Below are 136,779 nucleotides of genomic sequence, written 5' to 3' on the forward strand. Positions count from 1 at the left end.
TATTCGGGTGGTTGAATGTACCTTGTATACCTCCTTCATTGCATGCTAGTTGAAGCCCTGGGTGAAAAACTGAACATTTAGTTCCTTAGTTTTTCTGTGGTGCTCCTTGTTTTTGTATTTATTTGAAGGCTTTATGAACATTTATAAGTTTTTATTCAGAATATCTCTGGGGGTGGTTCTCTTTTTACATTACAGGCAAAAAACTATGGAGGGGGCTTGAGCTCTTGCCAAATGATCTCATGGATGTTTGCTCATTTCAGAAAAATAAAGAGATTGGGGAAACTGAGGTAGCTTTCCAGGGTCTGGAGGCAAGTGTGCCCCCTGAGGACAGTCCTCTTGCTGTTCCTTGAAGCTTCTTCACCAATTTTCTCCAATCTCTCTGACATTCCTCCCTTTGCTTCCCCAGTCTTCCTTCCTCAGGCATTTCATCACAGTCTAAGCTCCTTCAGGTTTTAAGTTGTCCTCTCTGAACTGAGAGCCCAAGTGACAAAACATCCTCCTCATGGCCCAGTCTCTCCCTCTCCCATTGTCAAGTATACACTTGACATCTGCAGGAAAGGAATATGACCAGGATTTCGACAGGAGGACTCCAGCACCTCAAGGACTAGACCAGATTTCCTCTAGTGGCCAGATTTCCTCTAGTGCTTTTATAACCAAGGTCTGGGACTGAAACTGTATTTCATTTGGCATCCATCTAATGCTCCAGGACAGGAATGGCCTTCTTGCAGATATTCTTTCCTCCTTGTAAAATTCCCACCATTTCTCAGGGATGTTTGAGAACAAGCTGCCAAGGGATCTTTTTTTACTCTTCACTGTTGTAAATTCCTTGCCCTAAACCGCTTTACACAATTTGCAGTGTCAACTCCAAGTTCTGGGAACAACAAACAGCTTCCTAGATTATTGCATAAGACTTGGAGATTCATCAGCTGTGCTTGAGAGTGCTTTAGGTATTTGGTGATCTGTGGGCGATGCTGTAAGATTCACTTATTTCCTCTTGCCGTTTCCAAAATAAGAAATACTGGCTGGAGGTGGGATATGCGACAGAGGAACAACAGTGGGAAGTCTGTCAGGGAAAGTCTTGAATGCCTCCTGGGCATGCTGTAGCTCTAGTTAGAGCCCAGCTCTCACGTGGTTTTTTACCTAGAAAAACTTTGATGCAATCAACGCGCAGATTAAAATAAGCATTAGAGCTGCATCTGCACTAAGACTTTCATTGCTACCTGTATCTTCTGCAGGACAGGCTGGCTCAACAGTGCTTTGTGATGCACGTCACAGAGCATGCATCAAAATGAGAACCCCCAATCTTCTTGTGGAGTGCCCCAGCTCTTCCTGCAACTCCTTGTTAAAGGAGCATGAAGAGCAAGTGACACCTGCAGTAAAAGTGAGGGGATGAACCAACAGTGGGCTCTGGTTGTTGCCCCAACATGGCCTCCTCTGCACCTCAGTGCCTGCTGGGTGCTGCTGGGCACCTTGGTGACATGAGTCCGGGCAGCATCATGGGCTGGCCAGAACACCAAGAGACCTCACATGGATTCCATAGGTTTTCAACTGATAGTCTTTGAGGAGTCTCAAATACATTTGGAAAGCATTGGAGAAATATCCTTGAAGCCTCAGCTCTGCTCTGGATAGAGATTTGTTGCTATAGAAAGAGGGCATTTTCAGAAAGAGGTGGCTGACTCAAGAAAGTCAGCACGCTGAGTTAATGCGATTGTCAGATTGCCCTTGATTACAATTGCTAAAGGTGAAAGTAATATGACCTGAATTTGCTGGTTTCAGTTATATTTGTTGTGCTAAAAACCTTTAAAACCATCACAATTGTGATGTAGGACTTTTATATGAACAGCCAAGAGCTGGTCCCTTGGCTCCCGTGTGCTCTTCCTTCCCAGATGACCGCATGGGATCAAGCTGATGTGTTGTGTTGCTCGCACACCCCATCCAGCACCCCATGTCCCACACCAGCAAAGCGTGAGTAAATTCCCCCACAGGAGAAACTTCAGAGTTGTTGCAGAGCAATCAGGTTTTCAAACGCTACCACTGGCTTTTCCTGTCTTTGTGGCTGGACTTCAGGGGTTGTTTTTTGTTTTTTTTTTCCCCAGGAGCAGATTTTTATGTCTGGGAGTCTTGCTGTGGCTCCTGGCCACATGCTGCTCCTCCAGCCCCACAGCTCCGCTGCTGGCATCCCTCTCCCAGCCACCCGGGCTTGTGACAGCAGAGGGCAGCAAGAGACAGAGCAGATCGTTTCATAAAGTGGGTCAAGTTCCACTTTCTGGCATTTATTCTTCGGATACAGTGGTTGCAAAAATTGCTGGCGGTTCCTCTGCCTGCTCCCCCGCTGCCTGCTCGGGGTTTGGATGCTGCACCAGCATCTCCTGCCATCCCTGGCAGAGCGATGCTCTTTGCAGGGACACAGCAAGCAGGAGTAATGGCCTTGCACGGCCCTGCATCACCACGCGGGTTAGAAAGGGAATCATTCCGATTTTGGAGACTTTGCCCAGTTACAAGAGCTGCCATATGGCATTTTATCATGCTCGTGTTGAAAAGCTATAAAAATCTGAGATTAGCTACGGTTGGCTTTCACCGCGCAGCAAAATGTATCACTTACTTTAACTATGAATAAATAATTTCTTATATAATGATGAGAGCTGCTGGGTTGCATTCCTTCTCTGCTCTGCACAGCTCTGAAGAGAGATGTATGTTTGGAAAATGTTTTGCACTGAAGGGCAAAGCAAATGGGTCACTGTGACTGTGTGATTTTTAATAAAAGGTATTTTTTCCCCTATAGACTTCTAAAAATGGACCATCTTTGCTTGCTTAGCTAGTGTTAGTAAACAAAACCTGGGATAATGCAACTTTCTCTTGACTCTCCTGCCAGCGGGTACCCTAAATGGGTTGTGTTGGTGCAGGGTGGAAACCCAGCTGCTGGTATCCTCTCAGGTGACAGCACTAAGGGAAAATCAGTTTCCTGGAGGTGAGAGCAGCTGCCCACAAATGGAGGAACTGAAACTGCCCTCACAGTTGGTCCTCATGCCTACCTGTGAAGCACCATGTTGGGAATGTGTAATCAATAACGTTTGTGACTTTATGCAGGTACAAACCAGCTCTGTGCTCTGGCAGGAGCAAGTGCAGCGGGGTGGTTCCTCTGTTTGTGCGCCCTTGCAGCGACAGCAGCCATGTCCAGCTTGTACGTCGTCTTCAGAAACGGTCTCATTGTCTGAAAGGTGAGTGGCCTTCAGCTCTTCACATCATTAAGCTTGTCTGGTCAGATTGAATTATTTCCATGCTGAAAAATATATTTGCAAAATTCAGCACAATCTTCATGTTAGAGAGACTTCTTACACCCAGAGAATGATTGTGGGGTTTCCTTCCTATAGTGTGGAAAGAGCAATCAGGCTCGTGGCCTTCTAAAAGTCTATTTCTCCAGGGCAGGGACAGAAGATGCTTAAAGAAGCATGGCAAGTGGTTTGGAGTATTTGAGAGCTGTGCGTGGGGGGTGATAGAGGAGGAGGCAGAATATGAAAAACAGTCTGAAGGGACCATCACTTTTAATAAAAATATTTTTCGGAAGAAGAGTATACTTTTGACCTGTTTGTGGTTGTAATTTCTTTTAATATTGTAAACTGAGACAGAGCACTGTCACGTAAGCATGTAGCAGAGCGAAGCTGGCTGGTCTAGTTTCACTGAAACTCAAGAAGTTCATTCCAGCTCGGATTCTCAATCAGTTACTGCTAAACATTGTTCCTTCTAAGCAATCACGAGCGTGCTCTGCTACATGTTCTACTTTTCACAGCTGCCACCAAGCAGCGTGCACCTCCACCGAGTCTGGGGTCAAACCCTGGCATTTCTTCCTGCTATCACTGGCTGGCAAAGTGATAAAATAGTACTCAGCATGACAGGGCACCTTTTGATGGCATGCAGCAGATCAAGGCAGCCCTCCAGTTTCATCCAGTGAAGCTGTTCTTATATTCTTTTGTAATGTACTCCTAAGGCTTATATACTTTTTGTTTAAACGTCTTCAGTTTGGACCATCTTCCAACATTAATTCCATCTTTCAATGTTAAATGAAATTCATTTGATAAAACTAATTGTATTTCAGTGCTGCTATAACCCAAGAGCTCTATGCTGATGTTTTTTCAAGTTCAATGTTGCTCTCAACTGAGAAATTTTCAAGTGGAGTTTAGAAGCACACCATCTTCCAAGGGGAAAAAAACCCCTAACTGCAGTGTTTATTGACCAAAAACTCTACATCATGGAAGCTTGCTCTACTTCTTTACAATATCTATTGTAGTTGTGATTTTTCCAAAGACTTTTAGTATCTGAAATAAATAGTGGAAGTGTAATTTAATTTAAAATTCAAAGAGAATTTCTAGTATTAAAAGGTTCTAGCACAAAACAGGTAATAAACTGAAAGTTTTATTCCTTCATCTTAGACAGTAGAAAATGAATGCTTCTCATAAATTTGGAAATACATTTTTGGGTTAAATTACATATCTCGTGAACAAAACACGTGTAGGATCTAAGGATGAAAATTTCCCTCCTTGTCCCAGTCCTGCTACTGAACAGAAATCTGGCTATAGATGAATTTTCACAGAACTTAACCCATTTCAATATTTTGTAGAAATCCATGAAAAATACTCTAGGATGTATTTTGCCAAACTGCCTTATTTCTCTGTTGATATTTTCGTTAATTCTCTTCATCCCCGTTTCCTCCCTGGAGTGTTGCTGTGTAGTGAAAGCCCCTACATGCTTGTTAGTGAGCTGGAAGGAGCACGGTGTACCCTTGCCTTTGGGCATAACACTGTAACATCATCCCATACAATTAACTGCTTACGAAATGTTTCTTTCTCTCACTCTTCACGGCACACATTATGGATTACTTGCTGAAATTTGTCTTCTCACCTAGGGCAGGAATCTGCTGCTTGGTAAATTTCCAGAGCTTGTCACCCAGGCGTCAAGCTAGTCTTACACCCCTTATCAGGAAAAATCCTTTTCCCCACCTGGAATTTCACAGTGATTGATTTCCTACAAAGCACCTCACTCCAAAGTGAATTAAAGATTGGACTCACCTGCTCCCTGCTTCAGGAACCGGGGGCATCTTAATAGCCAAATCCTGGGGCTAAGTGTGGGGCTGAGACCACTGGGCTTGGCACTGTGGAGGTTCAGCCATGACTTCTAGTTTTAACCCTTTGCTCATTCCAGCACTCTATGGGCTTCATCAAATCATTTACAGTAACAATTTTAAGCATTCCCTCACTTTGACATTTCCCACCATTGACATTCACTCAGTAACCCCTTTTTTTACCTCCTGCCTCCCTGTGCAGGGCTGTTTTCAGAAGTGCCCAGTGAATCTTGAAGGTGTCAATCATCAGCTCTGAAAACCAGGTCATAATTCACTGTTAATCCTCTCTTCTAAGTAAGGCTGAAAGCCTCTTTCCTTATGCCAGCCTCACTGGCCCAATCACTGTTTTTTTTCCAAAGCTATAATCTGTCTCCTAGCAAGTTAAGTTGATTTCTACAATAAAACTGCCCCAGTGGTGTGTTTTTTTTTCTGCAATCTGTTAACATCATGAGAACAGAAATTTCCAAACATTTATCAGAGAAGCACATTCTCCTTATAGCTATTTACCTAAGAAAAATGAATTAACTCTCCTAGATTTATTTTGTTAATGGTGCCTAGATACAGCGCTCTTGGGTACATTGGAAATTAACCTAAATAGGACTGTCCTGGAGAATTCATTTGGAAAACAATTGCATCCTACTAAAAACCTTTAGAGATGAAGATGCAACTTTGTCATCACAAAGTCTTCTTAATGGGTTCTATTTCAAGTATAAAGCGTTTTGTATTTGGCCTAACACCTTTATGTTACATTTCGGTCTGATTTTATTTAAAAGCAAAGAGAAAATGCTTGAATGAAACTTTACAGTGGGAATTATTAAATTATTTAATGCATTTATTTACGTTAGGAGGCAAAGGAAATTTAATGTCTAAGAACACACGTGCAGACAGCAAAGGAGGGGCAATTAATAAGACAGTCTGGCATATGGGATAGGCATACAACATTTGAAAAGCATTCCCAGAACCTCAGTATTACAAATTTTCACATTGTTTTGTGGCCCAGGTGCCTAACTGATAATAAGAGTCTCCTAAGATTCCTCTTGGGATGAGAAGATGACATAGGATCTAGGCAGTTTCTCTGATGCAGAACCTACAAACTGAGCATGGGATAGATCAAATAGAGGAATATTTCTTTACCCAGAAAATTCCTTATCTGTTCAACCAGTGATGGAAACTTACCCGGGCTGCTGCTTGCTGCTTCAGCAAAGGCCCTGCCTGGGTGATCTGGCAGCTGGTCACCATCTTACCAAGGCACAAGTTTTTTTCCTTCCTATCCTCTCTCTCCGTCTCTTTCATGGGAACAGGAAATATTATCAGAGTTTCTGTGAATCTCCATTACTGACATAGTACGGGGTTGTGTAATTTTTCTTGGCATTTCTTGGGTGTTATAGAACAGCCTGCAGCTATTTCACAATCAGCATCATCTAAAAAAAGCTGACTGTAGAAATACACTGACATTCACAAATCAATCACAGCTAGCCCTTAATCCTAAAGCTCTCTATCAGTGTTTTTACCAGTTGACATCCTGCACCTGCTTGTGTCTGGTCTGTCTTTGCTGCCTTCATTCTGTGGCATTTCTGACTCTTTTCATGGACACCTGAAACTCTTGAGAAGAAGGGCCTTGAGTTTTCCTTGGGTGACCCCTCCCTGCTTCGTGCTTTTTGGGGAATGCTGACGTGCTTGGTTTTGGCAAATTCATATTGTTTCAACTGACTGGTTTTGAAGTGGAGTTTCATGGCTCCTAGAAATTTGCACTTATTATAATTATAGCAATAGTCCCTCCTATAATGCGATCTTTTCCCCTATTTTCAAACCCCATCTACTCTAATATGATCAGTTGTGAGTGAAAGGGTTACAAGCAGTGCTTTGTATATTTTACAGTCAACAGTGCACAGTTAGCTGTAGAGGCAGTCAGTTTTGGATATCCCCTCAACTGGATTGTTTAATCACTGCAGTGTGCCCTAAATTCCACTGATGCAAAATGGGGCTGCAAGGTTTGCCATCTGTTGCTCTGTCAGCATCTTAAAGAAGCCAGAAACTAGAAAGAGAAAACTGTTAGGAAAATGTACTTTTCCTACATAAAATTTTTGATGAACGTTTTGAAAAATCTAAAGATTAAGTATTAAATATTGACATTTCTCTTTCTTCCCTCCCTCTGGGAATACATATTGCATTCTACTTTGTTCTACCAAAAAGGCCACAGAGCTGGGGATCGGTGTGCTCTTTGGGATGCAACACCATTGGTTTGGGTAATAAAACAAATTCACAAAGCATTTAAGTGAAGCTCTTTGGCTCCTGCATGGCATTCCAGCGCAGGCAATGAGCTGTGGGGAACATACCAGGTAATTCATACCCGAAAGAATTCAAAAGGAAGGCAGAAAAAGCTAGTTTTCTGAAGAGCAGAAGTTCTAATCCTAAAATAAAAGACGGAAACTATGCAAACAGGATTTGCCTGTAAGAAAATCACATGCCTTGGGTGTGCTATGGGGTTTGCCCCATGGCCTATCTGCGCTACAAGGCAGTGTAATGCCCAGATTATGGCATGCATTCATAGGCCTTTTCAAATACTCAAATGTTCTCGATGCTGTAACAATGAGACAAATGCACTGACATACCTCTCACACTGTTCCGTGTCATTTAGGTGAAGCTAATCCTTTTACAGTCAAGATTGTAAATAGCTTCCAACCAAAAGCCTCACTTGGGTATCAGCATTTCATTCCGTGTTTATACAGAGCCTGGTGCCGTGAGATCTTAATCCATGACTAGGCTTCTTTAGCAGTGCTGCAATGTGATTAAGGGATCTTTTTTTGTGCCAAGAGTGGTATGGGGCCAAAGGTAAATGGCAGAATACAAGAAATAAAACTTATATGGAGAAAGGAGGAGGAATCCAGAGTGTGTCTACTCTCTGTGTTGTGGTGATTGGGTTTCCACTGATGTCAGTGGTTTTGAATTAAGCTGTTGGTGGTCAATTATAGAAATGTACTCAGGGAGATGGAAATAATTATTTTAAAATCCTAGATGGTTATGCTGCAAGATGATTTCTTTTACAAGCCTTTGTGTTTATGCATTTCTGAATGCATGAAGGAAAGCTCTCCTTTCAGATCTGAGCTTTACAAGTTTGGCGCTTGTGCTGATGAATTCTTGACTTCACATCTGCAGGTAGTCATAGAATCATTAGAACAGTTTGAGTTGGAAGGGACATTAAAGATCATCGAGTTCCAGCCCCCCTGCCCTGGGCAGGGACACCGCCCACTAGACCAGGTTGCTCAAAGCCCCATCCAGCCTGGCCTTGAACACCTCCAGGGATGGAGCATCCACAGCTTCTCTGGGCAACCTGTTCCAGTGTCTCACCACCCTCACAGTAAAGAATTTCTTTCTAGTATCTAATCTAAAAAAACATTACCCCTTGTCCTATTGCTCCCCTCCCTGATAAAGGGTCCCTCCCTGTCTCTCCTGTAGCCCCTGTCAGGTACTGGACAGCCGTTATAAGATCTCTCCAGAGCCTTCTCTTCTCCAGGCTGAGAGACCCCAACTCTCTCAGTCCTACTGCACTGAGCGGATTCCCTTCTGGATGTGGAGATATATTGCATTGAGCCTGGTGAAAATATATTTAGTAGATAGTGTTCCAGATGTACTAGAATTGTCTTAATCTGTCCTTTACGCAAGTGTCCTCTCTGTGAAAGTTCAAAATTATGTATTTATTAATTTGCTTTGCATCTTGGGTGTGCACATGGCTGACATTATTCTCTTTATAGTTCTAAATTTTGAATTATTACTTACTGATTCCATAGAGAGTAAGATGAAGAAGAAAATGTAGCTTAACAGTTTATGACTCTCTTTATATACGGAACTTCAAATTCTTCACCTCTTTGTTTTCATATTAGTCCAAAGACTTGAGATTGAAGCTTTTCAGACCTTAAAGATTAAATTGTGTGCCCTGGGGTGAAAGGAGATGAGATCTTTGATCCTTGTCAGTATAAGCTGAAGCAAATTCCTTTCTGATCCCAAATCTAACACAACTGCACTGTGAGCAGATAAGTAAGACGTACTGCGGGTTTTATCTGCCAGTGGTGCTTCATCACCCCCCTGGGAGCGAGGGGAGAAACTCTGACACACCGAGCTGTGTTCATGGCATTTTCAGTCCATGCTGTAATGAGCCCAGTGTGGTGGGATCCTGGTCCATGTCTGGGCCTCTTTAACAAGTGGCTCAGTCATTGTGCACCACAAAAAATGCCTTCCTCAGCCCCTCAGGAAGCCAGCAAAAGCCCTGAACCTTGAGCTCTGATTTTGACCACTGTGCTGGGAATGCCAGGAACAGGATGAGTATGTCCAAGCTGGGGTCTGTAACAAACCTGGCCATGCAGAAGGTGAGTGCATTGGTCCTCCAGCCTTCATCTCTGTTCACTGGGGTTTCTCCTCAGAGGCTCCTCCCCTGGGGCAATGTCTGATCTCACATCAAACCTTGCTCAGGCGAGGTCGCACCAGAGGTCTTCTTGGGAATCTGGGACAGGCAGAGGGCTGGCCTATCTCTGGTTGCTGTGGCTGCTGGACACCAGAGTCCTCTAAACCAGCATCTAAGGACCTGGCTGAATGCCCTGGGGCATCTCAAGATACCTCTTGCTATCTGTGTTTGAGGATCTGATTTGCAGACTTGGTGATCGGTTCCCTGTTCCCCTTATAAGCTGTTTCAGAGTATAAATAATCTCATATATCTAAACTCAACTCTCAAATCTTAAGTCTTTTCCAGCATGAGTAAACCTGTACTCTATTTTCCCCAGACTATCATAAATCTTTTATATAGTGTGTCATGTCTCTCTGAGAAGCTGGATAAGTTCAAAACATTTTTGTGACCTTCTTGTGCTTTCTTTTCTATTCCCACATCCTTCCCAATGTAGAAGCAGAGGGAAAGAATTAATTTCTCCATAGCGGCTTTACCGAGGCCGTGCACAGGAGCAGGTTCCCTTTGCTACCTCTCTTTGGTATTTCTATTCCTATTTATCGAAGGGTTATGGCAGCCTTTAGCAGTATTGGCAGTTACTTTCAACAATAGATGAGTTGTGGCTGTTATCACAAGTCTGAGTCTCTCAGTCCATGGCTGTCATCTGTGTCCCTGGGTCCCAGGTGCAGGTTGGATGGTGACCATCTGACCTTGCAATTCAGATCACTCTGCCTTCTCAGTCTGCTATGCTACCGTTTTCATTTTGATCTGCAGTGAATGCCACCAGCAAATATTTCATGTTTCTAAATGATTGATAAACTGCTAGTGTTGGCTCAGGGACTGGTCCCTCTGGAGCAGGCTGGAATGGCCCGAGTGACAGATATGTCTCCATTAATTCATGATGAGATTCACCGATGAGGCAGGACTTAGTTATTTTTGTTATGTACTCTGTTATTTCTGCATAAAATACTTTTAAACAAAATATCACCTGCTCTTAAATCAACTGCCTTGCAGAAATCCAAATAGACTATATCAATACACACGACCTTGTCAACTATGCATGAGATTCCCTTGAAAAAAAGGTAATATTTAATGTTTTCTGGTATATGGGACAGCATGAGTGCCATTGCATCAAGCATATGATGTACAGCCCGAGGCATTCATAGCTAATGGTGTGTGAAGCTAATGCACTCCTCTTAAAACTTTTTTCTAACCCTGACTAAAGAGCAATATGAGTGCTTTGATGAATGACTGGAAGTAACTGGGCTTCTGAGTAGGCTGAAATTATCTTTGCATGCCATGATTTGCATTTTGGAAGGGTAATAGATGAAAACAGGCCACTCATTTACAAATTAATTTGGCTGTTAAATCAAAAAAGGCAAAGCTGAAAACAAGACTGTGACATGTCGGGTCTGGCCGACTTTGCTCAGACATTGTGTTTAGGACTGGCTGGCATCTTTTCCCGTGTTAAGTGATGATGACCCCACAGTCAGAGAATGTATAGAGAATTATTCTTCATTGTACTTGGTTTTTTGTATCTGATTTCTTTTTTTATTGCTAGCTGTTCCCTAGCAAAGTGTCAGCTTGGAGGCAACTGGGCTAATGTTGCGGTTCTTCAGGCATAAATGCCAATACAGTTTAATAAAGTGTACAGCAGGCTTCAGTATAGATTAGTGAGCCAAATTCCACTTGTATAATGCTGTCTCCCAGAGACCCGCAGTCTGGACCATTACCCAATTGTCAATTAAAATTCCAACGAGGCAGTGGACTCTTGTTCTTAGGACTGTGGCTGTAATATATTATTGTGTGTCTTTTTGAAGGGTTTTTTTGAAATTAGAATAAGCTTTATCCTAAGTAGATCTGAAGATTTTAGCCCAGAAGATATAAAACAGATGATGATATGTCTTAGTTTTTCTTTATTCTATTACCATTCCATTCCATTTTTATCCCAGACAGAATTTGCATAGAGACAATGTAAATTAACTAAAATGGGATCAAAGGAGAGTCAAAAGGAAGGTAATCGAATTGGTGAGACCTCAAACCTATTTATCAACTGTTTGCATTTTAAGCAGTTCTCTAGCATGCTTTTTATTTCTTTGTTATACCTGTTTCTGTAGGGTGGCATTTAATCAAGCACAGCAAACACCGGGGTGGGCTTGATCCCATTTCTCTTCATCTCGAAGCTGGAAAAGCTCGGCTAAAAGAGCTATTGCTAAAAATTGATTAATTTCTCTCTCTCTTTTCTGAGTGACTCTTTACGATTTGTGGTTCATAGAGTATCCTCCTTTCTGCTCATATTTCAGGGTCATAAAAACATAGCGCTGCTCTAAGGGGAAGGCTGGTGGGAGTGTTCACTGCTGCTCCCTTGGAGGCAGGCTCTAGCTGTGGGGTACACAAACTTGCCATAAAAATATCAGTTTCTGACAATAGCATGAATATATGGTTTTGAAATGGTTTGATTTTCTTTTTTTGTGATGTAATGACATTGATCCTGTTCTGTTGTGATCCAAAACAAGGATGGCTCTGCTGCCTAAGCGAGGTTTCACTCCTCAGGGAGAGCCAAGAGCCAGGCTCACAGCTGGTGGTGTTATTTGAGGAACTGTATCACCTGGCAGATAAACTGCCTGCCCATCCCATCTGCAGGGTTACACTGCCCTGACCATCAAGAGACTGAGAAACTGCTGCAGAGTTACAGAAGACTGTGATAGGAAGAAGAAAGCCAGCAAAAGTTAGAGGCTGAAATATCAGAAGGAGGGTTTTTCGCCTTTGTTTACCCAATGTTATTAAAATTAATTGGCAGGTTAACTTGTTCTTTCAAAGACACATTGAAATAGTTAGCAAAGACTTCAGACTCTGCAGAAAGCATTTATCAACACCTTTACTAAGTGGTTGTTTGCCCAGTGCTTTGCTGGGTTTTGTTGCTGCATTCCTTGCAGTCACTCAGTCGTTTCACAGCAAGAAGCCACCGAATTGCTGTACGTGAAGGCTAAGGCGGCACAAGGAATTCAGCAATGCCTCTGTGCCTGCAGACTGCACGGGGAATTTGGTCACCTAAAGCCTCTATGAGGTCTCTGGAAAATCCCACCTTCATCAGGCCAGCTCTGCAGTTTTGTGCCCCGATAGCTCTAGTGAGGATGCCACTGCTGCCTCACCCACAGGGCTTTTCATCATGCCAGCAGTGCTGTCCCGGAGAGATTTACTTGCCTAACTGCTGGTGAAATCACATGGGGGTTAGAAAACAGAGAGGAGCAACTGAAGGCACTACCCTGCTTCCCCAGCTGGAATGAAAGGGATTAACCAGGGCAGTGCAGCAGACAGCACATTTAACAGCTTGGGTGAGCTTGCAGGGTTTCCCTCAGCGTTCTGGCTTGACCAGCTCCGGTGGTGGCTAACGGAAGCGGTGTGTCAGATGACAAATGTGCCAAAACACACTCCTGTTTGCTCTGGGCCTGTTTCCTGGGTGTGTTTCCTGGATGTGATTATGGGTCTGTGGGAAACAGGTTCCTGCAGCCTTCCTGGCCAGCTACAGGAGAACACAGGCGGGATGCTGAGTGTTATTTGTACCATGAGGTTGCTGGTTCAGTATCATCCCAGGTGGCCTGTAACTAAATATTGTTACCGTTTGATTAGAGAGCTCTCTTTAATATCGACTTGCCAGTGAGAAAGGAAACTGTGGTTTTACCTTGATTCTTAGTAGACAGATACCCACATTATAACAAGTAAGCCCAGCACAGCTCGCCTGTTCTTGTGGGAAGCCCCAGATGAGCTACCCAGGCTGGAATGGACAAGTGAGGCATTTGGGAAAGCAGCTAACCAACATCCTGGGGGAAGTCTTTTGATATCAAGATTATTGCACAGTGACGTACTCTTTGTGGTAGAAGACTTGACTTTCCATTTTGTTCTGCTTTCATGTACAATGAATTCCCTTTAACTACTTGCTTCTAATTAAAAAATGAAAGAAAATGCATTTTTAGTAAAAGACTGATGCATCATGCAGTAAAAGACAAATCCTCCACCAGTATAAATTTCTGTTGCTCTAATAGCTTAAGGGGAATGCCCGTCATCTGAAAGTTTTCCCCATAAAGTTAAACCCATAAGCTTGCTGCAGTTCACAGTAATGATTAGCATGCAAGAAAACTGGCTTTGGCCTCTTGGCAGTGATGATTGATTAAATTATTTGAAGCCAAAGTACAAGGAATGGTGGGCTGTTGTAGATGAGAAGTGCAATTCCTGTTCTCTGGGTGTTTTCTTATAGATGTTCCAGGCCCTCCTACTGAAAAAAACAATCCATATCTTGACTTGAATGATGAGATAACACTGTGAAGCATAATTCCTGAAAAGACTTTGCCTTGCCCTGTATAAGCCTCAGCTCTGTAGCAGGAATGCTGTGATCAAAGATCTACCACCTTGAACCAAATACTGTATAAAGGGAATTTAAAAGGAGTTCAAGGAAAATAGGAGCCTTTCTCCATAATGTTAATCCATCATTTTACCTTTTAAGTCGAGGGTGTTTCCTACATTCACCTTTGGTAAGAGACCACCTCCAAGATACTGAGTTGAAAAGCTGAACATTCTTCTGAATTGTGAACATCAAAGGCCACAGAGCAAGTTTTTGTGTATTTACTCATATGTTTTAGATTCATGCTACAGACTAGAAGCTGACAGGAGGAAAAAAACCTCCATGGAACCCAAGCCGCTTAGTAGCTGGTTGCAGCAAAACCCATCAAAGTTTATTTTTATCGTGTCCCAAACTTTTCATTAGTCAGAGTCCCTAAAATCATTTTATATGCTGGAAAGAAATATGATTATATAAACATGGGAAGAAATCTTTCCCTTCCTAAATAGAAAAATATGGTCTTTTATAAATGTTGACTTTTCTTTAGGTAGTCTATAATAAATTATTGTTGATAACAAGAGTAACTGAAATCCAGTACAAAGAGTAAGTGGGTGGTCTGGAAATAAAAGAAAAGCAATATGGATTGATTTAAATTTTTTTGTGGAGTCTCTGACAGAGTGAGACTCTGTGAGACATTTTTAACTACATGACAGTTTGACTCTTTTACCTCCCTGATTATTCAGTATAAGATAGTAATAATGGTTGAGCTTTGCTACAGAGAAAGGTCTGAGGCATCCCAATAAACCCAGTTGCCCAGTGTTTATCAGGACAGCAAACATATTCATGGAACTGGGCCAATTATAATATATATATAATATATATATATACAGGAAAAGAGTATAAGAGGTTTTTGATAGCATACTGAAGATTTTGCAGGTGGAGGAAGATCTGACTATTGATTTCCGTTTTGCATATTTAGTAGTCGACACAAACTTGCAACAGTACTAAAAGAAGCGAAGTATGAATCACATGAAATATGAGTTGAAATTGGTTGCTTTGAAGTGTCGATCTTGGTTAAATGAAACTGTGGAAAAAGAAAGAAGGGAAAAATAGCTCCTTATCTGTGGCTGGGTACTTCCAAGGGGTTGGTCTTGCCAGAGATGGCAATGCTGCTGTTGTTGGGGGAAGGACACCAGGGAGTCCCCAAGGGCTGTTGGAAGGGATTGGAGCAGCTGCAAGCAGGAGCTGCTCAGGTCCCTTCCAATGGCCTCAGGGGGATGCTGGTTATCAAAGAAAAAGAGCAGCAAAGTTGATAGTTTTTTGGGTTTTTTGTTTGTTTGTTTGTTTGTTTTCTAGGGGGAATACAACTTACTGATAAGAGAAGGTAACTCTCCCCTAACCTAGGAAAATGGGAATAACAATGATTGCATAATCTCTGTATTCTTGCTTATATCTTATTGAGGAGTTGTGTGAACTCTTGGCTGTTGACTTTAGAGAGTAGGGAGTAATAAGAAACAGAAAGCGATGGTATCCAGTTGCTGCCTGTCCTAAAAAAAGCAAGTGCAAAAACATTGTCTGGTAAACAGCACTATTATTTAGTATTAACTATTAGACTGATAAAATGTCTGATATATAACTCAATGACAGCTGTGGAAAATCAAATGTCTCTTCCCATATTCATTATTTATGCTATTCATAACCCGTTATAAGTGTTATTCAAAGAAGATAAAGCAATTTAGTGAGTGATAAGTTTAGCGTGGACGTTTTTTCAGTGGAGCTGGATCTATAAAGATAAATTGAAGTAAGCACTAGTCAGAATTTGCCGATGCTAATGAACAGGGTTGATCTATATATGAATAAATTAATGGACACCAGCCTGATTAGTCACCTGAGGAAAATTCACAGGATCAGTCTGTATTTTGTAAGGAACTTTGAATTAGATAATATATGTTCTTTTTGATCTACTGTATATTATGGACATAGACTGAGACGTACCAGATCTGAAGAATCCTGAGGGAAATGTTTTACTATTGGAACACAAGCCTTCATGTAAATATCACCGCTTACCATGACACCTTATTTACAGCTGGGACCAAAATCTTAAGCTATTTGTCTTGCCCAGAGGTAAAGAGGAAATTGAAATCCACTTCTGTAAAGGTCAGGTTCATCTCTAAAAATAAACACCGTGTATGACTTTCAAATTACAGCAGTTCACAAAATCTCCAAGCAATCAAACAAGGAAGCACGTCTAGTATTTAAAAGCCATCGTTTATTGTCAGGTGTTGAAGGGCCAGTGCAAAGCTGGGGGTACACCTGTGGGAGAGTACCTTACAACCCCATTAAGCATCTTACCCCTAAATTCCGATGTCAGAAGACTAAACACATTCTGCAGTCAAAGGAATGGCTGCAGATCACTGCATCTCTGATGGTTTTTTCCCTGCTCTGACTCCTTACTAAAAGACTCACATTTCCATAGGTTTGCAAAGCATATGACCAGGGCATTCCCAATGGTATATATGCACCCTGGATCAATTCTCCCAGGACTAGAAAATGTTTCCATGGAGGTGTGAGGGCAAGCACCTTCCTCTGGGTGGATGAGGAGGCATGTCTCATGGGCAGCCTTTGCTGGCAAGGCACGACATGAACTTGCTACTGCCTCCTGTGACACAGTCATTCAGGCTGGTGCGGTGAATGTCCCTTGCACCACCAACTTTTCTATGTTCACTGGGATTTAACACTGTAACAGAGAGAGAATAAGACACTCATCTGTTTTATCCAAAGCCATCAGGATCTAGCTCAGGAAGAAAATGCTGTGGGGATTCTCCCAGCATCTTTAATGTTGTCCATGGTGTAATAAAAAAATTCAAGTAGCATCATGGGCACCAAAAGTTAGTGCTTATTTTCACTACATTGTACAGGGACACTGGGAATTGAATTAGTTGGACAAAAATACAGACCTTGGAAAAAAGCAGGACTGTTACATAAATCCCCAGAATTTCAGTAATAAAATCAAGCTAGAGTGCTAGGCAGATGCCTTCAACTCTCTTTTAAGGAAGCTTAACAGACTAGATATATTTTCTTTAATCCTTTTATGTTTTATTTGAATGCTGAGTAAACATCTGAACTTTACAACGTATGTAGGCTGTGTTAAAGATTAATGTGGAAAAAATCAGCCTCATTTACATACATCTGGAAATAATTATTGCACACTTAGCGCTGGGTATAGATATTGTCGTAATTCCAACCTCAGTGACACAGGAGGCATGGGAGCTCATTAGCTTTTCCCCTTTAGAGAGACAGGTTCAAAACTTGATTAAGTTTGTTGATTTCTGCTTATTTACCATGTGCTTGCGTAGTCTCAGAAACCTCATCAGTCTCTGCCGTTACAATCAGACCTCTGTGACCGTGGGCCTGAGGACATCTTATTCTGCTATTTGGGGAGGTACATCCCATATCCTTTCTTGCAGCTTTGCAGTTCAGCCTGGCAGCCCCTCCATCCATCACACCAGCACGCAGGGCTGACCGACCAGCTGCCCCCAGCTCGAAGCCACTGCAGTAGGCTTCTCCTAGGATTGGGGCAATTTTCATAGTGAGTGAGTCGGTGACCTGAGTGCTGTAATTCAGACTTTTCCAGCAATTCTGCTGACACTTGCCCCTGGGGAGGTAACGGGGGAACAGCGGGAGCACCTGGGAAGAGTGTGACTGACGCTGATGTCTAGGCTTGGGCAGCAGCACCCAGAGAGGAGACCTACACAGGAGATTTAACTGGGGTTCAGGGAGAAAAAAGGGTGGCTGCATTTTGGCCAGGACAGGTTGCCTTGAGACCACTCAATGGCAGGCTATTTTTGCATCAGACAAGTGATAAAGTAAGAGGGCATGGGATCGTATGTAACACTCCCAATATTTGAGGACTGCAAAAGATAAAGATGGCAGTAGATTTCGAAAATCGATAAGAAAAGCACCATTGACATAGTGGGAGCAACATATGGTCTCCTTGTTATCCAGACATTCAAGTCGTAAGTATATGCTTACGTGCAAACAACGCAATAAATGAACGCTTTATATCGATTATGCAGTAGGTGGTTTAGAACAAGTTGGTTCGAAGGGTACATTCCCTGTTTCAGCTGCACTTGACATGACAAATCTTCCTCCTGTTTTCGAATGCAGCACTGGCAAGGACATGCTTTGAGCTCATTTACTTCCCTCAAGAAGCAAAAGCAATTCTTGTGGAGGCTTCTTGATCCTGCAATCTATCAAAAACAACAGATATGCCGTGGTCTTTCAGGAAGAGACATGAATGTTTTCCCCTCAAGGCATCTGAAAGCTTGGTTCAGATTTTAAATGAGCAGGATGCTAGCTCGTGAAATAAAATAAAACACCAGGAAAGACACATGAAGGGGTTAAGTGGCAGGGTCAGAAGTAAGATGAGAGTCAATGTATTGATTTCATGATAACAAAATGATGGGTTTCACAGAAAGGATTAATTACTCTGAACCTCACAGTCTTGGACACTAAAGGCTTGACTTTAATCTCAGCTGCAAAATTAAGATATAAATTCATACTTTCCTCTCCCTCTATCCCCACCCCAAAGTTGTTGACTTTAGTCTGGACTTTGATTTATCCTGTAATAGGAATGGAATCTAGCATTGAAATTTGGATCTTGATCCAAATACAGTGCAGAACTGGACCCTATTGGAAAATATGAGATTGTGATATTCTGTGGCCTCCTATTCTGTGGTCAAGTTTTCTATTACATGTAAAAAATGGGAACGGATCCTTCTGTGTGCTGGTTGCTGATACCCCACGAGGGAAGAGAGTGGCCATTTGATCATGTATGGGCAATCTCAAATGTCTGTGCTGCAAAATCCCCACACTGGCCTCACAGCCCATTGTAGTCCATTATGACAAATTTCACCCAACCATACTTGCAGAAAACGGCATATACCAATAAATCAAGTCTTTCATTTGGGAATGCTCATTATGTCTATCTACTGTTCAAAACTGGGGAGAGAAAATGCCCTGGATGAAAGAGAGGGTTGGTTTTTTTTTTTGCATTGTGGTGTAATTTGACCTTGATGTGAACCTACACTGTGTGTCCCACTCCTTCTCTTGCCATGATGTTTACCAAACCCACCCTGCTGCACTGTGTGAAGTTCAGTATGTATTGCTCCAGACTATGGAGCAGTCTGATGAATGTAAGACCAGGTTCCTTTCAGAGGAAACTGGATTGGAGGCTCTGCCCCAGGTGTATACCCATGTCCTTCCACCTCTCAAGGTGATTAGACTCTCAAGAAATCTTTGGTCCAACCAGACATGTACTGGGAATATTTGGCTCAGGAAGCCAGTCTACAGTAAGGCCCTTGAACTGCATACATCATAACTCCTTCAACAATTTCATATGGTGAAGAAATAGCTGTTGAAGCTTTCTTAGCTGAAGTCTCAATTTTTCCCTATTAATTTTTAGATTGAGAAGAGCTGGTAACTGCGCCCTCTCCAATAAAATTAGCTCCTGGCAACAACATGTATGAGATGAACTATTAGTTAATCTCCTGGAAGAACGAGGAGAACAAAGGGGACGTGATGGAGCCACAGTGACACGAGGGCCAGGATTTCACCACTAGAGAGTGTAATTCTACTATGTGATTGGACCTTTTCTGCTCCCTGAGAAACTGATTCAAGGTGGGTGACTTAGAAATATCCAAGAGCTTGAACAGCATTGCCTGAAGTACTTTCTTTAGGTCTTTAATCAAAAGGAACATCAAGGAGGTACTGTATTCTTGGAAGATAAATGCATTACTTCCTCTGTGCATTACTTAGCATGAGTTTCAGGAGGCATTTTGCAAAGTAAGATGTATGTAAATTGGAATAAGAGCTTATATTGAAACTTTTCCTTGAGACAGATGGTTATGCATTCAAATTTAAATTACAAGCATTTTAACAGAAGAAGCCAGCTGAAATGCATTTATATGTATTTTGAAATTTTGTTTTCAACTATGTATGTTCTATCACTATGCATTTTCCTTGGGCTGATGCTGCGATTTTTACCTTAAAGGTGATTCTTTGAAAAATGATTCGCCTTTGCTTCTGCTGGTGTGGCTCCAGAACTGTGCTAGTGCATGGTGATAAGCAAAGCAGGCATCTGATAGTTAGAGAAATGAGGGAAAGGAAGCTCTCAATTACATGCAATGTCACTTCTGCTTATGGATGCGTATCTTTGTCATGAGGTTCACACGGGGATTCTTCACTTGACCGCTGCAGGCTGCCAGTGTTTGCACCCACACATAGCTTTAGGTCTCTTTCAGTGGTCACACACTCAGGCCTGTTGTATCTCACTTGTTATAGATGGGACTTCTCTGCTTTGCCACAGCCACGCTCCACCTTGCTGAACCCCCAGGGTGAAGCTGCAGATGGCAACAAGAAGCAATTGGTGCCTCCAGTGCCTGTTGAGGGGCAGGAGCCCATGGTGTGGGTTTAGTCACAGCCTGGTGCTGGTGGAGCAAATGAGGGGTTTCAGGTCATCTTCTGCTCCCACCAGTAGATGACGTGAGGAACCTCTGAAGCGCAGAGTCACTGCTGTCAGGGGCTGCACACGAGATAAATATGAGGCTTGGTATCATGCTTATGGACAGCTTTTGTAGCCCTTGTTCAAACCAATTTCCAGCTGAGCTGGAATCACCAGAAGGAACACTGAATCTGGGGAAGAATAAGAGTATTAAGTATACTCCAGGAATGTACTGTTAAGGGATTGTTAATGGCTCCTCCGTGTGTGCACAAGCATGTGTACAAAAAATAGAGTGCTGGTACTGGGAATTTTACAGGCTTAGGAAAAGGCTGACTGAATTGTGTATGCATCGTGTCTGTTTCTTACCACTCATCTCCCATAAAGTACATCGGGAAAGAGTTTATATGACAGGATCCACCAAGCACTTAAATGCTGTCCTTGGGAATATGGGAGAAGGTCCTCACATACGCTGGAACCTGGGCCAGATTGTGAATGTGGTTAAGCCTCTAACAGCATTCTTGAAAATATGTCTTAGTTCTGAAGCTAGGGAGAGAGATGAATTTTTAACGTAACTGCATTGATTTTAGCTGAATTTTCTGTAAGGTAAAGCTGACCAAGTCTTTCATTGTTGGAATTTTGAAGCTTTGCAGTGAGTTGAGATATACATAATCTAGAACATTCATCGGTGTTTTAAAAGTTTTGCTGCCTTCTCCTTTCGTAACAAAGCTAGTATAAACTTGCATCTTACATACAGCAATTATCTCAGTTATAGTATGTTCCAGAGGACATGCTGTTCCATGATTGACCATTAAAATACCAAACCAATTATGCTCAATTCATGTATCATTTAGGCAACACAAAGCATTTAAGAAAGAATGGGTATTAAAAGTGAGATTTATATAGTTTCCATGGTGATTGTACTAAAAGCAATAACAATAAACTTAAATATGTTTTCATTTAGAATATCTTTAAAAGAGCTTGTTTGGTTCAGACACGCTGTGTTTACTCTATAATTTGTCCCAAATCACCGATTATTATAAAATGTAGCTAAATTGACATGGCAGTATTGTTCAAACACTTCAACAGAGCACCAAAATAGTTCAAAGCTTGTTGCTCAATATTTTTATCACAGCCGACATGCACATTAGAATGGGAAAAGGTTCCAAAAAGGCAGTAACATTATGATTTAAAACCAGTGCCACAGTTTTGCATTAGGCCATCTTCCAGAGTACATTTTGCTCTTGCTGTTTTATTGCAGAACTCGGGAGCTTATCGAGAGACAGCTAAACTTTGTACAAACAAAGGCGATGCGTTGGCAGCCTCTCAGGAACCCCGCAGCAGAGCAGAATGGTGAGCAGTCAGTGGTGAGGCAAGGGGTGAGGGGAATAATCGATATTCAGGATTGTACCATCAGCTCTTACTTCGGCCTTCTTTTAAAAATAATACTGAAATTGCTTCCTCTTTGAGTCCACCTGCCACAAACAGCATTAAGGAACAGCGTGGTAGGGCAAAGAGTACAAAGTAAGGCACAAGGGTTTGGGGGGGGAAGAGGGGTTGTGCGATCTGAGATCTGAGGGTTGAATATCACAGCCTTCAGATTTACACAACTGTTTCAGTTACTTCTGGCGGGGTGGAAGGCTCTTGAAAGGCTTTACTGCATCTCACAGCGAGGTAACTGAGACAGTACTTGTTATGCCTGCCCGGTGTAGCCATCAAAGGTTTATATTCAAAGCTATGCTTTCGTTTAAGTGTAGTGAGATTTTGTAATAGTGGGGTTTTTTTCTGAATGAGGACAAACGTACTGGTGAAAGTTCTAATTCGCAGTAAAAATATCCTTCTCTCACTTTCTGGTAACCAAAGCTAACCCTGTGTCTCTGAGAGGATCTGCTGTCTCCACTGAGGTGGGCAGAAGTGAGTGTGAGTGCTTTAGATAAGAAAGGTAATTCTCTAAAGCTGCAAATTGTCCCTTATTTCTCAAGTACTCTCTGGGAGGCCTAATCCCCTCCATGGCAGGAGGGAGCGTGGCCTGAGGAAGTGTGTCTTTCTGAGCTCCCTCTTTGGTAAAGGGATAGAAATAATCTCACCCGGAAGACAGCCAGGAGCACCTAAGGCTTGGTTTCTGTGCAGGATGGCCCTGAGAGGAGCCCACCTGATTCCTGATGACTATGAGAGATGCTGTGGAGATCAGCCATACCACACTAAAAATAACAACCCCTCCAGCCATACCTGCTTCAAACCGTAGCCGGAGGTGGGTCTCTGGGCTCAGCTGAACAAGGTACCTCCGAAAAACAATTTGGGGTGAGCATTGAACAACGTAGTCTTGGCCTCTCAACTGAGGAATGAGGTGGGTTAAGGCTTTCTGAAGCTTTCGCTGTCACTGACTAGTATAAGGTGACAGCACACACACAAAAAATGACTGTATATTTTTTAAAAGTCAGACAAGACTAAATTACGGTGGTGTTCTGTGAATTGTAAATGCTGCAGCCACTGTTAGCTTCCAAGACACGGATCAAGCCGAATGACATCTGGACTCTGAGGTAACTTTAGATGAAAATGCTGCTTCTGTACTCGACCCAGTCTTCTTGGAAGCAGCTCCTCCATAAATGTTTAATAACGCACAGTAACTGCAGATACCCGCCAGCTGGGATACGGGTGCTTTTGTTCATGCACAACTACTTACTTTGAAAGGTTGAGACAGTGCTAGGAAGACAACGGTGCTTGAACAGAGAAACATTCATGGATGTTTCTCCTTGACTCCTGCTCCCACACTTGACTGTTGGCTGTCTTTCCTCAGGTCTGTGTGAAAACCGGTGCTTTCCAACAGAGCTGAGTACAACTGTGTGCGGTCATGTGTAAATGCTCATGGACGGTGGTTCAGGAAAAAGTGTGCATATGTTCTGAGACAGCACTGAGGGGAAGCATTAGCAGTTGCTACCACAGTTCCCAGCCTCCTTGCCTGAAGGAAGGTTTGGTTTAGGTGAGCTCCGAGGTAGGACTTCAATTCTTCTGTTCCAAAGCTGTCTCCTGCTTAAAGCACATTTACTCAGGGTTTTCTAAAGAGGGACATGGCTTTGCTTCTACATGGGGTGTTATATTTTGGCTGATGTGTTTCAACTGACTAGGATGGGATTTTGTATGCAGAAACACTACAGCTCCTATAGGAGGCTTGCAACCTACTCAAGAGAGTGAGCTTCTGTTACAGGGTGAAGTTCTCCATTCCCACTCTGTAGAGGTAAAACAGGCAAATCTGATGGTTTTTGCCATTATTTCTTTTCTTGATTATTTTTTTTTTTTAGCTTGAAAAAGGAAACAATGATCACACAGTGATTTCAAGCCCATTTTATTTCTCTGTAGCTCCCCTTCCTCAGCCACAGGCTCTGTGTAAAACACTGACATCCTGGCTTAGGTTTTCTAGGCAATAAATCCTTTCTTTAGATAAAGTCCCTTTTCACATCTAGGTTTATCCCATGTTGTCTTTGCTGTACAGAGGGCAGCTCTTGCTTATTTCCCCTAGTTGATGGTCACCTTGTATTGGGGCAAAGTAAGAATTTGTGAGCTTAGTACAGTTACTGGAGGGAGCTGTTGAGCAAAAGAGAAGACAGGATTTTGACTCTCAGAAGCACATGATGTTTCCCTATATCAGCCCGTGTATCAGGGCAAATGGCCTCACTTTGGGACAGATTTGACTTGAAACAACACTTATCTGCAGCTCTGGCTGCTTCACCATTCAGCAAAACACAAAGATCATCGAGGGAACTGTCTGCTAAATGTCAGAGGGTTGTGGTGCCCCAAATGAGAGCCTGTACCACTAATAACTGTTTTAAGTGGGGAGGGTCTGAGTAGTTGCAAACAGCCTATTTTCCTTTTATAGGGGGAGGAAAAAGGAGACTTGTAATACTTCAAGTGCTGGTGTGTGTGTGGTCTTTTCCTCATGCAAGCTTACCTGAGAAGTCATTTCTATGTTCATAAGTAGTCTGCAGTTATTTTAGCTTCTTTTTCTTGGCTGTCATTCTAAAATACCTTCTGCCCAGGTATCAAAGTGTGCCACACACACACAACTACCCAAACAGCAAATGCAGGTTTTCACAGATCACATAACCAACCACACGCATGTTGTTTTGCACTCCCATCTCTAATATAGACAGCCTCTGCCTGACATAATACACCTTTGCTGTAGAAAAAAATCACATACCTTTAATAACTGACAGTGATTTGCAATTAACTGTAAAGTGCAAAGCAACTGTCTTAATTAAAACAGAGGGAAAAAGGGCTTTTAGATTTTTACATAGCATTGCACGTACCCTGAAAGGCCTTGAATCAGATATTCCTTGGGAATTACTTGCTGTTTAATTACAAGCAGCAGAACATCTTATAATCATATACCCTTGTTTTCTTACCATCTCCATAACTACATGGTAGTAGAGCCTTCTGCTTTGGTTTGCTCTGACAGCTTCAAATAAAGCAAACACAGGTGTCTCTGAGCTTTATTTTCCTCTATTTTAGTTTAATGTGGATTTTTGTTACTGGATAGCATCACGGTGTTGTACTTTGTGCATGAAGGCTGAAAGTGAACAGTATGTAAATGAAAGTAACAAGCCAAAAGCTAAAGTGTGTTTTGGTTGCTTTCTCCATCATTTAAAAGTACTTTAATTTTTACACTCACTCTTTGTATGAGGGGGAGAGGGTAGATTAGACTCTGGATTAGACTTGTGAAATTTTTGAATTTGCTGGGGAGCCATTGCTACGATGTTCAAACGACACAAGAAGAACCCGACCCAATACATTGCCACCAACCTTGGTTGAGGCTGCGAGTGCCCCCACCACTGCCCAGTGGTGATTTGGGCCGGTTTAACTTGCCACATGCAAGGAAAGAGCCTGTGATCAATACATCCAGAAGCTTGTTGAGTACCAGAGGTGTGAACCATTGACAATCCAGTTCCTCTTGCAAAGTTCTTGCAAGATTGATAAGCCAACATGCTGGTGCAGAAGGGGAAGAAACAGGCTCTTGAAGCCCGAGGCTGCCTGCTGTTTTATTTGGCCACTTTCCTTGATTTTATTTCCAGGCAGCCAGCACAGAAGAGGCAATACTGTGGTCTGCAGAAAATAAGTTTACCTTTCATAAGGTAGCCTGGTTCAATAAGACCATATCAGTGTAGACCAGCAGAGACTTTTACATATTTCTTCTCGCCGAGGCCTTTATCAGCCCTCCAGAGCACTGCCTTATTAACTTTTTTTTTTTCAATACGGAGCACGGATTGTGTTTGAAATGCTGCTGCAGTTTGTCAGGCAATGAAGTTGGTTCTCATTTATGAAAAGACTTCTTCCTATAACTAGAGTAATGCAGAGGAAGCTTTCAGAAAGCAGTAACCAAAGCTCAGTGCCTTTAATGTGCCTGTAATTTTTTTAAGGTGAGTATATGTTACTGTCAGCAACTTCTATAGCCAAGCTATAGGACAAAACATTGCATGAAACACACTAAAGCCTTTAGGGAGAAGGGAATAAAAGTAAACTATGATGGTTATAGGGTTTTTGATGGTCTATTATTAAGAAAAATTCCCTTTGTGACAACTGTATCCCTACCAATATTCCCAACCAGGCAGACTAGTTTTGTATATTAATCATCAATGCGTGTGCTAAAAATATTGACTCCTTTGATAACAAAGCAAAAATCAATGAAGCTGAAGTCAGGGATAGTTTGATTTCTATGAGAGTGTCAGCATCATGCAAGATGAGTTTTCCTTTACTGATTAGCACCTCTGAGTCTGAAATATTGGTGATTTTTGTGAAGGGCAGATTTATTGTTTTAATAATCATACTGGGTATTTGGTCTTCTTATGTCTCCAGGCTAATTTCAGAGAAAACAATGGTGAGATAGGAGACATGTGGCTGCTTAATGCTGCAGGCAGATGTGATTAGATTTCTGCTTATTTTTCAAGTGGTACATCATGGTATTAATCTTGCTAAACACCCTTGAGAACAAGAGACAGGCCAAAAAGGCTTGTGAAACCATTCACACACTTTAATGTGGCATTGTCAACATTTCATTTCCAGCCATTGAACTCCCTGAAAATGATAAAATAGTGTTGGAAAATTATCTTCACAAATCTACAGACCTTCAGATAGTATAAAATACCATCTTCCTACTATAGCAGCATCTCCTATCACTTGAGGTCATGTCCCCTGTGTTTTAAACCAAGCCACCAGACTTCTCAAGCAGCTTGCTGGTTAGAGGTGGAATCTGAAGTCGTGGGCACAACACGATGAGTCCCTGTTAAATTTGAGCTCTGTTGTGTGTGCTCGCTTATCGCAACACCCAAGATGACTTAACTTTTCTTATCTGGGTTCTTTCTCTTCTTCCTGAGCAATAATGCCACCAACTAATTATTCCTGAAGAGAGATCCCTCGAGAGGGGGCTGATGTCTGTGTCACATACTGGCTGCTCTATTAGGAGCCTACTGTTGTATGCAGTCCATGTCTGATCAGATTTCATGTGCCTCGAAAGCCAGACAACCTGCAATAGGATACTCTTAGGCAGTTAGATCACATTAAATATTTAAACATAGAATTTTACATCATCCATTAGGTCTATTAAAGAATCTCATGTCTCGCTGCCAGAACTAACCACACAGCTTGCATGACTTTTAAAATGACTAACTCTTTCTGCTTCTTATGCCCTCCGTGAACAAGTTTCCATGGAAGTTTCCAATGTTTCCACAATACTGCCAGCAGTTTCTGTGAAAGTTTCTAATCCCATTTCCACTGAAGACAATGGCACTTAAATTAGTTTTGCACTGTATGGGAGAAAGGAAGTAGTAATATATTATAGAGAAATTAATGAGCAAAACTGGATGAAGGAAATCAAAACTTTCCTTAATTTGTCAGTAAAATTTGAGTTCATCAACCAAAAATGTTTTATAGCAAGATCTCTTTGGTCTTGCACCAAATTACTGAGAACCCCCAAAGAGAGGCAAGCAGAGCATTGTCAGTTCTTGCAATGAACTCCAGCACAAAGAAATTATATAACTTCCCGGTGGCCACACACTGATTACAGCAGCAAAGTTGAGGGTTACAGCCAGATTTTGTGACTATCAATGCTGTCTTTAGACTGGTAAGGGTGTCTTCTCTCTTTGGAAAATTCCATGGTGTTTTTCCTCAAAATGCTCAGCATCGCTCTGGCTCCGCTCCATCTGAAATCAGTTAATATTAAGCCCATACTCCATACATCAAGTACTGATACCATATTGAAATTGCACTTTACTTTCCTAGGAAGACTGGTACCACTCTAATAACAATGAAAGCCCTCTGCATTGTGGATTTCTTTTCCCCTTCAAATATTTAGGCTTTATCTGTCGATAAATGTCTTTGGTGCTTCTTTTGTGGCCTTCATCAGAAAGAAAACTTTGTTTCTGTTTTGTCTGATTTCATAATCTTGTAGCCATCTTTATTGATTGAAGAAAAAAGATTGCTTTATGCTCCTCCCATTGTGTGTTTTTGAAGACTGTTTTCTTCTACGTTTTTGCAAGGCTCTGGCAAATACATTTTTGTAGTCTTTACCTACACATTGTTCTTGAAATTAGTATCTCCTGCAACTTAATGACCTGAGAAATTATTCCACTTCAGAAATTGTTCAGCTTTCTTTATTCCATTATTATTTAGGCCGTTTTCAGTGTGTGATTTCAATAGGAGGGCGATTTAAGTCAGAAAGCAGAGCAAAATACCTCAATATTACAGTATTTGCTGGATCTGTGGTAGATGGCTGATGTGACATTGGGATAACTTTGAAGTAACATTGATGCTGAAGTTAAAAAATGCTGTTTTCAAGGGATGTTGACATAGAACATTCGTCTACAAAATGATGCTATATCAGAAAGTGCGATATTACGCAATGCTAGCAAAAAGAAGATGAGAAATGATATTTAGGGAAACACAGTAAGTTTGGGATTTTTTAAGGTGAGAAAAATTAATATGTTTTGGTTTTTTTTTTAAAAAGCAATTTGTTTGAAGAAACATAGGTTTATGATTTATTTCAAAGAGGTGGGCAGTATTGCTCATATATTAACCACTGTCATAGTTTTAACTTCATGGTGACTTCTAACCTAAAGGTAACTGAAGCTGGCAATTTAACTTCTCAAAGCAAGTGTAGGAAGAGAGGGGCATGACAGGAGGGTATGAAAGTGGTGACAAGGGGTATTCTCTTCAGCCAGTAAAAATAACAGACTGTTTCATCTACATGGTCTGACTGTAGGAACTACTTTGGGATGAGCTCTGAGATGACTCTTCCAGCATATCTGGGAGGAATCAGAGTGTATGTACTGCTTAGTATGCTCCCCAGGAAGCACTTACCTTCTCTGGGGTGGACCTCGTTAACTTTGAGTTTTTCTTGAAAACACTGTAGCACCTGTCCTAGAAGAGCTTTGACACTGAATGTGTGTGGCTGAGAAGCCTTAAAGTAAAAAGAGCCCCGACTGCCCACAGGACACAACAGGGATGGTGTCTGCCAACTTCTGTGAGCAACCTGGAGTTCAGTGTGCTCTCGGGATAGCTCTAGAAGTTACTGTGGGTACTATGGGTCTGCAAGTCTTCACAGTAAGCTCTTCTCCCTGCTCTGTAGAGTAACTGCTGCCGAGAGCAGGAGGTCTTCTGCACAAATTAGTCTGGGGGGTAGCCTCCGTGTCTATGCTTCCAGTTGAAAACAACTCAAGTCTTTGCCTCATCATTTGGCAAGAAGCTTTTTCTTTTTTCTTTTTCTCTCTAGAGTATTAGCTGGAGACTTGACTGATTTTTCCTCCCAAAGGGAAGATGTCTGTGGTTTCTCACATACGTAAAGACGAGGGCGATAAACAGAAAGAAATATAGCACTGACGCATTTATTCAGGGGAAAAAAAATGTCCTCCAATTAGACAAAACTTACTACTGGAATCACAAACTTCAAAAATAGATTGAGCTTGAGACCTTCTGAAGTCATCCTTTTCAAAGGTAAGAAGAACTTTCTGGACATAGGTTAGGGATAAGGTAGTAAGGTCAAGGGTGAACAGAGAAATATCTTTGGTCAATATAGCCAGCACAAGGAAATTAACCGAACCAGGCTCCTTGCTTCTTCAGAAGTTCATCTTTTCCACCTTTATCTTGACCCTTTGCAGCTATCTCACCTCTCCCGTGTATCTCTGGCTCCACTCTTCTGCCTGCAAACCTCCCACCTTTCCCATCCAGGTTCTCCTTTTCTCTTCAGCCTGCCCTAGTCCTTCCCACACACCTAAGGAATCAGTGCAATGTGTTACCTGCTCCAGAGATGCTGTCTCATCCTCACTCGTTAGCTTTTACATGTTCTTGACTGGTCCAATGCACCTCTAGGAAACAAATCTCTTGATACTGGAGCTGCAATGTCATTTTCTGGGCAAAATACAAGTCTTATTAAAAGCTTCTGACATGATTCAAAGTTATATGAAATATAAGAAATATCAAGATAACTGATTCCACTTTTACCACTCCAAGAATGAACTTTACAGTATATTTTGTATTATCCTGTCTTCTCCCATCTATAAACTGTTGTTCATAGAAGTAAATCCATCTCAGTTGCATTGCTGTGCATCATAATAGAGATTTTCTTTTTTTTCCTGTTTTTATTTGGTTGGTTTTTTTTAAATTTGGTTTTGCCTAAACTTTTCCAAACTTCCAGTTTTGCTCCACTTTTGCTTCTCTGAGTGATTTTATTTCATCTTTTCCTTGCTTTTGAAACTCTTCTGCTAGTGCCTTGCTTCATGATCTGAACAAAAATGACCTTTGGGGAGGCAAACAATTCTTGCAGTCTTTGCTTAGTAAAGAACTGATTGAGAAGCGGTATCCCATTTCCTCTGAAAATGTCTGGGTTTTTTCCCTTACTAAGCTTTTGCCAAAAGAAGTGGAACGCTTCTTACATTTCTAGCACTTTCCAGTTTCTCGATGTGTCTGCGCTGTTTGCTGCTGCCGCATCCAATCCGAAGTACCCACCACTGCTGAGGGATTTCATATTATATGCTAAAGAGAGAGCCAGCAAATGCAGTGACAGCTTCAAATACATTGAAACGGTGAAAAAAGCACAGAAGGAAATAATTACCACTTTATTCGTGTTATTGGGCTAGACTGACAGAGCCCCTTTCAGCAAGCCATCTGTCTTCGATTAAAATGGAAAAGTCTCTTATGAAATGATGCATTTGCAAGGGGTTCACAGCTGCAGAACCAACCAAATCTTTTAACATCTGCTCAGTCCAAAGAGATCTGGACCTAAGGTGCCTTTGAATAAATATTCTTGAAATGGTGCTTTATTTCAGGTATTGCTCTTCTGTGGTCTCAGCGGTTGATAGCATTGTCACTGGTGAGGAGCACACTTTGTCGCTTGGCAAGGTCAGGAAGGAGGCTACAGTGAGCCTGGCCAGCTGCCTGGAAAAATGGCCTTTTAAAGTAAGGCCAGAATGGATTGTGCATTACATTTTTTTGTGCTTTTGTTGTTCTAAATTTACTAATGGGGTTATCAAATGGGACTGTGGGAAGAACACCCGTTGGAGAAAGCAGGTTTGCATAACCCAAGAAGGCCTGCTGCCCAAATATCGCTGGGCTTTTTACCTTCCTGTTCCAGGTTTTCAAATCTGTACTATGTGAAAACTTGAGATTTTTATAGCTGTAAGAGGACTATGACTATGCACAGAGAAGGGCATTATGTGATCACTGACATCGCTTAGTCATGGGCCTTGTTTTGCCACCAGGCAATGACAAACAGCAGTAACAATCATGTTCAGTTAGTAATGAATGCATTTCAGACTCCCACAGTTTTGTTCTTGTCAGGTTTCCACTGTGTTTGTTCACTGAAGAGAATGATGAGTTTACTCTTACTTGAGCATTCATCTCAAGTGTGTTTGTGTTTAGTAATATCTTTGTTTGAAGCACAGGAAATGACTGGGTGCCAAAAAAAAAAAAAAAGGACTAAATATTTATACAGCAGTCCAGAAAGTTCATGGTGTTGTGCACAGGGATAAAGATAATCCATTTGTGATCAACTGTCTTATTTAAACAGCAAACAAAATGGCTACCTCCAGACATGATTAATGTGTCTGTGCAACTAGATCATGAGTTCATTGTTGCTCCAAAACTAGGACATAACAAAGCTGCTGCTGCTGTGCCATGCATTTACACATAGGCAATTAATCCAGCAGGACCAGCACATGTCCTAATTGACAAGTACGCGCAGATCAGTATCATGTACATGCATAGGATCTAGGTCTTCTTGCTATCCTGGCTGGTCTCACTGCAGGTTTTAAACCAGTCAGTGAGGACCACTCTGTGAAGACACCATAGATGCAGGCAGCCAGCTGTCTTTGTCATCAGGCTGGTGGGAGCAGCAGCAAAGCCCCTTCAGCCCCGTGGGACTGAACCTTGATTACCATGGAGGGTGACCAAGCTGAGTGGGGCAACAGTGGGGAAAGACAGTCACATTGCTCAACAGGGACAGGCATTCATCTACCCAGCCAAAGCCCCAGCAGCAGCAGAAGTGGCCAACCCATGTCACCCAAGCTCTTCATACTGTGGCTATGTCTCCCTTTCTTCTTCTTTCCAAGGAAAATGACAGAGACATCTTGGCATTGGATTATCATCTTTGAAGAAGTATAACTAAATTTGTGCTATAATGTTAAGTTGGCTGGTACATCACATTCTTTTACTGTAGAGGTCTGGTCTTTGGTCTGATGCAAAGAAGAGGGGAAAGGGCTCATTCCTGCAAGGCATGATCAGCTTGATGTATATGAGCAGTTCTGTTAAAACCAGCACATCTACTTGGACAGCAAAGATAAGCACATGCAGGGTTTGCAGAATCTGAGATAAATTGCCTTTTAAACACCTGTTTAATGTAAGGATTGGATACCCAGCTTCTCTGTTAGAAGGGTTTCCCTCACCTCCAGGTAAAAGAGATCCTGTTAGCTCTTGTTCTGCAAGTCTTAAGTTAGTTTTAGGGCCAAGCCTTCCTGCAAGAAAAATCCCAGATGTGAAGATCTCAGAGCTGCCATGTTCTGAGGTCACCTGTGTCTCTGACTCCCACAGCTTCAGGTGCTCTCACTGGCAGTCTGAAAGGTCAGGTGTCACTGGCCTTTGAGCAGTCTTTCTGATGGAGTATGGGCCCACAGACAGCTTGCCTGGGCAATCTGGAATGCCAGCTAGCAGACTAGACCCCGGACAGGAATGCAAAGAAAATGTGGTGCAATGGATACATTCCCATCAGATGCTTTAGCCCCCACAAACCGCATTGTCCAGTGATGATGTGTGCTGTCAGAATTCCCACATTTTGCTTTATATTCCCATATATTCCCTCTATATTCCCTTTATATTCCTATATTCTTCCCATATTTCTGCTTCCCTCCAGCCCTGAGTTGTGGCTGAAGATAAGAGATGACATTTCATGCAGAGGTGTGATCAGCCTGAAAGTAAAAGGTCTAAATAAATAACACATAAAGAGTCCAATTCCTGGAAAGTGAAAATGTAGTGATAAATGATACTTTGGCATTGGCTATTGCTCATTCTGATGAGAGTCAGCAGACCGTGTTACTTGACTTAAATGGGCGTTGGGAGGGACTGTTATAATTTAACTGTCCTTAATTGAATCATCCTATCACATACAAACCAACCTTCCTGCACATTAATTTTCTTCATGTGTTTTTCTTATGTGTATTTCTATATTTCTTTTTCCTTGTTCATTGACAAGGAAATGAGAATAAATGGATTATTTAAAGAGTTTCTGCCAGCTTCCACAATATAATGCATTCACCATCACCCCATTAATTAGCAGTCGTATAAACACAAATAGGTAAAATACAATCTTTGTCAGTATGTGAGTTGATCTTGAATTTTCAAATGCTGCAGAACAGAACTACAGGGAAAATCAGCTCTTGTGTTTCCGTTTCCTGGTGGTACTTGTTTCCTAAAGAACAGCATATACAACATATTAGCCATACTTTTCCATTTAAATAATGAAATTTAATCTGCATAGAATTCTGAAAACAAGGTCAGACAATGACCTTTTTAATGTAGAAATGGTGTTTATTTCTTGTATATTTCCATCTTTTTTACAGGAATTAATTCCTTTAAATCAATTCCTGTGATTACTTCATTACATTTGATGACGCTAACACTGCTTTAAATAGTTAGCCAAATTTTTCTTTTTAATTTGAACATTTATGTTACCCAGATCATGTTTAAAAATCAAGTCTTAACTCCCTGATCCTGTAACAGAGAAAGGATTCAACTTCAAGGATGATTTCAGTAAAAATATATGAATGATGTTGAGGTTCTTGTGGGGAAAAGTAGTGATGAGCGCGAGAGGTGAGAAGTTCATTAAACTGGCAGAGAGCAAAACTCAGAGCAGGTTGCAAAGAATGAGGGGTAGCCCTAAATATGGTTACTCTGAGTAGCAAAAGGAAGATGAGGAATAGTTAAAAGTGGATTTTAAAGGGGAAACCAAACCACGACACCAGTGTTACAACGTTTTCATGTCTCAGCCTGTGTTTTATGACTTGCTACAAGTGAGGTATAAGGAACTGGGTAAGACTGAATAAACAGAGGGTGTTCTCATTTCAGCACATATCAGGAATGGCCCAGGCAATAGTAGGCGTTTTAGATCAAAATCAAACACATGGTACAGGAAGAACAAGGTTGTATATAAAGCTATTTGTGAATTTGAGGTGTAATGTAGAAGATGCAGTAATCAACAGTTTTTATATGGAGACAGATGAGTGTTTAAAAAGGGGCCTAATATTTGGCGGCTTTGGCTGGAAGAGAAGTAATGAGGCAGGAAGAGATGGTGTGTATGATATACAATGCCTTTTCACAGGGCACCTTGTGACCCTACTATTTGGGTCTCCTGATTACAAACCTCTTCACATAGCCCTGCCCAGGCATCTGGAAGCCATTCATGAAGAGCTAAGAAACGTGACGTGGACTGCGGCTCCTGGAGGAGGATGATTTCAAAACTCTACAAGGGAGAGAAAGGTGAAAGGAAGAATGAGTTCTTATTTAAGCTATGTTAGGTATGGTATGTTTGCTTTCGTTCACCAAAGCCTGGAAAATGTTTTTATGCACCCAAGCCATAAGACCAGGAACATTGTCCTTGGTCTCTCAGAAAACAGGTCATCTCAGCCTGAATGTCCTGTGTGGTGGGGAAACAGCAGCTTCCTGACCAGGGAGACCCAGTTTACCGCTTCTTATTCAGTAACTATTGCTAGGAAGTTACTTTTTCCATAGCAGTAATGCTAAATTGATATTTGTCACTCCTGAGATGTTCATATTCCATCAGAACAGGAAAGAAAAGATCCTCAGTGCTTGATGGAAACATTTTCCACCTATCATAACTCAAAATGCTGGTAAAAACATTTCTACCAAGTTGCAATACTCCCCAAGCTATGGAAACACCACCCCTGTGTCTCCATTAAGGTCCATTGCACAAAAGGGCTGGGAAGCTGGTGAGGACTTGGCTTCCATGGCTAGCAGGGAAAGTGCAGGAGAGGACAGTGACTCTTCCAGCCTGGCACATCTCGTGTTGGGTGGAGAGACCTATAGGTCACTGTGAATGAAGTCTGTGAGTCTGGAGAGTGGGATCCAAAGGTATGAACTAGATAAAGCTTTTGTCTCACTTTTTTTTTTTTCCTTTCTTTTTTTTTTTTAAATGAATGATGGGCAGGACTCCAACAACAAAGCACCAGGACAAAATGAATAATCATGATGACACTGAAAGCTGCTAAACATCTCTAGATGAATGAAGGGCAGGACTCCAACAACAAAGCACGAGGACAAAATGAATAATCACGATGACACTGAAAGCTGCTAAACATCTCTAGCCACTGTCTGAAGGAACCCAAGGCATGCAATGCGACACTGATAAAAGAGGTGGCTTGTGATAAGACTAAGAGTGGTGCTTGGGGCCACTTGCAACAGAAAGTGTGTTCTTCCAAACAGAAAACCTTGATAGACTCTGCCTGACCTTCTCCTGCCGTCAGTCACAGTCACTGTTGCACCGTAACACACTGCTGGTGACAGCTTGAAAAACTGAATGATGATTGAGGACCCGAAAATAGTCATCTGGAAGTAGGTATGTCACAGCACATGGACCAGGGCTTTAGCACTGAAATGACTCCAGGTGTACCCTAATATGCTGCATATGACATACACCGTTCTACACTGTTAATTAACTATTGCTCGCTTGCCCTTGTGGCACAGAAGTTTATGTGAAATCCTAGAGCCTGGTTTGGGGTTTTCTGAGTGAACACCTCCCGCCCCAGCTGCGTTGTCATTTCGGATGTTCCCTGGAAAAGGATGGTTTCTTGATCAATGCCCGGGAAGCAGCAGCTGCCAAACTGTTAGCAAACCCCATTGCTGTCTGCCTGCTTCCTGAACTGCAGCCTGTGCTCATTGACTAAAGCTAAAATTTGCATTATTCATTATGTTCTTATTTATTTTTCATATTTGCAGGAATCCAGTAAGAGTTTTTCTTTCTCTGCCTGCCATCTCCCCAGAGTAACCTAGGCTGGGAAGGAAAATGAAACAAGTGTAAAAAACAGGACAGTGGGTAAAAGTGGTGCCTCAGTGGAGACTGCCCAGCTACCAGTGATGGCAAAATACATCAGAATTTGTCTCGGAAAAGTGTTTCCAGTGCAGTGTATTGCTTACAGGAGAAGGATGGAAGAGAGTCTTTGCTGTAATTCGAAAGTGCTGCAGTTTGCACAGGTTTCACTAAGCAGCAGAGGGGATATTACGGTATGTTTTTGTAAACATGGAATGGCTACTTAGGTTTGAGCAAAATTTAAGGCTTAAGTGCATAGCTATCAAAACGCAGGTTCCTAAGTAAAAGTGCCATTGACTTTAATTACCCAGGTATTTGAAATGTGGTCTGTTCTTGAAGGCCAGAGGATGACTAATATAGGCTGGTTTATTTAAATTTTCTCGTTCCACAGTTTATGATAGTTTTATATGATAACAACCAAGAAACTCTCTAATGAATAGAATAAAATCATAACAATACACTTACAGGAAAGCAGGTCTTTTAACCAAACACTTTTTTTTTATCACAGTGCATTAAAAAGCTGCTTTTAAAATCCACAAAAATTCTTTGGTGTCTAAAATAACCATCTAAAAGCACAGTTGGTAGAGTAGCATTGACTGGGATCCAAAGACAAAGCGGAATGTCTTTTATCCGAAAAATTTCCAGACACAAATAAGAATTATCAGGTTTTGTGGTTAGATTAATTCTCATGCAGCACTAACCATGCAGCACGAATTAAACCTGTTACGTGACAGTGCATGGTATGTAAAGAGGTTGCTTTATAAAAATTTGGTGACCCAATGCTACGTCTTAGTCTCCCCATGGTGGCCACTGCTTTAAAGAAGGAAGTGTGGTCTTGCTCTACTTACTCTGCATAGTCTCCTTTCGGAAAAGTCAAATAGACCTGACTGTGAATAAACCCAGGCGAGAGCTGCCTGCCAAACAAGAAGAAAAAACCTTAGAAAAAGATGAGTCAAGAACTGGAGCAGCAAGCTCAGAATCTTGAAACCCTTCTTAGATAACACTTTTTCTGTAAAAGCCCTCCTTGTCAGTGTCCCTGGCTCCAAATTATGTTTCATGGGGACCTACTCACCAGAACACATCATCAGCACTCTTTTTGAAGGGGAACAGAAAATTTCCACCACTCTATTTATTGGTCAGAAAATGCTGCTTCATGATTAGGCTTGTTTTTTGATGCATGTTTATGTGAAATATCACTTCTAGAGAAGTCAGTGAGGTATTCCAATAATGCTGAAATGTTCCCTATTCCATTTCCTAAATGTAACCTTTCTCTTTATCATTTACAATTGCCCTTGCTATCTAAAGGACCTGTAACTTCGTTTCCACAACATGTCTTTGCAGCTAGAAATACCTTGGTCTCAGTTATGCTGGCCTGGGAAGCACCTTGTAGACACCCTGTAGATTTTGAATCATGTAAGTCAGAAGCAGCTGGTTTTGTGCCATGTCTCGTGCTGAGCTTGATTAAACTCTGAACATCAATGCATTCTCTGCTTCCAATTCCAGCTGATCTTTAAGCTTGGGCTTTGAAATGTCCTCCTGGAAGAAAGCAACAACAAACACCAGAAAATTTCTTGAGAAGCTTTTAATTGCTTTTCATTCCTGAATTTGCCTTCTCCTCCTTTCCCACTCAGAAATATTAATTGCTTGTTTTTCCTTTTTTAACTAAAAACAAACTATGAGAAAAGCAGGTATTATCCTACTCCAACAGCTGTCTGCGATTTACAGCACATATCGAGTATGTGCTGTTTTCATTTTCATCACTTATCTCACTCAGAGCCAGCTTAGCTGCCTGCAAGTGTGACCAGAAGAGACTACACAGCGCAAAAGAACTGGCAATCTTGCACATTTGAGTCAAGTCAGGCTGGGAACTTGCTCTGTTATCGCTCCTTGTGTGTGTTATCTGAGAAAATGCTAGCTCCCTGGCTGGTGGACAATAGCAGAGCTCTGTTGATTGCTGGAGGCCAAGACCTCCTGCTTATGGAAACAGCCACTATTTGTCTTATTTTAATCTGATGGCATCCTCAGTGCCTGATAATTTCCAGTGGAAAACAAAGTCTGAATGTTTAGCATCGGCCCTCAATTTACAGGGAGTTATTCCTGGGATTTGCCAGTCCCAGCTCCTCCACCTATGCAGATCTGGACCAGGGTTTTGTGGCTGTTGAAGTGCACTCTGCCCCTGGATAGCAAAGAATCTTTCTCCATTTCATTCCCAGCTCTACCTTTCCATGTTGTTTGCCTGACAGGGTCGACCCGTAGTCATTCCAGTTGCAGTTGGAAAGTATCAGTGTGTCAGTGTCTAATCAGGCAGCAGCTCTTGGTAATGCATTACCTATTTGGGACTTAGAAATTTGTCTCTTCCTTACCCTAGTTCTCATAAGGCATTAGTACTGCAATGCTTTATTTTATGAGGCTAATAAATTAAAACTTTCTTTCCATGTCCTGTGGAAAGACAAAAAGTTGTTATTATTCTTGCAAAACCACATTAAACAGAAAGCAACAGCAACCGGAGCATTGCTGACATTGCTTAATGAAAACCAGAGCATTGCAGTGGAAAACATGCTGGGAAGGACAGCTTCAATTAGAGGAAAGGAGAGATTAAAGACCCCTCTTTTATACAACCTAGGGGAGGAATGTGAAGGAATGGGTTTGAAGAAGGGTCTAATTGAAGGATAAAATGGAACCGGTAAATGGCTTACGATAAGATCAGTAAGCAGGGGCAGCAAAGCCAGTATTGATAGGAATATGTGTACAAGTTCATAAAAACCCCAAAAGCCAATTCAGTCTGGAACAGACAAATACAGAGGAAACATCTCAGGAATTGTGAGCATGTAGAAATCCTATTGGACAAGGACAGAATTTTTGAAAGGGAAGAAATGTAAATAGTTTGAAAATCAATCAAGTATTTTCCACATAAAATGGGAGGACACTCAAGGTCTTTTCCTGAAGGAGGAATGAATGAAATTTGGTGACCGTTGTGCTCTGAAGGTACCCCTGAGATCACAGAAAACTGTTTTTTTCAACAGGGGAAATCTGAAGAGCCCGGAAAGGTAAAATCAGTTCAACTTGAAACTACTATAACCATGTGTTGTATTTCTTCTTAACACGTTGTATAAAAGAGCTTTGCCTTAGACAAGTATGTTTTTAATTAATTTAAATTGTTAATTCAACCAGGCTAAGAACAAGGTCGAAGGAAGGAAAGCAGGATGAAGGAAATTATTTCAGCTTCAAAGAATTTTCAACTGCCTTAACACCAGCAAAAGAAACAGGATACCAAAAAGAGGAGGGTTTCTTCAAAGAAGTCCTTGCTCTCCCTAGGTTTTCTGTAACAGCTCAAAAAATTTGGCTTTTTTGTTTGCTGCTTCTCTGATTTTGAGGCAGGGCCATCCACGATTGCTTTTGTTCACCTGTGGAAGCCCTGTCTGTCCTTGCCAGGTCCTTTAGTTGCTCCAGATGGTGCCAGGTGCTTGTTGATTTGGAGAGTGGCTCCATCCAAGCAACCTCGGGTATTGCAGTTCAGGCCCTAGAGACACGAGGAGAGTTTGTGAGAAGCTTGGCTGGTGCCTGCCTGAACCACATCTAGCTCTTTCCAACACCCAGGGTCCACTTATTTCATTAGTACTTAAACCCTCTTTGGAGTATTTATAATTTTTTATTGGGTGTTTCTAAGAGACACACAAAATATAATTGGTCTCACAGTAAATCTGCTATGATGTGTTTATAAATGCAGGATTTAGCTTCTCTGGAAAGTCCAGAATTTCCCATTGAATGATGCAAGTTTACACAGAGGTAGAAATGTGAACCAGGATAACCGGGTCATTATGGGAGAGTTTCTATCTTTAGCTGAAGTAGATGAACATTGATTGAAATGCTTACAAAAGGATGACACTGTTTCCTTATTGACTTATTGGTGCTGTGTTTACTCTTTGGTTTAAACTCTGCCCTGGTGAGGCACTAGGGAATGTTCCTGTTGCAGCCACAGAGCTATGTACAACTACCCAAATTAATTAGTCCCGTTAATCAACAAGGTGAATTTTCCCAGGCAGAACAGCACATTGATGGGATTTTTAACTGCTTAGCTTCCTCCCCTTCATGTAGACATGTCTTGACCTACATGATATGCCATTTTCTTCCCCAGCATGACAAACCAGCATCAGAGGCTCACAGGTGAAACTCATGATCCTGGCCATGAAGTAGAGCAGGACCCAGAGGAGCTCGTTATCAGCAGCTGCCTCTAGTTAGCTCTGGTAGCCTAAAAGGTCAGGCCATCCCTTATACAAGCTGGAGGCAGGTGATTTTTATCTCCTTTCTTTTTCAGCATACGCAGCTTCGTTAATCTTCTGAAAGGTGAAGTATTGCAGTGGATAAAGATGATCTAAATTTAAAACTGCTGCATCTCCTGCAAGCACTGTGGTGGATCCATCTCCCACCAGGAAAGAGAGATGGGCAAAGGCTGGACACTTTCTTACTGCTGTGACTGAGCAAGGACAGGGAGGTAAGTGGTATGTAACTGTTTATATAGAGAGTAGCAGTGAGACTGGTTGTGAGTCTTCCCAGAAACACACCTTTTGTGGGTTTTTTTTTTACTGCTTTACAAACTAGAAAATCTTCAGAAGTTATTTGTCAAGGAACAGGAAAATGCCTCCAATCTTAAACTGTTGTGGTCTGGAGAAAGCCGTTTCCCAGGCAACTCTGATCAGATGGATGTTGTGCCTTTTCCCTCACCTCTGTCCTGCCACACCAGATCCTAGGTAAGCACGGGTCCCTAATGCAAGATCCTGTGTGGGCAAGTGTTCCTGCTCATGTAACCCCCTTTGCTTTGGATTGGGTCTATGGTCACAAAATATTTGCCTTTATGGTGGGTTGTTATGATGCCAGCTGCCTAACATATATAAACAACTGGGGAATTTGGAAGGCTACTGCCTTGTGCCTATGCTCCTCTGGGTCCTTTCTCTTTCTTGATAGCCTTCAATTGCATCCTGTGTGTTTTTAAAATATTTTATATTGAATTTGTCCTCTGGTCAAATAAATCTCAAAAGTTAAATTAGACTGTAAGAGAGTTAGTTTATGCTTCTGCATCCCTTAGTCACTATGAAGATGCAAATTCTGCAGAAGAGAGGCAGAAACTACTATTTTATGTAAGGCATTATGTGTATATCTGTGCTTGCTTACTCACCTAAAATAACTGCGCTGTCTGCTATGAGGAGGGGCTTCATTTTGATATACATTTTATATATATGCCCTTTAGAAACCCCAGTTTGAACACTTGACTTTGAAACTGCAGTGAACCAGATTCTGCCTCTGTTATATGAAGCAATCCTTCAACTTTGACTTTGTTTAGACAAGGCACTGGTGGAAGCACTTTTGGACATAAACAAAGGTAGTGGAAACGGTCTAGTTCTTCAAATGCATCAGCATGGCTCAGCTTCCCAAAGGTACTTTGATGCCTAATTGCCACTGACATGGCCTCTGAGATAGTCGTTATATCAGTTATTTCATAGAAATGAGACCCAGCAATTTTTCTAAAGCTTTCTTGTTTTTTAAAAAAAAAAAAAAGGGTTTAAGGAAGGCATTTATCAAAATGAATGAGACTGAACTGGTCAGAGGTAGCTGCATTTGCTCCCATGGAAAGTATAGCACTTGAGGCAATTAGAATCAAGGTGGCTTTGCTATTTCCTGTTTTTAAGTCTTTTGAATTATATTCGAACATAACTGAGATTTTTAAAAAAATGTGCTGTTAGAAAATGTAGTCTGAAATTTTAGTGGAGAATATCTCTGCTTGAGATGGGAACTAAGAGGAAACCAATGAAAAGTTCAACAGATCTGTAATAAGGTCCAATGGAAAAAAGGAGAATGATTGGTGACATGCATTTTGAGACGACTGGATAGAATATGTTAAATGGGAGAGTGGTATGTCTGGGTGGTTTATTTCCTAGTGGGGGCAGAATAGTAAAGACCATAAAATCTGAGACTAGAACGACTCTGGGCCTCCCACAGAGAACCAAAGTCCTGCTTTTGAGGAATGAGCAGAAATAAAATCCTGTGAAACACTATGGCAACCATCACCAGGGATACCATCACAGGTCTGAAATATGTTTATCCAGAAGAATTACAAGTCACGGAGTGGGATGATAAACTTGGAAATGGTATTTTAAAAGTAAAAACACTGTCACCTGGTAATTGCAGTGGTATAGAAATGTGACACTTGGACTTCTTAATAAAACTGTTTTTAAGAGATACTGCAGTGAGTATCTCCTAGAAATAGCTACAGAGGGTTGTATTTGCAAAATATCTGTACACAAAAGAACTGGGAAATTGTGCAGGAAAGGAATCCAGCCCAACAAAGTCACTGCAGTAGAGCTAGGAAAAGATCTTTAAACAAAACAAAAGTTAAATAAATGAAATGAATAATCACAAAAGTATTTTTTGGTCCTATGTAAGTCAAATATATACTGACATCCACAGTTAATCATGTTTGTAGGTGAAGCAAATTATATCAGGTGTAGTGTGGTCCCCACGGATAGGGTTCAGCTGAGCTATACTCACGTTTGGCCAAGGTGGAAACACTGAAGGACTCTTGGCTCTATTTTCTTTTAAAGAGGGAGGTGGGAATTGTCACATTCTGCTCCTGGATGTACCACTGACCTGATCTATCACACCAGGAAATTCATCTGCTTGTTTCATATTTCTGTCTTTCAAAGGAAGGCAAAAGCTTGCTAGAGTATCACGAAAATGAGCTATATACCATTTATGCAGAGGTTTAAACATGTGAAAGGTTGGTTTACAAAATGTGATGTACAAAAGTGGATGTAATTTGTTGACATTCTTCACAACTGACATTTTTTATCATGAGTCTCGAATGCTTTTCTCTTCCACCTATACTGCCCATGAGTCATTTTGTTTCTCCACAAGTTCTCCAGTTTCTTGTAGTTCTTGTTGATGCTGCTCGCATCTTCTGCAGTGATATAGAAAAAGACAGTGTTATCCTTTACTCACTCTGAATTCATGAGTGATCCTGTAAGAACAATAGCTAATTTCAGCAGTCTATGTAAATAACATTTCCAAACCTCACTGTCAGGCCTGGTTCAAATGTGAAGCTGAACTGTCTTTGCTGGCAGCTGGATGGTTCCAGTCTCCTGTCCCACCTCTCTGGGTGTATCAATGTCCACCAACCTTAGCAGATCCTTCAGTTAACAAAAAAATTAAAAAATCCCTGTATCCATCAAGTCCCTCAGCCCCTGCCAGGGTTCCCAGCTGGTGCTACTTGGCTCCCCCATGAAGGAGGCTGGTGTCCAGGAATAAGACTGGGTCACCCTGAGGGTGCATCCATGTGTCTGCTTGTACCCTCTGCCACCTGACAGAGAAAAAAGAGCAAGATTGCAGTCTAAATCATTGACGATCAGGCAAGGACAAAGCACCCTAACTCAGGAAAATATTTTAATGTTTGAGATTTGAGAGAAACTATTGTACTACTGTTGTAGTAGCAACCTAATCCTGATCTTGAATAACAAAAAGCTGTTTCTGAGTAGGAGGAAAGACAAAGGAAAAAGTCAAAAATATAATTATCATAGATACATTCCTTCTCAGTCTCAAAAATCCTGTCGTACCTGTGTTTTCTTATGTGTTTTTTTGGCTCCAACATTGTCAGTGCAGTATTTGCCTCCCAATATGACATCAAACCATTCTTAATACTTATGTATTGGCCTATGACTTAAGGAAGGAGCATTTTGTCCCGCTGCCTTGTTTAACGTACTCTTCACTATTATTGGCAGAAATATGTTACTGTCACTCGCACACGGACACAAATTCAATCATCCTTTCAGTGGATGCCTTACCCAGATCAAATTAACCGCGATGCATTGCATAAAGGCATTTCAAGTTAAAATGGTTCAAATCAGTCCAATAACCAAGAAGCCCGATGATTCATTTCAACTGATATCTTTAGTTGTATTATTATTTCATCCTCATCTTCTTTGAAGGCGAATGATTGTTTTTTTTTCAGCCTGGATTTTCTTAGTGCTGAAGACACAGGCCTATATGATTGAATTTGCTTGGAGAGGGGACCTGTATGATTGGGTTTTTTTTCCCCCTCCAACTTTTTTGACCTGGGTTTCAAGGGTGGCAGAACAGTTGCTTGGTCCAATGCAGGCAGCAGCTGCAGCCGCTGCGTGGGTGATGCACAAAAGCATCCCTGCCTGGCACCCACCCCCTGCATCCCCCCGGGACACTTGGTTCCTTTCCATTCGTGGCAGTGCTCTGCCCATACTCTTCAAACCAAAAGACAACATCCTTGTGGAGCAGTTTGCTCTGAGTGATGAACAATTTGGGTGGTTTTTTTCTCTCTAGTTTGTGAAGATTAGGAAAGATAGCAAGGCCTCTCCTAATGATTCAGTGGGATAGTTAAAAAAGTCAAGGCTTATTTCCAGAGCGATGTGGTCATAGTTTTCCCTTTATAAGTGCATATATCGAGTACAACTCAACTACACTACCATATGAATCAGAACAAGAGCCTATACAGAAAGCCTGCTGATACGGGAGTTTAAAGCATGCTGTAGTGAAGAGACTCTACCTTAAGTGCTTTTTGAAACTCCATCTCATCCTCTATTTCAAATAGAAGAAATAACTTCCTGCTTTAGGTACACAGCACAGATACTCTTTGCATCGTCTAATCATGAAGACAGGGGTAAGACAGAATCTTATTTCAATCTGTACCAGTTCCTGTGAGAAAACCACAGAGCTGCAGCTTTCTCCTTGGTTTTGAAAGCGTAATTTAGATACTTGGATCTATCTTTTCTTGCTAACTCAGTAATCCATTTTTATAGGAAAGGAATAGATTAATTTTCCATGATATTATGTATCAAAACAGTCTAGGGGTAGCTCACAAAGGGTTTCATATAGCAGCTCCACCATGCCCCTGAGGCTGCACCTCTGAAATCAGAACCACTCGGTTCAATAAAGACAGCAGCAATGAAGGATGGAGGGTGGTTTCCATGTGGTGAAAATCAGTAAGTTTTCATGGCTCCCAGTGGAGATACCCAGCCTATTTCGGCAGAAAACTTGGCTCCTTAGATGGCTTTTTGTCAAAGATGACTCTGTTCTTGGACATACACACCGGAGTTAGCAAGCTGCCAGGCAGCCCCGGAATAAAAGAGGCAAGGCTAAAAACTCTGGACTCAACACATCAGTAGGAAAAAAGACTCTTGGTTTTCTAATGCCTTCCTCCTTGCTCTAAGAAATTGATAACACTGACGTAATGCCTCAAAGGAAACTTCCCATAGCAAATTTCAAATAGGAGAGGTTGGAATTTGAGACTTCTGAGTTTAGGGGTTTATAATGGAATATAAGGAGCATAAACTGGCCTACATTTTTAAATGGACTTCAAACAGTACAATCTGCATACAATCTTTTAGCTATCTGATTATTTAATCTTATTAGATGATTTGATTTATTTCCTTTATGATAAGTCTGTCAGCTAAGACACAATGGGACTGCAAAAGAACTCTTTAATTTAATGGCTTTCATTAGATTAAGAGGTTCTAACTTGAATGAATAAGGAATTATGAGCAATTTAACTCATGAAGGGCAGCAATAATTACAGACTGAATTTGAACTTATGGAAGGGGTCAGGAAGAGCAAGAAATATTGTTGTGAACTTTAAACTTCTGTTAAAATCCAGATGGGATCTGCGGATAGAAAAGAGATATGGAATCTGAATACACTGACTTTTATTTTTTTTAAAACTATAAGTGCTTATTAACAAATCATAACTTTCTGACATTTAGATAAACAGCTATATTAAAATGTAGCATTTGAGTAAAGCAGCTTCTGGCTGATAACTTAAATTTCGTGCTATTCCCATTTAAGTAAACTGAAATCAGGAGTGCCCATACTATGCAAGTTCTGTAAAACCAAATGAAAATGTATGCCATTTTCCCATCTCCAGCACTGACTGGGTCCAGACCCAGAGTTTTTATTAATGCAACCTTAACACAAAATTTGTTGAATTCAAAGGAAATATTTCCCTGTTGATTTCAAAAGGAGCAGAAGCAAGTCATATAAGTGGCAATTATATATTCTTTGCCAATTTTCAAGCCAAAAAATAGAATATTTTGAAGACTCAAAAAATAGTTGAAGTACATTGCATTAATCAAACTTAATGCAAAAATAACCAAAAGTTGAAAGAATTATAATAAAGATATTCTCTGTTTTGCTTGTAAAAACCCCACAATAAGAAGGACATGGACCTGTTAGAGCAAGTCCAGAGGTGGCCACAAAGATGATCAGAGGGCTGGAGCACCTCTCCTATAAAGACAGGCTGAGAGAGTTGGCGTTGTTCAGCCTGGAGAAGACAAGGCTCTGGGGAGACCTTATAGCCCCTTCCAGTACCTGAAGGAGGCTACAGGAGAGATGGGGAGGGACTCTTTATCAGGGAGTGTAGTGGTAGGATGAGGGGTAATAGTTTTAAACTGAAAGAGGGTAGATTTAGATTAGATATTAGGAAGAAATTCTTTACTGTGAGGGAGGTGAGACACTGGCCCAGGTTGCCCAGAGAAGCTGTGGCTGGCCCATCCCTGGAGGTGTTCAAGGCCAGGCTGGATGGGGCTTTGAGCAACCTGGTCTAGTGGGAGGTGTTCCTGGCTGTGGGACTCGATGATCTTCAAGGTCTTTTCCAACCCAAACTATTCTGTGATTCTATGATTCACTGATTCTGTGATCACGTGACATTTGTCTTTCCACTGCTGTGCTCCATGGGAGACAACTTGGTGCTGTTCATGGTATTTAGTTGAGTCCCAGCCCTTCTCAAAGACAGATGCTAGGGAGACATAAGAATTTGGAGCTCTGGATGTTATTGCCCATGGGTCACTGGTGTGTTGTGTTACTCCCATTAAGGACATTACCTGGTTTGTAGAGGGCTTTTGGGTCCTTGCAAAAAAGCGTTGTAATGTATTTCCAGAGGTAACCTCAAAGGTTCTTAGGGGAGGATGAAAGACTCACATTTCCTCAAACTGCTTTTGAAGAGGCTTCCTGCCCTTTACACTGTCCTGAAAGGGAGACTAGGACTTTCCCCCTCTCTTATTCCAAAGGGCATACCAGCCTTTAAAAAACAAAAACAAAGCCCCATTAAGGAAATGGTGACTACATATTATGCCAGAATCTGTAATATGTGGGCTTATATTTTATGAACACAGTAAAACAAAAACTTTTGCTCCTTTATGTGTTGCTATAGAGATGCACACAAAAGATGTTTGTGGGAGAGATTTTAGGCAGTTTAAAATGCAAGTGATTTATGTGAAAGGAGTCATAAAATAATTAAAGAATAGACATAATTTTCAATTTAACTGTTAGCTTCTGTTTGCTGTGGTGCAGAGACTGGAAATTTACTGTTGCAGAGACAAAATACATACAAATGAGAGACTCAGGCAGCAAAGAGTTACTGGGGTGTGGACCCTTTTATCAAAAGAAAGGCAGCATCAGAATATTTTAAAGTATTTTTTTTAAGGTTTAGCACATGCTTGTTCTGAATTCCCTTTGCTCCCAGCACCGAAGGGAGCCCTTGGTCAAGCAGACCCATGATCAAACAGCTCAGAAGATGCTTTTATTCAAGCTCCTTGTGTTCAAGTTGTTCTTGTACAAGGTCTTAGTTTACAGCCTGGTACTAAATAGGAGGAGAAAAAAATTACTGCCCTCCAAACCCTGCTGTTTCATGATGACCCACGCTCCTGGAGCTGATATTTCCTCCAGAAACCTGGCTCTTTTGTGTCTTTTCAGATTCAGGTTGTCTGGAAATTGTCCTGGAAAGCACAGGCAAAACTGTCAGAGTGCTTGTAACTTCAGGAAATTTATCACGGATCGCCAAGGTCCAACATCTCTACCCTACATTTTCAAGTATAGTAACGTGCATCTAGTTATGAGTACTATATGTGTACTTTCAATTAACAGACACCTCGTTACCAGCTCTCCTAGCCAGTTTTCCGATGTAAAGGGATAAAAATTGCTCCGATTGACTTCAGTGAATGCCCCAAAGCACATTGAATTGCAGCATGCAAAAGGCAGGATTTCTTTCCCATCTGTTCGTGTGTACCAAATACTGTATGAATGTAGATGATGATAATTCATGCCAGTTGGGGGTTATTTGGATGTAGTGTTCTCTTTTGAGCTCATCTTTCATCAGACCATATTCATCAGTGCTTGGGTCCATTTCATCCACTGGCAGTTAGGATTTTTTTGAGTTATGGAGGGGGTTGCTTTATTTGGCTGCTTATGAAATTCCTGGTACAGAAGGATAGCAGGTAGGATTTGGGAGGAAGAAAAGCAGTGCTTCTTCACAGAAGTAGGAGAATACAGTTCCAGTCTAAATGAGATCAGTGTCAAAAGACATCTGCTGCCAAGGAAATACACTATAATAGAAAAAAAGAGCACAGTTGTCTTCTACAGCAGCTTCTCTATTTTGATTAATATCTGTCTTAGAGTCCAGAGGAAACAGCAACAGAAGGAGAAGCTGCTGTTGCAAAACAATTGGGCACACATGGTATTAAGAACAATCTTTTTTAAAAAGTGACAGTATGATGATGCTTGATGCTCTCGTTAGCGTTGCAGGACGCTCTGGAGCACAAGGATGCCCATGCCCTGAGGCTCACGCCTGAGGCAGTCATCCGTCACTTCTCCCATCATGTTCCCAAGTAGACCTTAAACCTGGGAGCCAGAATATTCTTAGTGTGTGAAACTGTGTGTTGAGTGAGAAGCAAGGAAAAGTGGATGATGATTTAACTGTTTAGAAAAAAATCCTTGTCACTTACAAGTTCTTGTGTTATGCACTTGTGTTAGTTATCTAACCCATGGTATCACCCGTCAGGAGATTAGGCACAAGCTCTCCAGCCTTCACTGCTTGTAGATGGATTTGAACCATATGGCTTGTAAACCCCACAGCAGTCCTCCTGTGAGTTCAGTTGGGTCCCATGTGCTGCTGCTAAAAACAAGTATTGCTAATGTTTTTACATCAAACTCCTAAAACTTGGAACTGGTTTTACGTCTGGATCTGACCTTTCCCAAAGTCTGGGAGTGCTGAGATGATTATTGTGAGACTGTGAAGACAAAGAGTAAAGGCAACACTTGGTAAATGTCCACAAAGAAAAGCAGTAAGAAACACAAAGCTTTCATTTCATATAGCTGATATGGCCAAAAGCCTTGACTCTTCTTTCTTACTCTGTGAAGCATCTCTCTGTTAAGCAGAGAAACCAAACAGTCATACAGGTTTGCTGAATTTGTTTGAAGGACGTGAAAAGGTTAGGAAGAGTCCCTCCATGGCTGCATGTGGATTGGGTGTGGGGAGGAAACAAAAGCAAACTATTCTGCTGTAGTTAGACAGCATTATAAAATTAACATTCAGCCAAATGCAAATTTTCTTCAACAAAAGATCTTATCATCTTTTGGGAGAGAATAGCTGCCTTTTCTTTGCTCCCTGCCCAGTAGACAGGGTCTGATAGGAATGGACATTGAAAATGAATGGCAGCTCTTTAAACCTCCAGTCCATCACTGCAACAGCTGAGGATGGTTCACTTCTGCATATTTGCTAGTGTTTGTTCCAGCCTCAAAAACGTGGGTTTTTTGGAAACCTGATCCTTATGAGCTCCAAATGCCCATGTGGGCGAGCAATTGCCCTTTATAAAAGGAACACAGCATTTCTTACTCCCCTTCATGAATATTAACCATTTCCTTCTCAGAACATTGCAATGATTTAGCTGACTTCTCTGCTTTGCAGATGTGAAAAATGAGGTTAAAATGAAGAGCACAACACCCAAGAGAGAAATAATTTAAGGACAGAGCTCTGGAAAAAAATGTTGTTTGCCTTTTTAATACTTAACTTGATAAAACCATTAATGGGTTGGTTTTTTCGGGTTGGAATAGTTTTTTTGGTGTATTATCTTATTGTTGCTGGGTCAGTTTTGTTGATGATCTTATAGTTACCATAAAATTCTTCAAAGGGCTCAAGATACATAATAAGTAACACTGTAAATAACATGATAGAATCTTATTATCTAAGGCATAAATGGAAAACTATTATGGGTGACAAAATATTTTTAGGAGGCAAATGAGCTAAGCAAATCTGTAAAGAAACAGGAAGTTTGCAGTGCCTAGCCCAATTAGCCTAATTCCTATCTGTAAAAAAAGAAAAGTGAACTAAGTCTGGAGAGAAAGTTTCTTTCCCTTGGAAACTTCCCTTTCTTTTTTTCCTAAGGAAATGATCTTTGTTAATGGGTCATTTATTTCATAGCTGTCTGCAATGGGGTTTTGCCCCTTTCGTTTGAAATCTCTAGATACAGTCATTGTGAGAGAAAGCGAGCTGGAAGAAATGTGCAGCAACTCTCTTGTTACATCACCTACTACTCACTCTGGACCCGATCTTTGCCCGCTGAATGATTTGGGTTATGATGGCGTACGTTGCTTGGAAGTAAAATTCAATAATACTGACCTTTCAGGACAAACTTGGAGTTTATTTGTATCACTGAATTAATTCCTGCCACCTCTGGACAGCTGTTTGTTCTCTTTGTAAAGATCTTTTCCTGTCAAATAAAGGTCAGCTAGTCTTACTGTCTGCAAGTCTCCCCCTCTCTAAGGGAGTGCTGCAGTTATTAAAAGAAGACTGCCTGAAAAGGGAAAAATATATGGTTGTAACCTAATTGTTGTGCATATGAGAGTAGTTGAGGTTGCAGCCTTTACTCCTCTGACCTGAGCTCCATAGTTCCCCGAGGTAGATAAATATTGGCATATCCATTTTCTAGGTGGGAAATAAAGGAAGAGGGAGGTTGCATTGTTTGCCCCATGTAAAATGAGCTCTTGATAAGGTTGAGACTGGAAATCACGGACTCTCATGTTCAGTCTATAGGCATTGCTGCTTTCCTGAGCATCCTTTCCTGAGGGATGTGCCCTGTGAATGTGCCCTATAATATTGGATATTAAATGGTTTCAAAATTCAGGGCAGTTGTTGGAGTGATATTGCAGTCTCTTAGAGAGGAAGAAGCTAAGTACTCCTCCATTCAATGAGAGCTAGAATGGTAGAAAATACTGTCCAAAAATTACAGGACTAATAGAATCATAGAATTATTTTGATTGGAAGAAACCTTCAATATTGTCAGGTCCAATCATTAACCTAGCACTGCCAAGCCACCACTAAACCATGTCCCTCAGCACTACATCTACATGTCTTTTCTATACCTCCAGTCATGGTGACTCAACCACTTCCCTGGGCAGCCTGTTCCAATGCTTGACAGCCCTTTTGGGGAAGAAAGTTTTCCTAATATCCAATCTAAACCTCCCCAGGTGCAACTTCAGCCCGTTTTCTCTTGTCCTAGCACCTGTTACTTGGAAGAAGAGACCAACCCCCACCTCACTACATCCTCTTTCCAGGTAGTTATAGGCAGGGATAAGGTCTCTCCTCAGCCTCCTGTTCTCCAGCCTGAACAACCCCAGCTCCCTCAGATGCTCCTTTTAAGACTTTTTTTCTCCAGACCCCTCACCAGCTTTGTTGCCCTTCTCTGGACCTGTTCCAGCACCTCAACTCTTTTTTGTGTAGTGAAGGGCCCAAAACTGGACACAGCACTTGAGGTGGAGCCTCACCAGTGCCGAGTACAGGAGGACGATCACTTGTCTAGTCCTGCTGGCCACACCATTTCTGATACTTGTCTAGTCCTGCCGGCCACACCATTTCTGATACAAGCCAGGATGCTGTTGGTCTTCTTGGCCACTCTGTGGGCCCAGCCCTCCAGCCAGTTTTTAAGCCAGCGGAGAGTTCTCCCCTCTAAGCCATGGGCAGCCAGTTTCTCCAGGAGAACGCAGTGGGAAATGGGGTCAAAGTCCAGGTAGACAATATCCACAGCCTTTTCCTTGTCCACTAAGCAAGACACCTTGTCATAGAAAGAGATCAGATTTGTCAAGCAGGACCTGCCTTTCACAAACCCGTGCTGACTGGGCTTTATTGCCTGGTTGTAAAGAACCATGGGGGAAAAAATAAACCCAAACCAATAAAAAGGGGGCAGAATGCCACTTGACATTATGCCAGGGATCTTGCATCTTGGTTTTTTTCCTTAAGAAATGGTTGCATGAATTCAGGTATAACAGAGTTTCAAGATAAATAATGTTTTGCCTGGGCTATATGGCTCATTTTTGTATTACAGGGATTTTGAGTAAAATACCTTTGGATAAATCAAGTTCAATTGTATATAGAGCATAGTGAATGGAGTGCTTTGTTTTTAGCTCAGTGTCTGGAGGTTGGGATTGTCTGCCTGAGAGTGAGAGCAAGAGATTATTTAAGGAAACACATTCTCTAGGCACATTTCTTCTATGAGTGTCATGACAACTAAATGGACCTACTAAACAGCAAATGTTTATTTGCTGCTGTTACCACACCAAATGCTGGGCAGGGTCTGTGTTCTGCAGTACCGCTTACTTTATGGTAAACTGATTGTCTTTCCTCATCCTCTGCAACTGCATTTGCAATCAATAAATGAGTATTAATGTGTAACATTGCCATAAAATAAAGCTTTCAGTTTTCATGCATCACCTTCTCTAAGCCATGGTAAAAATAGAGTTTAATATAAATATTGAACACTACTCTGAAGCATGTTATTGCAAAAGTGTGTTTAATTCAATGTTGGTTCAAACCACTTTGCAGCACAGTGATGCAGTACAGCCAGGAACATCCCCATATATGTCTACAGTAGAATTAGCAACCTATGCTCGAGCATTTAAAAATATCATAGTTGCAAAGGTTAGGGGGAAGAATTCTGCTAACCTTTGGGGTTTTATTTTGTCCTCAAGGCAAGCTTCAGAGGGGCAACTGTGCCTTTCTGGTGTCTTAGCCAGCACTGGTCTTTGCCTGAAATACTCATCTTGCAGAATTAAGAGAGTCAAATCTTCAATGACCTTGCCTCAGAATACTTTTGCTCATCTGAAAATGTAACTAGAAATATCCAGAATTAAGAAAGAGAGAAATAAACAAAAAAAATGACATCATCCTTGCTTTGCCTAATATTTTCTGCTAGTGTATAATAATTAACAATGACTAGGGAGCAAAAGAAAACTAATCCATTCCTTGGAAAGTAAAGGGCTGTTATGACAAACTTCCCCAGTAACCTCAGCTGCCCCTCTGCATTCCAGGCAAGACAAGCTGTTTCGGAGATAGCAAGGGATCAGGTTGTAGTGGAGCAATGTGCTACAAGATCTGCATTTTGAACCGCATCCAGAAGTGAATAGGTCATCGAGGCAGCTGCCGAGGAGCTGGTGAAAATGTTCCTACTAGATAAGCTGCTCTAGCTGAGGAGGGGCCAGATTTAGCTGAAGTTGTAGTTATCTAAAATACACAGGGATTTTGGTATGTTTTACCCAATTTCTACAACTTTCACCAAGCTAAGAGTTGGAAATTTATTGTTATCTGGTAAAATATTTTGAGGATGAAAAACGCCTCATAAAGGACAGTGAAAATTATACGATTAGTGGCTAAATCAAGGATAAGATTTTGTTTGTGCTCCTGAACTGTGTTTTCAGAGACCAGAGATAATCCCACTTGTAGTTCTTCTCCAGTGCTTACAGTGTTCCACACATAGAATGGTTGGAGTTGGAAGAGACCTTAAAGATCATCGAGTTCCAGCCCCCCTGCCCTGGGCAGGGACACCTCCCACCAGACCAGGTTGCTCAAAGCCCCATCCAGCCTGGCCTTGAACACCTCCAGGGATGGGGCAGCCACAGCTTCTCTGGGCAACCTGTTCCAGTGTCTCACCACCCTCACAGTAAAGGATTTCGTCCTAATATCTAATCTAAACCTGCTCTTTTTCAGTTTAAAATGCTTTCCCTCGTCCTATTGCTCCATTCCCTGATAAAGAGTCCCTCCTCATCTCTTCTGTAGGCCCACTTTAGGTACTGGAAGGGGCTGCAAGGTCTCCCTGGAACCTTGTCTTCTCCAGGCTGAACAACCCCAACTCTCTCAGCCTGTCCTCGTAGGAGAGGTGTTCCTTTGATCATCTTCCTGGCCCTCCTCTGGACCCATTCCAACAGGTCCATGTCCTTCTTATGTTGGATTCTTCAGAGCTGGAAATAGTACTGCAGGTGAGGTCTCACCAGAGCAGAGGGGCAGAATCCCCTCCCTTGCCCTGCTGGCCAGGCTTCTTTTGATGCAGCCCAGGCTGTGGCTGGCTTTCTGGGCTGTGAGAGCACATTGTTGGCTCATGTTGAACTTCTCATCCACCAACACTCCCAAGTCCGTCTCCTCAGGGCTGCTCTCCATCCGTTCTCCACCCAGCCTGTATTTGTGCTTGGAATTGCCCCGACCCAGGTGCAGAACCTTGCACTTGGCCTTGTTGAACTTCATGAGGTTTGCACAGGCCCACCTCTCAAGCCTGTCCAGTTCCCTCTAGATGGCATCCCTTCCCTCCAGCATGTTGGCTGCATCACAAAGCCATGTCTTACAGCTGCACAAAAAACACAGCTCTGCACACCAAAAGTTATATAAGGGTGTTGTAAGAAACTTTATTCCAGTTTCTGTTATTACTAATCCCACTGTAAAACTGCAAACCTATCTGGAGCTTCTTTACAGCTACACTGAAGTGATTGACCGTAGGATTTGGTCTCTATCGAGTAGCCTTTTGGTTGATGTCTAAGCATTTGTGATGTCTAGTCTGCAATGTTGGGTGAAATCTGTACCTTCTGTTTCAACATCTTTGCTGTTCTGAAACATGACTTGAATGTTTTTTCTCATCTGTGTGTGAAGTGAAATCCAAAAGATAACATTTCGCTGTGGCTTATTCCAAATTTAATTCTAGTATTGACCTCTTTACTTTATCCTTACAATGATTTGGCAAAAGATGTCTATTAGTTTCCACCTCTTGAATTATGTCTGATCCTGATAGATTTCTCTGTGCATCCTGGAGCAACCTGCAAACTCCAGGTTGGAGTGTGGCTACAGACTGAGGAAAGCCTGAAGCTCTCAGGGCATGGTAGAGCGCCCAAATGAGTCATGCAGTGAGGGTGAGTGACCTTTAACAAGGCGATGGAGTCATCTTCTACTATTTGATTTAAAATTAATAAGCGAAGAGGGACACTTTTCAGAACAAATAATTGAAATGTTCTGTTACTGTATATGTATGTATTTATATGTCTTGAAAATGGTACTCCTATTTTTTTCTTCTTCAAAAAATTTTGATTTTTAAATTGCACAAACATTCAAGGAAATTAACATCTCCAGAAACATGGTCTTCCATGTCAGATATTTAGTAATGTTTAATAAATGTCGTTTCAAGTCTGAGTGTATTTAAATGAGGAACCTTAGAATTTTCTCCCACCATACCTGAATTTTCAATCAAGATTAAATGATATTTTTAACATTTCTCTGTTGATGTGGTACACAGAATGCAACCCAATCTGATTTATAACGATTAATCTAACTCATACCAAAAAATACAGAACAGAGACGTAGGTAAACAGGATACGGCTTCTAGGAAAGTGCATTTCTGACGTGAGAGTGATGCTAGTGGAGCCCACGTAAAGTGATTTAAATGTACACTCTAAACTTTATTTCTTTAAAATGTTTTAAAAGTATGGGTTTGTGATTTATTTATTTGTCATCTTGTTTATTTTAAATTTTTGTCTCCATCCTACAGTTAAAAGCTTATGTTCTAATAACCCAGGAACAAATTTGAAGGTGCTTCAAGGTTTTTGATTTGAGAGGAAATCTGCACTGTAAGATGTGAAGTGTTTTTCAACCCAGTTCTTTGATAGTCTGATGTGCCGTAAATCTTACAGCATGATAGCTATGAATTTAACAGGCAGTTTGACAGCTATGTTTGATTTTGATTCTCTGAATGATTCTGAGGGAATAACAAGAATCCATTTAGACAAGAGAAGAAACTCTGGCCTTTTATTTATTTCACTTTTGAGAAAGTAGGTTGTGTTTGCTAATGAGTAACTTCAGCAAAATGAGCAGACTGCATGAATCTTGCAATTCTCTGGCAGAATTTTAGACACCATTAGCAGAACTCTTTCCCATGCTGCTGGTCACAGGTAAAAATCCCAGACTAAAGGGCTTGGGGATTTCATTGTTCCCTGATGCAAAAGGTAGTTCAATTCTAGCTGCTTTTTATTCTCTTCAGTTTTAGGTGTTCTCAGGAACATTGGGCAAGGTTGGTGACGTGCTTTAACCAGGTACAGCTCAGTCACACAATCACATGTATATTCCACCCAGACAACTCATGAACTGCACACAAACTGTGTTCCCTTAGGACACTTGGGAGGCAAGTAGCCCAGGTGGTGAAAGATTCTCTGAACTCCTTAAAATGCAATGATTCCATTAAATGAAATAAAAAGTGAGCATCAGCAGCCTTGCAACATCTGCAAGAACACAGGTACCTGCTGTTCAGAAGCACGTTGTGTGACACCCAACATCAACGGGCAGCCTTAGTCTGGCTCCAGCTGAGTTCAAAGCAAGTTGAATGGAAGCAAGATCAGCTAGGGAGTTTATTTTTTGTAAAATATAAACATGTTAACAGGAGAAAATACTGTTTTCTTATGTTACAACCTTAATAACCAACATGAGATTTATCTTACAGGTCTGCAGGTAGTGCAGCTTAATTACATGTACATGATTAAAAAGAGCAGATACTCAACTGTACACATACACCATGTATTGTACGCTTTACTAGAAATTAAGTATTTTTATGTATCCCCAATTGTGTGCCTAATAATTTTACTACCTCTTGCTCCATTTAAAAAGCTAGCACAAAATATTTAAGTAGTTTTATTACGATTGTATCGTTTTGACAAGGTAGAGAGAGACTCTATATTTACAAACAGATATACATATTCAAAGCCTCTGAAAAACCAACCCTTTACCTATCTCTTCCTTTTCTCTTTCTTCTTCCCCCTACCCTACACTCATATTAGAACAGTGTATGGTGACCTTACTCCTAAAGAGTCATGGATAAGTCATGGAGCTTGTGTTAGCTTTTCTTCAACAAAAGCCACTGAAGCTAGAAAATTGTCTCCAGGAAAAGCACTTGAACCTGTAACGTGGCTGCCCTGACGTTGCTTTTGCTGGTAGAAGGAGAGTTGAGAGAGAACTAGGGAACAGTTTAGAGTGTGAACACAATCTGCCTTGGGACATTTGCAAAGATGGCCACCATTACTGAAAGCTGATGTTTAAGCTCAGCCTCTTTAAGGAATGGTCATCTACCAATGATGTTTTGGGGAGTGGGGAGAGAGGGGTTGCAAACATTCATAAATTATCTCCTGTGGCCAGGAAGGTGTTCTGGTGAACTGCAAGGTGTCTTTGCACAGGGTTTGCTCCTGCCACTTTGGAACCCTTAGGAGAAGGGTCAGGATTTTCTACAGGATGGAGCACCAACTTCAGCTGGGTGTGAGCGGAGGGTTAGGAAGCTGTATGACAGTCCAGCTCCTCCTGCAGACCTACTGTGCTGTCACAGAAAAGTCACTTACTCTTTAACATTCTTACATACAGCGAAGTTGCCACCTGCATCAGGCTTCACCAGAAGCTCTAGGCTGTTAAATTGATCACCATGACTGGCACACACAATTTATTTCACACCATGCAATAGTCGCAGTCTTGACAATCAAGTGAAGCAGAATTATTAAAGAATTATAGGAACTCTGAGACCATGAATAATGGGAGTTATGCACCGTTTCATTTCAAATCATTCAGGCACAACCAGCAAGCAAACCTCCTAGAGGGTAAGGAATCATTAGTGTGTACAGACGTGTGGGCTTAGCCCAGATGGTCCCATCAGGTGGGCACATACCTCCTGATAGGTGTTATTTGACCTTGTATGCAAAAGGAGTGTGTTAATCTGAATAAGTCTTGTGGACAGGTTCAAGCAATCTCTTTGAAGTAATGCATGTTAACTGGAAGAAATTAAAAGGGTGTCTGTTGAGGCTTCCCAAGGGCTATTTAAATATTAAGTGCCATGTTAAATTGAGAAGAAACACCTCAGTAATAGAACTGATGCAACAGGAAAAAGCCCTGTTTCTTGTCATTGATCAAAGAGAATATGAAGTCTAAAAAACTAAAAATAACCCTTGCATTAACAACACAGAAAGTCAGTGACTTTCTGATATGGATACCACAGATGCTGGCCTCTAAGAAACATCCAGTGTCTTTGATAAATGGTGTGGTTTTTTTACACCAGCACTTTTCCTACTTCATTATCTTTTCCCTTTATAGGAGCCCAAGTGGAGAGAAGGAAAATGCAAAAAGATTGCCCTCCTTGCGAGTGCTCAGACAAGGGCCAAGAATAAATGCAGCTCTTAGGATTATTCATGCTTGAGACTGTACAGAGCACAGATAAAATGGCAAAGAGTGCAATGTCTGTATCATCAGCTGATTGACAGCCAACTCTTGTGTTTGGTAAAAGAGAATTCTCCTGGGAGAAGTGGAGATTTTCTTAAATTAGTCATTGATAACTGCGCCACAGATTAAAGCATCACAGTCATTCTCAGCCGGGTTAGCAGAGAGTGCAAAAAGGGCTGTGAAATGTGCAGTGTGAGTGCAATCCTCAGGTACACACTGCCAGGTGTAGTAAATACTGCCTCCTTGTTCTGTAGGAACAATTACCTATGAACAAATTTGGGCTTCCCAAATTTACAACCCAACTAGGACTACAAGCCTAAGAATGGGAACTGGGCTGTAACTAGAGACGTTGGATCACAAGCAAACAGCTGCAAAAGCAAAAAGACAAAGGCAAAATGTTAAGCTGATTGGAATTTCACAAGATTGACGTTGTTGTTTAAAGTGCTTGGGTTGATTACATTTAAAAAATTAAAGTACATAAAAATTAAAACAAAACCCTAATAATATTAACTACATAAGTTATTATACAAATACAATAACAGACCAACAAAAGAGAAATAAATTAAAACAAACACTGATAAACGGTACTAGCAAAGAACAGGTACACAGCCAAAACTTCTTCAAATTTCTAGCCCACATTCAGCTGTAAGATACTGCTCTCACTTGTCAGCCACAAGCAGCAGAAAAGGGAGAACACAAGAAGGGGCTGCTGCTGAGAGGCATGGAATCACTGGCAGCTGCAAGCTGTCGGCTCGGGTCCCAAGTACGTGATGCTGCAGCAGATGGATGAAGGAAATGTAATGTCTGGAGATAAAAGGCAGGTTGTGGCAGCACTTTAGGGCCCACAGTGTAATGTAAATTTCAGTTTCAGCTGAGTTAGGTTTTTAACATATTTATTAAACTTAATGCGAAGGAAACACCTACTGCTTTATTTTCTTTACCCCAACTGCTAGAGAGACAAGACTTGTAAGATGTAATCTACCGTTCTGAGGTAACTGTAAATTATTAAAACAAAATTGGCAGGAGTAATTTGGGGATTTAATTTCAACAAGGTGTTATGCTTCACTGGTATGGTTTCTCCATCACTTCCCTCTTCTGCCTCCCTCTGCTATGTCCCAAAAATAGAAATTACATAAAATCCTGACAGCCTGTTCTGTGAAACATAAAAGTTGAGGTCTGAGCTCATCCTCTAAGATAACTGATTCATCAGCACTGCAGTACTTCATTGGGCTTGGTGGAAAAACAGTACAGGGCAAAAATGTTCATTTTTCTAAGATTTATAAATGGATGCATGTTCTGACAATCTCAGTAATGGTGTGTGAAAGAAGTAGAAAACTTCAGGTGTCATTAGGTCTAATAAATTCAGAACCCAACACCATAAAAATAGTTATTTTAGGGAAGCACAGAATACGATTGGACATCTGTGCTACAATTTTGTTTTCTAGCTGCTGGCTGAAAAGCTTTATTGTCCTAGATATTTTTCCATTCTTTCATAAGGGACTGGAAATCTATTCATAAGAGAAAAAGGATTATGTTTTATTTAATCAACTAAAATATGTTACATCATATGATTGTTCCTGTGAGGGTCCCAATCCTGCAACACCTGTGTGAATGTTCTTAATTTGACAGAGAGGGGAAGTTCTGCTGCCCAGACTGGCACTGTTCATCCACCCGTGATGGAAAGCTATTGCTGGACTGAATTCAAGACATTCAGTACACATTAGATATAATTTATAGAATTGTGACTGCAATTTTTATTTTTATTTTTTTCATCAAAAGAAAATGTTCCTTCGTGTTTAGCTGGTGTTACCATGAAGTGAGTATTTTTCAGAGCTGATGACAGACCACTGATGTTGGATCACTGTGGTGCCAATGCTGTGATCTTGTCATGGGCTGGCAGGAATTTAAAACAGTTTTTCATATTTTATGAAAAGACTTGTTCTAGTAATTTTTCTCTCATTAACATACTGTAATCATCTGTATGTTTTACAACATGAGCTGTTTTGCAGCTGGAGAAAACCAAAGATTATTATCCTGTACTTTAGCTTTTAAATATTAATTCATATTACTAACTTAAAAAAAATCAATTTTCAGATAAGTCAATTGAAATATGGAAAATGTTTCCTAAAATTGAACCGATTTAAAAATTATTTTTATGAAAAGTTACTTTTCATATAAACATGGGCCCTAAACATTCAAACGATACCTCAAGAATATATTTTCTGTTTCCTGTTTTAGAATTGCAGAATGCCCTAAGGATGTCCAGCAGTAAATTGTGAAGTACAGACCTTTGGATCTAGAAAGTGCCTTCATTCACGAGGAAACATTGCCCACTTTAAAAGGCAAGTGATTTATTATATTTTTATATGGCAATTCAGAATGCATATAAATAAATCCATTAAAGAGTGATCTGCAGGCTTAGCTTTTCGGTGGCAAAGCTCCTGGGCCTCAGTGAGAGTTGAAGTCTCCTGTAAGATGCCTGTCTTCTGTGCTAGAACATCTCATTCTAACATCAATAAAAGAACCAGAGCTGCATCCCAATTATGAGTCTTGAGCCTGCACACCAGCCTTCATTCCTGTGAGTGATCTCTGTAGCTCACTACTGTTTTTCACCCAAGTAAATACTCTAAGGTTACATTCTACGTCTGTTTTCTTGTATTGGTATAATAACTGGATAAATCACAAATAATGTTAGATGAAAAGTCCATTTCTGTTTCTCTTTTGGTGTAAAGTGCTACATTTTCTTAGTTTGCAAAATGGCCATGGATAAATCCAATTGACCTTCAGTTGATGTTACAGTGGAAGCTAGTACTTCATTTTCATCATTATTTAACAAAAGTTATTTCACATTCACAGTAGATTACAATGAAAAAGGTTATCCTCTTTCCTACAGAAGACTAAAATAGAAGATTTAGCTGCACTTCAAAAGCCTTTTCTTGAAATGGAGTGTTGGCCATAAAGTGTCAGGCAGGCTTTTTAGAGAAAAGGAGGTCCAAAAGCAACATTGTCTAATAAATACTAAATGAGAGTGAATAAAATACAGGTAGAAATACATTTTGTGAGATGAGAATATTTCTTTGTAAATACTAGAACCAACTGTCAGTCCCCTTGAAGACAGAAAGAGTGGTTTTGCCGTTGACTTCATTGAAACAGGAATTTGGATACTGACGTTCAAGAATTGTAGGATGGAGTGACAGTGTCCAACCAAGGTAGTTACCCAGGGCTACCCCTGCCTCACCTGCTATCGATCCCTTCTCATACCCTATTGATACTTTCCTCTACATTCATTCTTTTCCAAATTCTAGTATGTGAGCTCAGCAGTTTTGTTAGTCAGTGCATGACTAGTGCCAGCCCATTTCACCCAGCAGAATTACAAACTAAGCTTTTTTTTTTTTTCTTAAATAAGACACTCCAGAGCCCTATCCATTCCTGTGGTGACCCAAATGCTGTCAAACACGGCCACAATGTTAGAGATGATATATATGTGACAGCCTGTGTAGACTAATGGTTGTTACACATCATGTTATGTTGCTAAGAAATGGACTCTGTCTTCAGAAATGAAAATGGGACCTATGGACATTCAGAAAACTGCAGTATCAAGCCATGTTTTATGCATTGTAAGAACAACACTTATTTAACTGGACTGTGTAATTTCAGTCCCATGGATATGTTCTACACGAGCAGCATTGAAATCTCCCCAAACTCAAGTAAGTAAACTACCTCTGATATCGTTTTAATGGAAAGATAAGCTCAGTCTCTAGAAATGTAATTTATCCCTGTGTCGTATGTATCATCTCGCTCCCTTTATTCCAGTGCTCTGTAAGTTCTGAAATCTCACCACATCTGTACTATCTCATGATAAACAAAGTGACTGGAAATACAGAATTACTTAGATCCGCTATAATTTAAACCCCTCTATGTGAATTTTAGGCCTGAGGTTACACACTGAAAGTTTTTAACAACCCAAAGCTTAAATGATTTTGGAAGATTTTTGCAGCAGAGAATAACATGTAAAAAAGTCCCCTATAGAACCACAGTTCCAGTCATTGTGAAACAGATTTTTTTCCCTTACACTTAAAATGGGTAAGTATATGTCAGGGTGTATTTAAAGGAATGCTTTGTAAATCAACACACCCCAAAGCCATTTAGAAAGTTTTAAACAATTTTGCCCTAAATGCAATGAACACTTCCATATAAAATACTACTCTATCTGGATTGGTTTTAACAGTTGACATCCAAATCTTATTATCTGTAAATGTTAGTCCATATAAATTCCACTAAAATCTGACTGCAATTAACTCTTCAATCAGACTTAAAAACTACAAACAACTCCCTTCCCCCCCCTCCAAAACAAAGTTCTTGATGTCAAAAATGGACGGTTATAGCCAATATCACGTAGACCATTTAATAGGAGACAGAGTGTGTCGTTGTTCAGCCATACAAGATGTGGTCTGGGTAAAAGTCAGCTAAGGGGGGGCCGTCACCTTCTTTCGCGTGCAGCATCGTTGTGCGCCATTGTCGTAGTTTGCCAAGTCACTCCCTTGACTGATAGAATAAAATGTAGCCAGACTCTGAATTTTTTGATATATCAGAGGTCAGACCATAGAATTCTTCAATAGCTTGAGCATCTATTTTCTGCAAAATAAGTAAAAAAACATTTAATGTGCTGTTAGGTAAGAGAAATGGCAAACATGGATGAAATGACTATATAAACACGAGAGACAAATTCAGTTATTTGTTTCAGGGTAGCAATTAGCAAATCCTGTTTGCAATTTAAGCAGCGAAAGGGACTAAGTTCAGGGACTAAGCCCTACTGGTCTCACTTGTGGAAGTCAATAGGAAAGTTTGTCTCAGTGAACTTAACTGAATTAGGCTTTTTCCAGTAAGAGGGAGACTGTTTGGAATGCAGTACTGAACATGGTTAAAACACATCAATGTAGCCATGTGATCCCATCTTTCTGAAATTTCCAGAAATCCTTCTCAAGACATGCCCCATCCAGTGTCACAGAGCTTGCTTTCCTTCATTGGATTTACTCCTGGGAAATCAGACTCAAGACCTCAATTTTGCCAAGGTGCCACAATGACATAATGGCTTTGCTTAGGAATGAACTGCAGAATGGCTTAGACAGAATCTGTAATAGCTGAGGGCTAGATCCTAATTTACATTCAGACAAACCCAGATTGACTAAAGAATCCAGACTTTCTTGTAACTTTCTTAGACAGAATCTGTAATAGCTGTGGGCTAGATCACACTCTAATTTACATTCAGACAAACCCAGATCGACTAAAGAATCCAGACTTTCTTGTAACTTTCCAGTTGTTCAAAAATTAAAATTCTGCAGCCATTCTAGCTTTCCCCAGTCCAATTTTGCCAAGTGATATTGCCAAGGATTGCAACATAGCTCCTGGATATTTTAGGGTTTAATGAATTAAATTGATTTTATTAGATATAGAAAACATTCCAAATTAAACCCTTGAAGTCTGATATTAAAAACGTTTGATGTTGCTCTGAAATAAAACATGCCCTCTGACATTGACAGAGGAAGAACTCCAGGATTAATAATTTTGTTTGCAATCTTACCTTTTAACAGAGTTGAGCTAAATGTCACATTGCAACCAAACCGTGGCTTTGCAGACTAGTAATCTATACCCAGATCTGGAACAGAATTTTTAACCCCAAATAGAAAACATAAACATAAAGGTTGTGCTCATGACCTTTGGCATACTGACCTCTACAATGTCATCATCAAACAAGAGCCAAAATCCGTGACTTTTCACAATAGTAATATAATGCCCCCGATTCGGTCCACTAGAAAGCAAAACAAACCCCAAAATATTAGAAGATGCTATTGAGTCTACTTTGATAAGTCACATTTCTATATGGAAGCAGATTGAATTTTAACTAAATGTTACAAAGAACATAGTAAACCCACCCCTGGTGGTACAGTAGACATTTATTCCTTTCACCTTTTTACTGACTTGTTGCAAAGATTTCATCAACTGAAAGCTAAATGTGTTGTTTTCATCTGTGCCGTGACCATTTGCAAATTAACCTATAGAACAATTAACAATTTGCTCATGGCAGGCATCAACTACTGCAAATATTTTAAAAATGTTATGAACTAAATTTAAGGGGGCAAATTGTTGGGTATCAACAGGGAATATTTTGTTATATACAGGCTTTGAGAAGAGGGAGAACAAGTCCTATTCCTAGAGAACTAAGGATTTTTCTGTTTGTTTCATATTTGACATCACCCCATATGTGAGAAGCTTTATTAAAGCTATCACTTTCACTGCCTTGACAGGAGACCAAGGTGACCTGTTGTAAGGCCTAAATGCTAGCAACATCTGGCCCTCACAGTGTCCTGGCTCCCAAGCTCTCTACGGGGGCTGATGAGGAATGAGACAGCTTTAAGCCAATTTTGTGACTTTTGGTTAGGCCTGAGGTGCTGTTTTTTAAACACGTACAGATTTACTATGAGGAAGGGTGGCCAAGAGATTCAGGCAAGACACAGGTAAGTTGGTGCAGCAGCAGGGTTTATGTCCTCCTTCCCACCCTCCCCGTGTTTTGTCAGGGATGCCTCTGCCCTTGGGAAATGCCTGGCAATATCTCGAGATGTACCTGAAAGTATCTCACCTCCCACAGTGAACAACAACAGCTACCAAGTCGTACATCCGATCCAAGTTGACGGCGTCGCCAGATGTGTTGAAGAGACGTAACTCCAGAGGAAATACCACACGGTAAGAGAGCTTGGTGTATCTGTGCAATTGCTCCATGTACTTGAATCTCTTGAGGTGTAAGGCAAGAATCATTGGCAGTTTTTTTACTCTCATCCTGTGAAAGCGTTAGAATGCACATGGTAAAGACCTGGCCAGTTCAAAGCCATTCTGTCTTCCTTAATGAGTAAACATTTGTGTCATAAAAGCACTTTGTAAGTAGCAGTAGTCAACTAGCAGTAGCTTCTAGATTAAGACCCATGCTAGCTTTGAATCTGTCTGGAGGTTCTCTGGCCCACACAGAGAATGCAATCGGGGTGTAAGGCTTCTAGGTATCTAAACACAATAAATATCAAGGGGGAGGTTTGTCAAAGCCCAGGACACGGAGAAATAGCCTGCTCTTTGCTTACCTTTTCTGTGCCTCTTGTTTACTGCAGCAAGTTTCACAGTAGTATTTCTGTTCACTACATAATGTCTCTGTGTTACTGAAGTCTCTGCAAATAAATAAAATTATCAGTTCTTAAAAGATCTTAATGCTTTTGCCCCACTTGGGCTGATGAACCGGAACCCTAAAAAGACACACACAATGAAATCCTCTCTCCTCTGAGTCCAGTTTCCTAAAACACCTAAAGCAACTCCATGGGGTTTGCAAAGGGACTTATTGTTTCTGGCTGCTATGACAGCCCTGCATTAGGAGGTGAGGACCTTCATAGGATACAGGTGGAGGGTCAGGTGTCTCAAAATGGGACTTATTTCCTGGTCTCTTACATGTCAAGGGGCTTCCTAGACTTGGGTGTAGACTCTCAATCCAACCAGTCCCTTTTAAAATTATTTGCAGAAAGGAACAGCTTCAAGTGCACTTCTGTCATCCTCAAATAGCTCAAATTTGTGCTGTTCTTCTGTTAGACAGGTTTGAATCCTCTTACACAGAAGAAATAAATTGAACCCAGTTTTCTGCATCCTCTAACCTCATGAACTGTCACCCAGCAGTGATTTCATTATACCTTCTTGCTGTCTAAAAAGGAAAGTGCTAGCTAGTACAGAAGATTTTGTAAATCTTCTCAAGTAAATACACTTGGAAATGTTTCTGGACTGAGCTTTTGAAGTGAGAGACAGAGGAAGGTTGATTTGATAGTGTCAGTTCACAGAAAATTTGTTGGAAGTCACAGTGCTGATGTGCTTTGGAACAGACTTGTAGGTACCTAAAAAAACTTAACTGTAAAAAAAATGACAGTAATTTTTTGTCACCTCTAGAGTTACATTGCAGCTGAGCAGGTGTTTTGAGAACTGGAAAAGCAGATATAAGCACGTGTCTTCCGGCTTAAGCACACAGGTTTTCTTGTGACTCTGGGCCTTAAATAGATATATCTGAAGTAAGAACAGTCCCGTTAATTGCCCCTACATTGTACTTAATAGGCTTCTGAACTCCAAACAAATTCAGATGCATTCAGACCCAATAAACTTACAAAGGCAATCATCTTACAAAGGCAAAAGCAAAGGGAAGATTCTGGACAATTATTTCTACCTGGCATCATCACCACAGGGATAGCTGGGAGAGCTGAAGATGATATAGATTGCCAGGGCATAAGTATTAGAACGTATTTACATAACTTCATAAAAGGGGAGGATTTTCCATTTTCAAGTTTTAAGTTCTTTAAGGTTGATAGAACATGCCAGAGAGGCACTTCATAAGACTGAATAATATTTATACTGAGAAAGCTTTTACTAGGTGTTTTTCTTTACACAATTTGATCAGAAAGTGCTGAAATTTAGGACAAAATGCATCTCTTAAAAGGTAAGTTGCAACAAAACTTTGATCGTAAGAATAGTTTTTTAACTAAAATCAAAATAAAGCATGATCACTGGAAACAATTTGCTTCGGTGGTAAACGTTGATCTCAAATATCTGATTTCACATTTGAATTTAAAGACAAAAACCCCATGGTAACCTTTCAGGGACTCATAAGAGAAGAGATGAAACATTAGAAAAGTTTAGAGGTGGGTTATATATGTGGGGAATGCTGCAAGATTCAGTAGAACGTCCTTGTGTAAATTTTAGGTCTTCTGTTAAGGAAAGAGTCTGATGTTTATTTTCAAAGCCTAAAGTCTCAACTTAAAAAAAATCCACAAACAAACTTATGGAATTTATTAGTTTCCTTCCCTCCTCAAGGTGAAGCAACAGAAATAATATTTTTTCTAACATAAAGGAACATGTACAGATGGTAGAAATTTGATAGATACCAGTTTGTTCTATGCCAAGCCTTCCATAAAAATGAATGAGTCTTAAAGAGTTTCTGAATTCCTTCTAAAATGTATTAATTCTTCTGAAACCAGTAATATTTAACATTTTAAATGGTAAGTTGACTGCTATGGGAACGACGTCTATGAAAGCTGGAGAAATATGCAAATACTTGATAAGCTGAGGGACATTCCCTTACATGTCCCTGACTGTTCTTTTGTTCCTTTGTCTTCTACTTCCACCTGACAGACTGTTACCCTGTTCTACCAAAGCAGGTAAGGCATGGTCATAGCATTTATAAACACTACTAATTTACTTATTCAACACATATTAATTCCTTTTTTGCACCAGGAACAAAACTGGTGGCGTGTTTATATGCAATAACTCTTCCCTTGGGGGAAGGGAGGTCTGTGGGTGAGAATTAGATGCCTTTGCTGCCCTTTAAAACTGCAGCTTCAGTAGCTGTTTCAGCAATTGAGAGTTTTGAGCATGGCATGTCTAATAGATGTTGAACAGTTAAAAATAACAGATCATTGACTGCAGTTCACACAAAGTCTGCATATACAAGAGCTATAGGCTTGAGGAATTTCTCTTTATACCTGCAGAGCTAATTTCCTATTCCATTAACAGGCCAATTTGCATTCTATTTATAAGGTATTTTAACAGAATTTTTAAATACACCTGCTGAAGGTACACTAATTTATCATTGACTGTGCTTCCACAGTCCATGTCTCTACAGCCTTTATGCTATAACGTGAAAGATACCTTCTATTGTTTATGTGTATAAATAAAACAAATATTCTGTTTTAAGAGATGAGAGAATTCTTAGTGGAATGAAAAAGCACAGGCAGAGCACTAGTTAAAAGTCAGGATCAAATGGACTGGTAAACTTTGCAACTCCTAGTGGAAATAAAAATAATGGATATGTACTATATTTGTTATTAGACTTCGATTGCTTCAGGTCCTATAGTCTACCCTGTGGAGTTAGACTACGCCAGAGGCTTGTATTCTTTGGACCTCTTATGTACACAAGGACCTTTTCAATTTGAAAAGCTACAAAAATAACTAAAAAGAACATTTGTCTGTAGTGGCAAAGAAATTAATTCTACTTAAATGTTATCTTGCACAGATATTCTTTAACTTACTTTTTCAAAGCTGTACACAGCAAAGCAGTTGTTAGAAAAAAAAAAAAAGGAAACAGCAAAGGTTCCAAAAAGAGTAATAACTTAATAACTTGGCGAAATCACAAAAGCACTTACACTTTGTTTAATGATGCATAATACCATAGAACAATGAGAGGAAATCTATATTCTAACTGGATATTTGTTTTCTCAACAGAACTAGACGTGCTACTAGTGTACAAGACATTCAGAATAGAGAATAGATGGTAGGTGATGACTCTCTTCCTGTTTAATCTGTAAACCTCCCACCCCAAGAAAAGAAAAACGGGGATTCTTCTTCCCTTTATTTCCAAAAGGAACAATGCCTGTCATTCTGCTGGAGTAAAGGCAGGTACTATACTGGGATATACAAACACGCTTTTGGAGCATCCATTCTTCTAAGGGTTGTGTAGATCTCAGCTGGAATATTGTACCTAATTTTAGGAAATTGCACTTCAAGAAAGATAAGAGTTGGAGAGAGGTTCAATTGGAGAGAAGGCCGCAGGGTAATGAACATGAGCAGAGATCTAGAGAAGATAGCCTGTGAAGGAAAGGTTGAAAGACCTTAGGCTGTTCAACTTTAAAAGAAAGTGATGCCATTCCTCCTGTATGTAAAAGGCTGCTGTTAAGAGGAAGGAGAGCAACCCCTGGCTTATGTCCAGAGTACACAGGGCAAGTAGAAATGGGCTTCAACTGAAACAAGGAAGATTCATGTTACACAGTGGGGAAAACTTGTTAGTGGTAAGAACAGGAAGGACTGGGATAGGCAATTGAGCTACTGCTGCTAAAAGATCTTTTGGAACAGGTTGGACAAGCATCCTGTCTGAGGCGGAGTTATGGGCAACCCTCTTGGGGTCCCTTTCAACTCCCCCATTCACCTGGTGGTTGCAGTAGTGCAGATGCAGATCTTCTACATCGTAAGCTACAGACACTGGCTGTCCAGTAGTAGAAATGCGAGTGGTTTTTTTTTTACTGAAGCACTCTGTCTCTTTGCATAAATGGCCTTTACAAACAAAACATTTCCAGGAAGCTTAACAACTAAGAAATTAAATTAAAAAATTGGAGAAAGTTGAAGGACAGATGGTAACAACAGCAGTTTCTAATAAGTTCACCAGAATAAGCTGTAAGAAAAAGTCAGTGCTCAATCTTATTACTGCATCACAGAACCAAACAACAACTCAGGGCAGAAAGGATCCCAGAAGATGCACACTTCAGCCTCCTTGCATGTCAGTGTGATTTCAACTTGACTTTGAACACCACAGGGAAGAGTAAGTGATGCTGACAAAAACAAGTTCAAAATAGCGGCTGCAGTGAAGAACTTAAAAGGGAGCAAACAAAAGCCTGTAGCACCATTACTGGTTTGACTATTGGTGACCATGAACAGACAGAGACAATGGGGAAAAAAAGAAAGTAATGCACTCCTTTCCAAAGCTACTTGAGGGCTAAGGACTGCTACGGTATCCTACAATGGAACAGAAGCTAAGAAGGAAAATGCTTACTGGATCCAGCACTTTAAAATGTAACTGAAGTTGCTTAGTACAGTCATGGTAACCATGGAGAAATCACTGCTTTCTGACTCAGGAAATGGTTAGTACCTCATATGCTTTCCCTTTCTGTATCTCAGCTTGGGGTGAGATGCCAGGTGACCCTTCCTAGGCATTCCAGAATAACTGTTAAATGCAATTTCAAACTTGGTACCTGGAACTTGAAAGAGTAATTTGACCAATTGATAATCATCACCTTAGAGCTGCAACATACTGTCTTAAATCTAGGTATTGGCTTATTGTACCAATGACAAAACTCCAGATATTTTAAATCTCTCAGAATAATCATCCATGCAAGTCTGAAAACTGTTTGATCTTTATAGTTAAGAGTGTACTAGGAGCAGAACTGAAACTTAGAATAAAAGACTTCTCCCCATTATTTTAGAATGAGACACAGAATAAGAAACTTTTATGGCAGAAAAGTAGATTTTTGAAATCTTATGCCCTCTAGGGACTCTAGCACTGATTCTGCAAAGCACACACTTAACTTTTAATATGCACATAAGTCCTAATCAACAAAGCACTTGAGTAGAAGCTTAAAGATAAGCACACTTAAATCCCTTTGAAGCCAATTATTATTCTGCAGCAATTCTTCCAGATGACAAGGCAATCAATTATTTTGCCCAAGAGATTATTTTTTTTCTTTCAAATGCATACATTGAAAGCAAAAGTGAGTAAAACAATCTGCATTGGTGTATATTTTGTCATTAGAGGAAACATCCAGTTTACAGTCTTTTTCTTCTGTTTTTAGAAAAGCTCAAAACCCAATGTTATTTGACTTCTCTTTTCTGTACTTATTAGACTTGGAAAATTTAGCAAAGTCAGACAGAGCTATCTGCCAAAGAGATGCATTCATTTACCTTAGACAGTGTGTAATTGATGTGTTCTGCTCCACATCAACAGAAAGGTCAAGAAAATCTTCATCTTTGCTACTAACCTGTTGTAAAAAATATACATGTAAAACAGAGACTTAGTAAAATGCCATACATCCAAATGCTGGTTTTATCTATGTGCAAATGCTGAAGATAGAGCAGTTTCTGTAGAAATAAATTACACAAAAATAATTCATTTCAGTGCTTTTAAATTTTTTTCTAGTTCAGCGTGACTACATTTATTAGTAACTCTACCAATCCAGCTTTCATATAATTTAACTTCCATCTGTTCCACTTATCCAAGGCTACCAACCATGGGCCCGTGACCACAGACTACTGTTCATTAAGGGAGGACCATCATCCCCTGTATTAGCTGTGATTGGTGCATTACACATGTTCTCTCGTCACATACAAAGCCTAGTTTCTTATTTTACTGGAATTTTCTTTACCCTTTGTATAATGCATTACAGTATATAATCACTGTTTATGCCCTAGGTAATTATTTCCACTATTATGGATGCAATTAAGATATTTTCCAAATAAGCATCTGTCAAGAAATGTCATATTTAACCCTGTTATGTTTTCTCTACAGTGAGCATTCAAAAGACTGGCTTTATATTTCTGATTGACACAGCTGCAGTTCCCTATTGAATATTGTTCCTGGTAAATAATTTTGATTAAAAAATTAAAAGGTTAAATGTAAAAATGGCAAAGTGATAATGGCAAAAGGGATAATGGCAAAATCATTTCAATTTTGCAAATCTTTTTAGATGGAACAAGAGGAGGAAAAAAAAAATCTAATGAAGAGTTTTTATTTTAAAACAGTAACCTCAAACTATTTCAGAATGACCGATCTTGATTTTTCCTTTGAAAATGATTTTTCATTTAGTGTTTAATCTTGAAGATGAAGTTAAAAAAAAAAAAAGTTATCCAAATGGATAACTATTGTAACCGAGTCAAGAAGACTGCAAAACTACTTACTGCACGTGAGTTTAGTCATATTCATAACAATCAATTCTGTTTATAAAATGCTGTATGAAAACTCTGTGTTTTGCCTCCTATGACTGCATTTTCTTAGAATAACAAAACCAGATGATAGGATCACTGTCCTGTCCTGTATTTCAAATCAAGAACTTCAGTGAGGGGTTGAAGCCACGTTCTGATACACGTCCCTTGTGCTCACATTTCTGCAATTCTATGGATGTCAAATTTATGTGCCACTTCCATCTCATCTCTGCGTTACGTCAGGGATCCCATAAACACGGTGAATACAGCCCTTATCAGTCCAGACAAACACTTTTAGCAGGATGAATTTTGATAGTATCAGAGAGGTACAGAGGCATAACGTGCACCCAATTAAAATGAACGGCAGTTCTTCAAACCAAAATCCTCCCTGAGACATGATTCGACCCACAAGGGACAGGAAACCACAAAACTGGCACCAATCAACTGCAGTATAAACATACAGCTAGAATTTGAAAGATGGAGCAACAAAGCTTCAGAGAACATTGTGTCTCTACGGCTGGAACTACAATTCTGTTCACTGCATATCAAGAAAGAGCTTAAATACTTGGAAAAGTCTTTGGCAAGTATAGCGTTTCATCTGAATACCACAAAGCAGCTCAGAATTTTGTTATTGATTTCAGCACATCAAATATTTACTGAAAGCAGAAGATGAGTTAGTTGGAGCTGGAATAATACAGACCCAAACTAAAGGCAGCTGGAAAACCAGATTCAAACTGCACTCTTTGTAAAGGAGAATAAGAACTGCTGGAATCCAAATGATTTTTCATGCACTACATAGGTATATTTTAGCAAAGGAACATCTTTTAATGCATTTTACTATCTCCCAAAGATTTCAAGATAAAATAATGCAAAAAAAACAAACTGGAAAAAGTATCCTGAGTACTAAACAGTATTTTTGCATTCACAGGAAGCTACAGACAAGTATTCCTACAGCTGCAATACCTAGTGCTATTTTTTCCATAAAGCTTGGTCACTTTGAATTACAAACAGGATATTATGCTGTTTTGCTGTTACCCAAGGACACATCCTGACTTCAGTATGGTTTGTCTGAGTAAATACTGGATATTAATTTAGAATTAGGCCACAACCATTTAGAGATGCTTGCCAGTTGAAAAATCATGTTACCCTTTCATTATTTTAAGTAGCTGTTATTACTTCTGTTTTTATAATGGAAACAGATTAAAGAATTAATTTTCAACGTCTCTCTTTTGTTTTCACTTATATAAGCTTATGCCAAACTTGGTCCAACACCTTTTTCATGTTGACTATCACTGTATCTCTTCCCCTCACCCCCGACCCAAGTTCCTGGAGAAGTCATATTTTCTTGGAGTGCAGAACTATTCTTTATGATTAGAAATATTGGACTATGTTCTTTTATTCATATGGTAGAGCATGGGTAGGGTTTATCCCAGCTAACTTCAACTCTCTAAAGTTAGGTATGTAACCTCAGCTTGCTGTCTGAAGGTACCTTCTCTGGGCACCTTCTCCCCTCTTAATGCAGATAATCTAAAGCTGCATTTTCTTTAGAGGAAGGCCTTGGTGGTAGTACTGCTCTGAGTTCAAAGCACATTATTCTTAGGCCAGATCACTTTGCTGGCCCAGCTCACAGCATTGCTGCACCAACAACTGCAACAGCTCAGTAGCACCGTGGAGCCTTATGGAGCAGAATACCTGATACTGCTAAAAACTTTCTTTTTCATGAAACAGCTGAGAGTTGGATGGCGAGAGCTTCCTGCAGGAGCTCTTTGCAACATCCATCATCTACAGAAGGAGCTGAGAAAAAACTAGTTCATCCTTGACACCTACCTTTTACAAAGCAAAGGTTAGGTGAGGTTAATTCCAACCTTTTTGGAAAGTCAGTGCCACTGTTCTTGCCAAAACAGATTTTTTTTCTGTCTGTGTTACTCTTTCAACATAGCAACCTCACAGAGAGAAACTTTTTAAATTATTATTATAATTTCTTTTCCCTTGAAGTAGGAGTATGTGATTGAAAACCACAGAACTTGACAGGAGACTTATCAGGTTTCCTAATTAAAAGTAATTTTTACTTATGCTTCAAACGTAAGAGACTTCAAACTAGCAGCATCCTCGAGAAAATATTAGGGAGATAAAAGAAAATATATGGTTTGTTAATAACAAACCCTCAATATGCCAGTCACATTCTTAGGACAAATTCATCTTAACATTTCACATATATCATGTAATAGTGATATAAATATCTTCTCCCAAAGCTACCATAATAAGGAAGGGTATTGATTAATTTGAAAAGGTTTCAACTGTAGAGGTATGCATTAGGACAGCAAAACTTGGCACAGGTTAGCCAAGTAATGCTTAGAAAAATAAATTTTTAGAAAAGAATATACTCACTTCAAGAAGTAAAGTCTACAGGAATATCCACAATTCTCAGATGTCTGAAAAGATTCATATATTTATATATATAAAATGTATCTATCTATTAATGGGCAACAACCAAAAAAAAAAAAAAAGCTCTCTCAATGCTTACGGTTTCACAGTTCAAACATCTAGTTTCGTTAGTCAGTGTTCCCTGAAAAATCTCATGCACCCAGGTGAGTTCTTGTTTGTTGTTCTCTTCAGCTTCGTTCATGTTGCCGTTTTTCAGTTTCCCATTTTGCTTTTCCTGTTTCTTCTCCTCCTGCAAGATGTCTGCGATGGTGTTGAGCAGGTAATTTAAAAACTCATGTGCGTCCTGCTGCATGTAGTTGTCAAAGAGATCTGTGAAGAAGAGAGTAGAGATTTCTAAAGCTGAGCATATCCTTTCCTTCAGGAAAGCAAACTAAATTTATTATTTATTTCCAAATACATATACTGGCCCTTGTTTAGCACAGTATTTGGAATCGTGCCAAAGAAGACCAATTTTGCAGTCACACTGGCTTCAGGGAAGCTACTTTGGGGGAAAGCTTCATATCATCTAAGTTTAGCTGCCTGAAAGGTTACGCTTTCCTTTGGAGCTGGTTGTGTAGGCTCCCACTACAGTCAATGAAGAAAGCAAGAGGGTGACTCATCCCAAATTAATTCCTTAGACTAGATGTCTAACTTTAGGCAGCAGTGACTCCCACCAGTATATTCCAAGTCCCTCAGACACTTAGGAGCATCACAGAGTTTGGATGGTAAGACACACAGAATCACAGAATCATTTAGGTTGGGAAAGACCTTTAAGATCATCGAGTCCAACCATCAACCTAACACTGCCAAAACCACCACTAAACCATGTCCCTAAGCACCATATTACATGTCTTTTTACATGGCTGTGGAAAGTGAAGACATGGGATGGAGTTGAAGAAAAAAGAATCTGTTTTCCCAAAGAAATGTGTATTTTTATTCTTCTGCTCCCGAAAAAGCCCATGTGGATTTCCTCAGAAAATATTGCACAGATCCTTTGGCTTTGCAGTGTCTAGCCTGGACACATAAGCAGGTTAATACACACCGAGTCTGGCCCTAATTTAAAAAAGCTGAAAACATAAGATCCAATCCCTAAAAGTGATCCCCAGCAGTGTGGGGGCATTTATCACTAGCTGACTCAGAGCTAACTTTGTCACGCTTTCAAACGCATGCCCTGGAATGAACAGTCTGCACATTTATATGCTGTCACCAGGAAGCAATTTCTTCCAGGTGTTTCACTGGTACTTTGTCTCTTCATTCAGAGCTCCCCTGTTTCTAAGCATACCACCCACACTGATATGAACCCAGGCCAAAATGGAGCTGTGTGGCAGGTTTCCTTATTTCAAGATGTTCTTCATATCCCTTAGACAGAACTACTACAAGATTAGGCACACGTTGTTGCCAAGCTAATGCTCAAAAAAGGCCTGATGCTTCACAAAGTAAGCCTGTGCCCACTGCTTCTAAGAACAAGAGCAGCAGTTGGTGTGGGGTCCACTGAACGCCCCCACGTACATACAGTTACCTGTCCTCCAGGGTGGCTTGGACTAGTGGTGGCTGTAGCTTTCCTAGGTCACACAGTTTCTATACTGCCAATCTCCCTCAATGTTTCTCTCTGCCATACCCCACAAAAAAATAACTAAAAAATTACAGCAGCGTCTCGCCCTGTTCCCAGCCCCAGCTCACTGTGCAGTGTGGTCTGTCCCACCGTCCTCTGAAAACATCATTAATTCATGCACTTCTGGGAACTTATGAAACCTGGTACAGTTATTTCAAGCATAATATTATGTACACGGATACTAAAATATTAATATCTAAACCCCCAAAAGTACTAAAAGCAATTTACAACTCTAACCTGAACATCTGATTAATACGACCACATTGCCCAGAACTTATTTATACTTTCCTGATCGATGTATGAAAGTCTAAGAGGATTCCAGTTTTACACTTACCGTTCTCTTTTCGTAACCTTGATATGAACTTCTTTGGTGGAATGACTCCAACTTTCTTCTTCTGAGTAGCGATACTGTGGAAAAGATCTGCCAGGCACGTCAAGAGATTTTCCTTCTTTTTCTGTTGGGCCTTGTATGATAATACATTTTCCCGAAACGGCCGGCAAAAATACAATGCCTGCAGCACGGAGTTGCAGTAGCAGGTGTTCCCAAACTGCCATGTAAAATTAAAAACAATCTTAATCCCTGTGCATCACAATAAAACTAGTTGCTTCGTTCAACTTCTGGCTTCTGTGCCCCTGTCACATACCAGTTATTTTGCCATGCAGCTGCTGTAGGAGTATATTTCCACACCCACCCCTGACAATTCACAGAAAAAAACCCTATGGTGTTCTAAATTAACCAGGATACAAAGTAAAAGTTTCCACTTGCAAGAGATATATTTATTGTAGTGGATCTCGTTAAGCTTCTTTCCACATATTAATACACTCTTGCTGGGCTCTATCTTACTGCTCAGTGGCAGAATGACTGATGTTTTCAATGGAAAGAATTACTATATCTGTTTTATTTATATGGGAATAACAAGTGATTAAACTGCCTTCTCACTCATTCTTTTCTTAGATAAAAAAGCTCCTCCTAAGAGAGTCCTCAGTGCAAATTGCTGTACCTGCTGTATACTTGTCCATACTTCCACCATTTCCTCCCTCACATTTCATAGCTAAAATAGACTTTTAACTTCATTGAAGTGTAAGTTCTAATTCCTGGAAACATTCATAGAACAGTAACCGTTTTCTCTGGGGGCGTAGGAAGCTATCTTCAAACATCTGATACAGCTTTGCAACCCACTTTGCCTGAAACTGGAACATGAACAGCACTTTTTCAAAAAGAAAAAGAAAATCCTACCTTAGAGCAGGACTGGGGGTGAAAGAAAAAAACAAAACAAAACAAAAAACCAAGGAAACCAAAGTTCAAGTAACGTTAAAGCCAGGGTTCTGTATTTGGTTTGCCTACTGAAAATGGTACTTACATTGACCAATCCAAAGTAGTGTTCATTGATTGGAAACTGCTCTGGGCCAATGTCTTTTTCCAGAGCAGAGGCATTGGTGCCCTATGAAAAAAGAGGGAAGAAATTATTTAGAATGCTAAGGTTCTAAAATGAAGTTATGGACAGCATCAAGACAGAAACTCATTTTTTCCTTTCAGCTACAATTAGCCAAGTTAAATCTGTCTTATTAGTGGGCAAGCACGACAGCCACACGAGCCAATAAAAATATTTGCAGTTCTAGGTAGTGGAATTGGCCTGACCAGGACACCCTAGTTATGGCTGATTAGAAGTGAACAGGTCACAACAACAGTGGTTCTCCCCATACCTACCTCCTCCTTATTTTTACTGTGTACGTGAACAGCTGGATCCCATTACCCTCTCGCCTCATAAAGATACTTGTTGATCTTCAGCAAAACCCTGAAGTTATCTTGGATAAACCAGTTCCTAAATGTAAGGCAGATTTTCTAAGCATTTTTGAAACTCCTCTGAATCCCTTCTAATTCGTCAGCGGCCTTTAACAATACCTGGGCTCCAGACTGGCACCCAGTTCTAGTAACAACATCACAAATGCTAAAATCAAGTGTAATATATCTACAATTTTGTCCCTATCTAACGTTGAAGGGTGCATAAGCCCAAGCACTATTACATCTCTCAGTCACTGCCTCGGTGTGGCAAGTTATGTTCAGCTGTATCTTCACTCCAACAGCAAAATTGCTTTCACAACTACTGGTCTGTGAAGTACAAACACTCATTTCGTATGTTACCTGTAGTTTTCCTATATTAAAATGCCCATTTTTAAACAAGCTTAGATTGCCAACCAAGCTAGATTGCTGCCAAAGCAAATGTCATCACTCCTATCCGCTCTATAAAAGCATATGGATCCCTGTAGGACCTCACAAAAAATGCTGTATTTGGACAAGTATTCCCTATGTACATTTATTTAAGACCTATAAGTTAGCCAATTTTAAATCTGAGTGATAATTGCTTTACTGACATCATACATTTATTTCCTTACTGAGCATGCTCAGCAGTGTGAAGCATTAATATACTATGCCCTGGAATTTCCATCACACATGAACAGCACAGTTGGTTGACCTTCATAAAACCATTCAAAATGCCCCTGTAAACATGCCAACACGTAAAACACCTGAAAATTTATTTCCTGTGTTCCTGAGGCTTGTTCAATATATCACTTGCTCAGAGACTTCATCAGCTAAAATTTTCAAAGTTACTGGTAATCAAATTCAATAATTCTGGTGTCCCTTCCCCATTTTCTCCCCAAAGCCTGCCTTGTGTTTCCTCACTCCACCTACCATCACCACTGCTTGCTATGTTAGATTATTATTTCATGTCAACTCATCAAATGAAGATGATTTTAGTCAACAGAATCAGTGGTGTGAAACTCAGCACAGGTGCTCATTGCGAATTTGTAAGTCTTGAAAGTAAAACAGCTCCTTCAAGTTGGCAGCTTCCAAAAATCATCTCCAAAGATTTTGTATTTCACATCCCCTTATCAGATCTCCTTGCTCTCTCTCCCGTTCTCTCACACACAGCAGATTGCTCAGACCAAATCTGTGTGATTTCCCAGACATTCCCTTCGAGACTGAAGCACTTACCTACACAAGGCTCTATGCAAAGCTTAAGGGACACGTTATATGTCCTCACTGGGCTCAGTGAGCAACTTCGAAAAAAGAATGATCTTTACAAATCAATTATTGGCTACCTTTCAACAGAGATGAGAGTGATACCTGCTTTGGCAAGCGAGTTGGACTAGATGATCTCCAAAGGTCCCTTCTTCCAACCCCTACCATTCTGTGATTCTGTGATATTTATGTAAGTTCCATACATTAGTTACTTTGCTTGAAAAGTCAGCCTTGTCAAAAATGTATAAATTCAGCAAAGCATCCAACTTCCCGAGAGCAAACTGTTAGACATTTGCCTATCTGATATTAAGAGTAGAGCAAACAGCCAGTGTTACCCTCAAAACCTTGTCTGATAAAAGAAAAAACATGACCACAGCTTCTGAGAAAACCATCTTCATGTTAATACTCATTGTACAGCACTAAGATCAAAGCAAAGGTTTTCTTCGATAACCATTTTAGCATTGAAATCAAGGTCCCTAAAATAAGAACAAAATCAATATTTTTCCTGTTTTGCAGGATGTATTTTCCACACCGAAAAAAAAATGTCCCTCTAGAATTCACGAAAAATAGTATCTCTGAAAAGTAACCTCCTACTCTTTCATAAACTACAGGTTTGTGTGTGCTGTAACACAAGTAGAATGCAAGTGCTCTGCTAACTAGTTGCTCCTACATTACTCATTTGCCTTTCCTCCAGGGCCAGGGTTTCTTACTTCAGAGGATGCCAGATGGTTTGACAAATCCTCTCTAGTATTTAAATTGTCTTGTAAATATTGTGAGAAAGAGCAAGAATCAGGATTTACCAAACAAAATTATCACTGAAAACCAAACAAATCCACAACGTGCACTAACTGATCTTCATGTGAAAGCTATACATTGCATGGAAATTTCCGAAGTACGTGCTGCTGAAACAACATATGCTTAGTGACAGCTCCTCACAGAGCTTTTCCTCTCCAAAACCAGGTCTTGGCTGTTGCAAATATAAAACTAAACACTGTGTGCCAGTTCCCCAATAAAACGGAGAGGTTAAATTCAGTCTTTGAGTAAGCTGACATAACTCCCATGGACTTCATTAGGAATTGTGCCTTCTTATATCAAGGGCAATTTCAGTCTGGTTTATTTTAAGGTCTCCAAAAAGATACTGTTAAATTCATCGAAAAAGAAGAGTAAGAAAACAGGTAAGAAGCACAGAGACTTAATACTTCAAAGGAGGATATATTTCTTACATAGAGAAAAAAAAAATGTAGACAGACTAGTAAACTCAAACCATGCCAAGCTGCATATATATTACATGTTTTGCATAAGAAGTCTTCTCAAGGAGCAGTTAACATGATGGCAGAAGAAAGTATTGGAATTTTTTCCAACCAAGCTATACCAGAAACTGTACACCCAAGTCAGATTTAAAATGGAAAAAATATGTTATTAAAAATGTGTTAAAAATTATTAAGAACTCAGTTTAAACCAACCATATCAAATACAGAAAACATGCCAGCCAACTGGGGTTAATCTACATCAAAAATCAACCATGACTCTTTAACAGTTTTAAGCATGGTTGTGTTTGTTCCCACTCCCAGCAAGTCATTTTGGTCATTTCTGCAGTGAAAATCTGCTCAAACATTTTTAATGCAATCCATTCTCTACGGTTTTATAAATGGCCCTCTGCTTCAGTAAGGAGAAATACCCCACCACAGCTGAATCTACTGGAGTTTCATAAAAACCAGCAAGAATGGCAGCACGGCCACAGAGCCGAAATGAGGAGAGACCACATGAGTCAGTGAACTGGGATCTGGGACTAATAAATAAATTCATATCAGGGTATAGAGACAATAAAGGAGAAGGAGACTGGCTCTTTCTTAAAAGAGGAGGCTAATGAAGGAAAAGCAACAAAGTGACTGTGGTGGCCAGACCTTATGAGAACTAGGTCAATGTAGAAACTCCTACTGTGTATTCTGTGGTGTTGGTGAACCTTGATTTCTCTGAAGTTTTACCACTTCATTCAACAATCAGTATTCAGCCCTTATAAAATGGCAAAGACATACAGTTGGGAGACGTAGCCAAGCATGGGTCAATTCAGGCTAAGCCAAGATTTCTACCACAGCGTCGCTCAAAAAACATTCTGGCCATATGACCTATATTTTTTGCTTTTGTTATTTTGCTTTAGGCCTTTCAGGCCTTTCTAGGCCTGACAGTTTTCTTTTCAACTGAAATTTCTGATAATGTTGCTAAGAGTTTGTGTTTTGCATCACATGAAACAGATTAAGTAAAAAACCCTCATGTTCCTTTGCACTTTAGCGTGTAAATAAAATAACAGTGCAGGGGGAAAATAAAGAAATCAGCTTAGATGATTAAATCACATACAGCAAAATAACCTAAATACAATTATTCTGTGAAGGATGAGAAATAGAATAGAGCTAATATGAAAGATACAGAAGACGGAAAATTGGACTAGAATTTCTAGTGTGATGAAGCTATAGAATGGGCACTAACTTTCTAGAAATATGCATGTGCTTAATTTAAAGTAAATAAGTACAGTAAAGAAATTAGGACATTTCATAAGTCACCTATGGAAAACCTATTAAATAAATATCGCCAAACAGAAACATAGTATGAATAACCATCAAACAATAAAATACCAAATAAGAAATAACAAGAAATATCTTGTGCACAAGAAAATCTAAGAAATGTAAGAAAAAACACATAAAAATTGAATTATGAAAACAGAAATTTAACAAGTATGTAAAGATCAGGGACCAATGAAAGATTGCTGGTCAATGAGGAAGGGCTTCAGATCATATACAGCTGTGAACTAGATTAGTTTTTCTTAGTATTCAGGGAAAGTGAGAGCAATGGGCTAGAAATAGACTTGTTTCCTGAAGGGAGAAACTGAAGACTTAAGACAAACTCAGGCTGACGTCTGGGCTAGTAGAAGAGAAATTAGAATTAAAATAGAAATGGCTTCAGGGCCAGGCAGCCTGAGTTTCAGGATTTTGGAAGCCAGAGCATAAGGGATGGAAGAAGATAAAGAAAGATGTGGAAGGCCCCCTGGCCAACAAATGGCAGTCATGAATAACTCAGAGGAAGTGATTGTAAATAAAATCCAAACTTAGCTCCCAGAAGCAACACAAAGAAAACGAGAGTAAGAGAAGAGCAAGCAACATCACACCACGCAGTACATGTGCAACTTTTTCCAATAGATACACCACCTATCCGCAGTGTTGAACTTCAGTTATCCTCAGGGACAACCTCATCTTTCAGAGAGGTACGGGGAACAATTGGAATAGCTGAACCAGCCTGCTTCCAAACTCATAGATATTAAATGTCAAACCTGAAATGTTTCTGCAATTTTTAAAGTGCAAACCCACAAGATGGTTGAATTTAATCAGATTAGTTTGGTTTTTTTTCTTTCTGCAAAGAAATTATTTATTGTTCCTCCAGCAGAGTTATTTTGGGATTTTGTTGCCACAAGATAAAAGAGGAAAGAGAGGATGCTATGAAAAATGTAGGGGATTAGAGTAAACAGTAAGAGGATATTGGCTGACCTAAACCCCATGGTGTACTCATGTTTTTGAAGAAAAGGTGATTTAAGACAATGTATCTAAATAAATTATTTTTGTGCCTTTTTTCCAAAGAGTTTTCTGATCATTAAGGTGAATTACAACAGCTTGAAAGGAGATGTCTAGCTTGCTTTTTGCTGGATGCACTAAACCGTCTCTAATCACAGATCTAAGTATTACATATACCATAAATAACTGCAGCTTTTCACTCTGTGGTTACCAAGAAACAGATAGAAATTCAGAGGCCTGAAATCCTGAATCACTTAAAATCTTGGACAAAGTATTTAAGGCACTTAGTCTTATATAACTTAAAGTGTTGAGTGCGTTTTCTCAAAGCACAAAGCATCCATGTACTGGAAGTGAGGTTCTAGTGGTGTGTTACAGGTTCAGTACCTAAGTCCATAAGTAAGTTTTTAAAAATATTAATCTTTGAAGTTTTCATGATTTACCAAACTGCAACTCAGTATTCTCTCTGAGCATGAGTCTGTCTCCATTCCCAGCTTAATTGTTCTTGGATTAGTGACACTCAGGCTTTTGCTGGAACAAGTAGCAAAAACATTTTTTTTTGGCCAGTTTCCATCTTTGGAACACATAACCTCAAGATGGCCTCACCAGTGAAAAAAAGACTGAGGTTCGCTTACAGACTATAATTTCTTCAATAACATTTTTGTCTGGGCCACCCAGAGTGCATATGTGGTGCCTCAGAGCATTCTGAAGGCAAGACACCTTCTAGACTTCATCACAGCTGCACCAGCTGGGGTACTCTTTGATAACCCGGAGACAGAAGAAAGAACATCTTCATTAAATCTCAATACATGAGTTGTGAGTACTGCAGTTATGTTGTAGGACAGGTTTATAATAAAAAATTATTTTTGAAATCAATTTTTGACTTTTTTTTTTTTTTTAATTTTAGAAAAATGCTCTAAAACCTGTTGAAATTCAGCTGAGACAAGTCCAAGATTCCGGACATGAAGAGAATCACCTGTACATGTACAGAATGGGAAACAGCTGACTAAAGGAGGAGAGAAAAGAAAAAAGTCTGGAGACCACAGTGTAGTGTAAGATGAGTAAGCATCAGTTATGCAGTGCTATTTCAAAAAAAACCAAAACCAACAAACTCCAGAACAACAACAAATGTCAACCACATAATGAAATTCTTACAGACAGGAGTCTACTAAGTAGTAATTTTCCTGTTTAACTTGTCACTGGTAAGACTTCAGCAGGACCTTATGTCCAGGTTTGGGTGCTGGGTTTTGAGAAAGATGAAAATAACTGTAGACAATTCAAAAGGCAGCAGTCAAAATGAAAAACACAACTCTAGGGAAAAATGACCTGTAAAAAAAAGGGTTGAGCGGGGTTGTGTTGAATAAGACAGAAAGGTCTGTGGCAGGGCATGACAATATTTTCAAGTATACAGCTTTTTATAGAAAGGAACTAGTCCATTCTTGATCTCAAGGGTGAACAGGATGAGAAGTACCAAGTTCAAACTACAGTAATGTACATTCAGGTAAGAAATTAGGAAACACTCTGGCATAAGGACAGTGAAGCATTGGTAATACCTTTCTAGACTGCCTAGAGAGACGTGGTCACTGTTACTGGAAATTTTCAAGTTAGACAGACATACATCAGAAATAACACAGGTTTATGAAATGGAATTCCAGTGGACAGTTGGAGACTTTACTGTCATAGGACAGTTGAGATGCAACTATTACTAGGTCATTAATTGTGAAATGAAATTAAATCACCACATCACAGTATTCAATAATGGCTGGTTTGAAGCCGTCAGCACAGCAGCCCTCTCTGCAAAGGCTGAGAATGCCCAAGAACATGTTTATAGTGCATGGTGGAGATACAGGCTCATTTCTCCCCCCGAGGTACTGATACGCTGTGGTGTTAAGAGTATATAATGTACATAATTGTAAATAAGTGTATCTACCAAACAGCCAAACAAGGATACTTCCTTGAGGAAAGGAAGATCAGCAGAAGGGATTTTGCTGTCTGCATCTCTGGCCAAGATTTATACTCCACAGACTGTAGCTCTTCAAGCCCATCAGAACCTCACCTCCTCCATGGCACTTGCCCACCACACACAGTTAATCAGGGTCCAGAGTCTGCTTTTAATTCCTTCTCTTCTGCAATTCAGACTCACTCAGCCTTGCTGAGCTGTAATTAAGAGGTTTCTTTGTTAAGGTATTTAGCATAACCACTGGTTTGCTCTTAATTCAGCAACTTGAAGCCACAGACTATATGCATCTAAAATAAACACACTCTACACTACACATTGCATTCATTAATTGCCCTGTTGTGTTTATCTTCTAAACAACTATTAAGTGCATGATAACACCTTTACACATGCAAGACAAGTCTTAGTCATTAGTCCAGGTTATACATGGGAAATCACATATTAGGATGTTTCTCACTTCGCATATCCTTCTGTATCTGATATAAGAAAATATCTTTTGTGGACTTTTGTTTATCTTTTGATGGAATACGTGCTTACTGCTTGTGAGTCCAGTACCTATTTGTCAGCCATACTCTCAAATTTCTAATTTACTCCAGAAAGGTGTTACAATAATTAGACTTTCTCTAATTTGTTCATATTTTTGTTTTTATATTTTCTAAATATGTCATACTGAAATCAGCCACTCGAGAATAGGCTTCTAAAACTGCATTGCTTGAACTGCCTGTAACTAATCTTTTCCTTTTAATCTGTTTTCCTTTATCAATCTAAATATGCCTTCAGATAGCTGTTTTACTGTCCTGAAATTGATTTATTCTGCCTTAATCTCTGCTTATGAGAAGTTTTAAAAGTTATGAAGGAATATACGCTGCAGGTTGTCCAAATGAATACATCCAGTTGAAAGTCATTGTGATCAATTCTGTAATCCAATAACACTCCTATTGTACAAAGTAGAGCTTGGCTATTTTTACAGCATTACAATTGTAATTTTTTCATATCAAGCGTTTTCCAATTCTATGTTTGCAGTTTGAGCCCTCATTCTGCCAATGCCCTATATTCAAACAAATCCTACGAGTCTCTAAACCCATGACATTAAAATCAAACAAACAAACATGAAATCCAATAGTTAGTCTTATTTGCTTCCTGAATGTAGAGACTGCCATGTATTTATGTTTTTCTCTACAACTAGGTTCTAGGATGGTTAGGAACTTTTTTTTTTGTTTTAAAAATGAAAGCTGAAATTCACAGGTACTCACATAATTCCTCGTGAATTGTGTGAATGTTTTCCTGAAGAAAAACACCAATTGTTATGATACTCATAGAGACTATGAGAAGAACAGGCAACATGAAAGCCCCATTAAGAAAAACCAAAATTAATTGGAGGAACTGCAACTTTTTTTTCCAAAGGATATCTATACAACAACCACCAGGAGCAACTGTGAGGTGTCTCAGGTGATACCTTGTATCAGAAGCCATCCAAATGTGTTCAGAATGCCCCATTTATTAAATTGTCAGAGCACTCTGAAGCACAGATCAGATTATTTGAAATACTATTAAAAATTATGAAAGAGGGGGGCTTAATACCTGTTCTCAGCAGAATATTAAAAGGTATTTAGGAGAAATATGGTCCACAGAGCTTGTAAGCAATCTCTGTAAAAATATATGTCAATACATTGTGAAACTGTTAGATGTCCTTCACTGCACATGACCATAATATCCCTAGGCCACAGCTGCAGCATGAGCTTAACTCAGAACTCAAGCCAGTACCAAAAGCTCATCAACAGAGAAACATACTGCAGAGATTTCAGTAAGCAACAATCTTAAAACGCCAGCGTGCCTATCTACCCTTGAACCAGCATTTTGTACTTGAGCCAACGTGTTATCTCACAGAAACAACACCAAAGAGGATTACAGCATCCTACATCCCTAGTTTGTGTCTACAAGAGTTACATGGCACTGGGCGTTGGTGTTGCCTCAAATAGGGTTTCTTCAGTATATCCTATGTTTCTTCACTTCTACTGTTCTACATAAAAGCAGATGATTGACCATTGTATATCTCCTTCTGTGGCAAACTTGGTGTACAAACAGAGTGGATGAACTTTCCCAGTGTCTGAAAGGAAAGCAAGAGAAACATCTTGGGGACTAGACCTGGCTTTTCAGTGAGGGTGGCCACTGTACCCACAAAAAAGTGCCACTGATTCCTTCAGGCACAGTCGTCTTCATCCCCTCCCCCCCAGCAGAACAAGTTTTAGCTCTTTGGTCTCATTAACCAAATCAGTGAATAATAACTAGCACTACTGCTATTATAACTAGGGGGACAAAACTGGTAAAAGACAATAGAGGAATTCTGTTTGTTCTAGAAGTTGTGCATTTGAATATTTACTACAAATAAATGTGCCAAGTGGAAAACTTGCACTTAACATTTTTTCTTACTGCTTGGTTCCTACTGTGTCTGCCTGAGCATGTGAGAGCTTACCCAGTGAATATATGGTACTAGATCTCTTTTGTAAGCAAGTTAAATATTGTCCCTGGCTTCCTTGCCTCACTGCACTTGTTTTGATCCTTCCTGGAAAAGACTGAATCTCTACCATCTTCAGGAGACCAAAATTACAACCTGAGATACTAGACCTCGGGCAGTCAATTAAATAGCAAACACACATCCTAAAATGCTGACTAGCCAGGTTCCCTTGAGCTAAATTCATTCAGCTAAATTTCATCTATTTTCCCCCTTCAGGACATGAAAGTACTTGGACAAACAAACACAAAAAACTTTGTCAAGAAAGGACTACTATTGAAAACATAACATACTATGTTGCATTAAAGAAGGACAAGCACTTCAGGACCAATTCCTCCCTCCGTCTCTCTCTTCCTGCCCCATCTCACCCCCCACCTCCTGAAAATACAAGGCATTATCATTTCTGTTTTTGCAAAAGTGACGAAAAAAAAAATCTCTGTGAATACTCTCAAGTGGAACAGGAATGGAGAAAGATAAAGAGGAACAAATCTTTTTTTTTCATTAATGTGTTCAACCAGGTTAAACTACTTAGAAACATACTAGCATGCAGCATTATATACCAAAACATATTATATTACCTAAGAATTATGTGCCTATTTCTTAATCCACAAATTATAAGTAGTTCGTCAAGCACTATGTTAAAGTGCAGGAAAAAGGTCTGGGAAGTAACATCTTCCTCTGGTAAATTTCTACAGATGCCCTAAATCGAACTAGCACTGCAAATATTCAGGTTCTACATAAGTGAAAGGTTTTCTTAGATACCTTTAACCTTCAAAAGTCCCATTCTTCTTGGAGGATTGTCATAGCTCCTCCTACAGACCACTGAGTTCAAGTCCACCACCTCATCTAAGGGGACACATTTTTGAAGGAGCAGTGTTGCCAATACTTCCAAGAATTTATGTTTTTCTTACAGCCCCAAATTCCTGTAGTTTTCTGAAAATCTCAGCTTTTTTTTTTCCTAAAAGAACTCCCAGTCCCTACAGGTTATCCAGAAAAAAGCTCAATGTGACGAGGACAACACAACATGTCTAAAAGCTAAGCACAAAGACCCCAAGGAGTATGTAGCTTTAGAACACCATTACTGTTAAACCAACTTCACCTTCTGTCACAGTATTGGTACCCATGAGCTAGAATTGCCTTGAACTATGAGCTCTTCTATCCCTTTCCTGCCCCAGGCTCTAATTCTTCCCTTCAGTCTCTCCATTTCTCAGATCCTATTTTTTTCAGGATACACTGGCAGCGACAGCTGAGCAGCTCACCATTAGAAGACAGCAAAAGAGGTTTAGCTGTGAACCTGCTCAGCCTTTGGGAGAAGCGTACCCTATACAAGTGCATCTGTCTGAAGCACGTGAAAGAGATTATGGAGTTCCAAAGTCTTACAACCACCTAAGAGTCTCCAGCTCCCCTTCATGTGGTGCTCACTTATGCAGTCTGCAGGGCATCACACCCACCATTCATCAGCAATAAAAACCGGAGCCTGCCCAGGAGGAAGGTACGTGCACCCAGGTTTTCTCCTCAGTCCTGTACTGTTTCCAAACTTTTCCTTGCAGTATCCCTGGCCTACTAGCATACAGTACTGGAAATTATTAAGAACAATGAAAAGTTTAGAAAACTATTTACTGTTGGGGAAGCACCCTGATTATTTTACCCCCAATCTGGATTTTGTATTAAGTTTTTTTTTAACCCTAAACCCAACCCTCCACTCTCTGCATTTCAGAGCAGGCTTTTCAAAGGGAGGAGTGAGGCTGAAGTCAGAACTACGCGTGGGGTGCCCTGGGCATCTGGTTGGAAAGAAAAGAGCAAGCCCAGTTCAGTGGAAGCGTGGACACGCGGGTGGGGAGCAGGCTCACAATCTGCACTCCCTCCCCCAGAGCGCTGCGGCTGAGCCCGCAGGAGCCAGGCCTCTCGCCTTACCCTGGAGGTAGGCTCCATTCTCCAGGGCAGATGAATGGTATGGGTGGCATCGCCAGCACAAGGCATGCTGGGGCACCACATGGAGGGAAGCTGGCAACTGCGTGTGGCTGCTCTTGAAGAACCTGGAAATAAGGGGGGAAAATACAGACTAAACCAACAAAATGTGCAGAAATAGGCTTCTCTTCCGTTTCCATCGGGGTGCTTAGCACACCCCCGTTTCTTTGGCAAGTTTATTACTGCCTCACTGCATTCAAAATCCTTTGACAGACAAAGTTTGAGCTCTTCCTTCCCCCGCCAACAAGTTTCAAAAATCTAAACCCAATTAAATGCTCCAAATTTGTTGGGATTAAAATTAGACCCGAGCACAACACTTAAAATGTCCTTTCAGCTGTTCCTGGGGAGGAAAGTGGCAAAGCCTGAACATAACAAACAAAAATATTAATGTTTCCTTATTCCTTCCTAATCGTCTAGTCTGATTTAGAGGAAGCTAAGCGATTCAAGAGCACTTAACGAACAGCGGTCCTCCGAGTGGCATGAAGTGCAAGCTAAACCCTGATGTTACCTCTAAAGCCAAGGCTTCCTAGAACAGGTACCCAGCACCAGGATCCAAAAGGCTATTATCAGGCATCTAAACATCCTCATTTTCTGTGCAACCTGGGCAGCTCCTGGCCCCGTGAGACCGATGCACCTTAGATTGGGACAACAAGACCACAGAGTACCTGCCCGAGAGGGTTAAATGGGGTTCACTGCCTTAACGTGGACTCGGAGCCCAACTTTGGGATCCTTTGGCAGGGTTATTAGGGCGGGAGGAAGGATAGGGGGAGGAAGGAAGGGCAGGAGGAGGAAGGGCGGGCTGCGGCTCCGTCTGCAACCCGTATGGGCCGGGGCCAGCCCCGCTCCGAAGGGCCCCGCAACCGGCGCAGCATCTCCGTCCCTCCCCGGCCCGCTCCGGGAAAACTCCTCGGGACACCGCCACTCTCCGGCGGCCAACTCCGTCCCGGCACAGCCTGCCCGGCTCCCCCGCCGCCGGGGACGGGGATGCGGTCGCTTCCTTAGCCCGGAACCCCCGGGGGGAGCCCCCCCCCGCCAACCCCCAAGCCGGGCCTGCCCCCGGAGGGGCTGCTGTGCCGCCCCCGCCCCCGCCGGCACGCCTGCCCGCCAGCACTCACCATATTACAGATGGAGGCGATGTTTCTGACAGTCATTAGTCTAAAGGTTGCAGCGATCCCACACCGCCATCTTTATAAGGTGAAAACAGCCCCGCTCATGGTGGGAAGAGCGCAGGAAGGGAGTGGGGGCGGCGGCGACGGCTTCTGCTCCGGGGCTGGGATAAAAGCAAGAGGAGGGGACAGCCCAGGCTCCCCGTGAGCCCGCAGAGCCGCGAGAAGGACGGACCTTCCTGCCCTTCCTCCCTCCCTCCCCCGGGCGAGAGACCGGGAGGTTTAGCGGCGCGGGGAGAGCAGCCGCATCCCCGCTCCTTCCGCCTCTGACTCTCGCAGGGCCCCAGGCTCCCGCTGGAGCGCTCAGCCGCGCCTCTGCGCCAGCCCGCACCGCGCTAATCTCTGCCTTCCTCCTCCTCCTCCTCCTCCTCCTCTCCGGGCGGCTGCCGCCCGCCGCTCCATCGCAGCGCCGGGGAAGGGAAGGTGGGAGGCGGTGACCGGCAGCCGGCGGGCCCGGCCGGGGCGGGGAGGAGGAGGGGGGGGCTGCCCCGCCACCCCGAGGAGCGGGGAGGTCTGGAATCAGCGGAACGGGCACCGGGCTGCCAAACTCGGGTTTCAGTGCGTGCGAGGTGGTATTGGCAGGCGGCGGGGTGAAGGGCGGGAAGGCAGAGCCCGGGCGGGGTGACAGGGATGGGTGACGGCGGGACTGTACTTTGGGAGCCACTCTCCCCACCTAATTTGAGGTATGCAGGAGCCCAGGGGCTCGCAAACCCCGGGGCAGTAGGCTGGGGTGTAATTTACTGCCCACAGCAGGTGCTTTGCATCGCCATTCAGGCAGACAACACCTAATTTCACAGACACTGTTTGGGGACCGTGTCCACCCCACACATCCCAGCACCGACGCGCTCCCTCGCTCACAAGTTGACAACATGTGGCACTATAAAGTTAATGCGACAATTTCAGTTCCTCTTCAAACACAAGTAAACCAAGGCCTTTCTCCAAGGTGGAGCACTGTGAGAGTATTAAATTTACACACGTGATAATAGGCACAAGGATGCTAAAAAGCTGACTTGAGGCCACACAGCACCTCTTTAAGAGAAGCATGAGCAGAGTTTATCTCGGGCAATGTCTTATCTTAAAATTCTCCTTTTTCTTATGTTGATGTTTTCAGCAGAAGTTTAAGGCCCGTATATTGTTCCTCTGCTGTGCTGAGGAACTCATTCAAATGAAGAGAGCGAGCTGCTAAGGTTTCTGTAGGCACCTCTGCTCCTAACATCACCTGGAAGTAGGGCACACTCAGCCTTGGCTGTGCTTTTCACTTCATGATGCTAGAATATAATCATTTCAGCCTATAGAACCAGGCCCCACGGGCTTTTATTTACAGGAAATGTTCTGAAGTCAGCCTTTTTTTTTTTTTTTTTTTTAATTTCAAGAGAAGGTCTATGATTATTAACAAAAATCCAGCATCAGCAGTAGCATCTAAAGATAAATTCCCACCCTGAGAATACTGTTAGGTAAGTGGCCTCAATCCAGCTCGTTGTGGACAAGTGCCCACTTTATAAAAATGGTATCAAATTTGGCATCTGGTGTACGCTTTTTTTTTTTTTTTTTTAATTTCAAGAGAAGGTCTATGATTATTAACAAAAATCCAGCATCAGCAGTAGCATCTAAAGATAAATTCCCACCCTGAGAATACTGTTAGGTAAGTGGCCTCAATCCAGCTCGTTGTGGACAAGTGCCCACTTTATAAAAATGGTATCAAATTTGGCATCCTGTTGCAATTTCAACAAAGAAACTCAAAATGGAGTTGTACCGAGACAGAACCTTCTTTCCTCAGTAAGTTGAGTTATATTAAATCATTGCAGATATTTGAGCTACAGGATGGAGAAAGGCTCTTGGACACGACGGAGTGAAATCATCAGGGCTACTAAACTGCTTCATAAATCCACAAACCACTACGTAAAAGAGCTATCAAACAATGTAACACGGAGAAAAAAAAAATATTTGGTATGATTCTATTAGTCTTACACTAGGTGTGAATTTGATTCCAAATGTTTGATTTGCTTGAACTCTGAGGGTTTGATTTTACGTAATACCACAGGTATTCTGGACGTAACCGAGGGAAATGAGAATTAAAGCGGAGGTGTCATTGCAGGACTGGCCACACTCAGGCTCAGCTCTGAGACAATCAGGGCCCGATCGGTCCCCAGTGCATTTCTTAGTAGCCCACAGAGACTGACAGTACTGCTCCATAGCTGGGTTTTAATCCCAGATCCCTCTTATTCTGGAAGCCTAATTGTATACACTTCGCTGCAGCCCATTTATTCCAATTTACTGCAGAGAATCACACTTGTTCTCGGTGAAAAGTCATGAAGCAAATGAATGTGCTTGATAGGTGATTAAAAATTTAAATGGAACGAAATGTGGTAACTAATAAAGCCATTTACCTCACATATATTTTAATGTCAAGGATGTTATTCCCATAATATGAACCCAGAGAAATCATCCAAAGTAGGAACACAAAAAAAGTAAGAAAAAGGTAAGTGGAATGTTTGTACTTTTGCTTTCTCACTGGTGCTAATGACTTGATTTCAGGGTAAGGTTTCAGATGGTTTCTATTTGTTAAGCTTTTTTTTCTTTTTAACACAAAATTAAATTGCTATGAGTGAAGTATTTATTGGTCACTCAAGGAAATAACTACTGTTGAAAATAAGCATATTTGAAAATATCCACATAGGTATATAGACATATCATTCTGTGAAGAATTCAGGATCATTATCCTTTATGCTAACACAAATACTTTCATTGAAGGGTGGAGAGATTTCATGCCCTATGTCTGAGGTTTCATATAAAAATAGGAAAGAATATACAAGTGTTGATGTGCCAGTTTAACAATAGTTTAGCACTGGGTTTTTTTGCTCTTCAGTCACATATCAAACCGGGAAAGAGGAAAGAAACATTCACACTTGAAATGGGCTGGTGAGTGTTTCTGTTCTCTTCTGGTGCTGTCATTTTCATGACTAGAAAGTTTATTCCTGTAGCTTTTTGAAGATACTAAAAAAATGCTAAGAAAAGTAACAAATGCTAGTTACAAACATTATAGGAACTGTATAAATAAAGAACAGTGACCGATTGTTTCCATTCTAAAGCATTGCCCTATCTCTTCCTAACAAACAACTAACCCTGTGTTTCTTCTGAGTGTTAGACAAAGAGAAGGAAAACAAAGGACTATTTATAACCTAAGAGTGCTTATATAATTTCTGTTGAAAGGTCAAAAAATGCCTCCTGCATTTAATTTTAGATCAGTCTTGGTCTCATCTGGTTATATGCTTCAACATTTTTATTTCACTACATAAAATAACCTATTGTAAATATCCTCTTTGGCTGGCAGAGGCTTGGGCTTTCATAACATTTTCCGTCTGCCTGTCTCAGAGTACTTTGCAAACTCACTCAGACTTGTCAAATTAATACTAGCAAGTTAATATTAGCTTCTTCCACAAAGCAAGAAATCAGGCAGCAGAAATTTAGCAACTTGTCCAAAGTTACAGAGGAAAGTTAGTAGCAAAGCTGGGACCACAATACCTGCTCGCTCTGTGCTACAAAGAGGATATTGCATTTCCTCTCCCGAAATCTTGGAAAATTCCACAGAGGGTTCATTTATGTTTTTCTTGTAATAAACTCTGGTCCAGAAATGGGTAATCATTAGTCAGTTTTGCTGAACAAGTGTTTGGAACAGAATCAAATTTGGGATAGATCTCCAGGCAGTTAAAAGGGCATTTTAATGGAAAAGGCAGTTAAAACAATACTCAGGTTTTCTGGAAGGTGGGAGAATACATAATAAGCATTAAAAGAGAAGACAAATAAATGCATTGTCAGCGCAGAAAGTATGCTACGAATTTTACCAATGCTTTTTTATATTTCGTATCTCACATTAAATTATGTTCTACAAAAAAATACCAATATCTCTTTAACAGAATGGAAAACATGTAGACACAAACATGAGGACTAAGGATTTTCCATGAAGCTTGGCCCCCTGCTGCAGAACAGATTGGGAGCTTTAGTATCGTGCCAAATGCCAACTTGCAGCCCATGGAGTCAGGCTGTAGCGCACAGCCCACAGCAGGGCCACAGAAGCCACTCTATTTACACCCAAAATTCTAATGGTAAGATTGAGTTGCAGTCCATGAAAAATCCACGGCAAACCACAGAAGATGTGGGGAATCTCCTGAAGGCCCCTTAGTCTAGACTCCCCCACCCAACTTCAGAATCACTATTCTTTAAGACTGTTAGCTTCAAAGTAATGCCTACCCAACATTTTAAAATTATCTGAGAAATTATTTCTCTTGATTTAAAATATGGTAATTTTTTTCTTTACAATCCTATGATTCATCTCTGAATCTTACCGATCTTTGCTCATGTAACTGTTATACCACGGCAGAGACGGAATACCATGTCTTTTTTTTTTTCTCAGAAATTGCTATTTTACAGAAGAAAACAAAATATACTTGCAGTATCTGATTTCATTTTTTTTTGGCCAGACATCAGATTTGAAAGCCAAAGACCTCAGAACAAGACAGATGCAAATACACTGATGTCAAATACACCAAGAGCTGACTGAGTAGATAAAAGTGGCTAATAGTTCTATAGGGATAACCATTAAACAGTTTAAGCTATGAAGAGGCTGTTTAGGCCTCTTCAGCCAGTTTGATGCTTGGTAATGGCCTACAGGTGTGATTGTCTCATAATATCTTGCCTTTTTCCTTCTATTTAATTATTTTTTTTAAAAAAATCGATTAGGAGCTTTGACCAGTGACAATAAAAGAATTTCTGCATATTGTTTCATCAGTTAATATAATATTAATCTTCCCTGACACCAGTCAACTGAAAATATTCCCACATTTCCATAAGGTAGAAGCTTGAAGAATGGCCTCTTTATCGGGTATTTTATTCAGCAAGAAATTGCTCTAGCAAACTTTACTGGCATTTTTCTTACCTATACAAAATACGCTTACAGTTGGAAAGATATTCTTTAAGTTCTAATCAAGAGCTAGCAAGAGATAACCAAAATTTTTAGCCATGGAAGTAATTTATCAAACAAGAAAAGGCTCACTGAGCAAAAATAACAGAAAACTTAAGTTTCTAACAGAAAATGTATTGCTATTTCTGCCTCTGGAAAGGAAATAACAATTGGCTTGCCCTCCTCTGCTTCTCCAAAGACTTTATTTATTATTTTTGTTCTATTCTACAGGCTCTAATTTTAACTAACATACACTCTGAGAACAAAACACAAAGGATATTTTGACAGCAGACAGGCTGTAAGTGGCATTTAATCTATTTTCAGCATGAATTTTAAATAGCCTTTTCATTTTATGTAAATTGTGGCATAAATTAATCAAATTACATTTTAACTACATTACCATCTCAAAGTTTTAATCAAGACGGTCTTAGTGCATTGGATATATAGTTTAAAAAAAAAAAAGGAAAAAAAAAATAATAAGAAAAAGGCTGCTACATTGGAAGGTCCCAAACCTGCCAGTCATTTAATGCAGATGGATACTGTCATCTGGCTGCATATCATTGTGGAGGAAGACAGTGAAATTGAAATGAAACTTTCATAACAATTGTGCATTGTGGTGAATACAACATGATGTTTTTAAACAAATGGTTTTCAAAACCCTTTCAGCTGAGAGAAGTACCAGACCAGTGACTTCGAGATTAAATTCATACATCCCACAAAGAGACTTGGCTGATTAGAGCACTGCTCTTCAAGGTTTGAACAACTGAGTTCAGATCACTACAGACTCCTTAAAAAGCTCAATGCTATATTCACAAAATAACCCAGCTGCCACTTAGCTAACTACAAATTGCAGAGCTTCAGATATTCTTCTCCATGACTACCTAAAGTGGAAGTGCCCTAGTGTAAACAGACTTAACAACACCTACTTGCATTCCTCACCAGGTGCCTGCCAGTTTTTCCTGGACATGTGTAGAATCTGCTAACCTCACACTGAAAAGAAGCAAAGGCTTTTCTTTGACATGAGGTGATCCGTGTGGAACTAAAGTAGCACGTTAAGTATCTGATCCTTAAATGTAGTTCTTGTAACAATTGTAAGAATATTTTCATGTTCACTACTCAAACTCCTGTTATAGCTGAAGTTCTTGCAAATTCTGCTCATGACCAGACCTGCATTTCTCCTGGTTAGTTGTCCAGGATCCATCTCAAAATTAAGCTGTACTTGAACCCACCAGTAATGTGGGCTTTCCCACAATTCCCCAAGACACACAGGCTTGCAGGCAGACTCAGTGCCTGGCTGAGGTTTGTTCAGGTAAAAGTTAGAGGTAGCCCTTTCCCTCCAACAAAACAAGAAAGAATTGATCTGACTTATGTGTCTAATTGTAGAAAATGGTCATTGCAGAGAACCCCACCTGAAATAACCTGAAGCTACTGGCCTCACAAATTCATGTCCAGACAGTGACTTGCCTAGAGCCCTGAGACAGCTTTTGGATCCTGATGTACTCACAGTAAACATGCTGGCACAGGGATTACATCTGCAACATGTTTTAAGCAAGTATCAAGAATTAGACAAAGAGGTAACTGGAAGTGATAAGAAAGTATTTCTAGCGCTATCCCTTGTTTGCAACTATGTGACTGTTTCAGGCTGAAACAGATTGGTTTAGATCTGCTGAGGGTTATTTAAATGCAGGGTTCAGAAAATTCGGAGGGATAGTGGGCCAACCTGTTATTTCCTTTCCACACACTTACGGGTGACATGCTGGTGGCAACTCAGTACGAGCCAAGACATACTGTTTCTCTCCAAGACAGGACACTATGAATTATCAGCAATATATTCAGCTCTTTGTGAAGCAGGGAATTCAGAACTCCACTGGAACCAAGACGTTGTGTTTCCTACCTACCAGCTTTGCTGGGCGACATTCCAAGTCTCTGTGCTACAATTTCCCAGTTTATGCTAATCTGCTTGTACTCACCCTAAAACTTCTCTCTGGTCTCCCCAGTCAAGCAGCACACCTCAGCTGAGGTAGAACAGCAGTTATGTCTTGCACCCACATCCTGTGGTAACTTGCAGGACGCTGGGCCTTGTCCCACCGTGCCGTCCTGTGAGCTGAGGCCCAGGCCTGCTCCAGAGCTGCACGTACTGCAGCCTCAGCCAGGGTGTTAGCGCAGGCTTGAGGCTTTACTCCACCATCCTTACGGATCCTAAGCCTCCTAAAGTAGGGCTTAGACGGAGATCAGCGGCATTTAGTTCCTCAAAATCGCTACACAGCTGCTACTTCGCACCGAAGATGCTTTTGTTTCTCTTAAGTTACAGACCTCCGGGCCCACAGCATTCGGCCCGGGCAGAGGTGGATAATTACACGCTAAGGAAAACGAAAGCCCCGCCGTGACCCAGGCTGGGGGTCCGCCCCCGACTGACTGGAAGAGCGACCGAGCAGCCAGGGCGCTCCTCACTGAGGCAAGGGGCCGCCTACCTCACCCTCGACGACAGCGGGCCGGGGGCCATCTCACACCCCGCCCCCGCACCGCTCGGGGGAGGCGCAACATGGCGGCCTCCCCTCAGCGCTCGCCCGTGGTCAACCGGCCCCGCCCCTCCCACCTCAGGGAAGGGCCACGTGCGGCAGCTCCGCCAATAGACGGCGGCGCCCTGGCCGCTGGTCTCGCGACAGCGGCAGGGCACTATATAAGGCGGCGGGAGGAGCAGAGTTCCCCTTTTTCGCCGTCAGCCGCCGCTAAGGTGAGGCGGCCTGGTAAGGGCTACCATCCAGGACCCCCCGGGCTCCCAACAGGAGGCGGGATGTGGGCTTGCGGGGCGGGACATCTTCGTTGTATTCCCTTCACATCTTGCCCTCTCGGAGCCTGGCGGTGGCCCGAGGAGTCAACACAGGGGGATAGAACACCTTTTCCCCTCACAAAAACCCAGCGCGGAGCCCTCCTCTCCGCCCTGCATCCTGTCGTGAGGCACAAGCGGACCCCTACCCTTCCCCCTCCCCGGCCAACCTCGCTGCTCCGGGCTGACTTCTCTCTTTCCTCTTCCCCACAGTGCGTGGCCTGGGCCGCAGTCGCTCCCATGGCGGCCGCCCGGCAGGGAGGGAGGCAGCAGAGACCGCCCCGAGGCACCGACTGGGCCTTCCAGTCCTCCCCCCAACCACGAAGGCTTGGGGCGCTGGCCTGCCGCGGGAGGCCAAGCAGGGTGGGCCTCGCCGTTGGGGAGGGCCGGGCATCGGGAGTTGTGCCTTTGAACGCCCGTAGGTAAGGGGACACATGCTCGTCACATATCTCACAACCTGGGGCTGGGTGGATGAGGCTTTGGGCTTCAGAAACGAAGGGAGTTGAGTCCTGAGACTTTGTACCACTTAAAACATACCTGGGGGTACTGATCTGGGTCACCGTGAGACAAATAAGTATTTGTGTACATTTGTACCCTTCTGCTGTTTTGTAAATTACAGGCATTGAGCTGCACAGACCTTAAACCTCAATTCAGTGCGATGTTTTCTTTTTGTGTAGGCTGCATTAAGAAAATTGCAGTTATAACCTGCAGTGTATAGGGTTCTGAATGCTGCAGGCACTTAAGGTCAAATGGACTTAACCTTTCAAACAAAAGTCACTGATTGCATAGGCCTCTGGCACAGTCTGTTGCTATGTCTGTAGCAGTGACCTTTCATGCCTCTCTTGGTTGAGGTGTGTATAATTTGTTACAAGGTATATGTAAGTAGGTACAAGGTGGCAATGAATTCACTGGTAAGGATCAGTCTTAAAACTATAAATTTACAGCTTCAGGGTAGTGTTAGCACTAAGCAATTTAGGCTTAATAAACTTTACATTGTTTCTGATTAGTAGTATGTAGTAGTAGTATGTTCAAAGATGTTCTATGTAGTTTAAATGGGCTGTTTAGAAAATAATGTTTTCAACAGATTGAATCAATTAATACTTTTTGCTCTATGTCTCTATTTGATAATAAACTTTATGTAAATGATTTCTGCAACTTTGCAGAATATGGCTTTAAGAAGGTCTGTAATTAGATGTAATATAAATTACATTACAGTTTAATAATACTTGTCTTTTTTTTTTTTTTGTGCTGTTTAGAGGTCTCACTTAGCAACTTCATGTTAGAAATGTTCTGGACATGGACGATCACACCTAAATTAGAAGCAATGCTCAGGACCTCTTGAGACCAAATAATGCCTTCTGCTAAAAGGTAAGTGTGCTCTAGGGTAATACCAATTGCAGATAATTTTAAATATTAATTTTCAATAATTCACAAATCTCAAATAAATTGTAATACCTCTTTTGAATAAATGTTAAGTTCATATCATCTTAGTTAATAAGAAAAAATTGGTGCTATAACCTACTCCCCTTTTATGCTTTGCCCTCTTAAGTCTGGCGGTGTCTTAAGTGGCCAACACAGAGGGGTATAAAAGTTCTCTCTCAAACCCAGAGGTGAGGTTGAAACTCTTCTTTGGATCATGATGAGAGGAACACATTCATGAAACTACTGAACTTCAAGAAGTTACCAAATCAACTCTGTTGCATTCAAAATAGCTTCTAGGTAGGTTTTGAACTGTCATCTGATTATAATGTTATCTGAGTCTTAATATCAGCTTAATGTAAATATTATTTTCCAGGTTTCTCAAATGTGTTGATGCTTCATGAACCTATGGAAAATATCTTGGGTGAAAAGAGTTCCTTGTAAATGGATTGGTCTCCAGGTATGTAGTGTAAAAACGATTATCAGATGTTAGTGGTTGGATTGTCTTTTATATCTAAAGAAGTTTAAATTATTTCTTACGTGAAAAAAGAAAGGAAAACAAAGAAAACCAAAATCAGTTTGGACTAAAGGAAACCTGTGTGGAAATTGTTAGAATTTTTTTTATTTATATAGATTTAACTAACTTCAATTGGAAAAAATCTAAGGAAAGCTTATAGTCACAATAGCTCTTAGACCCATTTACTCTAATCTGGCTGGCCCTCTGGAATCCATGCTAATGATATAGGGAAGCAAAATCCTGTCCTGTGCAAATAAAGACATTTGTATTGAGAAATGGCTGAGTTAAGGGTTAGTGTCATGTAGTGTGCTCATACAGCTCAACTTTAGGCCAGTTACCTCTCTTGTGTGTGCGATGCTGACTGCAATTAAATTAAACTTCTTTTACAGGGAGGAAACCAGCATGTGCTCGGGGTTGGAACTGATAGTAAGCTTCAGCTTATGATTTGATGAGTGGCTGATCTATGAATCCATACGAGATAACTCCAGTTGTTGCCTGTCAAGTCTTGAAAGTGAAATTGAGGCAAGCAATGGCTGAAACTACACATCTTCAATGATCATGTTTGAACAGGAAAGTCACTGTTTGTTGAAACTGACGTTTCTTAACAAAATCTGCTGTAATTTGTCTGTCTGTGTGTATTAATTGAAATAAAACATGAGAATGCTAGCAGAAGTTTGTGTGTTCTGAAGTTTTCTCATCTAAGTACTTCCTATATGAAGGCTTTGATTCATGCGTGTGAATACTTATATATTGTTATGCAGAAAGGTTCTGTTGCCATGTGCAAATTTAATCTTTAACTTACAAATCCATTAATAACGCCCCTCTTAGTCTTCATCTTTTATTCTGAATGCCTGGTCTTGGCATTTCTGAAGTTTTTTAGATGCAGAAGCACTTTAAGATCAACTGGCTGACTTCGAAGTCATTTCATTAGGCTGTGTGTGTTATTTTCATGTTCTCCAACCAGTGGAAAAAATGTCTCACTTTAAAGAACAAGTACTATTACAACCTTAGTACGAATCCCACTACCTGCCTATTTCAAATAAACAACACAGAAAATGTCCCTATTTCATGTAAAAAAAAAAAAGTGAAGACACTTGAAGAGCAGATCATTGTTGAGTGATTTGAAAGCTTGTATATGCTTCTCAGTTGCTTTCATCCCAGTAAATATTAAACATTTATTCCTCAAGAGTAGGTTGTAATATGGTTTATGTGCATCCTATTACTAGCCAATGCTTCCTTGGGATGCACAAACAGGAACTTAAGCAGGAAAGTTTAGTTACTGTGGATTTAAGACCAAACTTGGTTCTGGATATACTTGGTCAGATTTAACCTCTGTCTACCCAGGATGTGCTTGGTTATTTCTGCTTGAACTTTGCTGAACGGGATGAGGAGTGATATATTTGTAGCCTGCTAGGCTCATCTGGACTTGCGTTTTAATAAAAGCTAAAACTAAATTTGAAGGGCGTACAAAAGTACTTTGTATTGATTCTGACAACTGTCTAGTTCCTGTTATGAGAAACAATGAATCGGTTTCCTGTAAGCCTTGTCAGTTACACTGTAGACCTCTGTCCTCTGTGGTCATGCTCAAGGGTGAAGTTTTAGTTTGTTCAGTCTTACCTTACGTGTGTGAGGTTTCATGCTTGATCTGTGCTGCCATGTGCAGGTTTTCTAAGTCTTGTTTTTCTTGGGTTCTGTGCTAGTTGATGGTATTCAGTGTAGATAATTTCTAAATGCTGCCTCATGATTTCCTGAAGTAGTAAACTTGTTTCTTAGAATTAGGATTGGAGTTTTCCTTCCCAGATTCATTAGGCATGCAATAAATGGCATTAAATTCTGTCTGTTGTTCTGTCCATAAGGATTGTGTCAGAATTACAATTCTCTTCCAACCATAATGATCTGATTCCATAAGATCTTTTGGAGTCTGCAGTCAGGGTTAGCTTTGAGTATTCTGCTTTTTTTTTTTTTTTTCACATCAATTGATGCTGAAAAAGGAGCCTTGAAATATTTTCACTTATGAAAACTGGCAATTAGTTCCTCTCCTTTCTGAATTAACAGCCTATGATTACACTCAAGGCCCTTTCTATTTCACGGTAGGTCTCATGCCCTTGAAGGACCTGTCTCAAGACACTTCAAAAATTAAGTGTGTTCCTTTGAGTCATCCTCTGTGACTCCCTCAGACTTGTTTAGGTTTGTTCTGGCATTACTACTCTTCAGCTTCATGCTGCGCAGTTGGTGATAAGAAGTACCATTAAATCCTTATGACTCGGTCCACATTCACAAATTTGTTCTAAAATGTTGCAGGCAGTGTTCCTTGTTCACTTATCCTTAGTTCTCAAAAACTTTGGGAAAGTGAACTCTGTCACAGAGAAATCATTCACTGGGCTTTTGCAATGCAGCCTTCACATTCTCAAAGGCTCCTTTTGTACTTGTTCATTCCTTGGGCTTGCAAACTCTTTTGCAGGACGCCTGCTTCTGATTGATTTGAAGAGGTTTGAATATTCTTTTGTCATATTGCTCCTTAAGCATTTCTGCTGCTTCAGTATCATACAGATTTACACTGGGTTCTTTGTTTTCACTTTGTTTTGGTGTGACTTGCACTTACAGGAAGATAGAATCATAGAATCGTTCAGGTTGAGAAGAGACCCTTGGGATCTTCGAGTCCAACCATCTACCCTACTCTACATAGTCCTCCCCTACACTATGTCCCTCATAGAGCTTCACTGTGGAGCACATTCACAGCTTAGAAGTGCTACCATTTTTGTGTGTTTTGATTTGCCCATGAGACTGATTAAAGCTTGTCTTTTAAGCAACATTTTGGCAGTTTACTGGTAGTCCATGCTGGTACTTTCAAGTAGTTTCATTGCTTTCCTCTTTATTTTTCCTTTCTTAAGGGGAGAAATTCGCCTTAAACTTCAATTAAGTTCAATATAAAAGTGTTTTAGGATGTACTTCTTTCCATCACTGACAGCTGAATTTTTGTTTTCTATCAGTCTCTGTTGCAGAAGATAAGATTTTCCACACACATATATATATGTTTGGGTTTTTTTGTAATTCTGTGAGGCAGTTCTGTACTTCTGAAACATCTGGTCAGAAAGGCTGATGAAGAAAGAGGGAACCCATTCTACACATGGTCTGATATTCTGGTTTCACACAGCACAAATGGATTCAGTTTGCTGGTTTTAGTACATCTAGAAAAAGAACAAGAATGAAAAAAAGTACACTTGAGACTATGGTGAATACTTAATGTTCTTCAGGGAACTGGGCAATCTTAAGGTATTTTTCTTTAAAAATGAGAAGAGCTTTTTTTTCTGTAGAACTGGTTTAATAAGAAATCAAAGTAGAGTTTGTATTTTAAATCAAAGAAGTATCAAATTATTTCATGTGTCTGTAAGGCTTATGACTTTTTGTGTTTGACTGTTACCACTCGATTGGGGCCACTATTCTGTGCTGAAGGCTCGTTTTGAAGAAACGCAGGTTGGAAAGATAAGTCACGTGAGAGTACTCTGTTCTATGACTTCTCACGAGTAGTTATAATAAGAAATCTCTTATCGATTAATTTCAACTTGTTTCTATTCCATCTTTAGGCTTTTTGGCATATAAATATGTCAGTTCAGGCATTATTCACCTCATTAATTTTATCATATAGCATGTTAAAGTAGTGAAGCAAAACAAGGGGATTAGTGTTAGTCTTGGAATATGAAGTAAGTCTAAATCTGGTAACTTTACTGTTGTAAATTACCTTATTCACCCCGACCACCACCCCGTGGGACTGTGCACTTGGGGCTGTGCAGTCCATTAAGGGAGAGCTCGTTTGTATGAGTGCTGTCCTCTAAATGAAGTTATAACTTTGTAATATTCCCTGTTATTACTTATTGGAAAAGTGAAGACTAATGGAATAAAAATAATCAGGTTTGCTGGAGAATAGTCAAGGGCTAACTAGTTGGCTTCCACCATCATGGATTTGTATTGACTGGCCTTGTTATGGGGTAAATGACGTTAAGCCAAATTCTGTCATTTTATAAATGTTTGTGTGTATGGTTTGTACAACAGGGATTATATGAGAGTTTTGGGGGAAATAAAGATGGAAGAACACTGTAATATAGCTTTAAATCCATAGATTTCTGCTTATTCTGGCTATTGATTCAAATTTAGGAGTGTTGCTTTGGCTTTTCAGTGACTTAATCTGCAAGAGTGTTGAGTTTGTTCAGCAAGACTAAAGATTGTCAGAAGGGGGAATATTTTCCTATCAATGTATTTATTCTGTGTTTTAGAAGACAGTTGAAAAGAATTATATTTCCTACTTCACTTCCTTTTAGTAAGTTGTTACAACTGTTGAGACTCAACGATCAAAGGAAACACAGATAAAAAAGCTGAAGAATGAAATGTACTTTGGGAGTAACATGGTTCTGTACCCAGGTCTACACACAACAACTTTGTTTTCTGTTCTGTGTGAGGGTCTGGCGAGATTTAAAAATGCTTATTCTTCCCCTTTTTAATTTTTTTTTTTGGATTGGAAACAGTTGTTGGGGGACCACAAGTTTGATACTCCCCAAAAGTTTTAGTTCTGAGGAGTTTGGCAGTATCAGAATTTGCATGACGACTACTACTTAGTAGTAATACAAATTTATGATCTCCAAGGTTTGTACTGATTTGTTTTTAAGAAGGTAAAGTGTGGATGCAGGTATTAATTAATGTTAAAGTTAAGTTTATGACTCTTTGTGGCTTTACATTAACAAATCACACTTATTGATCTTCAGTAGGAAGCTTGGAAGCAATACTGAAGTAATAACAGGTACTTGTTGTCCTAGTTATTCTTTTGAGTTGATGGTTAGTTGCCTGCATCTTCCTTATTTTTCCTCCTGCCTTCCCATAACATTACAGTCATATTCAAGATTCTTGAGTTCATTCAAAGAGCAAAATAGCAGTCGGGTGAGAATATGGGCTGAATGCACTAAGAAACAATGAGTGTGCATCCCATGCGTCCTGGTTTGGATCAATGCAGGCAGACATTTCTTACAAAACTACACTTCATGAGATGGAATAATCCTCTTTTCATGGTCACTAGATATCAGATCTATGTAGACCACGTGTCCTTAAAACTTTCTGCACTTGGTTTCGGAGGCATCATCTCACATTGGATTTTTCCACACATCAATACTTTTGCTTATCTAAATAAAGGTAAAAGCTGCATGACCTTCACTGACATTCATTGCTGCAAAGAGAGCCTTTTCTGTTCAGTGGACTTTGATGTAAAGATCAGAGATTTCCTCACATGCTTTGATATTTAAGTTCTACAGCTTTGACTCCATGCATAAATGCTGAACACTATAATACTGAAAACATTCATCCTCTTTCAGATTAAAAAAAATAGTATAGAAGCTGACAACAATGACTTGCAACCCTCAGATTGTATTGTATGTGTGTACTGTAAGACACAAAGTTAATTTAATTCACCTGACATTCTAATGAATGTATTTTAACTTAAATGAACCTTACTAAAATCATAAGCCAGAGGAATTGGAAATAGGCAGAGTCTGGGAAGAGCATTGTGCACACAACCAGGGGATGAAAAAATGCTGGGAGCTCCTGCTTTTAGCATTGCCTGGGTTTGGAGACCACAGGTTGTGCAGATCCCTGGTTTGTCTAATGCGGTGGCAGGCGAGGTCATTTTATTTCCTTCTTAGTGGTGTATTGCACACCAGAGCAGAGGTGGTATGTGGCCTATGATTCAGAGTGTTTTTCAGACTTTCTCCTGATAAGTGAAGGGATTACGTGAAGGTAATTTGGGTAAAGGATTTTGGCTTGGGTTTTATAGTGCTCCTGCCACAGAGTCTTATTACAGATGACATAGGAAGATGGAATCCCAGCTTCTGTTTGGCTATATCATGATCTATGCCTTAAAAATAGAAAATTACCTCATGCAGTTTGGAAAGTGAAAGAAAATAAATAGCAGCTCTATAGAAAAATTTCTCAGCAAGCTACTTGGAAAGATTGCTAACTCTAATGTTCTCAGGATTTTAGTAATGGATCCTATTAGGTTCATCACTTCATTTTTTTCCCCTCTGAAGTGTAAACATAAAATACATACAACATACTTTATTGGTAAAGTAACTAGAAGGGAATAAAGCCAAGTAAAGCATACAGAAGGATGCAGTCTGTTTCCAGAAATAATGCATTCTCTCCCACATACTCAGACTTAAGATAATGATTTCAGGTCCAGTATGGCACAAGCTTTTTAGAATTGCTGGTATGCTGTGACATACCATGATTTTTTTTTCCAGATACCCATGGATTTCCTCAAAACTTCTGGTTTAGACCTTGCTGCTGCTGCTCCACTTTGCAGATAGGTTATGGCCTCTCTGTCCTCTGTTCTGCAGTATAAAAGGAAAAAGTGAACAAAAAAAAAGAAATGAAAGATAAAAAGAAATCAGTAGAAAATATATATAAAGAAAATAAAAAATCTCTTCTACTGCTCTACATGAGATCTGTGATTTTCATCTAGATATACTGCTACCAAGAACAGCTGTAAAGAGACAAATAGGTATAACGATAGTCATATGTGCAATAAAAAAATTTTAACTTGATGATGTGTTTTTATAGTAACAGTAATGTGAAAATTATTAAAAAGCAACCCCAAGAACTATAAGATGACATGAAGTCCCTCCCAGATTCAAGCCATTGCTGCTTCCTATACTGTATAATGAGTATGTTTAGTGGAACTGCATCAGCTGCAATCCTCCCAATTGTCCACTGCTCCTCATTTGCATGTCATTGATGGCAGGGCATGAATCATTTTTAGCCTTATCACAAAGATGCTGCCAGGTCAGTATTTTCATATCATTTTGGTGCAGGGAGAGCAGCCCAGGTTTGGGTGTCTTAGCTGTGGGTTGTTTCTTCTTCCTAGTGTTGGAGATGTAACAGCAAAGTGGTCTGATTTCCACCTGTATCGTGTTAAGGCTGAGAAGTGTCACTGATCTGAGCTAGGTCCTGTCTGCCCTCTTGATCTGAGCTGGGAAATGATGGTTCCATCTGCTGTGGTTCCTCTCCAGCATTGTTTTACCTCATGTGCTAGTTAAAGGAAACTAATTATACAAATGAGTAACAGACTTCTTTCTTTTTTTTTTTTTTTTTTTCACTCCTACCAGGGTGCTGTACCTCTGGCTTTTCTTCCAAGCTTCTGTTTCATTGCTGTATCCATTTTGATTCACAGTAAGTATGTAATCTCTTCTCATCTGACTGAATACAAGAGACTGCAGTGTGTTGATTGACTGAGTCAAAGCAAAAAGAGGATCTCAAGGTACTTCTATAGGATGGTCCTATTAAGCTCTATGCCAAGTTTCTCAGATTGCCATGTTCTTCCCAGGCTCCTCAGGCTGCAATCTTCCTCTGCAGCAGCTGTGATTTTCTCTCCTCGTGGGGCTTCTTCCCTTTAACCAGTTTATGAACACTCACTAGATTTATTATGGTATTTGAGTTTTGTTGTTACTGTTTCTCAGAAATGCTGAACAAAAAAAAACATTTTAAACTGACAGAATATGGAGAAGCAACTGCTGTTAATAAATACTATGGGATATGTGTGTGTCATTTGAAAGAATTACAAAATTAGACAGGCTAAACAAAGTTTAAGATATGGAAAAATATTAGTTCTGCCTTGTAGCTATCTGTGTAACTGGTTAATACTTACAATTCCTGACAGTATTAAACTGATATTTAAAAATTACAAACATTTTTATTTTTTTGTCTTGCATGCCTACAGGCAGCATATTTTAGAGGTGAGAAGGAAGAGAAAAATTATTGCCGTTGCTATAATTCCATAATGAAGTTAGCACCACCTGGTTTATGTGCTAAACACGGTGCAGTCCGTATTTCTTATAAACTCTTTCTTTGAACTATTTGTTCACTTCTTTTGGAAATTTCTAGGAAAAAGAAAATGTGCCAAGAATTCGTAAAGCATTGAAAACTTGAGTATCTGTATTTATGCCATTAGAGAGGGGCTGATGGTTTTCCTTTTTGACTAGAATTATGACTATTAACTGAATGCAGCTTCGGCTATCGGATGAGTGCTTTCTCTCCATATTTGGATACAAGGTTTGGATATTAAATAAAAAGGTAAAGAAAAATAGTGACTGTATTATATACCCTCGTAAATATCCCATGTGTCTCAAACTGCTTCACAGTGCTATGAGTTACTATGCTGTCACTTCAGGAATTGTAAGCAGATACAGCATTAGGTACAGAGTTATTGACAGCTCCCGTGTAACCCTTGGACAGGGCTTGATTTATAGGGAATAAAATATAGATAGAATACTACCATTGTGGAATGGTGGGGTTTTTTAGAAAATTGTTGTGTTTTTTATTAAGTGAGATGTCATTTCATGTAAACTAGTGCGATAGAAGAGCTGCTCTCTCAGCCCTCTCTGGCTTGAGACCTATCAATTAGAATTTGAAATGGCTGCTCAAACCTAGGTAGCTTTAAAACTTCCAGAAATGAGACATGCAAACTGAGCTGGAAGTCACAAGGACCTGTAAATCAGTACGGTAGATGACAAGCATTCTAGTTCAAATGTGGGGCAGGTCTTTGGGCAGTTTCACTAAAATTAAATGAAAATCTGCTTGTTTACTTCAGCAGAGTCAGGGCCCCCATTCTCCCAAACCTTGGTTATCTTTATGAGGTAGCTATTCATAACCTAATGTCTAAAATGAATTGAGGTCCTGTCCTCAGTCTTGCCTCTTGGTTATCTCAGGAGCTCACCTCACCATTCCTGCTCTGTGCTGTGCTACCAGGTGCCCTGGCACCGTCTGAAGGTTTGGAGTTATATAAAGTTGGGTTATTTATACATTTCTCACTAATCCTTGTGCTGTTAACCTGAGCTCATCTTTGATCTTGTTCAGCAGGGTGTCACAGCTTTCTAGCTTGAGTCATACCATTTCTCATGTGCTACCTTTGGTTTTCACTTTAAGAATAATGCTTATTCTTCCATGTAAGTGATCTGTCCTTCCATTGTGGTTTCTGTAGGTTGATCGTGAATTACTCCTGTTTCCCCACTTTTTGTTTTTAGGCAGGTCTGCCTTAAGAAGGTTGTTTAATATCTTCCCAATATTTTGTGTATGTTGGTGTGATGACAAAGAGAAAAAAAAACTTCTTGCAACTTGTAATCAGAATCTTCAAAGTTGTCATAGACAGTGATTTAAGTGCCTTTGTTTTTATTCTGTGAGACTTTTACATAGTTTATATATATTTCTATTGCCTTAAGATTTGAGTACATGCTGGATTGCTTGAGAGGGTCTTGCATAAAATTCAGTAGTGAAAAACACTGTTGCCATTTTCTTGTGGAAAAATAACTTAGAGGTGAATATTTCATGTATTGAAAAGAGGGTGGAGAGGAATTTATTTTTCCTTCAAAGTAAATTATTTTCAGTTGTCAGATTTCAAAGCTCCAAGTTAGAATATCACATGGATCATCTGTTTGCTTATATTCCCAGCTGCATTTCAGATACACTCTGGCAGAATTTCTCATGCTAGATTCAATAAATTGCATGTTTTGAAGTAATTGAAAATAAAGATTTTGAGGGTAGAGTTTTTCAGAGGTATTCAGAGCTGGGTTCTTTCCAGTCTTTCTGAAATCAGAGTTTTACTGTTGATGTCAATAGAGCAAAATTTGACCAGTGCTGAATAGTTTGAAAATCCCACTGTTGGTTACTAAAAACAAAACCATTGGTATTCCTTAATCTCTTCAGGAGGCAGGGCGTGCTTCGTTCAGCCAAGTAAATTGGATTGGCCACACTGAAACTGTTGATAATGTAATTCCATACTTATATCACGAAGCCAAGAGGAAAAATTATTATCCTATAGGTACCGATTGAAATATAAACCACACAAATGTAGTTGTAGACTGTCTTTCAAGAAGCTTTAATCTGTGTCCCATGTGTCGTCAAACAGAACCATTGCACAATGGAAGCTGTCTTGCAAATATAAACTATTTCAGTAGATGGGAGTTTGATTTGAGGAAATTGTTTTTGTTAGTTACGATGCAGTTCTTTTAAGAACCTGAGCTAGTCCTGTGTAATACTAAACTCCCTGCTTGGATTTTGTTTCCTAAAATACAGCTCTAGAGATCGAGTCACTATTTAACATGAAATAAACTTCCATAAGTCCCAGAGAAGATAAAATTCTAGTGAAGTGTCATATATAGGTTTTTGAAACCTAATGAATTGTAACGAAAAGGCTTTTTGTCTTTTGAAGGCAATGTTAGTGTATTAAATCCAGGATATTTTGTATAAGGCAGGGACCCTGCCTTGTTCAAGTTGCAACACTTACATTACTGGTTGGCTTGAAAGGACAAGAAGCTAAAACAGAGCAAGTGGCAAAATGCTGGAGCATACCCTTGAAAAGCAAAACCACTGCATTGTATCTTCAACTAATGGGAAAAAAACACAGATTATTTTAAATGACCATAAAAAATTATTTTTGAAACCTAGGCTTCATTTTTTTCAGTTTTGAAAATCTGAAACTTACAGAAAGCAAGAGGACAAAGGAAGAAAATTATTGAGGCTTGCACCAAGGTGTCCATGAGGCCATGTAGGATCCAAACACACTGTTAAAACCAACTAATGGTTAATAATCAGCATTGAAATAATGTGGATTTGGTAAGATGGGCGTGGAGAAAAGACTAGTGGCTTTCTTCTCTTTGCCTTTATTTTGTAACTCAAAAAACCTAAGAGCTGAGACATTTGCTGAATAGTTGCTAGTAATAACCATATAAATCTCATTTTAGAATTACTGCAGACTTATGGCAGAGACTGGTGATTCTTTTATTATGGAGACAGGCAGCCCATGCACTGTTCTGTACTCATCTAATCTCCCAGCATACTGGGGAAAAGCATACAGGTACATTTTGTTCTGGGAATAATTTTAAAAGAGATTTTGAAACCATTAGGCTATAATCTTTCACCACTGGTATTCAAGACTGTACTAGTCTGCCTTCTTACTTATTCTTTTCTATGTACACAACACGTAGCAGGGGAAAGGGAAGAACACCACTGAGCTTTCCTTCTTGTTCCAGCATGAGAGCAGGGAACGTACCACCACCATACTGTAACTCTTAAGATGATTTTTAGCTGATATTGGAAGACGGCGAGGAAAAAGAACTGAATTTAAGGTGTCAAAAAAGCATACCTTCAAAGCCTTTTGTTACTAGAAAATAGGTCATTTTGTGCTATTTTTAAGGATACTTGTGACCATTCTGGTAACGACCTTATTGGCTTGGCGATATTCAAATTGCAATTCTATTAAAACAAAATAACACCTGGGTATGTTTGCTGTTAGAATGCGAGATGGAGGACAAAAATCTTACTGAACACTGAATTGAATGAAACACGTCTGGTCCTCATTTGTGTTCCCCGTGATCGATTATTTGGGCTTAGCAGCTCCTGGGGCTGCATGCAAATTCAGGCTACCAGAGCCCCTTCTTCACAACAAGCATGACAATTCAGTTAAGCTGCCTAAACTTTTTGTACCTTTTCCACGTTCCTGCTTGAAATTGGCAGGGCTTATGAGTGGTATCAGGTTGTCAGCACTAGAGAAAAGAACTGTTCCTTTTGTTCCCAGAATGAGTACAGCGTGAGCTTTCTCATCCGACAGCACAGGATGACTGGGATGAAGGGGAGGGAGAAGGTCCCATCCTTCATCTAATGCAAAAGCCACAAAGGACAACTGGTTTTATGACCCAGCACTAGACTTAGCAGAGGAGTTGCTGCTGAATCCGATGGCCACCAGTTTGTGCTGGTAATCTCTCAATTTTTTTCCTGTGAGGACAGTGCAGGGTAACAAAACCCCTTCTACTACAGAGCAAAGATTGATGCATGGTGTTCATTTGCTTGATTATATGTAGATATTTCTTGACCCTGTGCTCCCCAGAGGAGGTAGTAGCACCACGTGTATCTTCCTGTACTCATGTGCCTTTTTATGAACCAAGCAATCTGATTTATATATTTATTAGAAATATAGGAAGTCCCACAGTACATCTGGAGTACCTTATTCAACTGTTAAAGAGTAATTAATATATAGTTAAATGATCTTCACATTGGTAATCAAGATCAGAATGGCCAAAGAAGTATGAAGTTCTTGCTGTTAGAGTAATTAAATTCCATAAATCTATTATCAAGCTTTCTTTGTCCTACTTACCTAGAGACATTTCAGTCCTACACATCCCAAACCTTTGCTATCTTCCCATTCAACATAGTGCCTTATTCTGCGGGTGAAAAAAAACAAACCCAAACCTATCTGCTTCTGATAAGTCAACTAGAAAAAGCTCTGTCCCAAAACTGCTCCAAACAGCCAGGTGTCTGTAGCGCCCAGGAAGGGTGTGAAGTGGGTGTCTGGTTGCCAGTGTGAAGGTTTCAGCACACTGGTCATGCTGTTCCATCAGGGCTTTTGAAAGCTCCTGGTTGCAGCGCTGAATACGGTTTGCTTGGACAAAAATCACATTGAGTGCCAGATTGTGGAGGGAGTGGTTTTGGCTGCTGCTGAGATAATTAGTCTAATTCTGCTCTAAACCATTGTTTGTCCCAGTAAGGGGACAGGCTTCCTGTGCCTCCTCACACGAAACCAGCTCTTTGTGCAGCTTGTCCTTATCTGGCAGGTAGCCCCCTCTGTGCCCCCATCTCCCTTCCCAGAGCTGTCTCCGGGGATGTCTCCCCAGTCCTGGACTTTTAACGTGATACTTCACCTCCATCAGCATCTTCTCCAGCTTGTGCAAGGCTCCAGCAGAGAAGAGAAGGCGAGTAGCAGATTTAGTTAAATTCTCTCACTGTTTCATGCCCCTGCCAGGTCTTCTTCCTGCTGCTCACCTTCATCCCTCCTCTTCATCCGGTGAGACAGGGGAACCCACAATCCAGCTGCTCAATGGGCAGAACCCTTTGAAAACAAGCTGTATAGAACAGGAACCATACATATTTTTTAAAACACGTACCTGTTGCTCTTTTTACAAGCTGGTTGTAAATCGTTCCATTGTTTACCAACCCCATTGTGTGCTTTTCACATGGGCTCGCTCTGCAAAAGAATGTTTCTATTTAAATCTCTTGGCAAGGTGAAGCGAAAACCTGGCTTGCAAAATCACTTCTGTCCGACTGAGAAAAGGCTTTTTACTATTTTTTGTGGACGTCGGGTCAGGAATCCCCCGTGTTGTGTGTGTCCCCCCATGACAGCTGTGTGATCCGGCCCTGCTGTTTGGGCAGAGGAATGCCCCCCAGCCTGCTGGCAGCGCGGGGTGCTCCCGGGGCACCTGCACGGAGCCTCCCCATAAACCCCCCAAATCAGCACCTGAAGGAATGTGCTGTACATCAGCAGCGAGTCGCCAGCACAGTGGCTCCACTGTATCCCCGGTTAAGCTGCAACCAATATACAAACAGGGGGGAAAAAAGCCCGCTTTTTGTTTGTAACAAGCAGTGCATAGAGCTGGGGTGGATTAGATTTGTATTTTGAAAAGAGCAAAAATTTCAGGGGCTTTCAAACGCTTGGATTCGGTTCAGATCCTGCAACGGTGGAGAAAGTTTGCAGATCCAAATCCAGGCAATCTTACAATTATTAGATTGCTTTTTTCTCTATAACCTGCAATTCTTCTCATAGGTATGACCAAATTGTTTTCCCCCTTTTTTAAATTTAGGAAACAATTATAGCCATTCTTTCAAAAGTAATGTATTTTTTCTTGCACTCTCTTTTGAGTCTGCATTGTAATTACTTGTCGTATATTAACACTTAAGTTATCAGCTAGGATCCAAGCCACGTTCTGCTGAATTCTGCACACGCTTGTTGTGGTCGGGCAGTCTGCATTTTGGTAAGCTATTCAAATAAAATATACTCATAGAAGGAGACAAGTACTTTTCTCACCCAAATACAGATCACTGTAGGATCATTTGGCCCATATGATTCAGTGGGACTCGATCAGTGTCTGCTGCTCTTCCCATCCCCTGTTATACCATGGATCTTCATCAAATGTTACAGGTGACAGACCAGCACCTAGAAGGGTAACTGGTATCCGTGGCTCCCTTCATTTAGACAATGGGGTGATCAAGACAGATATTTCTAGTAAGATGAGATTATTCCTTGAGGTTATTCTTCTCAGACGTCCCGTATACTTCTAGCTGAACAGTTATCAAGAAATCAGAACAGAGTAAGAGCCAGAATTGGCCCAGCTGATGGATTTCACAGGATGATGTGGCTCCATTAGCAGGTTGTATGTGGTGTAATGCTCCTTTCTTTTATGCCCTGCAGCACTAGAGTGAGTGCAGACCAGACTGAGACACTGTCTTGTCACGGTAAAAGCCTATACATAGGAGCCTTTTTAAAATCACAGCCTATAAATTGCTTTTCCCCCCTTCCAATGTCTTCAAAACAGATAAGCTCTTACCGAATAGCTTTCATACAACCTTCTGCTTCTGCTCTCCAAAGAGACAAACAACAGAGCACAGGGTAGTGTCACCGTGAGTAATCCGTATCTCCCAGTGACTTGAAGAGCTTTCCTGACTCAAGATGTTTTCCTGACTCAAGTCCAGCTGTGTGATAATGCAGCCCCTTTTGCAGCCATTTTTACTGTGACATCTGAGTAGTTTGGAGTCTTGAATCTATTTATCTGCTCTCTGGTGGAGTGAGGCTGCACACAATCTACCCAGTTATAGAGAAGAGCTGTGGCAGGGAGGGAACCAGACTAGAATCTCAGCAATCACAGACTATCAAAACATTCCTCACCTTGTTAATGTTTTACTAATGGGGTGGATGCATTTTTCCTTTTTTTTTTTTTTTTTTTTGTGTGTGTGTACATTCCCAGGTGTCTTGGTCTATCACACTTTGAGAATGTGTAGGCTTAAAATCACAACTCGAGTTAATTCCCTGACCGTTTTTAGCTTGCTTGTTGCTACTACTGAAGTATCCTTTGATGCGTTTTGCGATGATTTAATTGTTACCCTTTCACAAAAGGTGAAGGAAGACAACAGAACATGCTGTTTTCAGCCCGTTATTCCCAAGATTTCACAAGAGCCAGCCTCTGACCCAGGCTGCATCTCCACCTTGGCAGGATGCTCTCTTGTGTGTGGGGAACCTATAAAGGAGTCCCACTGTGACATGATCTCGAGGTCACCACCGCTGCGGTCTCAGAACATCCAGCTCTGGATAAGTTATAGCCTCACAAACCTTTCATCTGGCGTATACATCACTGCTGCAACAATGGGGTCACAGTGATGTCAGCAGCGGAGGAGGTGGCCATAAATGTGACATAGCGTGTGTGCTGCGTGCCCTTAATGGTGACACCAGCTCCCACCAGGGACGCTGGTAAGAGTCTGAGGGTTCTTTTAAAAAGGTTAATGAGGGAAGGGAGACCCCAGCATTGCAACTGCATTTCAGAGTAACCCCTATCAGATTACTCATAGTTCTGGGGGGCGCGGGGATGTAAGTGAAGTGTTTCTCCAGGACCAGCTACATCCTGCTGCATTATTCATTGACACAAACTGGCTTACTTTAGCCTGAAAGACATGTAGGAGGAAAACTCGGTTCAGCTTTGTCAAGACATGAGGCTACCTTACATTCTAACACAACCAGTGTGGCTGTGGAGTTAGTGGGGGAAGGCTGTGTGTGGTTTTGGGGGGCGTGCACTCCTGCCACGTCACTCACGTGGGTGTCAGTGGGGCAACGCTCGTGTGTTCTTCATCTGTGGAAAATGTAACATTGAAAAAAAACAAGCCCCAAATCTTTAAGTAAAGATCTGTCTTTTAGGACACAGTGGAACAGGAGAAAGTTATGTACCGATCATTTTAACTTCTGAGATGTGAGCAGCGTGAGTTTTCTTTCGTTAAGAAGTATTTATAGTGCACATTCTGGTAAAATCCAGCTTCCTTCAGTTTTAAAGACCTGCTGTCTTTCTGAGAAACTCAGAAAAGCAAGGGCAGATCCAGCTCAGAGCTCTGGCTGATTCATGTCCAGCCCAGAGACACGGTCCATTTACAGACCACTACTGCAGCTTGCTTTATTCGAGTCCTCCCTGGAAGGGGAGAGACAAAGCCAGTTTGAAAGTGCAAAAGCTCTGGAAAGATGCTTCTATGGATTTTCTTTCCTGGTCCAACAGGATCTTGGCTAGAAGAGTCCAACGAGGAAGGGGGGTTACATGCAGCAGATATGGCCCCTGTCTGGGTTACTAGTAACACTTTTGCGTTGTTAGGCAGAAAAAAGAAATCTATCTTTTAATTTACCTGTTATGCTTTACTTGCTTTGTTTACTCATTTGCACTTCACTTTCTCAGTCTGGGCAGAGGAAGGAATTTCTCCTTTTTCATTCACGTTATTAGTAGCAGCATCCTCAGGTGTCTGTTTTCAGGGTGTAATATTTATTCATTTCACAATAAGTGCTGTTAAAATGAAATGGAAATTATTCATTTTATTCTGCTTAGGGTTTATTCTGCCTAGCGTTTAAATAATAGACAAAGTTGGACTAAATAATACCTTTTAGACAACGAAGCCCCTGCAAATATCTCTTTATATTATGTACTGTTACCCAAAGTCTCAGTGATGTGGCAGTCAATAGATACACATATCTACATCCACTTTCCTTACAGTTAAATAAACTTTTAAAGCAAATGCTCCATTAGCTCCTGACCATCAATCTTAACGTAATAATGGGGCTGTTTAAAGCCAGATAGGCTTTTCCCCCCTATTCTATTAAAATATTTACATTGTAATAACTCAGTAGGTTTTTTTTCAAAATGGAAGGCCCGTAAGTGGGTGAAAGTATTTTAAAGCGGGGTGAGACTGAAGGGACGTGACATGTTATTGAATTAAGGGCCTTAGAAGGTGAGGGCTGTGCAGTCATAAATTCCAGGAATGCGGATGTGACTCTCTGAATGTGTATATGAAGTTGACAGAGTTTGACAGCTACCATCTGTGAACAATAATGTATAGAGAAGCAGGGCTACATGATGCAGGCTGGAATGTACCTATCAGGCTCTGAGGACTATAACAATTTACTACTCATTATCAGCGACCGTGGTCATGATTAGCTGCAGGGGCTGGAATGAAACTTGGAAATTATGAGAACAAAGTTCCCCTTGTTAAAGCAGAGTAATTAGTTTAATACATACAAGGAGAAAACATGCAGGATACTTCCTTTTTTTTTTTTCTTTTTTCTTTTTTTTTCCTTTTATTAAGTGTTTACCATCCAGACCCTGCTCAGGAACACTAAAAAACTGCATAGCGAAAATGGATAGACTGTTACTTCTTTCTGCATCACTTGAAATATGAGAAAATGGCTATTTTGTATTCGTGCTCTTAACTATTCCAGGGCTTTCCTCAACTCTACAATATTTGCAGCAGAGAATGGCACAGACGTAATTATGTGATAACTGTGTTTATGCTACATTTGTTGATCAAAGCTCATTTTTTTTGGTGGTCTGTACTTTTCTGTATTCCATCAGAGTGTAGCATTTTGGCCAAAATATACCTTTGAGCCATAGCATGTTGTAAGGAAAATCTCTATTTCCAAAAAGGGGTCTTTGCTGTTTTCTCAGTAGTACTTATTACACACAAATCTGTGTTTTCACACAGCTTTATATTTTTTCTTGGTAAACACCATCGCGTAGAGTGCAGCTGGAGCCACAGAGAAATACTGTGAATTCAAGCACACTGTCTGTCAAGACCAAGCGCCAGCTTATTCCTTAGTGTGACTGCCATGGGTCAGTCTTGCCTGAAATCGTGTTTATAGAAGCTGAGAATCTGTCCCAGAAAATCAAGAAAATTATCAGATAAGAAAGAGAAAACATACTGTCTCCGTAATGCATATCTTAAAGCCCACAATAATATATATTCCCATTCTTTTCCTGCAAGCATTAGCTTTTCTCACAAAAATGACATCAATCCCAGTCTACACACGTTAGTCAATAGCAAACTCTGACAGCAGTTTTAGCTCCGACATCATGGTGCCCAGATTTCTAGGAAGGGCATTTGACTTTGAAAAACATCCAGCAAAAACAACACATAGAAAGAGAGAAACAGCAGGAAGTCTATTGAGCAAGAAAGATATCATCCATCCTCTTTTAATTGAAAGAGAAAGGTTAAGGTTGGTTTGAAAAGAATGTGTGAGCAGACAAGAAAAGTATAGTAAGCAGTTCCTGTGATAGATGGTTTAAATTTAGTTGTTTCTGCCTGGGGTGGGGGTGGCGGGGCTGGACTATGTGACCTCATTGGGTCCCTTTTACCACTGCTGTAATAGGAAAAGATGGGAGTTTTTCTCAGCTGGAAAGGTTGCATGTTATTTCCTTGAAGGCTTTAGAAAAGCGTACACCAGTGAGGGTATCAACAGATGACCCAAAGGTGTGTCTGTGGCAGTCACAGACGTGCACCTTGTCTCCTGGATAAACCACCCTACCCCGAGTTTGGGTTTGGGACATTTCTAGTACCCAGGTTAGCTTGGTGTGTTTTTCCTGCCCTGGAATGGCTGCAGGCTAAACGTGCCCTTGCAATGGCAAAGAGCTGTGGCAAATGGGATAAGGTCAGCCTGTTTTCTCTTGTGTTCCTCAACGGGACTGGAAATTTGGCTCACACCAGCCAATGCAGAGATGGCCTTGCTAGCAGATCGACATCTTTTTCCAAATCAGATTATGTTCAACTAAATAAAGTGGAAAGAAATCAGTTTAATGTTTCCTTCAACATCTTTTAATTTTTTTTCTTTGGACAAGCTGTATCTCAGAAATGGAGGAAAGATGTGTAGGTTAGATTTTTAATGGAAACAATTTATTTTTCAGTGGAGAAATATTTTTTTTTCTGACTAGCTCTAATCAGCAATGTAGGAAAGTGCAGTTTCTGAAGGGAATTAAGATACAGGTGACTGGTGTCTGTGTGGAGAGGGGCAAGGGTGTAATGATTCAGTGTTGCGATGACTCTTGTTGACAGGGATAAACTTGGGTTGGATCTTGTATAATTGGCAGGCAACTGATGGCAAACCATGGACCAAAATAAGTCATGCAGTAGTTGGGAGATATTAACTGGACCTTCTGGTCACTATTTACTTGGCTGGATTTGAGATAGTCTAAAGACAAACTGACCCTTTCTGGTCTTGTATCCAGTCACTCCCCAAATGGTTTGGTATTCAGACATCACCCATAGAGACACAGGCTGCCACATATCCAGTAACAAATATCAATCAGGGACCTAGAAGGGTCGTTGTATTCTGAAAACTTTACTCCCTGCAGATCTTTCTTAGCAGGTCCTGTTCTCTTGGTGTCACAGTTGAAACGGATGCGATATGCAAAGTGAGCCTTCTGCTGACTGTGGTGCCATTTGATGACGCACACAATCCGCTTTGTTCCTAGCCTGTTCAGATTTCAGTCGGGTGAGGGCAATTAATTCCATTAATTAGGCATCGTTATCACTTGTGTCTACTGTCTGTAAGAGAGAAAGCGTGCCTACACAACACAGGATGGACTCACACAAACCAGCAACCCAAATATAAATCACCCCGGGGCTCTGTACGGATGTTAGAGAGACATTGCTGGTGTGGAAAGCCCTTTCTACCTGCTATGTTTTTGGAGCTATTGTTATCTGTATTAGCAAGATAAAAGCTTGTTGAGGTTTACCATGCTATTTTGTGTCTTTTATTTTGCTGTGTGGACATTTCCAAAGGCATTAAAGCCTTTGAGACTATAGCAGCCTGTAAAAGAGAACCATTTTCTAAGCCTGCCTGTCTAATGCAGGTAATCTACTGCATTCCTTCAAAGCAGTAAAGAAAATAGCAATGGGACTGAAATTGCCTGCAATTTTCCTCCTAGCATTTTGTAACTGGAGTATTAGCATGTTATTTTACCTCTCTCTTTTATGTGGGAGCAGTTTCTGAGGCCTCGGGATCACATTTCTCTGAAAAGTCTTTCTTTATATGCTTTAAAACTTCAATATCACATCAAAGTTGGTAGAGCAGCTGCCAAACACTTTACTACCAAGTTACAAGTATTTCTTATCTTTACCAGCGCTTGTTTCTGTCCCCATCCCAACAAGCCAGGAGTGCAGTGGGACTGGGCAGTCTGACCTCATTCCCTACTATTGCTACTTGCTGGTTTTAAAATCTGCCGTCAGCCAGGAATTTGTCTTACAAGTTCCCCCAGCTCCTAGTTCCCCTTTGCATTCAAGCTGTCTTGTAGTGATTAACCAACTTATAAACACAGTAGGAATTGCTACCAGTAATGGGTCTAACCTAAAAAGATAGTAATCTTGAAGGGTTTTGTGGCTACTTCATGCCTGGCAAGTTCAACCTCAACGGCTTCCAGAGTTAACACATGAATTTCTGTAATGTGGTTTTGAGATATTCTTGGGTTGTTGGGATTTTTAACCTGCTTTATTGCTTTTGATTAAGCAAAAAGTTTCTGAAGATATTTTCAAAGTATGCAATACCAGTCCAACTCAGCAACTACTAAGTGATAAAATTTTCACTGATTTTCACTAATCCATATGTTACTTTGCCTCTATATTCCCATGACACAAAGCTGTATATCAGAAGACAAAAGGTTAGTTCTAAGGGATCGGTTACCTTATTGTTGCCTGGCCTTGCAAAATGTTTACTTTTAGTTTTACTGGAGAGTAATATTCTGTTCTACTGGATGCAGCTCTTTAAAATATTTTTATTTCTGTTCAAGATCTGATATAAACCTTAATCTTTGTGCAGGGTTCTAATATGCTGAGCATGCACTGATGTTTGGAGAGAAGTACAAACAGCTTTTATTCTGTGTAACTTTTATCTTGTTTAACTGAATAATTTCTAAGATGACTTTTGTCAGGTTTCAGGTACAAGGCAGACCTTAAGGTACAAATATTGTGGTTCCTACAGGGTTAATGTCTGGAGACATCCCCGATTACCCAGAAAATGGATTCAAGAGTAAAACCCGATGCGGTCCTTTTAATGAGAAATCTGATCATAAATAACAAAGCTTCGGCCTACAAAAATGGGGCTGGAAGAGCATTAAGCACCTCAGGCAGACAGGCCAGCATTAGCAGCGCGCCTGGGGTGCAGGACACACGCAGGCATGTTGCCCTGTCCCCATATCCTGGCTACTGGCTCCCTGCTTATCAATTAAGAGGTAATTGAACTTGACCTTCACTCCTTCTCAGAGGTCTGGATCATTGTCAGTCTCCGTCCCCTGCTGTTCTCAAAAGCAGAGCCAGCAGGGGGGGAGAAAATGAAGGCCACAAAATGTGTGCACTTGCCCGTGACCTTAATAAATTGACACCCACCCACCCCCCAGGCTGGTTATTGCCAGGCTGCCCCGCTGCTGAGTCGGCAGTTTTTGAGCCCCAGTTTAGAGGACTGCAGAGCTTACCTGTGGCTGTAATGGTTGGAGAATGGGACTGGTCTGTGAAGCTGTCCTGGTTTTGGACTGCCCCTTATTTCACCTAGCACAAGAGGGCTCCAGGGGAGGTCTGAAGAGTTGCCACAGCCCGTGTGACTCACTATAATAATAAAGGTTGACTCGGGCTTGCTTCCAGTCTGAGAGATAGGAGGTTGCATTCATCAGCAGCATAACAGCCTCTACCTTTCCAGCTTGAAGTGTTAATGAATCATTGGTTTGTCTCTGCTCATGGGGGACGTGGCATTCTAGCAACAGTCATTGGATCGGTTTGCTCAGGAAAGCTTTTATATTTCAAGAGGGGGTCTGTTCATGTTAATTATTCTCGCAGCTGGGACGGGAATATACAGGCTTAAACTCCTCTCACAATTCAGGGTTAGCAAAGGCCAGTGGTTATCAAGCAAATTTAGACTGAAGACCTCCGTATTTCGTAAAATAACAAGTACAGCTGTTTCCTTTTTTATTTTTTTTCCCCCTGAATATTTAGTGCTGTAAAGGATGGGATAAAAATATGTAAGCTCTTCTGGAAGCAGATTGCAGCCAAAGCCTCTTTCCTCAATCTGAATCCCCACATTAGTGGACAACAAAGAGGGGGTTTCTTGCTTGCTCTCTCTCCCTCTGGCCCTTTGAAGCTTGTTTCTTTTCTGTTCTATCACTCTGCTTTGAGAAAATAGGCAGGGAATGCCCTGTATCCATAGAAGGATGCAGTCTGGTAGCTGGAGGAGACTTCCAGAGGGAACAAGATATGTCTTTGAATCATCTTGGGCTGAGGAGAGCATTGAATGTAGGTTTTCTTCTTTCTAGAGGAGCACTTGAAGCTCTAGGAAGTCATGGGCAATCATAGGCAGTCTCCATCGCTCTGCCCTCTGAAGAGGAAAAAAACGAACTGAACATATGAACCCAAAGAGTTGACCTGTGTCTCTGAGCATCACTATGCCTAAATCTCTTAGTAAAGCTGGGCCTAAGAAACTTCACAGCATCAGTGTTCATGCAACCAAGGTCATCATGCAACCCTACATCCTTTTGGACATGACAAATGGAGTGGTTCGGTATAAAAGTGTCACCCTTCCTACTGACTCTGGCTGATAGAAAAGTCCTTGTGAAGCTCTGTGGGCCATACACAGTCCTGTGGGAGTCCTCCTGAAGCTTCTTTGGCCAGCCCTCAGGAGAGGAGGACACCAACACAACGGTGACCAGGCTTTTCACCTCATCCTTGATTCAGCAGTCAATGGGTGGCTCTGCCATCTTGCCAGGTTGATAGAAGTTAATTCCTTCTGGGGAATTATGGGACTTCACGCCCAGAAAGATCCCTGAACTTTCATCCTTTGCCAGCACAACCTGGCCTCCCTTGCATAAGGGAAGCACCTGCACATTTTTCACAAGCCACCATTCTACTAACAACACATCACACCTTGATAGTGCTCTTCATCCACCCACCTTAGAGCACTTGATGATGATGGGAAACGTTATTGCCTCATTCCAGAGATGGGGGAAATGAGGAACCAGGCAATTCAGCTTGCTTTTGATATAGTTCAGAACTGGAAGTAATAGAGCATTGCAGCAAACAGCGAGGTGAATGTTCCAATATTTATGGTCCATTGGAGAGGGCTAACTACATGTTTTATAGCTAGGTGAACAGCAGCGTATGCTTTGGAAATGCACACTCTGTGGCCCCAATTTATACACCCCGAAATGTCTACCAGCAGAGTTGAAAGATGGGAAGGGAGAAGAGAGGGGAAGGAAAATGGAAAAGCAGCTTCTTGAACTATGCATAAAGTGCTTGCTTTGTTTTCCTGCAATTAGGAAATCAGTTACATGTACCTTTTTTTTTTCCTAATAATATTTTTGTGTACAACATATTTACTCTTGACAAAACTGACTGAGTAGTGGGGTATTCAAGAAGCAAGAGTATAGAAAGTCAGTCGGAGAAGGCTGAAGAAACCTCCCAGAGCAATGGGGCTGATCCAAGAGCCCATACGGTTCTTGTATCAGTGTTCTTGTTTGGGGTTTCTTGCAGAGTCCCACTAATCTTACTCTGGCTCTCACAAAAAACTATGATGTATCACAAAAACATAGCCTGCTAGTACTTGGTACAGCACATATTGCTTCCATTTGTCTCCTTGAAAGATATTGGATACCTTTACCTGCAGTTTGTCTTCTCCACGGGCTGAAGTACGCCTGAGCTTGGAGGAGCTTGCCTTAGTTGTGACTGCTGCATTGGGTCTGCTCTTCCTTCCCAAAGGGCTGCAAGGCAGGACAAGTCAGCTGAATTTGGCAGATGAACAAAAGCTGGTCGGTGACTGTAAGAAAAACAACTGCTCCACGTTTTGGAAGCTGTTGCTGGCTGGCATGGTGAATCAGAGCCTGTCCCTTACCGCTTCCCAACAGCTCCGCTCCTGAGAGCACCGTCTTGCAGCGAGGCCAAGAACAAGCCTCGCAGCGGGTGGGTTTTCATCGTGTAATAACAGCTTCATTTTCTAGATGTGAAGTATATGTCCTCCAGTGATATGTGATGAAATGTAAATTGTACCTGTTCCATATCCAGCCTCGTTGCCAGTGCTGGCAGTCTTCTCCTGGGAGCCCCTGCAGGCCCCCCTGCACCCACCACGCTGATGTTTTCTCAAACATCCCCTGACAAAGCCATGCTTGAAGCCACACATTTCACCCACAAGCAACCAGCAGTTTCTTGTGTGATGATGACAGACCTTTGTGGCAAATAGCCAGGGGAAAAGATGTGAAAAGATGTTGTGGGAAAGAAAACTCAAAGAAACCCCCCCAAAAACCCAGAAAAAAACCCTTTTGAGAGTGAACAGACTAACTTGTCCTGAGAGCCAGGACTTCCTGACCTCAGACCCTGGCCACTTGACCTCTTGCACAGCATCACCGCTGCTTGCCAGTGCCCGTGCCACCGCTGGGACCACAAGCCAGTACACATGCAAACTTGGAGTTGGCTCTGCTCTCCTCTCAACCCCCCTGGGGCGGCATCCAGCAGCTGTCTCAGGTGTCCCATCAGCAGTGGCGGGGGACGGGGGAGGCTCTGGCTTCTTGCCCGGCAAGGCCTCAGAGACGAGGGTGGCCTGGCACGGAAGCCTGCCGGAGTGCCGCCAATGTGGGAGCCGCGCTTCTGGCTTGGGTTGCCAAAAGACAGCTCCAGGCATGGGACGGGGGCGAGCAGACACGTGCAAGGGCTGGGCTTGGCTTTGTATGGGACAGGAAGGTGGTGGTGGGGGAAGGCATGGAGTCTGGTTGGACTTGGCTCGGTGCTAGGGTGGGTGGCGCAAGGATGGAGCCGAGGGGATTGGGACATGCTTCATCCTGAGGTGTCACCAGAGGCAGACCATTGATCACTGATGTTTGAGGTGTTCACTGTCTCTTTACATCTTGGAAGCTGCTGCTGTCAGTGGTGGCACTCAAATAAGTTGACTTTGGGCATCTCAGATCCAGGGAGGCACTCACCTCCTGGAGGCCCCAGGCCAAAGCCACTGAGCTCCAGAAGTTCCAGTGATGTCAGTAAGCTTTGGATCTGGCTGCGTGCTGAAACTGGGCTGAACTGAGCAAAAAGAAAGGTTTCTTACCTCTCCTGATCTCCCTGTTCCACCTCTGGCTGCCTGTCCATCTCGGGGCAATAGCTAATCTATTTTTTGAGGCAGATGAATCGCGTCTTCATGTCCTTCCACGGCGTGGACTGCAGGAGTCAATGGTTGGGGGCAGAGCTGGGAGGTGGGGCTGGTCTGTCAGACATTGCTGCCTGTCGGTGCTGTGAAACTCTGAGGATGTAGTGATTGAAGCAACCACCTGCAGAACACAGCGGTGTGGCACCATTTAAGAAACCCACACAGCGCGCACTACAAAATATTACGGAGAGAATGCATTCTCCCCAGACCCTTTGCTTTCCAGAACACAACCACAGGCTCTATACCCTGCCTGCCCCCCATCTCTGTCTCTCTCCCCATCCCAAGTGCCACCTGCAATTAACTTTCACTTCTTCTGCACTATTTGTTTCTCATTCTGTATTTGTTGCCTTCGTCTTTTCTCATATTTGAAGAGCTTTTCCATGAAAATATGTTGGGCATTTTTTCAAGTTCAAGTGGAACTACAAGCCTGAAACACAAACCAAGGCTCACATAATTTGCCTTTGTATTTTTTTTTCTAAAAACAATAAGACATGATAAATAAAATGTCCTTGCTTAGTAGTACTTCACCAGCTAAAGGACAGTCTGTCCTAGCATTAGCAAAACTTGTAAGCTAAATTGGCATAGATGAGCTGCTGTACAGCTTCCAGAGAGTCTTGAAAAAAAGTTGTTTCTTTCTCTAACTGCAATCTCTTATTGTAACTCAATGAAGGTTTCTACTTCTGCAAATGGTTTGCTAGTCAAAGAAAGCGGGACATTCATTAATAAATATAAATGTTGGTTTAGAAAATACTGTTTCAGTAGAGTTAAAAAAACTATGCTCTGTTGTAATCTCAGCCAGTTGGTCTTTCTTTTTTTTTTCTCCAAGAATATTTTTACTGAGCACTGCCTTTTTTTCAGGAGTTTTTATCTCAGAGTTAATTATAACATTACAATCAGTCCCAAATCAGTAATAATGTAGTTGTACTGCTTGAGGAGCGGGCAGGAGAATGAATTGCAACTTCAGTTCTTTCATAGCTGATTCATACACCAGAAGAGAATGAATCTTTTATGTACAACTGCCTCCTGGTATTTTGAAAGAATACATATTTTGAAACAGCTGAGATTGCAGTTACTGCTCAGATACAAGTGAAAAACATTCTAGTTACGTGTTAATGTTTTATTCATGGCTGCATGTAATATTAATGCAAAATACTTCTACTTCTCAGTTAGAAATCCTATTATCAGTTTGTGATGTTTCAGCTATTTGAGATGCCAAGGCGTGAGAGAATGTGTGATTCTAAGCAGTGAGTCAGCTGTTGTCTGCATCTACAGCGAAGAAGTATGGCTGGAATAACACCTCATTTGGCTGGTCCTCCTAATTATTTTTGTGCAAAACCTATTCCCTTTCATGCCCACGGGAATTCAGGAGAGATGCTGACAATAACTACTGGGGAGAATTACTGTTGTTTGCAGTTAGACCTGCAGTGATTCTTTGTCTAGTTCGCAGTAATAACCCAACGCCTATTAAATTTCAACATTGTCTTATTTTCCAGTAGTTGATTGTAGTTGGAATTGCCCGTCGCACAATATTTTCTATATGCTCTTAGCAAGCTTATAACTTGCTTTATAGCTAGCTTAATGCTGATTCTTAGTACTCATTTCAGCAATTTGAAATCATATCTTGAGTTACAAGCCAGTCTCGGTCAGATTCTTTTTCAAATTAAAAGAAAAAGATCTGTTTTACAAATGCAACTGTGAAAAAGCATAAATTTTCCCAGACTTTCTAAATACTGTTTTTTTGCCCAACCCCAGATTATGGGAATGCATTTTTTCATGAATGATTCTATTCCTATACCATGAAAATTAAACTTCGTTACTAATATATACAGAGGTGGAACCAAAACTGTAGCAAAATACATACTGCATCAGTAGTACAGTAGTATATAATGGAAATCTGTTTTACAAATACAGCTGTGAAAAAGCATAAATTTTTCCAGACTTTCTAGATACTGTTGTTTTGCCCAACCCCAGATTATGGGAATGCATTTTATCATTAATGATTCTATTCCTATACCATGAAAATTAATGTAAACTTTGTTACTAATATATACAGAGGTGGAACCAAAACTGTAGTAAAATACATACTGCATCAGTAGTACAGTAGTATATAATGGAGCAATTTCTTACATACTTTAATGAATAAAGGGTAGCACTTTGCATTTAAATGCCCCTTCATCTAAAATTTAAAGTGCAGTGTATTTCAAGTCGACATTTAATAGAGACCGTAGCTCCGGTTCTCCTTTTGCCAGTTAAGATAAGACAGCAGAGATGTCCTAAGGTCAGAAGGAGCCCACTGGTAGCTAAGTCACACTGAAGTCACCGCTCTGTCACCTGCCCCAAGGGCAGGAAAGCATCCCTGAAAAAAGCAGAGAGAGTTCTCATCAGGTCTAAGCAGGACCAACATCCTTTCCGCAGCCATCCCGTGACAGTGTGACTCCCTGGACATCAGAAATTAAGGGAAGCCTGTGCTAAACCCACTTGTCCAGTTCTGGGCCCCCAGTTCAAGAAGGAAAATTTAAAGTGCAGTGTATTTCAAGTTGACATTTAATGGAGACCGTAGCTCCCGTCCTCCAATGCTTATCAATATCTAAAGGGCGGGTGTCAAGGGGATGTGGCCAGACTCTTCTCAGTGGTGCCCGGTGACAGGACACCTGGGTCTGCTCACCCTGGAGAAGAGGAGAACGAGAAGGGATCTCATCAATGCTTATCAATATCTAAAGGGCGGGTGTCAAGGGGATGCGGCCAGACTCTTCTCAGTGGTGCCCGGTTTCAGGACAAGGGGCAACGGGCACAAACTGGAACACAAGAAATTCCATCTCAATATGAGGAAAAGATTCTGTCCTTTGAGGGTGGCAGAGCCCTGGAACAGGCTGCCCAGAGAGGGTGTGGAGTCTCCTGCTCTGGGGATATTCAAAACATGCCTGGATGTGTTCATGTCCAGCCTGCTCTGGGTGACCCTGCTTTGGCAGGGGGGTTAGACTAGATGATCTCTAAAGATCTCTTCGAACCCCTAGAATTCTGTGATTCTGTGAAAGCCAGGTGGGAAGTCCCTCTGCCTTTAGGCAGCGGGTTTGCTCCCTTTTCCTCACACTCGTCCCTCTTGGCAAACCTGCTGCCCCAGCGTGTGCCCAGGAGAGGGACCTTTCTCAGTAGAAGTAGATTAAGCAGTTTTTCTTTCATGTTTTCCCCTGCATCCAAAAAGATTTAGTAGTGACGGTCCTCATTTTGGACAGTGTGAACAGAAACTTCCTCTCAGGATGTAGTTTCAACCCGGCTTGGCTATCATATGGTTTCCAGGCAGCTGGAGGAAACCCACCCTGAGCTGTGGTCCATCAGCGCCTGAGGTGCTCAGGCACAGCCAGCCCCAGGCTCTCACCCCTACAGCTTCCAGCCAGGAGCTAGAAAATAAGCTGCTCTCTGTTAGTGTTTTCCTTTCTCGTTTGGTGGAGATTTCTGTAATTCATTCTGTAAGAAAACATGACTAATGGATTCATGAGCTGAGACTTTGTTTGTTTGTTCGGTCGGTTGGTCGGTTTTGCGACTTCAATGAGACTGTGTTAAAGGTAAGTTGTAGTTCAGCCACAGAAACATGTTTCCAGGATGTTTTGGGCAAATTAGAGTATTTGTTTTATATTTTATGAAATATTTTAGGGGAAAGTGCTCTGGTGTGGGATAAGAAACAAGTGGAAATGCTCTCCTTCTACCTGGAGTCGATGTTTCCTTTTCTTCCTATTACTAAGGTAGCATTAAACCTCAAACTGTGCCAATTGAGTGTGCAGGGGCAGCAGTGTCCCCTTGGACTTTGCCAGCAGCACAATTCCCCCAAATCCCTGCCGGCGGGGGAGGCCGTGCCGGGGGTGAGGAGCGGAGGGAAGCTGGCGGCTGCCGGCACCAGGGCCCCATTTCCTTCCTTGCCTGGGGACCCATTCCAGCCATACCACGCCACAGCCCCACAGGTAGCACAGGGCAAATAACTCTGGGCTCTGAGCAAGAAAGCAAATATAAAAATGACCATGAAAATCGCCCAACCGGTTCAAACTGGTTCCAGCCAGGAACTGAAGTCCTACCTTGAAATACTTAAATCCCATTTGGACGGCATAGATTTACATTCCAGATGACTGTGCTCTTGTCAAACCGTAGAGACTATGTGAGTCATCTATACAATAACACTAAAATACCCTTTTCTGTTATGGTGCAGTTCATCATCATCACAAAGGGATTTATAGAAAACAAACATAGCTGACAGAGTCTGCTCTTAAGCTTCCTGTGTTTAATCCTTGTGCATGTTTAGCCAGCTGAACAGTGTGGTGTTGAAAAATGGATTGCTATTAAAATGTTGGATGTTGCAGTAGCTCCAAAGACTAATTTTTTTGCTAACAAGAATGAATGCCATTCCTCTGACAATTTTCAGCCGCCTATCTATAGTCACCTGCCTGCATAATAATTGTGTGAATGCTAATGACTGTCCTGAAACTTTAATGAATAATTCTTTTTTAAGGCTGTGATGGCTGCCTTGTTGGCAGCAGTGCTTGCTTATTTAAATGCCTTAAAACACATCCTGCACAAAGCATCACCAATGGGCTCTAGCCTCAGAGAAAGGAGAATATAGAAATTTACGATACAGAAACACAATGAAGCAAAATATCACCAGCTTCTTGTGGCCTGCATGTCTGTGTAGCTGTGTAGGTTGGTAGTTGTCTTTTCCAAGTGGGAATCATTTACTTCCCAATTTTCCCCATTACCTTTTTATTGTTTATCTGGTTTGGGTTATTGACAAAATGTTTTGGGTTATGACACCTGGTTTCTTATGGAAATCTCTATAGTTACAGGTGCTTTTTAAAACTGTTACTTGCATATTGTTAACTATAACTGCATTTTTAAAATTAACATGCGGATCCAGTTCCTACTGAAAGGCAGTAGGAGTGCCTGCTTCCTTTAGGCATTTAAGGTCTGCCAAACCCACTCATAAGGAAAACCTTCTGACAAGCTGCTCCTTGCTCTAAGGAGCTCTCCTCATCTCCATGATCCTTCTTGTGTGACCTGGCAGCAGGTGACGATCATCTCCCCTCAAGGGCACCCTTTGCTAGAGTGAACAAGCTTGCCTTTCCTCCTCTCTTCTTGTAAAATTGGCATTTCTTCTCCTGGTTGTGCTCACAGCCCCTCACTGCACCAGTTACACCTGGAGCATGGGTGGGAAGACTTGTGCCTGGTATTCCTGGGGAGTTCTCACCCATCCCACCACCCGTCCCTGCCAGGAACCTGGCCTGATGTGGTTCTACTGTCATGCTTGCTTCTGATGTATTCAGGCTGCCTCTTTTCTTCCCAGTTTCAAGGAAGCCCCTGTCCCCAGGTCTGTGACACTCACAGAAGGCAGCTCAGACACCTGGTCTAGCGTGTGGCCTGAGATGTGGCTCAGTCTTCCAGTTAAAGTTGTTCCACTGTCTGGAGGGATTTGGTGTTCATTCAGGTAGAGAGAAGGACTCCTTCCTGGTGGTTCTACTGCTCATCTCAGAAACTTCAGGGCTACATGCTGGGTTTCATCGCAGCATGTCTATGGGACTTTGCTGTGGAATATTTGGGTGTATAAAGCATTGAGGTGTTTCAAGGTGGGAGCAAATGAAAGTGACAGGTACATGCTGGACTTAGGCAGCCTGGTTGACTTAGACTTTGAACTTTTCTCGGGTACCTTCACTATACACCCGGACAAGCCTAGGAAGGAGTTAGTAGTTCCTGCACTAATGGAATACTTCCCATGTTGCACCACAGGCTGATTAATTGAGGGTTTAAAAGAAATGCTGAATAACATCCAGATCTTCGAGTATATTTAGGTGCTCTGTTTCCATGGACAAATAGAAGACAGACTGCCAGTATGACAGGAGACAGTGTGATGGTATGACATTATGCAATTAAGGCTGTAAGAAAATGCATATGCCTGTGGGAGGATGAGTTCAGGTTGCCCAGGCAATCTTATTTCTGGCACTTCCTATATTTTCTGCATTTGACTTTGCAACCTACACGTTCACTCATCATAACTTTCTGCTGTAGTGTGTAGGCATGACTTGAATGTACATCCTTCTTGCTGGAGAAGTTGTATTAGGAATGTAAAGCTTCCAGTGTCTTTCCACTTCAGAACAAGGTCACCTCAAGCCATGTTCAGTGAGGGCTTGGGCCATCCTGGTGACCTCCCTGATCAGGGCAGGACACGTGCACCCAGGGCCTCCCACCAGCAGAGCTGTGGGGCCAGTCGCTGACCCCCCCAAGGGGTGACAGCCGAAAGTGAGAGGTGGCAACCAAAATGCTGCCTCCAGTTTCAGGGATGTGACTTCTGTGTGATGACTCCACCAAGTTAAAGGATCTGCAGAGCTTAGGCTTGCAGGTGGTACGTGCAAAAAGCTCCTCGCTTGCTTAGCAACGGCGAGAAGCTGTACCAGCCCCAGCGTTCCTCTGCCCTCCCTCTCTGTGAGCATCACCCTGTGCTTTGCCTGGCACAGCAGGACCTCTCGGAGACCTTTCCCAACGTAACCCAGGCGTTAGGAACCCCAACAGACTAGCTCTGTTGTAACACAAGGTGAGATTTAGAAAGGCTGACAATGGCACTTTAATGCCACAGTTTTCAGAGGGCTTTAATTTAGCTCCTGAGGCACTCCTAAAATGGAAAACAAAGATTCTGCTAAGCTCTCTCATACAAATTTTTGAATGAAGCATCAGAGCTTGTATTAATTCAAGAGATTCTGTCATCAGGGCTTCCCCCCCAACCCCTTTTCAGATCAGACTGGCATCCTGTGGGCAGAACAACTGCTTGTACTGTGGGGGCACAAACCGGGGCAAAAAAATACTGGTAGCAGATGGGCAGCCCTGAATGGAAAAGAAAACCTGGAGCTTCTCACGTCTTGGATTAGTGTTTGGGAGCGTTACATAAGGAGGAAATGGGGGGAAAAAAAATGCAAGCTTAAGAGAAGATGAAATCTGATTAAAATGCAGACTAATATAATTGCAGAACATTAGTCAGGCTTTCTTGTGGAGAGAGAAAAATGTCTGCTATTGTGCTGCTATAGAAACCTCGTAGGGTCTGTGGGTAGGTGAGGGTGCGTGAGCATGTCCCTCCCTCTCCACTTTCTGGAATGAAGATCGTATCTTATTCAGTAAGTGTGGCCTTTGCCGGCCAGGGAGATCTCTCCCAGTACAGAGAGAAGTTGTTTTCCTGTTTATGCAATTTATTTTAATATCTGTTTCCTCCCTCTTTTGTTTTGCTTTTGGAAGGTGATGGAGGGCAGTGTCAGAGGGAGTAAACTCTGGTCTTCTCTGCCTTTTCACTGAATTTCACCGAATTTCACTGATTTTTTAGAGTTGGAAGGGACCATAAAGATCATCTAGTCCAACTCCCAGGGACTGGAGTTCACAGGGGTTGTTCAACTTGGCTCTATATGTTGGGAGTGTGGGATGTACAGACTGTGCCACGAACAGAGAGCTTCCTTGTGTTTACTCCTATAAAGCCAAAGAGAGAATTCACAGTGCTTTGGAAAGTAAATACTTACCTGGAAGGAGCAGACGTTGGCCGTGTTTCTGAACACCCTGTCCCCGCCACCCGCTTCTCTGAAGGCGCGCGGCAGAAGTTAATTACCAAAGCAGCAGATAACAAGGTAAGGCTCGTTCCCTGGCTGCCGATGGAAGTGTCGTTACGGAGGGCACAAGCCCCGTGCAAACTTACCCTCTGAACCGTGCACTAAAGCAGTTCTAGAAACGAGTCCCTGAGGTGCGGAAGTGCATATTTGCGTCAGCTCCAAACCGTGGCTTTGTCCCCAGGAGCAGTCACTTCTGTGGAAATGAGAGGAAGACATAAGAAATTTTGTGTTAAAAAGACCGATGAATGAGAAAGCCTGTCCACGCTGTGTTACAGCTCTTTCTGGTCCACAATACTTAACAGACTGGTGCAAAATTTAAGGAGATTAATTTACTGCTGCTTATGAATCTTATGCTGGTGTGAAATACTATAACAATGCATTTTTCTAATAATTTGTGAATACACACTCCTCCTTTGTACAGTGATAATTTTAATTTTGGTCCCAGTGCCTTCCTACAACAATTGACGCAGTGGCTCAATCACCTATTTTACAAGTACATCTTTTGTATCTCAGTTTTTCCAGAAGTTCTACCTTTCAATCTGGCTGGTTGTTTTCCTTTTGGTATTCTGAGACAGGGGGATAATATCCCATTCTTCAGTTATTTTAGCACTTTGATCCAGTCTCTAATTAATCATCTCCTTTATAAAACTGGTTTATTGAGGCGTCATCTCATTTTCATCACCCTTTCCCATTTCCCCTTTTCTACCAAACCCCTTTAGGTGTTGGAGACACCACTGCTGCACCCACTGCTGTTTGTTAGCCCTAGGTATTTATTTGCACGCTGGTGTTAGAATATTCTCTGGAGGGAGAAGATCCTCTGAAGGGATCTCTTGGTCACCCAATCTCATTGTCACTGCAGTCACCCACACAAGGTAATCCCTTCTGTGAAGTCCTCCAGCTCCATTTAAAAGAAGTCAGACTAGATCTTGCTCCTGCCACTCGTGTTCCAGTGTTTTGCTACTCTGACTGCCGAGCTGAGCTTAAACCAACTTGTTCTCTTAATTTTAACTTTCCCAGCTTCCCCATTTCCCAGGCCCCACTTTCTTTGTTTTGCCAAATGGAGTACACCAAGTGTTTCTATCCTCCTCTAAAATGGGCTGTCCAGTCCCCGATCATCACAGCAGGTTTTGTCCACACTTGTTCCCCTTTGGTTTGCTCTTGACGGGCTGATGGAATCTCACATTGCACTGCAGATCTTTTCTGAAATTACGGGTTTGACACTGCTGGGTTTACACCTCCCTTTTTGCTTAGCTCCTACGCATCTTGTGATTAACTACTCTCTCTTTTCCAAGCGCTGATCTCATCGTCAATGGAAGAAATTTCTGTGATTAATCTCTGCATGTGATTACTATTACAGAATTTAATTATATTTTCATTAATCCAGTTCTAGGAGGTGTGCACTTTCCCCAGTATACTATTCCCACCCTTCTTTGAACTGGAGATGTCTCCCAGCTCTGCCAACAGCAGATTTCATTAGCATGCTCCCGTTCTCAATGACACCACTATAAGGAGAATATGATGGACAACAGGAGCCTTGATGAATCCCACAGAGCGGCTTTCCTTCAGCCTGACACTTCCCCCACAAAACACCCCTCTGTAGTTGTCTCCTGATCCCCACGTTCTTCTGCTTAAATAGGCCGTTTCCTGCCAGGAGAGTATCAGGTGTTATTGACCCCAAATAGATTACATCTACCACATTTCCTTTCTTTAAGGAAAAAGGAAACAAAGTTGTATCAGGGAAAGATATCCTGCTGAGGCAACACTGCATGTAATCGCATACTTCATAACTTTAATTATTTCCCTCAAAACTTGTCTAAATCACTGTAAATTTTTCCCTTCCTTTTCCTAATGCAGGTATTCCAGAATGATTTGAGGGCTGCAGTCAAACTTCTTGCTCCTTTCACCCTGGTGTTCACACACGTGGCCTCTCTGACCTCTGGACAAGATGGTTTGGTTTTCCCCCACTGCAGTAATTGCCCGTGACTTTCTTCCTGTTCACTCATCTTCCTCCTGCTCTCGTCTTTCACATAATCATCTCTATTAAAAATGGAAGCAAAATGCGTATCGATTTTGGGAAATATTGACAGACTTCCTTCCATCTCTATGTCCTGCGTGATAGCCCTGTTTCTTCTTCCCCGGTTGAAGCAACAGCTTCTAGCTGCCATTATTTACCTTCTGTATTTCCTCATCTTGAAGACAAAACTTTCTTAGGAGGGTGACCCTCCTCACTCTTACCCGTAGGTTTTCTACTTCCAGTGACCTTAGTTACCAAGCTGCCAGGAGATCTTCTGTGAGACTCTTCCCCTTTGCTTAAGATACAATGTCCAGATCTTCTCTCTTTCTCTGGCATAAAGAAATCCAGTCTTTCTTTTGTATTTAAGTCCTTATTGATTATTTTTTTTTTATAATTAGGTCTCTTACTCTTTCCCTTTTTGACTTAGAATTGATTATTATTATTTTTTTTATAATTTGGTCTCTTACTCTTTCCCTTTTTGACTTAGAATGCCTTTTTATAAACCTATATTTTGCCCATCTATTTATTTTAAACTGCCCAGGCATCATTCATAGCCTCTGCTCTCACCTTTCTATCTGGGAAAGCAGCAGCAATTTGTTTCCTGATATTCCAGGGATCTTTTTTCCATAGGCAAACGCAGTTTTGCAGCTCACTGGAAGCCCTGCACAAACGCGTGTTTGCTGCGATGTGACCATCTCTGGCCGATGTCACCATCAGGCTCCCAGTTCCACCCCAACTCTCTTTTAACCCTTGCCCTGCTGTGGTTTTGAGCCAAACACTTTGGGTCTATTTCTTCTTTTTTGCATAATCAGCATTCAGTGTTATCCCGTGGCCTTCGCTCTGAGGTCTGTGGCTCCTGAACACAGGAGAGCGATTTCATCCTGCTCGGTGACCTCTCTCCTCCCACGCTTTGTGTCACACATGGGCAAGTTTTATTCCTCCGTTGTCCTGCCCGGGGTCCTTGCTTGTGCTGGGGTTTCGAGTGCTTTAGGTTCACCCCTCCCTGCTCCCAGCCTGGGACAGAGCTCCTGGTGTGGATTTGGCTGGGACAGAGCTCCTGGCATGGTTTCAGCTGGGACAGAGTTGACTTTCCGTGGCTTTGGCTGGGACAGAGCTCCTGGCGTGGTTTCAGCTGGGACAGGGTTGACTTTCTCGCTGGCGGTTGGTGTGGTGCTGTGTTTTGGGTTTGGGATGGGAACGCTGCTGGTGGCCACTGATGTTTTTGGTTGTTGCTGAGCAGCCCAAAAGCCCTTTGTGCTCCTCACCCCACCAGCGGGCAGGCTGGGGGTGCAGAGGTTGGGAGAGGACACAGTTGGGACAGCTGGCCCCAGCTGACCACAGGGATGTTCCATACCACGTGATGTGGTGCTCAGTGTATAAAGCTGTGGGGAAGAGGGGAATGTTTGGAGTCAACCCATGAGTTTTGCCTCATTTTTACTCTTCCGATTCTCTCCCCCATCCCAGCTGGGGGGAGTGACTGAGTGGCTGTTGGTCCTAGCTGCTGGCTGGGGTTAAACCATGACACCTCCATTTCCCCCCCACCTCTCATTTCTATTTCCCCTTCCTTGCCATCCCTTTCTATTCCTTCTTTAACCATTGTGACCTCCTTGTTTCCCTTGACTTTTTTCCCCCCATTTCCGTGCATGACAAATGAGTGGAGAGAGCCCAGACCTCTCCCAGCCTCCTCCCTTGGGTCCAATTCTTTCCTCCAAGGTTGTTGTAGTTTTGATTTCAGCCTGATGGGAAGGGAAAGGGGAAAGGAAGGGAAGGAGAAGGGGAAAGGGAAGGGGAAGGGGAAGAGGAGGGGAAGGGGAAGGAGAAGGAGAGGAGAGGGGAAAGAGAGGGGGAAGGAAAAGGGGAAGGAGAAGGAAGGGATGGGGGAAGGGAAAGGGAAGGGAAGGGAAAGGGGAGGGAAAGGAGAAGGAGAGGGGAAGGGGAAGAGGAGGGAAAGGGGAAGGAGAAGGAGAGAAGAAGGGGAAAGGGAGGGGGAAGGGAGGGAAAGGAGAAAGAGAAGGAGAGGAGAAGGGGAAAGGGAAGGGGAAGGGGAAGAGGAGGGGAAGGGGAAGGAGAAGGAGAGGAGAGGGGAAAGAGAGGGGGAAGGAAAAGGGGAAGGAGAAGGAAGGGATGGGGGAAGGGAAAGGGAAGGGAAGGGAAAGGGGAGGGAAAGGAGAAGGAGAGGGGAAGGGGAAGAGGAGGGAAAGGGGAAGGAGAAGGAGAGAAGAAGGGGAAAGGGAGGGGGAAGGAAAAGGGGAAGGGGAAAAGGGAAAGAGGAAGAGAATGGGAAGGAGAAAGGGGAAGGGAAGGAGAAGGAGAAAG

General features: G+C 41.3%; 1 protein-coding gene and 2 long non-coding RNA genes across 9 annotated transcripts; 1 reads left to right on the top strand and 2 right to left on the bottom strand.

Annotated features, from left to right (window-relative positions):
• Positions 1–56,438: 56,438 nt before the first annotated feature.
• Positions 56,439–90,480, bottom strand: USP46 (ubiquitin specific peptidase 46). Its single transcript, XM_014945589.1, has 9 exons — positions 90,012–90,480; positions 77,242–77,322; positions 76,215–76,428; positions 74,369–74,598; positions 70,828–70,904; positions 65,436–65,519; positions 64,946–65,143; positions 64,039–64,117; positions 56,439–62,943 (listed from the first exon to the last, which is right to left on the bottom strand). Exons 1-9 carry the CDS (start codon positions 90,045–90,047, stop codon positions 62,842–62,844), a joined length of 1,101 nt encoding a protein of 366 aa, XP_014801075.1. The 5' UTR covers positions 90,048–90,480; the 3' UTR covers positions 56,439–62,841.
• Positions 90,481–97,715: 7,235 nt separating this feature from the next.
• On the top strand, positions 97,716–100,454 carry LOC106890067. 5 transcript variants are annotated; one of them, XR_001412461.1, is made up of 5 exons: positions 97,716–97,753; positions 98,060–98,268; positions 99,103–99,214; positions 99,642–99,725; positions 100,172–100,454. It is a non-coding gene; the product is annotated as an uncharacterized LOC106890067 (long non-coding RNA). The 5 variants fall into 5 exon arrangements; XR_001412462.1 differs by having other exon boundaries at positions 97,736–97,766; XR_001412463.1 differs by lacking the exon at positions 97,716–97,753 and adding an exon at positions 99,396–99,565 and having other exon boundaries at positions 97,773–98,268.
• A 1,128-nt stretch (positions 100,455–101,582) lies between these two features.
• LOC106890069 lies at positions 101,583–121,508 on the bottom strand. 3 transcript variants are annotated; one of them, XR_001412465.1, is made up of 6 exons: positions 121,127–121,508; positions 116,022–116,176; positions 112,754–112,833; positions 110,299–110,377; positions 106,046–106,153; positions 101,583–102,970 (listed from the first exon to the last, which is right to left on the bottom strand). It is a non-coding gene; the product is annotated as an uncharacterized LOC106890069 (long non-coding RNA). The 3 variants fall into 3 exon arrangements; XR_001412467.1 differs by lacking the exons at positions 116,022–116,176; positions 121,127–121,508 and adding an exon at positions 114,191–114,443; XR_001412466.1 differs by lacking the exons at positions 116,022–116,176; positions 121,127–121,508 and adding an exon at positions 113,671–114,443.
• Between the last annotated feature and the right edge of the window lie 15,271 nt (positions 121,509–136,779).

The sequence above is a fragment of the Calidris pugnax genome, unplaced genomic scaffold (genome assembly GCF_001431845.1).
Source record: "Calidris pugnax isolate Ruff unplaced genomic scaffold, ASM143184v1 scaffold58, whole genome shotgun sequence".
Classification (NCBI taxonomy): Eukaryota; Metazoa; Chordata; class Aves; order Charadriiformes; family Scolopacidae; genus Calidris; species Calidris pugnax.

Excerpts from the sequence above, each read along its gene's own strand:
- USP46 (XM_014945589.1), bottom strand. The coding sequence starts at position 90,047 with ATGACTGTCAGAAACATCGCCTCCATCTGTAATATG. Across the intron at positions 76,429-77,241 it reads ACTACTTTGGATTGGTCAAT|TTTGGGAACACCTGCTACTG; the intron begins GTAAGTACCATT and ends TTTACATGGCAG. Across the intron at positions 65,144-65,435 it reads AAACAAGAGGCACAGAAAAG|GATGAGAGTAAAAAAACTGC; the intron begins GTAAGCAAAGAG and ends ACGCTTTCACAG.